The 133228-nt window shown below is 39.8% G+C and overlaps 1 protein-coding gene across 5 annotated transcripts; it reads right to left on the bottom strand.

Moving 5' to 3' along the window:
- Positions 1 to 11660: 11660 nt before the first annotated feature.
- Positions 11661 to 54819, bottom strand: LOC148037719 (putative protein phosphatase 2C BIPP2C1). Of its 5 annotated transcripts, none has more exons than XM_087676671.1 (9): positions 54541 to 54819; positions 40955 to 41028; positions 27484 to 27545; positions 21624 to 21702; positions 21402 to 21489; positions 12946 to 13109; positions 12715 to 12858; positions 12415 to 12543; positions 11661 to 12244 (listed from the first exon to the last, which is right to left on the bottom strand). In XM_087676671.1, exons 1-9 carry the CDS (start codon positions 54776 to 54778, stop codon positions 12092 to 12094), a joined length of 1131 nt encoding a protein of 376 aa, XP_087532797.1. In that variant the 5' UTR covers positions 54779 to 54819; the 3' UTR covers positions 11661 to 12091. The 5 variants fall into 5 exon arrangements, with proteins under 5 accessions (XP_087532797.1, XP_087532798.1, XP_087532799.1 ...); XM_087676672.1 differs by having other exon boundaries at positions 21624 to 21693; XM_087676673.1 differs by having other exon boundaries at positions 40967 to 41028.
- Positions 54820 to 133228: the final 78409 nt, after the last annotated feature.

Genomic DNA, 133228 nt, shown 5'->3' with positions numbered 1-133228 from the left:
GAAACTTGATTTCAGCAGAGCTTCCGTAGTACTTGCACCTTCTCTCCCCTTGGAACTTAATTTCAACATAGCTTCCGCAGCCCTTGGACCTTCTCTCCTACACAATATGTGTAGGGATCTCCTCTTGGAACTTGATTTCAGTAGAGCTTCTGCAGCACTTGCACCTTCAATCCTCCTCTTGCATGCATGCAAAGTGATGCTTCCTTCACCTCCTCCACACCCAAGGAGAGCCTCCCTTTTATAGGCTCCAAGAGCTTCTCTTCTTGGAGAGAGACTTGAGTCCCAAGATTAGAAAGGTTGATCTTCATGCAAGATGTGGTTGTTTCATGACCTACTCTGCAACACCAATTTTGGAATATCTCTCTGTTCGTCACTCGGAGGGAAAAATGTCCAATACAAAAGTTGTAGATCTCATCGTTTCTAATAACCCTAGCAGTCCATTTTTAGAGATTGGCTTTCTATCGCGATATATTTTAAAAATGGATTCACCATGTCTATTTTAAGAAAAGCAGATTTTTAAACTCTATTCTTAACTTATGGTCCATGCAACCTCCTTGAGCCATAGATAAGGAGAGTTCATTAGATTGCCTTGGGCCTCAACCTTAAGATTGACTTCCACACAAAAGCTTGTGTCATCTTAGACCTTAGAAAGGGAAAATCACTTCTCTTCTCTCACTTCCAGAGGATCACATCTCTCGTCTTTCTTAGTGAGAGAACTACCTCTCTCGTCTTTCTTAGTGAAAGAATTACTTCTCTCCTTAATTCATTAAGAGAGAAAAAAACCTTAAACCTTGACTTGTAAGGGAGAGGATGACCCCAAATGAATGCAATGATTATTACATACAAGTAAACGTTCCCATGCATCCCCGGATGCACACATAAATACATATACACAATGCTAATACACTTCCTTTTCTTAGAACTCAATCCATCTTCATTTATGTGTAACTCCTTGGTTCTTGTGTACACTTACACTTGGCAGACACTTCTTTCCCCCTTCATAACTTGTACTGCCTGGTACCAAATATCCCTGTCACAATGCTTTGATCACCCCATTAAGTGATGCACTAGGATTATTGGTCTCTAAATGGTCTCATGGCCACGCTAGATCATCATCAACACTTAAAGAAAAGTGAGTCATTAATTTATTGACATAAATTTACTAAATAGAGAATGCGTAATAAGAAATCAATTAAGTGACTCTATGTGTGTGTTTGTGTGCACGCGTGCCCACACGTGCATGCGTGTGTGCATGTGCATGTGCAATTCATTAGAAAAACCAATGGACCTATGCCATGTGTACCTTACTTGTCATGCATCTCAAATAATCACCTCATGTGTGCATGAATAGCTATGTACGTATATACCATGTCATTGTGGATCTATAGGCTTTGATTCCATGAATAAGATGTTTACGTGAAGACTTTTGTAGTTATTGGAACAGCAAATAATTATTTAACAGAGCGTTCATGTCTTGTAGTCTTGCTAGATCATGTAACTTTAGTTTGAATCTCTTTTTTTTCTCATATAAAAGTTGAGAACATGCATACACAATTGAAAACAACCACACACGTAAGCGTGCACACATAGATGCAAGCAAACAAACCCCCCCTCCCTCGATGCCTACATTTATTGAGGGAATCTATTTTTACTAATGTTACCAAAACTTGTGAAGGTGGGTCATAGAAAAATGTGTCTTCATTAAATCCAACCTATACATGTATGGGCTTTAGTTTTGACTTGGCTAATCTCAACAAGGCCCATAATTACAAAAATCCTAGTAGACTCTACACGAAGATGAATGCCATTCTCATGGTGTCCAAGCTAATGCGAAATGTGTCCAAATTCATTGTCACTAATTGATGCCAAAATGTCCAAATTAGTTAGCATGCGTTTTGCAATGGTGAGCTCATGGTGGTTCTATAAAAATGTTCAGATTATTTGGTAAATCTTTGAATAAGGATGCTACTAAATGAGAACTCTATGCTACCAACAACAAAAAGTATTGAACTTCGTAGGTAGATGTCACATGCCAAAAAACCTCTCTCAAGATGGCATTGAAGCTAATCAAAGTTTGATCCTCCAACAACATAACCTAGAGTTGACATAGTGCTTCCATTATCTTCAAAATCACCAATTGGATCCTTGGAACATTATCCCTTGCAGCATACATCAAACTAAACACAAATATAAAGGAAATCCCAGAATCTCAATTTTCATGAACATCAGAGAAGTATAATGTTATGAAACTGTATTGCATGTAGAGAATAAATAGCAAACCCCACTCTCAAGTAGTATCAAAATTAAGGACATTGTTTTGTTTTCGTTTTAAGTTTAATTGTGTCCAACACATAAGAAGGCAAAATTTGACTAATCTATAATATTGGAAACTGCATAGTGTGTCAAAGAGCTATGCAAATGAGCACTTGGTTGATCAATCAAAGACTTCAACACTATAATGTCGAAAGAGAATTCAAATTGTAAGAAATAAGAATTAATGCCAATGAAATATCATAAGAAGATGATGAAATCATCTTGTTCTCAATAAAATTTCATAGTATACAATGTTTATTGTTGAATGCAATGCCTTACTCATCTTTGCAACAAAACTTGAATCGAATCAAGAGAATTCATCTAAGAAAATGTAATATATAACTAACCATGAGAGAATATTGGAGTCCTAAAGTACAACCCCATATAGCCCAAAAACTATTCTTGGACTTATTTATAGTCATAAAAAATGCCAATCAAATGGGAAATCATCTTCTTTGTATCAATAATGTTTTTTCGAGTAATAATTTTGCCTTTCAACACTTCTCACTATAATTATTTGCTTACCATATGAGTAGCACATAGACCTATAGCAAGGTTAAGGTTCCTCAAGAGCAAGAGGGAGATATTTATAAAGCACCAAGAAATGTGGGAGAAAACCACCTCCAAGATCAATAGAGTAAAGGTGCTAAATTGAGTAAAGAAAATAGTTAGCATCACTCTCAATATAGTGCATGTGAACATTCATAGACATTTTGCAAAAGGCCACAAAATTTAAGGTATCAAGATATTTGTTATGCAAGGTCAAACTAGCCCAACTACTAAATTGTGCATTGAAATTATATCCATATAGACATGTGAAATGAGATCATCCATGTTAGCATCATGCAAAATCACATGCAATAGAATGATTGTATGGTTACTATCATTGTTCTCTTCATTTTCAAATGAGAGAAGCTAATAAATGAAGTTTTGATTCCTAGTGTAGACACCATGGATCATTGCTCATATATTTCAAGACAACTGCAAAACATGCATATGAATCCAAAGAGGGGAATCATAATGCATTATATCTAATATCTTTTCACAACTCCTCTTAGAAGTGATAGGCAAAATCTAATAAAAATCACCATTTAAAAGAATTAATTTTCTCATAAGTGGCATAATACATAACAATCCATCATTCACACTAAGCTCCAAAAGAATCTTGAACCTTGAGTACATGATTCATCTCTTTGCAAATCGAGCAATTCCAAAGAAAGTTGTTGCTAGCACAATTTATCTCCTCACACATCAAATAATTACCATAAAGTTATACCAATTAACTATTTATCTATCTTAGATATTCTCTCAAACTTGTATAAGCTTCACTCATGCTGTTGTAAGACATCTTTTTAGATGCATCAATCCAAGATTATAGGCCACTTCTTAACAACAATAATATTACCATGGAAAATGTTAGCTATCAAGCCCAATTTAAATCGATCCCAATTGGTCTAGATTTGTTGTATCATAGAAGATCAACAAAGTAGCAAAAAGTGCACGGTAACTCCTATGTGTTTGCACTATACATATTCCTCCATGCACATGTAGCATTTTCTAGCAATTCCTTTTTGCCATGCAATTCAATTTGAAAGATGGGTATAAAATTGCATCCACTATAGGCAATTGTTTCAAAGATTTGCATCCCTTACACACTATAAGACGCAAATGCATGTAATTATCTTACTTTAGGAAGGGAGAAAAAAAAAGTCACGTGTATCTTTTTTTCACTTTGTCCATAATTTTCTTTTGCATTCCAAACCCACTTGGTAGAAGATTATTGGTATAAGAATTCATTTTCCTTTATATATTCATGATTATAGACAAATCACTTTTGAGGTCATTTAGTATATATTCTCATTGGTAAGTGATTGTCTACTAATACCACAATTATCATGAAACAAAGCTGTATTTTTTCCAAACAATTGATTTTGCAAGCATTGGATATCCAATATGTATTGTAAAAATAATAAGCATGAACCATCTAGTATGTCTCACAAGTAGAAACATACCCAATATCAAGATGCATCTAAATCTCATCAATTGTGTGAGGACCATTTTGTACATTTAATGAATTGTGTGTCATGCACTAGAACCTTACAATTGCAAATCACGCCCTTTGGAAATATATTTGTAAATATATTTCACTATAGATAGGGTGGAGCAAACCTCCACATTGATGTGCTCTTTGTATTTTGGAGAAATATAAGGATCATAAGGTACAACTCATCAATTGTCAAGGTATGCAACTCTAACAATGACTCATCTGCCATTATTCTTCATCCATGTCCATCATCCACAACAATGTTTGCAAACTTGTGAAGAGAGTGCCTCCTACATCTTCCATCCACCATATATGAATGATTTGCTCCAAGATGACCACATGGACCATGCATCTTGCAAGAGACAATAATCTCAAAAAAAAATTGGAATTTCTCATTCTTTAGAAGCCCCACACAAGCTAGTCAATAATAGTGCTCTACATCCTTGGGCTTAAAATCACCATTCAAGATCAACATAGTATGTGAGTATGGCAAGCTGCATTTTTGAAACTCCACCATAGTCACATATATTGCAACTTTACCAAAAATATATATATCTTTACAAGTGAATCCATCGTATCCTTATGTTTTTACTAAAAAATTACAAAATATTCAAATTTGACCTTTCATGCATTCTCTTCCAAAAACAAAAACTCAGCATCATTTGTGACAATCATACCAGCACATCAAGAATAACCCATGCATGCACATTGGATTGTTTAAGTTGACACCAAGTCAATCTAGATTAGTCTATACTGCAATATATATCCATCATCGTTGCAATAAACTCCCACCTACAATAGGCGCATGCTATATTTTCTAAAATTTGAAGAGAAAATGCATAATGTTGTATTTATGTGACACCATCTTTTCTAACATAGTAGAGTAAGGGAGTTTTGGGAATAAAAAGACGTAAAGCAATGACATGTAGCTTCTATGCAAGCCTAGGCATTGTGACATATACTCCACTCCTTGTATGCACATTTATGTCATGATTATGTAAGATATCATCATCACCTTGCCAAAAAACAATACCAACCACCTCGGTTCCAATAGGCATAGAGTGCTATCTTGATGTTTTGTAGCTACCATAATAGTCATCCTTATCTCCACTCTAGAGTTCTCAAGAAATGTCTCATTAATAGATTGAAAAGTGCAAGTATAAGCATTGTGAGAATGCATCACCTACAACCAGGCCAAGTTTGTTGTATCAAAATTGGGCGTGACAATCATCATATTCTAAATCTCATCCTCTATATTGTACACACAAAATTATGCAAATCTTAGTCTTGTGCAATATTGTGTATTGGGCACATGGACCCATTGATACAAAAGTAAGTATGTCTTTCTTAAACTCTTTACTGTGATTATGCTCACAAAAAGATAAACTTTTGAAATGATTTGCTAGTTCTCGAAGGGAAGGTAAAGAACCTTTCCATTCTAGCAACAATGCTTTACCATAGTCAAACGAAGAAACTATAACTCAAAACTCCAAACTTTTACATAACAATGCGATTATATTGTGTTCCTTATTGCAAGGCTATGAGGTCCAAAGTTACAACATATTGTATGCATTGTTGGACAAATTCCCATATCAAAAAAGTCATGCAAAAAGGACTCCTTTGTTGGAAGGATCAAACCTTGATTTTTGAAAATATTGATTATGAAGTCTTTTGGAAATATGTGTGATTTTACCTTGCCCACACAACAATGGATGTACAAGACTTGCAATCACGGATACCTTTAATATTACGATATCATGAGCTTCATGAGAAATCCCATTATCACAACAATCAAGGATACTCTATGTGCTTGAGTTTGAACAAATAATAATTGCTATGGAGAGCACTTACGGTCAAACCTATTATCTTCATTTCTACACTACAATGAAGTAAGACCCAAATGAAGTCTTTGCATTTGCATATGAAAAGTTGGAACCATCTTGCAATGATACTTATCGATAATTCTAAAAACAAAATGAACACATAATGTAACAATGTCATTAGAAGAAAACAAATGAGAAAAAAAGTAAAATATTAATAGATACGCCAAACATGCACGCGCGCGCACACACACATCCCATACCAAGATCACATATATACATGCATAGAAAAAGAGACAAAAATCCATACCTAAGATAGTAGAAACAAGGGAGATAAAGGTACAAGAGTCACATCTAGACTAGTACAAAAGAAGAGAGAGAGGGACAAATAGAGAAAGACACACAAACACATACATATATGAACTCCACAAATCAACTTTTGTCAAAGTATACATCAATTTCAAAAAAATAAGTCTCCTTATATCAATTTATATGTATTTTTGCAAGTTTTATTATCTAGAGTAAAATTTGGTAGGTTTTCCTAAGAAACACACTATCAATGACATCCCAATTTCCAACTAAAAGAGAGGACTATGAGGCAATTATATCTTATTGCAAAGCTAATAAGGTTTCTTTCATGCAAACGTCAACATGTATCAAGTTGCAAACTCATTATATCAAGTAGGCAACAACATCAACAAATGAAGTTGGTCAAACTAGAAAAGCTCCTTGATTGGTACTATATAAGTAGACAAGGGTCCTTCATAAAGCAATATCACTTTCATCATAAAGAGTATGAGATTTGGTCTATTTTTCAAATCTTCTTACCAAAGATTGAAATTAGTAATCTGGATCCATACATTTCATTGGAATGGGACACCAAGGTCAACTAATAGATGGCCTTCTACATCCTATCATACTAGGATACTCTATTAAAATGAACAATCTTCTTGATCCAAACATTAGAAATCTATTATCGAAGTATCACATAAGATTAAGGGAGTCGGTAATTGCTTGCAAAAACCTTATGAAGGTGAACATCATGCAAGAATATTGGCAAGAAGCTCATGAGAATGTTTGCATTCGTCCCCAAAAGGCTCCATGCATTATGCGAAGGATGGAGGAATAAAAGAAAAAGGGTAGCATATGAAAGGTTTGTACACCAACTAGTCTTATGCACAATTTGTGTGAAGCTTTCACTAACAACAATCAGCTAAATGAGATGTACTTGCCCCATTGGTGCTAAAGAGATAGGTAATGTCACTTGAACACCCTTCCCAAGTAGCACCATTCAAATCCCATAAAAAGATTGGACTTAGCTAGTTGGGTTAGTTCTAGATTCTTGGAATGATGGCAATGGTTGTCATCTCAATAGTTACACTTCATGTAATGTGAATCCCTCTCCTCCATGAACATCAAAATGAAAGTTAAGGGAGCAAAAAGTGCCCTCCAAAGCTACAAGTGTGTCTCTTATTTAAAAGTGAAATAGGACCAATTGAAGAATAGGGGTTTGAACTTATATCCCAATGTAAAGATCCCATCAACATGGCAATAGACCACAAAGCGTGTTCAAAAGTATACAATCAAGAGACAAAACTAGGCCAATACTTGAAAAACAAGGCTCTTCAACTGGGTATGGTGCCATTGATATCACCGAGCAAAGAAATAATTAAGCTACTTCGAAGCATCATTGTAAACCGCATGACATGGCATGTTTTGCATGAGAATAAATGTGATGCTTTATGTGCTACGGAACATAAGAGTCATGGTGATGTTGGAAAAACTATCGTGAATGTCATGGACTTCAATTGTGTTATGCTAGTAGTCATGCAATCCACTATTCAATTGTCATCATGATTGTTCATGAGAGATTTCAATCAGTTCTTGTGAAAAATGATGTATTTGGCCGCTTTTTAGTGATTTAAATTATCCTTGATAGTGAGGTTTTGTGGCTAGTGTGTATATATGTACAAAATGATTTCTTACATCATCATGATTTGTGGGCTCATTTGAAAACACATGTCCCTTGGTAGACTAGGCTTGATACTGGGTGACTTTAATATGTGTGCTACTTCTTTGTGCTGAGCACTCATTGGATGCATCAAAATGTAGGATGATTTTGCATTAGTCATTCTTAAACCGGATTTCGGTCTTGGCTTTGCCCATTTGCTACAAGATTTTCCTTTGATTTAGCGTAGTATACAGCAACATGGAGTCCTTTGGATCACATGTATGTTATGTAAGATGATGGCTTCTTGCCAAAGATTTTGGAGATGAGGATATTACTCTAGTATGCATTGTTTGATCACTTTCCATTGTAGTGTTTCAATTCCTCCTTTTTGAAACACGCAATTTTTAGTGGCTACATAGGATAGCAACTCAATAGGTTTTTCCTTTGACTTTCCATATGTGAGCACTACCCCTTTTGAGCAATTGATACAAAATGTGACAAAGGGTTGCAAGCAACATGGGATTCACCATGGTTCTCATTGTAGGCAGTGTATGCATATTGTGGAGGAATTGCCAGCTTGGCAAAATGATGACGGTCGAATAGTTATAGACCCTCACTTTATTATTCATATGTGTAAACAATATTTTTAGGATCTCCTTGGTTTGAGACTAGCATATTCTGATTAGATTGTCCATGCTCATTTGGTATTTTATACTTTAACTAAGGCTCAAGTTACCCCAAATCTTCAAGCGGTTTTAGAGGCTAACATTCGTGAGGATTAAACTTACCCAAGGATAGAAGTCCCAGTTGGGATGGCATCACGAATGAATTATTTGAGATTTATACTACTTGTTTAGCAAAGCCTTTGACACCCATATGTTAGGAGGTTTGTGCTATTGGACTAATCCTTACATCCTAAAAAGGAGGGGTTATCAAGTTGATCCCCAAAGTCTCTTCCCCTTCAATACCCAAACATTGGCAACCACCTTCCTTGATGGGTACTATGTGCAAGATATTTTCAAAGGTCTTGGCTAAGCATCTTCATGAGCACCTCCCCTCCATTATGTCTTCCCATTCGACTGGGTTCATTAAGGGCACAAATATTTTACATAATTTACTAAACATACACGTGGGCATCAATTATGCATAGTACTCCAACCAAGAGGTTATTGTCTAGTTAGATTTGCAAAAGGCGTTCGATCACTTAGAATGGTCTTTTCTTGTGGAGATTATGTAAACTATGGGTTTTGGGGCATGCATATCTCAATTAATATATACTTTTGGTAGCAATGCTTCTTTGCCTATCATGATGAATGGTGGCATTACTCAACCCTTTAATGTAGCAAGCTCAATATGATAAGGTTGTCCTCTCATACCTCTATTTTTTACCCTTGTTGCCCATCCAATTCTCACTACACTATTGCATCTTGTTGAGACTGGGCAGTTTGCTAGTTTATCCCTTCCTTTCAATCATCATTTTATCAGGCACCCACTAGTTGATGCCACATTATGATATTGAAAGTTGACAAGAACAACCTCCATAAGGCATTGGGCATTTGGGATTTTTTCACCCTGCTTCAAGCCTTGATATTAATGCCATCAAATTGTCATTGATCAACCATACTAAACAATATTTACAAGTATTGAGATAGTAGGGTGAAGTAGTTCCACGTGGTCATATTGCCCGACATTTCAACTACTTTTTGGTTGTTAATGGACAATCTAAACAATGGTTGCAATGGGTATCTCAAAAGTTGGATGATGAGTTTTTTTGTCAAAAATCTCAAGCATGGCCTTCTCATATCCGCTTTGAAGTGGCAGATGCTATTGTGCTACCCATGTTGACTTATTAAATGCCTCTTTTACATTAGATGAGGAGTAGCCGCCATGACCTTGCCAAGCATATCCACTTCATGCTATGGAAAAAAGATTCCATACATGTTGGCATTTATTTCTTGGATTTCCTAAAGCCATGTCTAAAATGGAGTACATGGGTGGAGGGGCTATCTGGGAGGTTGAGACTTACATGGTTGCTCTCCACCATTGGTCACTATTTCAAGCCACGTGTGCACATCATCAGCCTTGGGTCTCTATTGCTTGCCTTTTTTTTTGGAAGGTTGAGAAGATGTGCATTGTAATACTAAAATTTAGGGTTCATGGTGTCACATATGTAATAATAATTCTCCACTCTTAATTTCATATTCTATTCTATCGAACCATTTGGTCTACTTATAAAAGTCAATTCTTTCACATACTAACTCCTTGTTATTGTATGTCTCACTTGCTCTCATGGAAAGGGGAACATCACCATTCCAAGTTCAATCAAATGGCACATCAAGGTTAAGTTTCTATTGCAAATGCGACTCTACTAGCTCATAGCATGCTCATGTATTTCCATACAGCTAGACAAGTTTTCCAAATCCCTCATGAATACCATGATATGGAAATCGCCATGCATTAATAAGAGCATCCTTTTCCCACTCTTGATTCGGGCCATCCTTAACAAGGTTAAAGACTTCTGAGCTTGTTGCATCTAGATCGAGTGAGCTTCAATCAATCAAATATATTATCTCTTGATTACATAGGCCAAGGCCAAGACCAATGCTATTTTGAGGCTTACACAAAAGCAAGGCATAGTGAAAATCAATTGTTATGAAAGGGTGGCTTAATAAAACCTTGTTCAAGTGCAAAGTCTTTCTTTTGAGAATGCCGATAGATGGCATACCCCTCATCTCCACTCTCTCCAAGTATTGTATTTCAAATGGCAACTACTTTTGTACTACTAGTGTGAAATCTTCCCACCATAGATTCATCTCTCACCCCTTGTTCAAGAAGATTAAGTCCCATGTTATCTGGCATTTAGAGGATCATGGTAGGCTCTTGCCTCCATCCACTAGATTGGGTCTTCAACAAGGTAAAATATCCTACTCTAACACAACCACATATGAGAACATTATTTCATTTTCTTAGATTTTGGAAAAACTAGCACAATCGCATCACCCAAAATGCTTCCATCTTTGATTGTCTCCGAGGTTCAAAGTCATCTTACCAAACCGAAAGGTCTTCACTAGCAACTGGATCTTGTGCAACATGTTAGCTTTCTCCTTGTGGAGGATTTAGTCCCTTGGCATACATTCATCTCTTCTACTACATTGTCGTGACACTTATATTCCTCAAAATTAGGCCCTATGCAAGGGTTGTTATAGTACGACGTCCTTCCCTCCATCAAATTGGGTCCTCAACAAGGTAAAATATGCTACTTCGACACAACCACATATGAGAATATTGTTTCATTTTCTTAGATTTTGGGGCTATTCACAATTGTGTCACCTAAAATGCTTCCATCTTTGATTTTGCCCCCAAGGTTCAAAGTCATCTTGCTAGACCGAAAGGTCTTCTTCATTGGCAGCTAGAACTCGTTCAACACACACACGCACACACACACACAGTCTTTAAGAGCTTGTTAGAATTGCTAACTCCATACAATGTCTTCAGAATAAAACTGTGCAAAGACTCATTTCTAAACAATGATTTCATATTTCATTTCAAGTGTACATACCCACAAGTACATGTGTCTAAGGGAAAATGGGAGTTAGTCTTTCACTGCAGTAAGCATTTCTGTTTCAAGAGCTCACCAACATTGCATTTTCCATTGCTTAGTTGCTCAGATTGTATTTCTTACCTTTGTAGAGCAGAGAAGGACAAGAAACTTGCTGCCTGCATAAATGCCTTTCAAAAGCCCATCCAATAGCACAAACTAGGAAATTGATAAGAGGTTGAAAAGCCCTTTGTACACCATATGAAGTTGCTCACACTTACACAGCAGATTTGAAACTCCTTTCTGCCGTCTTGAAGAACCTTATGTAATGACCCACTGCACACTTTCAATGCCAAAACTCTACGAGGTGATCACATGTCAGGGTCATTATGAATGTAACAAAAATCCGGCGGTATGTTAGTCTTTCACTCAACATATGATACCACAACAGTGACATCATCCAATTTGCCACCTTTGTACTGGTATCCCATACTGTTGGCTCCATCACTGAAGGGGCTTCGTCCCTCTGGATCCATACCTACAGAGTGGGCCAACTTTACCAGCCACATTGCTACTACCTGCACATTCAGGTAGCAGTGTGTTTGAGGACATTTTAACAAAGAAATTGTCACATGGATGCAGTGCTGACTATCGCACATGATTGTAAAGTTGATCCAAACATGCAATTCCCTTTTAAATATCCTCAAACTACACTAGGAAGTACATATGACATAATTTCAGATATTACCTCTGGTTTGACTGCTTTCTCTTGTCCAGCTTTAACAACATCTGCAATTTCTCTCTCATAAATATTGTCAAAAAGTCCATCGGTTGCAAGCACCAGCACATCTCCTGCCGCTACAGGGACCTCAAATGTCTGAAATCCATAATGACGACAAAATAAGTATCACAAAGATAATGTCTTAAACGATCTTGTCCCGACTTCAAACGTGTGCAAACATCCGCACACATTATGACCACTGTTAGTACCTAGTTTACCAAGGAGCAAATGCCTACGGTCTCCAAATGAAATGGGCAAGAAACCTGCCTCTGTCATTGATGGGTCATCACCTTCACTGCCAATTTGATAGGGAAAATTGAAAGCCCGTTGCATTGGAGTTGATTTTGCCACTACTTTGCCAGCACGCACAAGTAGAAAGCCAGCATCTCCTATGTTTGCCACATGCAATGTCTGCAAAGCGATTGGAAGAAGTTAAAACAACAAAACTAGAAAGCCTGCATCTTCTATGTTTGCAGCACAAACAAGGGCACGCATAACCTGCTCATGCAGAACAGCAAGTACAGCTGTGCATGATCCAACAGCTGTTGACTTCTCAACACTCTTGATAATCACACCTTTTGGATCAGGTACATGATCTTCTAGTTTTGCAAAGGTACGACAATGGGACAGAAATTCTCTGGAGTATAAGCCAGAATCAATACCTGCTCGAAAAGTTCACTTAAGCAGTCTTACACATCTCACCCAGGTTAGAAAGATACAGAAAGTACAGGAATATTATGAATGGTATCTCAGTCAAACACTTAAAACAGAAATTTTGCTGCACACAATCATATCCCATCATTGTTAATTCAAATGTTCTGCATGTTTTCCCAGTGAGAAAGGTACACCTTTCAAGTTCCAGCAGCATGCACTTAAGCCTAAGAGCCCCAAACTCATATACAACACCGGCTAGAACTGACCATAATTGTAAAGATACAGCAACTGCTCTCTAAAAACATGGCTCACAATTGGCAATAATTGGTGTGAACCAGTATAACTAAAACTCAAAAGTCACTTTCACATAAGGTGCAAATGTATCAAAAAACCAAGCAAAAGACTTGAGGAAAGTCAAGACCAAACACTTTTGGGGCAGCATAAGTGACACATGAAGTCAAGATGCAAATATCTACTATTCTTTAACCTTGATCTATGTAGGTCTTCTCTGTTTATGTCTGTTCTCCTATCCTGTTGATATCTATAAACCTGCCTTTCATAAGTGGCAGTTAAACAAGTTTTTCAGTCACCTTGTTTTGAGTTTCAGAAGCTGTTCACTCTTTCCATGTACAAAGTCAGTCTCTGTTCTTAATTACTTTCTACTTGTCTGCAGCATCAGTTGTCACAAACATCTTTTCATACTAAATCGAATTGGAATTGTCTATTGAAATCTTAGGTCTTAAGTGTGGTTGACTTGCAATCAATGAGAGGGCACAAAACTGAAGTTGATGCTACAGACCAGGTGGACTCCAACATTCTGTATTTGGGACTGCCCACAGCACAGGAGGTTTAGAGAGCACTCCAGCAGGTTTCTCAGGATATCCAGGGGAGATGATAGTGGGTTATAGAGGACCAGCATGCAGTTTAATGATCTTTCAGTAATCATGCTACAGACCAGGTGGACTCCAACATTCTGTATTTGGGACTGCCCACAGCACAGGAGGTTTAGAAAGCACTCAGACAGGTTTCTCAGGATATCCAAGGGAGATGATAGTGGGTTATAGAGGACCAGCGTGCAGTTTGATGATCCTTAAGTAATCATGCCCTTTCATACTTAGTTCTCTGAGGCGCAAGATGCTATCACAAATGGGAGTGCTCAGCTCTAGAGAGCAGCAGCACAATTCCAGACTCTAATATCTAGACAAAAAACATTCATACTTAATCCCACAAGCAGAAGGGAGAGATTGTTGTGGGATCCAGAGGGTATGACGAGGAGACCAGAGACCTTTCTAGACACACAAGACTGACATACACTTCACACAATCAAAATCCAAACTGGCCAACTAGACATACTCCTTCAAACTGGCCAACTAGCATCGAGTTGTTTTGAATAGAACTATCTTCTCCTCAAGAAATTATGATACTGAATTGAACCCCAAGTTTGGGAACCTGAACCCAGTTAGAGCATTACACCAGAACCCAAATTACAAGTTTGGACCCAGTTTGGGAAAGTCCATTAGGTCACTACCCAATTTGTCAAACAACAATAGAAGCCAATTCAGGACAAAGCATTAGACCAGAACCCAGTTCCAAGAGGTATGATGCAAGGGATGAGAAGTTGGAGCATAGTATTTAGCTCATCTGTAATTGAGAAGTAGGCAGGTCTGATTGTTAATCTTAGATTTGATCTATTGGGGCAACTAGGGTTCTGTGACATAGATATTTAAAGGGGGTAGGTGTCACAAGACTGTGACAACTATTACCTTTTTGTTGATTTCTTTATTACATATTTTATTTGGTTTTTCTTTTTGGAAGGATCCCTCTTGAAATCTAAACGCCTGAGTTGCATGGCCAGTTTGTGAAACGGACAGGAATGTCTAGTGAGTCAAGACTGGACAGTTAAGGTCCAGTCTAAGTCTGGAAGAGACTGATGGCACTGTAGATTGACAAGCCTCGAAGAGACTTGTGAAAGTGTATATGGACAAGTGTGTTGAAGAACTAGCCTGAAAGAGACTAGTTCAAAGTGAAGATGGACAAATCTTCAAGAGATTAGCCCATGTAGGGTCATCAGTGGAAATTCACTTTCAGTTGAGCCACATTACAGATTTGGATGTAGCCATAGTCTGCAAAGATGGTCAGAAGACTAGTGGGATGCAATGGAAGCAACTCCTAAAATTTAGGGAGTTACTATTTTTGGACCCCAGAATCTGTTCGCGTCATTATCTTCGTTTTTGTACGAGGATTGATCCTTTGGTCTGTGCCGAGGTCAAATTTTGAACCGAGGATGGAGAATTTTAGACCGAATGGTTTAAACAAGAAAATTGTTACATGTATGCCATGTGTCACAATTTGGGCATAAATTCCCAAAAGAGAGAGAGAGGGCAGCACAAAAACGAGTTTCAATGCATGGGGGGCTCATTTTTGTGAAAGGGAGATGGATTGCTGCAGATGGAGAGCTCTTGAGAGTTGGCCTACCTTGTCTATTATGATGCACAAAAGGCTGAGCTTGCTTCCTACTCTCTCTCTCTCTCTCCCTGACAGTATGGTTATGCTGCAGAATCAAGGGCCTTTCTTCTAATTCAGGTACAGCTGTGTGGGAATATGCTGTTTTTGCATGAGGCAAGAGCCTCCTTTCTCCAGGAAAAAGAGCAGTTGTTTACTATCCCAGCAGGGACAGGTGAGGGTGGTAACCTCACCAAGTAAGTGTCTGAAACAGCACTGAATCAGTACTGTTTTTGGACTGTTCAGAGGTTAATTCAGAGCCCAATTGATGTCAGAATCAAGGGGCACTTGACCCAAATGATGCAGGACAGTGCAGGGAACAATATGAGCTGAGAACAGGTGTCAGAACAGGTCTGAACCAGTAATTACAGTGGGCTGAACAGTACAGGGAACAGTATGAGTTGTAAACAGGTTTCAGAACAGGTCTGAACCAGTAATTACAGCAGACTGAAATGGTCAATTCTGCACTCCAACCAGAAGATTCAATCTTGGGCAGAGGTTCCCCCCCTGGTCGGCTTGTTTTGGGTCAGTAATTATATTGTTATGCTGTCAAATTTCACCCAGAATAGGTGAAAGACAGCCCATTGTACTCTCTCCTTTCTAAAAATAAAGAAATACCGCAAGGGGCGCCTAACTTAGGGGCCAACAGGGTGTCTGTGTGGCAACAGGAGCATTCTAGCTTCCTATATTTCTTCTTGACTCTGTGTCTTTAAGTTTAGGTAAAGTGGGCAATTGTTAATTGGGTGAAAGCATTTATATATTTTAGTTGTACACTACCGCCCTTTCCACTGAACAGGCCGGTTACAGGTAGGTGTTCACAAGAATATCCATCCTTCCTATGCAAGATTTACCAAATATTTCCTGCTCTCGTCTGTGTGGCAACAGGAGCATTCTAGCTTCCTATATTTCTTCTTGATTTTGTGTCTTTAAGTTTAGGTAAAGTGGGCAATTGTTAATTGGGTGAAAGCATTTATATATTTTAGTTGTACACTACCGCCCTTTCCAGTGAACAGGTCGGTTACAGGTAGCTGTTCACAAGAATATCCATCCTTCCTATGCAAGATTTACCAAATATTTCCTGCTCTCATAATTTATAAACAAAATCAACATTGTCTGAATTCTGTGATCAATGCAACCTAAGATTTTTTGTATACCTCAATCAGATGCATCTAATAGACTCCGTTGTAATAAAAGGGAAAGAATGCTTCAAGGGCAACTCCATTGTGCAAGCTAAAAATGAGACTATACAAGATCCTAATGCTACTTGGCTAGCTTATTCTAGAATAAATTCATTGGCAGCGTCTTCAAGGCAAGTGAATTGAAAACTACTACGAGATTATAAAACTAACTCGTAACCATATTCTCATAAATTAAATCAAAATACTCCCATTGACTGTCGACATTGCCTAGCCTGGAGATGGAGCCACATAGCTCTGCACAGCTCTATAGTTCTATCTATAGAGCTAGGTTTCCTGGGGATGGAAACAACTAGCTCGTCATAATGGGCTGCAGGTATGGATATTTTACGGATGCATGCTCTTCACCTTCATCTTGATGCTGACAGTGCTAACCCTATTCATGCAAGACCTTATAGTATTCCTCGGTTTCACACACATAATAAGATTCTTGGTTTCATATGTAAAAGAGAAACCTCTGAGAAACAAAACCATTAGAGAGTATCTTATCCAGGGAAAGACTATCCCGAGGAAGATTCCACCTAGATAAAAGAGAGAGCTCTAGAAAAATAGTTTCCCTAGTTCTCTTTAAAATGAGGACATCTCAATTCCTCTAAGAAGGAGAGGATGTAATATTCCTGCCACAACGCTTCATATCAAGAAACGAATTCGAGCTTGAGACGTTTTAAAAATTACTCGTCAAGCTATCACATAAGTAACCGCACGTAATTTTCTTGATATCGAGTCTCACATTAAATCAATTCCGCAATCCGACATGAGAAGACACCTCAATGTTCCCAACCAACAAAAAGCAAAGACACCTCGTAAATAATATTACAACGGCTTGATCATAATTTTTCTCGCATTATATTTGATTTGGCATTCCTGATTCCATTTAATGCGTTGAGGATCACATTGATTTCGTAACCGCAAGATAATTTGCAAAAGCCTCAATCGGTAGACGATGAATGCGCAAGAATGAGCATGATAGTGAGTAAGTTAAGTATCAAAGAGTATGACATGACTTTATATACTAGATAAGTCATGAATTAACAAAGAGTATGACATGACTTTATATACTAGATAAGTCATGAATTAACTAGGCCAAAACCACCAGAAGAAGTTGTTTTGAAAAAAAAGACATTTTTTAAAAAATAAGTCAAAATACATGACGTTTTTTATGCCTGGAGGAAGAGAGAGCATTAAAAAATCATCCCCATGCCACCATCCAACAAGTAAGCAATCAAAATGAATATTTAATAAAGCTCAATTGGCTCTTAACAAATAGCCAAAAGAATCAGTCAACTGCATACTTCCCCTCATGCCTATAAATACATCCCCTCTCCTTCACAAAAAAAAAAAGAAAGAAGACCTGATGATGATGGAAATTTTTCTCTACTTCTCTTATCTATTGAAGCTTGAGCCTTAAAAAAGAAAAATACCCCCCCCTTCTACCTCATTTTCATTTTCTCTACCCCTTGCTACACCTTCGCCCCATACGACCATACTGCTAAGCAAAACGTTGGAGAAATTTTTCTAAACGACCACCAACTCTCCCTGAACTACTAGAAAAGAAAAAGAGCTTGGGCTTGTCTGCAATCCCTATCTGGTTCGAGTTTTGGGCTTGAGATGGTATGTTGAGCTAAATTACAATTATCTTTAATTAAACAGCCCCAAAACTCAAATTAATAATGAATTTTAACCATTCTTTCAAATCGGGAGCAATTCGAGAGAGTTTCAATGTCCCACATGTAAATCCTAATTTGGGATGCCCCAAACTTTCTATATATAGACAACTTGCCCTCCCATTCTCCAATCTCGTTTTTACATGTTTCTAGTACTAGAACTTCGCTCCCCACACCCCATTCACAAAGGACATCTCAGCCCAAGCTGCCCATCACTGTCTACATCCATCTAGTACCAATTTCTAGCCTTCTCTTGGCTATCCTGCCCCATACTGCCTTCACCAACTAATCAAGCCCCTCACCCTTCTACATTTGCACCTAGCGACCAACCCCATGCTGTGTTTGCTATTCAGCAGCCCCGCGGCACCTGGTGACCTCATAACTGCTGCATTTGGGCTGATCAATTGCCACCTCGCTCTCCACATCACCCAAAAAGCTGCACTATGACCCTGTCACTGCTGTCCAGGCTGTTGCCTGCCTCAACAACCTGCGTTTTGCAGTTCTCTCTCTCCTATGCCTATCTATTGGCATCACCCTTGTTGTGTTTGCTACTGTCAAGCATTTTAGAGGCTGCCTTGCTGCATTTCAGGATCTGTCAAGAGTACAACACACTCTCCAACTGATTATCTCTGCCTCAGTCCTCAAGACACGAGAGTTTGAGGTACAATATTCCTACTCTGCATAGCTTGTTTGTTGCATGTGTCTCATAGGTTGATTTGGTCTTTAGTAGACCTTAGTATTTCTTTCCTTCTTTCTAAGATTATTGAGATTAAACTCTAAAGAATAATCAAATGTACAAGAGGCCATCTAGCTAGAATGTGAAAGCCATATTCACCATTGGGGAAAACAAAACCAAAAAGAAAAAGTCAAAAGTGTGCCAGCAAGAAAGTAAAAACTTCTTGAAACCCCTTAACAATAAGAGTATCCTGCACCATCACGCAAGAGTGGTGATCAAAGCTGTGCAAATTATATCTAGCCATAGAGCAGCCACATCACAGATGGCAACCCTTGCTAATATCATAGAAGCTACCCACCACAAAAACAAGCCTCTAATGTGACCAATATAACCATGAATTCGAAGGGCAAAGTCAAAAATAAAAGCATTTCAAAAACACCCAATGTGCAACGTCCAATTGTTGCTGCAATGTGTCAATCTAGGGTAAGCTCTTCAAGGGGCCAAGACTCATGCCCTATTAGTAATTCTTTGGAATGTCAATATCAGTCTAAACCCTAGAAGTAAATTCCCAAAGCTATCTAGCAATTGGGCAGGAAATGGAAAGATGTGGTGTGATTTCCATATGTAGTGCAAAATAGACAATGGCCACTAGCAATCTTATGTTGCCAATTTCACCTGTCGTACCACATCACAAGTAGGTAGGCCTCGAGTAAGAACTCTCCAAACAAAAACCTTGCTTTAATGCGGAACCTTTGACTACCATACTTGAGTGATTTAACATGTCATTTTGTGCAGTTTAGCCTACCCTGAGGAAAAGCAGAGAATTCTACAAATCGTTGGCTATGGAAAAAAATCAAATCTGCTCCACACTGACTTGCTGTCGCCAATACTGCAACAAACTCTTGCATTCATATCTACTAGCTGCTCCTATCTTTATGACATTCCCCTGCAAACAGAACTCAAATCTGCAATCGCATTCCTGACAAAGTGCTGTGAATCTATCTTGGACAACTCTAGAAGAAGAAATGGAAATCTGATTTGCTGCACTTGGGTATGAGTTTGAACGCTGCTACTCAGATTTCCATTTCTTCTAGAGTTGTCCAAGAAGATAGATTCACGGCACTTTGTCAGGAACAGTCCAGGCAAAAAAGGATAGAAGAAGAAATGGAAATCTAACTTGGGTATGAGTTTGAATGCTGCTACTGTTGTCTTTTTCTCTGAAAAAGTTAGATTAGATAGGTTCTATCCTGTTTTATGCATAATAATACATCATTTAGTCCTTTTTTGCCTGGACTGTTTCTGAGACATTTTGTATGTGTGCATCGATTCAGAATTCAGTTCACAACATCCATTCTCTCTTCATGACCTTGAGGTTATGTGTTAGGTGGTTCCTACCATTGGATTGAGTGTTTTAGTGAAACTTGGTTACCAGATTCGTAATTTTGTGCAAGTATGATTAGGCAGAGAAAAAGACAACAGTAGCAGTGTTCAAACTCATACCCAAGTTAGATTTCCATTTCTTCTTTAAGAGTTGTCAGGAATTGAGTCTCAGAAACAGTCCAGGCAAAAAAGGACTAAATGAAGTATTATTATGCATAAAACAGGATGGAACCAATCTAATCCAGCTACATAATCAGCCATCTAATCACTGCAAGGCTAGAGAAAAGTGTGAGCTTCAGCCAAAAAGATTGCCACTTATTCTATGGGAGTCGGTTTCTATCTTGCAGGTTCCAAGCATCATCTTCATCTCTCATCCAAGATTAAGAGGGGAACTGATTTCTATGTTGTTCAAAGAATACGTGGTGAACATAATAGATGATTCAAAATAGATGCTCGAATGTACTTATAAGGTACTTTTGTATTTTCACTGCAGAAAAAAGAAATTTGTGTCCTTATAGACTCTGGAACTACAAACAGACAGAAAAATTCAAAAGAAAAGCCTCTTGCATACACTGATTAAGTTGCAAAATCCCATCTTGAGTCACTACCCCTCTTGAAACAGTCCCCACTGATTATCACATTGCATTCATGTTTCAAAACTCCACTTCTTTTCATCCCAAAATCCCCTGTATGAACTTGACATGAGAGCTGTACATTATCTCATCATATCACAGGTCCAACTATTTACTATTAGCTTCCCCAGTTTAAGATGCAATTTTTGTAGAGCACAAAGATACTATTTTACAAATATCTGTGACAACAGAAGCAAGTGTGTTCCATAATGAACATTATTTGCAGCTTCAAGCAGCACCCTATACTGACCACTAAGGGCCCAGCCACCCACGCCATCTGCCACCCCCACCCATTTGGATCCTTCTATCATATAGGCATCTTCACCACCTGTAGCCACCTGATACAAAACAGCACAAAATTTAAGGATACCGAAAGTCAATGCCAAGCAACGAATAACAATGATGTTAATACCTTACAGAAATACTTGAGAATCTTAGCTACATTACAAACTCAAAAAAAGGGCATAGTTACCTTTTGAGGATGTGGTCTCATGGCTGCACCAGATTGCAAAGAAAGTACTTGTTGCTTTAAACTCTCTCCCCTACCAACACTTTAACCATCAGAAAGGATAGAAAATATTTTCAGAAAGTAATAATGATGTTAATGTCAAATCAATATACCATATGATACAAAACATAGGATGTCAATAAGGTTCATGAAGCAGATAGGCTAAACCAGTTCCAAAAGAGCTTCCTAGTATACAATGTTTATGGTGTTATGTGAATTTGCACTCCTATCTTCCAACAGAACCTTGATTGAAGTGGCAAATTTAACATGAGTGAATGCAACATAAAGTTGATAGTGTAAGACTATCGGTATTTTGAGGAAAGTCCTAAATACACCAATGTCTAACCTTGTGACTTGTTGATTGTCATTGTAAAATCCAATTGAATGGGTAAATTCACAGGTCCTACGATATAACTTATATTAGAAAACAAAAACCCTTAAGTCTCTCTTGAGATGAGGATATCTCAATTCCTCTAAAAAGAAGAGGATATAATATCCTCTCCTCACCCCATATGAACAAGGGCTTAAGGTTGGAATTAACTTAAGGATAAAAATTTTACTTATTTAAAAAGAAACAATCAAAGACTTGCCTGTCAATGTGCTACCTGCCATATTTTGCTTGACTTTCAGCAGGACCTCAGGTGGAGCGGCACCGGCTGGCAATGGCTAATCAGAACATGCACGAGAGCTGCTCTAATACCAAATGTAAAAAAATGCACCAGCTATGGAGGAGAGAGAAATGAGACAGTGACAATGGGTAAGTTGAAGCAAGAGAGTAAAGTGCACTTGTGCTGAACTAAAAAAGATAGAGTGAAGGTACAACCTAAGTTAGGTCAAGGGTTGACCTGACCAACCTTCCACCAACTAACTAGATTTAGGCTAACTGATGATAGGAGAGAGTTTTTGCAAGAAACAAATTGTATTTAATGCAAATCTAAGTTTTTACTTTTCTTTTGGGCATAGCGAGGGGTAGCTTTAGTCAAACCATTTATGACTTGATTGAGGCTTTTTTTTAAGAACACTTTTAAAGAAAACGATCAATCATTTATTTCAAACAAAGAAGTGTACGCATGGCTCTAAAAAAAAATTCCATGCTTCTACTACACACAGATTGTCCTCCACATTCCAGCACTCAAGAAGGGAATCAATCTAAAAAATTTCCCATGCTTCTACTACACACAGATTGTCCTCCACATTCCAACACTCAAGAAGGGCCCACATGAACAACAGTCAATCCCTCCTTGATTAATTTCCTCCAACCACTCGAAACGCCTTTGATGTAGCATCCTCTTACCAACACAATGTGCCATTGGAATTTCCGCTGGCAAATTGGAGACTGTCCATCCATTCAAGGACCATTTGTCTCCACAGGTACGTTCATCCAGGAACCATCAATCTCCTCTCTCCTCTTTCCTCCATCATAAACATATCCTCTTCCTTCCCTCAAATCTACCACATCCAACCAAAAAATGACCTACTAGGACATGTTTCTCTCTCTACACCACTAGAATCTCTCTCCACTATCGTAGCCTTTCTTTCTCCCAAATGCTCAGTGTTTGTCTTAACATTTAATCCTAATGTTAAGACTAAATAAATACTAGCATTAAATGTCAATGTAGCAAATAACATTTAATGCCGCAATGACATTAAATTTAGTGATAACATTAACATTAAATATCGAATTGATAGAAGTTACTATCAATCAAAACTCTGATGCTTACTCAGGCCACAAGCTTTTAGCTTCCAACATCACTCTGCCATAGCCTTGGAGTGGAAACTCCCCGAACTCTGATCACCAAAACCAAAAAACTCTTTCGCACAAGTATCACCCCAACACAAAACCCAAGCTCGGGTACAAACAAAAAGCATACCTTGCTCTTGTACCCACCACTCACAACATGTGCCCCCCATGCACACCTCTCCCACCAGTAGTGTCTCATACCACTCTTAAAAAGATAAAGGCATACGTTTCCATGAGTAAAAGTGGCTTTGTGCACATCATTGGATCTCACATCCAATTCCAGGTTGATGCTCTAATACCAATGAAACGTCCACCAAATCCAACTTGCACACAAAATACGACACAAGCCAAACTTACTAAAAAAGGGACTGGACATCAAAGTCACCTCCTAGCCATAGAGCCAAACAGGCTCACCTCCGAGCTTGGGAGCTAGCAACACTCCAAGTCACAACCACATCCCAAGGGTTGGCATCCCATACGACCAACCTACACCATTCCAACATATGGATGCATTGGCCAACAAGCCAAGAGTTCAAGGGCGGTGATCACACAATGAATGTGCACAATAGGGCCTCGAGTCCTATTTATAGGACTAGGCTTCCCTAACCCCGAAATGTCCTTAGTGCATTCATACTTAGTTACTTTGTAACCACCATGACCAATGCTACTAGCACCCATCCGGATGTCCAAGGACATAACAAGAGAAGCCCTAGGTGAATACCACTGTCTCCCAAGATGAAGGTGTTTGAGACATTGGGCAGATAGACAGCCTCCTGAGGATGACCACCAGCAGGGTGACTGTTGCAGGAGCAAAACACAACAGCCTGGGTGGCTCCAAAACAGGTTGTAGCTGTGGAGTGTGGGTGACAGCAACCAGCTGAAAGGGCAGAACCACCAACGGATGTGAGCGGCAGCAACCTGAAGCTGGGCAGCAGCTGGGAAGAAGGAGAATGATGAAGATAAAGGTGATGGGAATGCACACTGAATCTGCTAGTCAGGGACGAAGAGGGATGCCCGCATATCCTTTGATAGGAGATTTTCAGGCATTTGCCCTAATGTCACAAATAAAATGCCTTGTTCAACAATAATTTATTTGGAGGCTATGTGCTAACTGTCAAGGCCTTGTGTACTATTACCAAGAGAAGAGAGTACTCTTCCTATATCTGAATTTGTCATCCAACTTCCTGCAAAAATCAGACAAGAAAACCAAGGAAATACTCTGTCTATGCCAATGTTAGTGGGTAGCAACTGACACTGCTCATTTGAATCCTGCTCCCCCATCCAGCGGTACATCCAAAAAAGGGGGACATCGTAAGGTCTGTCTAAAAGGAGATCTCTCCACAGAACTATACTCACTCCACTAGGCCCCATTGTATCCTCTGTAGAGGCCTCCTGGGATAAAAGCCCAATGCCTCCATCCATTATTTCCACCACTTTGATCCTCTGACAATACCTTTATGTGAACTTAAACAAACAAATCCTCTTTCATAAGTCATTCTTTCTCCTCCATAACAAAATGGAATTCTCTGTTAGCTGCAATCACTCCCAAGTACTATGTTTCCTCTAGAAAAGAGACCAACCCAAATCTGAGAGGTGGCTGTATTTGTCCTCCACTCAAGGGGCACTTCCTCCATCAGTGTCTCTCATAGGCTTGGCCATCCGCATGCTTTCCGAGCTTAAGTTATATATCAGGGCAAAAATATACAAACATTTGAAAGGAAATTTATTTTGAAGTGATCCTTAGTATATTCCGGGGAAGTCCGGGGAAGAGTCATGGTTGTCAATACGTAACAAAGACACTTGAAAACCAAGGCAAAATCTTTAAAAGCTGGACATTGGAGTGGAAAGGCAAAAAAATGCCCACAAGGCAATGCAGTAGAGCTTCCATATCTTTATTTTTACAATGCAAGACATCAAAGGATGGTTCTAAGAACACTACATGATTAAACAAAACATGACAAATCAACCAAAACTTAAAATCTTAAAATCTTGATCTCAAAACCCGAAAACTGTTCAGTATGAGGCCCAACTTGATATAAAACATTCCAGCCAGTGAAACATGTTAGTTCCATTTTCACCTTTGATGTTTCAGTCTGGATAAAATACGTTTCATGAGATCATAGTCATACATATCGTTTGTGTTTCCTTACCCTTGGTTGATTTCCACCTCGAATCAGTTGAGAAGTGCGTTACAAACACTCGGGCTCAAATGTTGGCATGAAACAAAGACTCTGCTGCTCAGGTTTCAGTGTTGACAAGATGCATGTGGAAAAATGGAGAGCTATGTGGTGATTGGCATTGTCATAGAGATCTTTGCATCAGACATCATTTGTATGCGTTCCCATTCAAAATTGTTATATTGATCGACTGTGTCAAAGTTCAAATGCTGTGGTGAAAGACAACTGTCTGTTGATTGCCAAGGAAGAAGCTCCTTATGGGTGATCACCTCCACTAAATTGTTGTGACTTCTTGGTCACATCCTCCAACCTTACACATCAGATTCTCATGATTAGCCACCTAGAGTCTATTGTGATAGTTCATTAGAATACATCCTCCAATCTTCCACATCAGATTCTCATGTTTAGCCACCAAGAGTCTATTGTGATACTTCACTAGAATACATGCCCCAATGAATTAATTGTCATGGCCTACCTTAATGATTTCATGATATGAGGTAGTGCCAACGACATCCAAGGGTAGCCTAATCCATCTGGTAAGTTTCTACAGACAAAATAACGTCCTCAGATCACTGATAGATCAGAGTCCACTGATCAATGAAAAAGCACTCTCTCCGCACCTCCTACTTCTCTGGCACGTTATGCAGTCAACAACTAAGAGATTTAACTTTGCAATCTGTTGATTAAATACAATATGTATCTGCTGCTTCCACTACTTTACTTGGTGCTCATGGTATATGTATCTGCTGCTTCCACTACTTTACTTGGTGCTCATGGTACAGTCAAAGTCCTCCTTTTCCTGTCTACCTTGGGACTGTTAAGATTGACTCTTTGATTCATTTCAAACAGCTGATTCCAATGGCAGCTCCTCCTACTACAATTTTTGGTGAAAACAGCCTTATTTTCCATCGTGATATCTGCAGAGTTTATTTTCTTATGAGCACAAATATTTATAACTCGTCTTCCATCATAACACTGAAGTCACAGATTATCCTTCCATCCTGATGAATTCGAAGTGTATTTCATAAGAAGAGTATTTAAAACTCTTTCAACTGACACCCCTGCAATATATCATTGCCTTGTCACTTACCTTTGCATAACCATTGAATCTCATCTGAAGGTGTCTTTTTATTACAGTGCATCGAGTACTTCACAATCCAGAAACAGCAGAATCCTTTGAATGTGGTATTTCTACATAGCTGAACAGGGCTCCTCCAGTCTTCTTGAATCTGTTTCTTAATTACTTGTTTGTTTGTTATCAAGCCTCATTAGTTGTATACTTCCCCATGCACAGCATACAGAAGGTGATGTCCTTTTATTCTTTTCCACTTCTACTTTGCATGTTTTGTGCATTGCACACTATGATTCAGAAATGCTACTGCAGAATCCTTTGAATTTGTTTTTTGTACATGACTGAGCAGGACTTCTCCACCCTTCTCAAATCCTTTTTCTTCATTTATTACTTGTTTATTTGTTATGAATCCTCGTGTATGGCATACTTCCCCTTGCACAACATACAGAATATGATGTCCTCTTATCCATTTCCACTTCTACTTTGTAAGTTTATGTAACATTCAATAGCACATTGTAAGTGCACAATCACATATTACTTCATAATTGACACTGTTGTATATGAATAAGCAAACACATATGAGTCATGTTCAATTATGAAGTCATATTGCATCTTAATTAGCAAAAGTTGACTACTTCAGTATGATGAAAAAGCAGAAAATGAACATGGAAAGCTAGGCAACATGTGATGCACAATAATTATAGTTGACATGCTTACTACTGAACATCAAAGTTGACTACTTCAATATGATGAACATATAAAGCTAGGCAACATGGGATTCAAACAATAATTATAGTAGACATGGTCACTACTGAACATGAATGATTGTCATACCTTTTCTCATCCTCTGATGAACACTTTGTCCTTTCTACTGGCAGACCATTATTTGTTTGCACCTAGAAAATTTTGTTTATAATGTCACTTCCTAAAAAGAACATTGAAATGGTAGAGAATGGAGTACCTTCCTATACTTATAGAAGTAGGATGCAGGTGCAAGTACAAAAAACAATAACAAGGTCTGCTTTGCATGCAGAGACTTAATAGAAGTATAACCAAACAAAGAATTTTATGCAGCACAAACAAAGGTTCACTTTTATAGCCGTGAAGTCTCTTTAGTCTCGAATAATGTAATGTATGAATACAAGCATAACTTGAAAGCCAGCTGGTGACCAGAACAACTTCTAAAGACTTTAAAGAAGGCCTTTTCTGGCAAGCTACAATTGTAAACCTTCAGTTTCAAGCAGTTGGATAATTTGGCACCCAAAGAAACTCGCACATGATTGGGTATGCAAGTTTTCCGTGTTTTCTGTAGGAGGTGTATTTATGTTCAAACTCTCAACTACAGATCCCAGCTACATAAGAAGCCTCTTCACCAAGTGACAAGGACATCCATTCTAAGCCCGCATAATGCAAAATGCTGTATCAGAACAGCACCAGCTCAGCAATCCATCAATGCTAATTAGCAACAACCATTCCCTCTCATCTTCTTCCAACTAGCAGCTTCATCATGACCCACATACTATAGAGCTAACTGCCATTGCCAGGCATCCTTGCACTGTCTTGATCTGCAAAAGAAACATTGCCTGACCTCTTAAGGCCAAGCAACACATGGATGTCTACACCTTTTGGAGGCCACTTCACATGCATTGCATGCCACCTTCTCATGGCTGCAACAAGCACATTAAGGGAGAAGGGCCAATAGATTGGCACCTACAAAGAGACAAGGCACTCTTCCTATATGCAAGCTCAAATGTTAATTTCTTACACTCAGTGCAACTGCACAGACCCCCTTGACATCCCAAAAAAATATATTCACATTTGATCCACTCTCGCTCCCAATCAAAGTGGAAAAAATCTTCATCTCCATCACTGTCACCATCTCCATCAGCATCACGGGTGCTATCATCATTATTCAGCCTGATCTGGTGCCCTCACTTACGCCTTGGGCTGCGTGCAGGGACTAATCAATCCTCATTGTATTCAGCTTTCCTTTATTGTTCAATGCACATCATTCTTCTCTTCCTGCTTTCTCTTCTCCTCTCCTTTTTCTCTCCATGTTCGTGATTCTCTTCTGTTGCACTCTCTCACATGTTATCATCGCATACGTGAGGGCACAGAGTTTCCAGCCAAAGTGGAGACCACACTATTGTTGAAAACTCAAATTTCAGCCTATTGTTCGCTGCTGTAAATGCAATTTTTTTGTGTTTTGTACGTGACATTCGACAAAGGCAAGACATCCACAACTCTCTTTTTACAGGTCTTGCTGATTTTCCCTCCATTTGGGCTCTCCTAAACAAAACGCAATAGCCTTTGTATGTTTGCAGGTTATATGAAGATGTCTACACAAAGGATAATAAAAAGCCCTAATGCCCACACTGTGGTAAGGATACACATCCAAAGGAGAAATGTTGGCAAAGCAGACTATTCCAGCCCTACCACTAAGTCCATCTTAGCACATGTGTTCAAGGAGGAGGATACCGCTCTTGCTTCTTCCACTGCAGAGACGCCTTGGCTCTTGGACAATGGCCTTCTTACCAGATGACCTATCGATAGGATTAGCTTTAGGACATGAGTTCGAGAGAGGAATCCATCACCATTGGTGACAATTCTTCCGTACCCATTCCTAGAGTGGGGACAATTCCCCTACTGCGAGATTGGCAACATTCTTCTCCTAAAGTCCTTTATGTACTAGATTTTGGGTTTTAACCTATTGTCTATTCATGGTCTTATACAGCTAGGTACTCGCATTGTATTTACATAGGATGAAATGACTATGGAGGATTCTTCTACAAGTGCGGTTCTTTGGACAAGTACACAAGAGGGTGGGCTTTATACAATCATAGCCCTTGCCACGAAGGCTTCCCATAAGCTAGGACTACTTTGGCATGCCTGATATGGACACCTCAACTTCGATGCTATCAAGTGGGCTTCTCGAAAGAAGATGGTGGAGGGTGTCATGACGTACCAACGAGATAGTAGGGTTTGCGGGGAGGAACACGAAGTGAACTCGGCAAACATAGAGAAGAGAAGAGAAGAGAGAAGAAACTCTGATGAATGGAAGGATGAAGTTCCGAATCATGGAGTGAATGTGATACAAGGGACCAAGGGTGCCGTAGCACAAGAAAGATGATGAAGACAGCCATGAGCCATGAACCGCAATGTCCTCTTGAAGGGGTGTGAGGGTAATGGAGAGCCTGTAGAGAAGAGGTGATGGACTGAATGAATCAGCTGTAAGGAATGAATGAGAGAGTGGCCTATAAATAGGCACAGTCAGTCTAGGATGGCACCCCTTTTTGGGGCTACAAATCCTAAACACAAAACGCAAAAATGCAAAAAACGCAAACTGCAAGTGAAGGGTGAAGGGTTTCTCAACACCCCCTCTCAGACCCAAAAAGGGGAACAAGAGAAAAGTGAGGTGGAGATGCAATGCTTATGTAGCAAGTGCCACTTGGACAGTGTCCCTCATGGGAAAATTGTTCACTTGCCCAAGTGCCCTAGTACAAAGATGAGGAAAACATGCAATGCATAGGAGGAATGTTGGACTTTGGGTGGTACCGAGAACCATAAGGATATGCCCGTACTCGATCCCGGGAGATGGCTCCATGCTAACCAAGTGACCAAGGCAAGAAAAAGAGGAGGAAGAAGATGTAGAGGATCCCTAAGATCCAAGATTTCCACCAAAAAGGAAACCTGCAATAAAGAACAGTAGACAAAGTGAACTGGATAACCCAAAACTCAACCTCGGGAGAGAAGCCACTAGCTCTGTGCATCCATGCTGGAAGGAATACGAAGGCCTCGTCACCAAGTCGCGACTGAACCTCCGACGTCCCGATCTAGGTGGTACCTGAAGATCCTGGGTATCAGTAGAAGAGATGACTGGTCGAAGACAACCACCCCAAGAAAGTAGAGAATGGGTGAAAAACTTCATGTGGAGTAGGTTCCCCCTCTGAGGTGGGAGGTGGAGGGTCCCCCGCTGAAGTCGAAGAAGAAGTAGATGCCCCCTCTAAGGGCAAAGAAATAACATCCCCCTCTGAATCCCCCTTTGAAGTAGATAGGGAATCCAAAAACTCATGGATCACGAACTTCGAAATGTCTGATGACGAAGGAAGTACCGTCGATCATGCCGAAGAAGGTATCAAGGGTGTTGAAGAGCTCCCAGAGATAGCCTCTCGAACCTGAGTAATCGAGGGTGGGGAAGGGTAGGGCTCAGAATGAGCAAGAGGTGGGCAACAGTCGTTGTCTCTTAGTGAAGCAAACTGGGTAGCCGAAGAAGAGGAAAAAGTCGAGCAACCACTCTCTCTCGAAGGAGCGGACTGATGAGGAGACGATATCAAACAATCACTGTCTCTCAGTGGAGCGGACTGCAGAGCTGTAGGTCGTGGAAGCCACTGTACCTGAAAATAAGTGGGAGAAGATTGCCGTTGGCATTGCGACAATCTCCAAAAGATCGTAGCGCCAATCGATCCTCCATGTGCTCGAAAGGACTTAGTGCACATCAGATGCGTCTTAGTGCCTTGAGTATAGTACTCTGATAGCCGATGCAAAACGAACTCTGTGGCCCAGAAAGGAGAGGTGGCACAAGGAGTGGCTGGTGGAAGACACATGTACTCCTGAGGGGTGGGGAGCAAATGTCAAAGTCGGCAAGCATCGGTGGTGTGTCCGGTGATGCCACAGTAGGAGCACCCAGTAGTCTGGTCATCTGTTGGTAAAGAAGCCATGGATACTAGTGTGCCTTGCTGAAGAAGGAAGAGGTCAGCCACCATGAACCACAAACCGCAATGTCCACCTCAAGGGGTGTGAGGGCAGTGTGAAGCACGAACCGCAATGTCCACCTCAAGGGGTGGGGGGGTCGTGGAAGGGCTAGAAGTGAGCTACCAGTGGGAGGAGAATGTGACCAGCAATAAGAGACTAAATCAGTAGAAAACCGCAGGTGAGGAGAGAGAAAGACTAAAAACGCAGGTAGGACAGCTTACAGAAGAGAGAGACTAAAAACGCATGCAGGACAGCCTACAAGAGAGAGAAAGGCTAAAAACACAAGCAGGGCAACCTACAAGAGAGAGAGAGACTAAAAACGTAGTCAGCAAGACTGTGATGACGTGACAGACTGTACGGCAGCAGGCCTGCTTAGGAACAGCAGCCACATGGCTGGAATCAGCTCCAGCCTACGTGAAGAGGGCTGGAAATCAGGTGCCAACTAATGGAGACAGCAATGGACAGCTTTGGCTGAGATGTCCTCCGCAAACGGGGTGTGGGCAGCAAGCTGAAACACCTAAAATCTGCAAAAACGAGATTTTGATGCAACAGAAGAAGAAGAGAAGTGGAAGCGGAACCTGCCACCAGTCTTTGCCTTCACTGGAGTGGAGGATCTTCGCTGCTAGGTGAGCAGATCCAGCTCTGATACCATGTCAAAAGATGACGTACCAGCAAGACAATAGGGTTTGCAGGAAGGAACACAGAGTGAACTCGGCAAACATGGAGAAGAGAAGAGAAGAGAGAAGAAACTCTGATGAATGGAAGGATGAAGTTCCGAATCATGGAGTGAATGTGACACAAGGGACCAAGGGTGCCGTAGCACAAGGAAGATGATGAAGACAGCCATGAACCACGAACCGCAATGTCCTCTTGAAGGGGTGTGAGGATAGTGGAGAGACAGTAGAGAAGAGGTGACGGACTGAATGAATCAACCGTAAGGAATGAATGAGTGGCCTATAAATAGGCACAGTCAGTCTAGGATGGCGCTCCTTTTTGGGGCTGTAAACCCTAAACGCATACCCTAAACACAAAACGCAAAAACGCAAAAAACGCAGACTGCGGGTAAAGAGTGAAGGGTTTCTCAACAGAGGGACTTTCCAATTTCCCCTTCATTCACACTCTATGCCCTGTCTGTTTGAGGAGCAAGCAACATAGGCAGCCCCATCCACAAGTTGCCACTTGCAAGGCTTCTATACTGTTGGAGTTGGTACACACCAACCTATACCATCCTATCGGCGTGGCCTCCATTGGGAAGCCAATTATTTGATGCCAATCGTTGACGACTTCAACCGTTGCATGTGGCCTTATTTTTTAAGTACAAAAGCAAGGCATACTCCAACTTTTGCCATTGAAAGGTGTTTGCAGAAACACGGACGTCTTTCAAGGCTTGAGGCCTTCAAGCAAACCACAGCAATGAATTTTATTCTAACCTTTTTCTAAGTTTTGTGGGGATAACATCATTCGCGTGGAATACTCCCACCTGAACATATCATCAAAGAATAATATGGTGGAGCATGCCAATCGGACCATGCTATATGGTCAGAGCATAAGGGTTTTACTCGCTTCCTTTGGGATGAGACGGTGGCTACAACGGTTCACATCCACATCTGATCTACCTCCACATTATAAGATATGACTCCCTATGAGACTTTCTTTGGAAAGAAGCCTTCCGTTTCCCATTTTCGCCCTTTGAGGATCTTGTTGTTGGTTCTTCTGCACATGGTTCTTCATCTTTGACTCCCTCCTCCCTCTCCACCTATATCCCTTTCTCCTTTGATGGCTCCTTTTTCTTTTACTACTTCATCTCTTCGAGTATTCCTACTCCATCCGCATCCCCTCAAGTTTCTTCTAGGAGTGTTGAGCCGTCAGAAGAGAAGCCTTCCTCTTCCGATGAGGGGGGGTTTACCCTCACCTCGTGAGAGAGAGTCCCTATCCTAGACAGATGAATTACGACCACTAGAGGCTACTCAGCCTCCTTCACAACAAGATGAGTCTATCACCATTCCCCAATGATATCAACAATTTATGCAAGACTCCAATGTTTCTCATTTTCTTGCTACCCCTACAAGCCCACGTCAATCAACCATTTTGCCAGCCCAATAGGGCAGTTCACTTTCAAATTTTGGTATGGCCAAGTGTCAACCTATTTCTTGACCCATGGACCTAGAGTCCAAGCGTTTGATGACCGGAGATCACCTTCCAAATGCTACTCGTTACAAGTACCTTGTTTGTTCATTGATTTGGCTTATTCATACTCGGCCGAATAAATCCTATGCGATGGCATTGTTGACTTCTTTTACGAAGACCCCTACACAAATTTACTCAACAACTACTTTGTGTGTTCTATGCTATTTCCAGGGGAGTCAATCATACAAGATCATGTATGGAGAGAGAGCCACTCTTTCTAGATAGAGTGACTCAGTTTGGGCAAGTAATGTGGATTCGAGACAATTCATTACAAGTTATGCTTTCTCCCTTGGATCGAGAGATATCTCATGGAGTAATAAGAAGCAGCCTACTATGGCACTTTCTTCTATAGACGCCAAGTACAAACACCCTTTATTCTACAATTATGGAAATAGTTTGGCTCCACCCAAATTAGCTTTCCGCAAACAAGTCCCACTCAAATATGCATGGATAACCAAAGTGCCTTAGCTTTGGCAAAGAACCCCGTGTTTCATGCTCACAACAAGCACATAGAGGTTCAATATTGTTCAATACAACAGTGTAGATGTGGATCCTCCAAAGTTTGGGTGCCTACTTATGGGACAGAAACTTTGGGGATTTTTTGAGCTTTGGGAATGTTTTAATGAGCTAGTTGAAGTTTAATATGTAATGGACCTTTTTTAGCTTAAGACCCCCTCTCGTGCCCAAAAATAGAACTAGAAAGGGACAGCAAGTGTAGGCCATCCCATACTCACCCAAAGACATCCCATCCCAAAGTAGTAAATGCATTGGTCAATGGACGCACGTCCTTTGCCCAAGAACCCAGCAACACTACAAAGGCAATGGTTATCTCATCTCAAGAATCCAAAATGCCACCCTAGAGAGGCAAAGGCATTGGATAAAGGGTGCTCTTCAACTACCCAATGGCCCACCAATACTTGCAACAGCAATATTAAACCACTTTGAACTTTTCTTTTCCTTTTGGATGGAGTAACTATGGGGGAAATAAAGGAATGTTCAAATCCAACATCACAGAACGGAAGACTATCCTAACCACCCATGTAGGGTGTCAATGATGAGATAAAGGTGTGAAGAGGTATCAAGGGATAGTCGTAACAAAACCATTGGTGCAGGCAGCTCAAGATCCACTTAAGGGTGCTCTATTCAAAGAGGTACACAGATAATTGCTACATGATGAGACAACACATGCAACAAGCTGTCACTTGGACAATGCCCCTCACGAGAAATTTGTTTACTTTCCCTAGCTCTCTTTTACAAAGATAATGATGATCATGCAAAGCAAAGGGTAAGTACACAAGGAAGGAAAGCTGATGTCACAGACAAACACCAAAACCCATAGGAATTAAATGAAGGGTAGGAACCCCCTCTCAACCATGGATGTTGATACCGAAGGAGAAAGAGAAACCTCATGTACATTTTGTTGGGTGTAAAGGCCCTTTGCTACTCCCATGTATACATTTACTTATACATGTGACCGCACCCTTGCAGATGTGAGTGCACCGTACCCTAAGTATAAATACATTCTTTTATTCTTTATGTGTACAACACTAGTACACACACATCCCAAGTCTCCACTCTCTCTGCACTCTCTACTGCTGAATACACCTCATTTTCTTTGCGCACCACCTAGGTACTCTCCCCCCCCCCCCCCCTTCGAACTAGTATCAGAGCTGTGGCAAGATGTGCACACTTCCCGAGGGATTGTACGGGTCAGTTTCGGCCTGAGCACGCGAAGAGAACGACAAGTTGTCACTTATGTGTCTAGGCAATAATGTCTTCAGCACAGGCGATAGCCCTTTGACGGCTTCGTGACCAAACGAAAGGCAAGTCACAATCTAAGTGACCAGTCAATGGTCAATTCTGACCAACACAACTACAAGCGGCACCAATTCTTTCCAAGCGACACCAAACACACGTCACAAGCAAGCAGCGGCATCATTTCGAAAAGTTTTCGTCACCTTTCTGACCAAGCGGCAACCAACGGCAATCTGCATGGCAAGTGGCAACCATTACGCTAGTCACATTGGCACATTTTAGTATTTTTCATCTTTTTTTTAAATTATTTCTTGCCCCATTTCTTACTAACAAGGGTTCACACGCGTAAGCACAATGCTCAGATTTGTGAAGATTTATGCTCGAAAATTTGGGGCTTTTCCTAGATTTGATACTGTTCATGCAAAACAAAGACATTTGACCCAAAAATTGTAGACATTGTGCCCATTTGCCTCGAAAAATCTGGGATTTTTCATGTACAAATGAGATTTTGCTCAGTTGAGTCAATTTCATTGAAATTTGTGCACATTTGAACCTCGAAATTTGGGGTTTCTGCAGAATATGTGAAATTTCTGCAACACTTGCCCATATTCGACTTTGAAATGATGTATTTATGCAATTGGGACAGATTTATTGCAAAAAAATTGGGACTTTTCACATCGGTGATGCATTTTGAGCCAATTTGTGCTTTGACAGTGAAATTACAGCAAATTCATTGCTGAGTGGGAGAAATTTGGACTTGGGATGTATCGAATGTCGTAAAAAGGCAGCTTCTCTTGATACATGTATTGCTGAATGCTCATTGTGCAGTGAAACAATGGTACATACAACACCTGGGTTATTGCATTTGGGCATTATGGTAATGTATTATTGAAGTGGGAGCTGTCTTTTATGCATAGCAATCAGATTTGGTTCATGTATATGCTGTATGGGACTAAAATTGCAGCAAAATATTTGCTTCTTGGACACTTTTGGAAGTACAAGTTTGAATATTTGATGTTACATTCAACAACCTTGCTACTGGCTGAAAGTATTCAGCATTTTATTGCAGTTTTTATTGCTGTAAAAGGCTGGTAGTGCATCTATATCCGACACAAAGAATCTTTTTGAGATTCACAAATTTGACGGCAATGGCTTTGATCTTTGAAAAGATCGTATACAAGGTATACTTAGGGTTGTGATGATGCTTTGGCAAAACATAGACATGTTGCTTTGTCAGATGACGATTGGACCACAATGAATAAGAAAGCCATCACTTATGTCAAAATGGCAATCACAGATGATATCTTGGTTGATATCAAGGGACTCACCACTACATATGCAGTTTGGGAGAAACTCAAGGCTACGTATGATTACAAAAGATAGTAGCACTTTCTACCACTAAGGCTAAATATATTTCAGTCACTGAAGCTTCAAAAGAAGCTATTTGGCATGGTCATTTGATCAAGGGATTAGGGCTGCCCACCAAAACACCTGTCCTTGGATGTGATAGTCAGAGTGTTATATGCCTGGCTAAGAATGCCATGTTTCATGCACATACCAAACATATTGATATGTTGCATCACTTTATCAGACAGGTTTTGGATGATGGTCTAGTCACACTAACTAAGATCAAAACACAAGATAACCCTACAAATGTTCTCACTAAAAGTCTTGCAAAGGCTCAACATGAGCATTGCATTTGGCTAGTGAGAGTTGGTTAAATGTTCACTAAGGACCTTTAAGTGGGGGGTTGTTGGGTGTAAAGGCCCTTTGCTACTCCCGTGTATAAATTTACTTGTACATGTAACCGCAACCTTTGCAAGTGTGAGTGTACCATACCCTACGTATAAATATATTCTTTTATTCTTTGTGTGTACCACACTAGTACACACCCAACTCGAATCTCCACTCTCTGCACTCTCTACTGCTGAGCACGCCTCATTTTCTCTACACTCACCACCTGGGCACACTCATTCCCCTTCACATTTTCATGTGGACCAAGAACCATGAAGAAGAATGAAGATGAAATGATAGAGTCTAATGATAAAGGTAGACTTGATATTCCTTAGCCTAAATAGCCAAAGGAAAATCAACCATCTAGTATGCGAAACATGCCCATACTCGATCTCGAATAAGGGTTCCAATGCTGGCCAAGCGGGGAGATGCCTCCAATGCTAGTCGAGAATCGCCAAGTTAGATAATCCACCATACAAATGGATCCAAAGGATGGAGAAAGACTTGACATTCCTCAACTAGAAGAGCTCAAAAAGAGTCAACCACCAAAGTCGAGTTGTGCTTGTACTCAATATTGGGAGATGGCTCCAATGTTGACCAAGTGTAATAGGCACAACCACCAAAGTAGCAGTCCACCTAACATGAAAAGAAACAAGCTAGGACAATAGTAAATGATGGTTAAATGAAAAAAGCACCTCAGCTGAAAGCAAAGAAAGACGCATGCCCAAAATAAGAAAAAAGGATGCTCTGATTTGATTGTAGTTCAGCAGTTTATTTCAACACATGTTTATGCTTCCATTGCTGCACCACTTCTAACAAATGGATTGTCCGAGTCATGAGAAAGTCATCAAAACCAACTGGATTTTTAGGACAAATCTAAAAGCTGATAGGACTTTAGACAAAATACAAGGCTCGCCTTGTAGTGCAAGGGTTTTGACACTAGCAAGGTATTGACAATGAACAGACCCTTATCCCTACTGAAGGATTGGGATTGTTCCATTTGTTAGTCGCACTAGCCACTCACCACAGTTGGGCAATCTACCACATGGATATCAAAAGTGCCTTTCTAAACAGTTATCTGGAGAAAAAAGTCTATGTGGAGCAATCAACATGATTTCCTTCGACTGACGAAAAAGACGATCTCTTGTTTGCGGAAAGCTCCTTATGGGGCTGAAACAAGCACCGCGGTCTTGGTTTGAAAGGAACATGGATGAGTTCCTTAAGACTCACAAATGCATTTTACCCCTTATGCCTTGAACTTTTATGTCTGTAACACTTCAAAGGCAGTCAACTACATCATGCTACATGTAGACAATTTACTTCTCATTGGCTTAGATTCTGCTGCTATAGCTAAAATTAAGGCCCAATTTAGTGCCACATTTGAGGTGAACAACCTCAAATGGTTGCCTTATTTTTAAGGGATGGAGATCATTCGATCAAAGGGTAGTATTTTTGTATTAGAGCAAAATTATTGCGCTGAAATTGCCTCCATACTAATGAATACATTATGCCTTTTATGTGAGCTTGTTGAGACCTTTTCATGATAATGTACCATAGGATGTATCTACTGAAATTCCCAAAAGTTAAGGAGCTAGATGAGATATTGGTACCCGAGCAAATATTGGCCTATGACAAGGTTAAGTATGCACTTCAAAGATCACAAAAAAAGTAACAGAGGACAACTGGTCCTATCTCACCATAGATGTTCTTTTCAACTTGTAGTGCGTTTTGAAAGGCAAGGCTGAAAAAGATCAAATGTAGAGAGAGATTGTATCCAAAGTCAGACCCTTTTAAGTGTTGGAGAAGATCAACGATGTTGCCTATAGGCTGAAATTGCCTCCACAGTGACGAATACATGATGCCTTTCATGTGAGCTTATGGAGACCCTTTCATGGTGATGTGCCAAAGGATGTATCTACTAAAATTTCCAGAAGTTGAGGAGATGGATGAGATATTGATAACCGAGTAAATAGTTCCAAGAAACACTTAGTAAAGTTTCAAAACAGTTCACCAATGGATGCTGAATGGATGCAAGAGAGTAACTTGGTAGACCATTCTTAGTAATTTCAGCTTTACCTCGATGCTTTTCAATTGGAGCTGACTTTGGATTAGGCTCAATAGAGCAAGGGTCCAAAGCATTGCCTAATGCTCAAGGGGAAGATAGAACTTCCACTCCTCCATAGAAACATGAAACGGGGAACGAGGAACGGGGACGGGGACGGGGACGGGAACACCAAACCTAGGGAACGGGGACGTGGGAACGGGAACGGCATTTAAAAAATCAAAATTCATGAAGTAAGTAGGAACAGGAACACCAAACCTAGAGAAGGAAGAGAAGAAAGAGAAAGAAGAGAAAGAAGAAGAAGAAAGAGAAGGAAGAGGTTGGAGGTGGGAGGAGAAAGAAGAGAAAGAAGAAGAAGGAAGAGAGGGAAGAGAAGGAAGAGAAGAAAGAAGAAGAAGGAAGAGAATGAAGGTGGCTGGGGGCAGGATGCAGGCGGGAGCAGGATGCGACCAGGCGCAGGTAAGTTTTGCCACATGGCGTTCCCTGTCCCGTTTCAGACAGGAGGGAACGCATTAGGGAATGCGTTCCCTCCTGTCTGAAACGGGACAGGGAACGTTCCATCATTTGGAAACGCGGTCCATGACGGATACATTCCGAGACGGCGATTCCGCGCGTCGGGGGGGTGTTCCGGCCGTTTCCTGTCACTATGCACTCCTCCAATGATGGACAGCTTTAGTGTATAATGGATCTCAGATGTATTCAGCATACATCCAAGGCACTATTTGCTAACGATATGTCTACCATGGGATCGCTATTCAATGTACTAGTCACTGTAGTTGGTGTGCAGATGAGTATGGTTTTCAATATAACTTTAATACTGTACATTTGCATCAAAGTATGGTCATCAGATTATGCTTTGATGATCATCAAATTATGAACATCAAAGATTAAGCTGCTGGTTTTCAATGGATGATCATCAATTATCAATGGTATTTAGCTGGTTTCTTGGACAACAATGTGTTATTTGATGCCATTGATAGTTTAGGCATGGTTTATGTTCAATTTGTGCTTTACTATGGTTGCTTGGCCAAAACATTTATTCTATGTTAGTAATGGATGCATCCTACAAGTTTCTTGCAACAGTATATGGGGATGTACCCAAGTATGGGAAGTGGAATCCAAAATCCCATGTAGGATAGCATTGGCATGATGCCTAGGACACAAAGTGGCATGTATGGTAATGCATCTACACCCTCCAGTATGCATGGGGCTCAAGGAATGAATGCTGGCCATGAAAATGTGTCATATGGTGCTAATTATAATCCAAATAATGCACCCATTTTGCAACCGCCAATTTATGATAACTTGACTCTAAAAGGGGCAACAGAGGACCATGATGAGGGTAGTAAACATGTGAAGCTTGAGCCCTTTAGAGGTTCACAAGATAGATTGAAAGCCTTGACTTTCATTCAACGATTTGATGTAGCATGTTCAAGAGACAACTTCATTGAATCTTCTAAGATTCGAAAGGCAGCCACCTTTTTGAAGGGAATGCATTGTACCTAAAGACCGATCTTGATTGGATGGAGTTAGTCATAGAACTAGTTATTTAGTGGTCCATCCATCCACCCCTTTTATACCTACATTGACATTGTACTGTACATCAGTCACATGTTACACTTTGCACAGTACACCTTGATATCCAGTGATTGCTACCCGTCGTACATGGCTCCATTTGATGGGCCATTTTCAGCCTCAATAGAGGTTAATACCTCTCTCTCTCTCTCTCTCTCTCTCTCTCTCTCTCTCTCTCTCATATATATATAATTTGATTGGAGAAACTAAAGGAGCACTGCGTAAAGAAAAGGTGAAAACCTTTGAGCTTACTTTTGATATCGAAATTGAACCATTAGATGTGGCTAACGGCTTACTAATGGAAGTGCTTTCACCTACAACCAAAAGATCATGGTATCTTAGCTACAAACATAGGGCAACATCATTCAAAGAAAACAAATAAGGAACAGATATTCCTTGAAAACAAAGACATTAAATATATCATTTATAAAAGGAAATCTTATTGCTATTCTTTCATTTCACATAAGCAAAGAAACACCAAAGCTGATAATTACAACAATAAAACTAAAAGCTCCTACTTGTCCTAGGCATATATCTAAAGAAATGCTAAAACCTATCGTAAGAAATGAAACTTCACCAACAAATACACAATAGATATCATCACTTTGTATCACACAACCAAAAGACTGGAGTTTAAATTAACTTAGGGAAGTTTAATAGCTTGCCTACTTTTTGCATGAAGAGACGTGTTAAGGGTAATAGTAGTAATACTATGATGACAAAGATATTGATAACCACATTTATATCCATGGTGACAATAGCAACGATGGCAATGCTAGCACTGCTAGTGGGACTTGATGATAAGAATTGTGAAAATGCACCAAAGTTTGCAAGAAAGCATTCAGTGTACTAACATATTGTAAACTCATGCAATAACACAAAACACAAAAGGCAACGACAATGGTAGCAAGGACGGCACCACTAGCGACTAGGTGGCAGCCCAAACTACTAATATGATGGAAAAATCTCCAAATGTTGTTGAAGCTCATAGTCAAGGTTAATTTAGTGAGTTCTATCACAAGCCACAAAGCCGTTGAAGTAGGTCCAAGCAAAACCAAGATTGATTGATAGTTAAATATGGATAGCATACCTAGCATCAGCTTCACTATGGCTATAGCATTTCAAGTTTTCCAAGATCGAGCAAGCTCGTGGGAGAAACAACGGGCATCTAGCTACGGCTCCAACCCCTTAACAACAAGATCCCCAAATCTCGTGAATCCAACACATGCCACATAAAGCTTAACCAAGTGGTGAAATTCGACCAATTAACACAAGAAGCCACCCAATTTCACACATTGAAAAGGTTCCCTTGTCCTTGCATGATAGCTAAACAATGAGTCTATCAGATGTATTACATGTATCATCAATCACAAAGAATTTAGTATTTATTGGCTAAATGATAGAGCAAGAGGGGTTACGTATTCAATTTAATGCAAAAGATTGTTTTGTAAAGGACATTAATGATAAGTGCAAATTAGTCACAAAAGAAAGTAGAGTTGGTCGCATGTTCACTTTAGATATTGAAATTCCTACAATGAATGTTATTATTTATGCTAAAGAAAAAGGAATGGTTACAGATATTAAAATATGGCATAAACATATTGGGCATGCAAATGTGCAAAGGCTAAAATTAATGTAATCCAAAGAATTGATTACAAGGTTACTTAATTTTAGAGTTGCAAAATTTCATAAAGTATGTGAAGCATGTCAATTTGGTAAGCAAGGAAAACAATCCTTTTTACATGACAAAGATGTGATTAAAAACATACTTCATGTTACACATACAAATGTTTCGAGGCCTACACAGAATATATCTCTCGGTAGCAACAAATATTTTGTTACGTTCATTGATGATTATTCAAGAAAACTGTGGATATATTTCATGAACGAAAAGAGTAATATATTTGAGCACTTCAAAAGTTTTAAAGCTGCGGTTGAAATAAAAACAAGCTTGAAAGTTAAGTGCTTGAGATCACATGGAAGAGAACACTACCTCTCTAATGAGTTTAGTGCCTTCTCGAGGTCTCATGGGATAAAAAGACAATTTACTTGCAAGTATACCCCACACCAAAATGGAGTTACAAAAAGAAAAAATAGACATACTGCAAAAGTTGCACGAGCATTGACGGTTGAAAAGAATATGCAAAACATTTTTTGTCTAAAGCTATTCATGCTGCTATCTATATTATGAACAGAACTCCCACAACTGCAGTTCATATTATGAACAGAACTCCCAAAAATGCTTCACATGCAAGAAGCCTAATGTATCACACTTGAAAGTATTTTAACTATATTGCATATGTTCATGTGCTAGATGAGCTACGAAAGAAGCTTGATCCAAAGGCTAAAAAATATATTTTTATTTGATACTCTTTAGAGCAAAAAGAATATCATTTTTATAAAACTATCATAAGTGAGTTTATTATTTTTTATGAGATGAGCAATTGATATGCATCTAGTGGTAATGCATTAGATGATGATCATGATCATGATAGTTATGTGCAGAAAGAAAATCAAAATTTATGAAACCTTAGTGAACAAACAAAAATATCATCTGATACTACATCTACAATTAGCCCTTGGTCTGGGAGACTAAGGAGTAGCCCCATATCTTCAAGCGGATCTACAAGTATTGCAGGTAAAGATAAAGGAAAAAAAAAAGTGTTAGATAGTAATGATGTATCTACTAGTCATTTGGAATTTTATGGAGATTCTAATAGTTCATAGAGTTTGAATTATGAGCTTGGTATTTTCTTCAATCAAGACACTAGGTATACAGAGAGCACATGGTAATATAAAGACTCCATTAACTAATCGAATGCTATGCAAGTCTAGCAGGATTAGATATCCAGCTAAAAGATTTGATTTTGAAAATTATGCAACTCACCATTATGCTTATAAAAAAAAGGTAGTTGAGGATGTTGAGTCCACTTATTTTGAGAATGTTATTGGCCATGCTCATTGGCATATAGCAATGCATAAGGAGATAGCTACATTAGAAGCCAATAAAACTTGGGATTTGGTACCCTTAGCTAAGGGCAAGAAAGCTATTGGCTATAAGTGGATTTACAAAATCAAGCATAATGCAAATGGTTCGATTAGCAAGTGTGAGGCTATGCTCAAACATATGACATAGATTATAAAGAGATATGCAACCAAGTTACTAGGATAGCAACTATTAGATATATGATTGCTTTGGCAACAAACAAAGGTTGAAATTTACAACAAATGGATATCAAGAATATCTTCTTGCATATTGAATTGCAAAAAGAGATATATATGAAGCAACCAACAAGTTATGAGAATTTAGAGTATCCTACATATGTGTGCAAGTTAAAGAAAGCATTGTATGGACTGAAGCAAGCACCTAAAGCATGGTTTGACAAGATCGGAGAGTATCTTGTCAACATTGGCTTTATTGTTTCTGTTGCTGACCACTCACTTTATATAAGAAAGGGAGATACAGACTTGGCCATCATAGTCATCTATGTGGATGACTTGATTATTACAGTTAACAGTGACAGTGAAATTGCTGAAGTTAAGGATTTTTTTAAGAAAAAGTTTGAGATGAAAATTTTGGGTGAGCTGAGATACTTTCTTAATATTGAGGTAATTAAATGTAATGATGATATATGGCTATCCCAAAGGCAGTATGGATTCAAGTATAGTATGACAGCATGTAAGCCTCTTCCAATAGCATTGGAGCAAAATGCGAAGTTAAGTGCTAATATTGGGGATGAGATAAAAGACCCTACTATGTTCAAGAGGATAGTAGGAAGTCTGATTTACATGACTATCACAAGGCTAGACTTGAACTATGTTGTTAGCCTTATCAATCAATGTATACAAATGCCTAGAAAACCTCATTTGGATGCAGTTAGACGCATATTGAGGTATGTGAAGTCAACTTTACATTATGGAATTTTTTATGAGGCAAGTAAGGATATAGAAATGTTTAGATACATAGATGCAAATTGTGCTGGTAGCATGTCAAACAAAAGATCTACCAGTGGATTCATGTTTTCTCTTGAGATAGTGCAACAATTACATGGAGCAACAAAAAGCAACCTACAATTGTTTTATTGAGTACAGAGGCTAAGTATAGAGGTGTTGCTATGGCAGCATATAGAGTGGTATGGCTACAAATGTTATTAGGTGATTTGAATGTGCAGGGAGATGATCCAATTGTCATTTACTATGACAATATGAGTAGCACACAGCTAGCTAGGAATCCACTGTTTTATAATAGGACAAAACACATTGAGATGCACTACCACTTTATAAGAGAGAAAATACTTGCAGGAGAGATTAACTTAGTATATGTCAATACACAAGATCAAATAGCTAACATTTTCACAAAGGCATTGGATGTAGAGAAGCTTCAAAAGTTCCGAAGCTTACTTGGAGTTGCAAAGATACAATTGAGCTTGAGAGGGAGTGTTGAGATGGCAAGCTCAACATGTGCGGACATTGATGATGAACCACCTAGCTAGATGGATCCGTACGTCTACAGTTAGCATATCAATGGTCATTATGATTCTTACATGGCCACTAACTTATCACTTATTATATTTAATTTGTTGCACCTACCTACAACTAGCATAGTTATAGCGTCAATCAATTAGTATAGTCAGTCATGCACTATTTGACTTAATAGGCTACTTTTCTTTATGTTGTATCTTATCTATACTTTGTGTACATTGTATTGTGTGTGAAAAAAGAAAAAGAAACCAGTAAGAAAACATTTTGGCCTCCATCTCTCTTCTTGTGTTCTTAAGTGAGCTTCCTCTTGTGTGTATAGTGTATGTTTGGCGCAACAGCTCAAGCAAGTCCCCCCACCATGCAATTCTCGACATTAATGAGGGTTATGGATGCTATGCAACCTTGCATTGGCAAGGTATATGAGACTATGCATAGATTGAATCAAAAATTGCAAGAGTTGGCAACAAACAATGAGGCATATAAGGAGATACGCCACTTAGTTGTGACGAGGTGAAACTCCTTTGGCTCACCCATGCATGCAACTACCTTTGCTGTGGATCTTGAGCTCCAAGGCAAGGGTCAAGAGAATGACACTAAGGTTATGGATACATGGAGGCTTATATTGTCTCGTTTGGCAGGCCACACAAGAGGGGAGAAGAATAAGAAATACTCAGCGATTTGGAGCAGCATTGACAAGGTGACAGACTACCACACAAGGAAAGGCATGGAGGCCCTCCGAGATGTATACAAGGCGCATGACCAAGACATCAGCAACATCAAGGAAATCATGGCAGCAATGTGCGCGGAAATTGCACACCAAATCAAGGAGAAAATAAGCACGAAAGTGCAAGAATGAAAGAACGAAATCTACGCCAAGATCACATCACATTTCACCTCCTTGAACGTGAACATTGAAACGTCCCTCCAGGAGAGAAACAGGGTGATCGAAGAACTGAGGCACGAGCTCAATGAATATAGAAACCAGCTGGACCTACTCAAGAAGGAGGAAGGAGAAATCACCGAAACAACGCCCACCAAGGTACAAACCGAGATCAACGAGCTGAAGACACAAGTAACAAAGGAGCTCAACACATGGGCGAATATAGTGAAACAAGCACAGGCCGAAGTGGCCGAGAACTCCAAATGGATTGAGGTAGCCAAGAAGTCACCAACAAAGGAGGAGTTTGTGAACGCAGCACTGGAGGAGGAGAAAAGGAGAAAGCTTAGAGCACTCCACATCCGGGTGGTCGGATGGAAGGAAGGGGATAGCCCCCTGGCAAATGCCAAGCAGATATGTGAAAAGCTGGGAGTAGAGGTCCCTCAAATAGTGGAGAATGCATGGCGTGTGGGGAAAGACCTCACCAAGGAAAGGCCTCTTATCCTCAAATTTGCCAACTTAGAATCCAAACGAGCCTTCCTCTCTAAAAGGACAGCTCTAAAAGGGGAAAAAGTCTACCTGGAGGATGACCTCACACCCGCACAAGTGGCACACCATAAAGAATGCATGCCACAAATCCTAGAGGCTCGCAAAGCAAGAAAATGGGCAGTATACAGAGATGGTCGTGTCATCATCACAGATAAGCGCCAATGACGGGGCGCGGCCTATGAGACCCACCTGAGTTTTGCAGTGTGAAACTGCAACGGAGCTATGAAAACAGATGCAGGATTATTCCAGGAGACCTTCACCGACAAGGACATCGTCCTCTACACAGAAACCCACCAAAGCCCAGGCACCTACTTACCAGAAGTGAGGGGATATAGATGGGAGACGGCATGCCGCCCTAGAGACCGAACAAAAGGAGGGACCCGAGGGTCCGGAGAGGTGGCTGTGTTGTACAAGGAGGAGTTACAACCCATGGTGCAAGTCATGCGGAAAGATGAGGAAGCCCGGTTCATGTGGATCCGGATACACACAGATTGCCCCCGAGACATATACATGCCGGTGTGCTATTTCCCACCAGCACACTCCCCATACGCACCACCGAAGGGCGAGTCACCATACCTACCACTGTACGAAGATATCATGCACTACTCCAGCTTGGGGGATGTCATGTTGGCTGGAGACTTCAACGCACACACAGCACAAAGGCAGACCCCCTTCTTCGAGAGCGAAGACCACATGTACAAAGAGATCGCACCGGAGGAGATAGGACTCAACTGGGCATCACAGGACACAACTGAATGCACCGAATATGGCGAACACCTACTGGCGTTAGGGGGGGTACACGGACTAGCCATCCTCAACGGTCTCAACAAATGGCCCGGGTCGGATGCCCTCACATGCTTCCCACACAAGCACGCGGCCAATTGCATCGGACGGGGGGCACATGGAGCACCCACACAGAAACTAGGAGCAAGCACAGTGGACTATATCCTCGGCCCTCTATCACTTATCCCCGACATCCAGTCCTTTAAAATATCACCTCACCCACTCGCAATGGCTGCCGACCATACATACCTGCAATTTGACATAACCTGCAAGTATGACCTAAACCCCCCACCGAAGATTCCCCAGGTACCACTTTACCAGGCTAACTACGAGCGCATACTCAGACCATCTCTATTGGAACCTGCAAGAAATGAACCCCCACGCACCCCTGGAGGAGGTCACAGCACAGTTGGCGGGCACACTACACACCTCGGCTGCCGAATATTTCCCCCACACATCCCCCTCCCCCCACTCCACCCCTCCGAACAAGAATGTCCCACAAAATAGCTGATACGACGCAGAGTGCAAGAAAACCCGGCTCTGTCTTCAACAGGACGAAGCACAGGGAGTACACACGCATAAACAGGCACGCTTGATCTTCCGTCGCCTAGTGCGACGGAAGAAACGAGCCTACCTCTCCAAAGTGGAACATGAATTCTACCAGCTATTCTTAGGACAGGACAACTGAGAGGCATGGAAGGCGTTTTAGGAACCCCAAGCCCAGACGCCCATCACCTCCCCGAACACTTCGCACGCATATGCAACCTCACTATACCAAGTACCCAAGCAGCCCCAGCTACCCCAGCCCCCAGGGAGCAAACCCGGAACATCCACATTCTTCAGCACGGGGCGGGTTCGGGCGCCATTGATAGACTCCAAAATAGCCGTGCCCAAGACCACGAAGGCTTGGTAGCAAAGCATTTGACCCATGCTAGAGACATACTGGCACCTCTTCTAGCACACATGTTCAACAGAGCCCTATGCGAAGGCTTCCTAGCCAGTTGGTCAGCCAACACCATAATACCTATCCTGAAGGCCGAAGACCCCATGGTTCCCACGAACTACCGAACAGTCATGGTTGGCCATATACTAGCCAAGCTCTATGGATCCATACCGGACCACGAGCTGAGAAAGTGGGCAGAGCAACACCAACACCGGGCAACAGGACAAGCAGGGTTTAGGAGGGGGTTCTGCACCCTTGACCATATCCTCACACTAAGAGCCATCATAGAGGAGGGCAGAGCACATGGAAGACGGGTGTAATACTGCTTCATGGACTTCCGCAAGGCCTTTGACACAGTCCCACGAGCAAGGCTCACGTAGAGACTACACGAACTGGAGGTACCAACCGAAATGCGATGGGGGATACTGGCACTATACGAATCGGTAACGAGCCGAGTTCGGGCACCAGGTGGGCTGTCAAAGGAGATCACCAGCACCATCGGAGTCAAGCAGGGATGCCCACTCTCACCCACCCTATTTGGCCTCTACATTGATGAGATCTCAGAGTACATAGATAGATTGGGCGAGGAGGGATCGAGCCTGGGAGGGACACTGATACCTATCTTACTATATGTGGACGACATAGTCCTCATCTCCAGCACACCCGAAGGGCTACAGCGCCAACTGGACGCACTACAGGCCTTCTGCCAAGACAAAGACCTAACTGTGAACCTGGGGAAAACCAAGGTCATGGTGTTCAACACGTCAACCCAATGGCTCCGACGGTCGGTACCCCCCTTCACATACGGCGGAGAAACCGTGGACGTGGTCCAAAAATACGTCTATTTGGGGATTACATTCTCTGGACCGAGATTTACCCTGAGAAAAGCCGCGGAAGATAGACTAACCCGAGGCTATGCAGCCCTCGGGTCAATGGAGAACCAATGTGCCCGCATACAGTTCCAGGAACCCCGAACAAAGCTCTGGCTTTTTGACACCTTGGTCACACCAGCCCTCCTATACGGGGCTCCCATATGGGGGTCCAATCTCTACCACACGCAGAGGGCCCCACAGGATCAGCCACTGCCTAAGGAGGAGGCCACCTATGAGGGATGGGAGCAGATGGAGAGACCCTTAATACTTATGATCTCACAGATGATCCGCAGCAAGCCCTCCGTACCACACGAGATCATCTGCGCAGAGCTGGGGGCATCGCCCCTCGTGGCTGAGGCCCTCTTCCAGACCGTGACCTTCTTGCGCCGAATATGGGACCTGCCCCAGCACCGGTACCCCAGACTCACCCTGAAGTCATCCAAACAGCTAGCAACACAAGGGGACACTGAGTGCTGGTATGCCCGAACAGTGACCTGGCTACGGCTCCATGGCCTGCACATGGACCACCTCCCCCCACTACAATACAGCCTAGACTGCCCACACCTAGAGCTCAGCCAAGAGGAGGTGAATCGCATCACCAGAATGGATATCATCCAGACAGACACCGCCAGGACATGGGTGACCCCCAAGTCGAAACTAGGAACCAAGAAGGCTTTCTACCGAGAACACGTCCTGCATATCTCCCCGAACGGCTTCATCACCCGCCCAAGCTACATGGACACACACCTGTCTCACGGGGTCAGGAGTCCCATCGGACAGATCCGCACGTCCTCACACCAACTAGAGTCGAAACAGGCAGACACGGGGCCAACCCCCTCCCCCTAGAAGACCGAATCTGTCAGCTCTGCCATCTCGAGCCAGAGACAGAGAAACACTATATCTGTAGATGCCCAATGTACTACGAAATCTGGGGACGCTTCCACTGCCTATTCAGCGAAGGATTCGAACCACTCTCCAAGGTAATGGAATTCAAAGACCAGAGATGCCTGGGACTCTTTCTACTGGAAATACGACGCCACAGAGACCACCTCCTACAAACCACGGAGCAAAGACAAGGAGCCACCAACCAACACACACTCAACGACTTCTACCAAATACCAGCTACCCTCCCCACCACCGAGCCCCCACCAGCCCAAACAGCCTTCCGACCCCCGGGGACCACCTTAGAAATAGCCACAACGAGAGGTAAAGCCCGGCGCCCACGCCCCGCCGGCCCCCGTCCCCACAGAAGACACAGGTCGAAGATACAAGGGATACTACGTCGCCATTGGAGGGCCCTGCCCCACCGCTTTAGCCTCCTCCATGCTAGACCGACCCATGCGGGACATCTTAGGATGTACACCCCAGGAGCAGTTCCACACCGCACTGGGAGTACCTCTAGATTGTATCTAGTCCAGAAATCATTTTGTACCTACTCAATTTAGTTCAACATAGCATAAACGTTAGCTTCACTGGGACTTTTGAAATCTCCAAGACATTTGTATACAACATTTTGGTCTCATAGGCCAACTTTGCCTGTTGTAGATTTTAATATAACTCTCTCTCTCTCTCTCTCTCTCTCTCTCTCTCTCTCTCTCTCTCATTCATAGTATTTTTAATATCTTCCAACTTATAATTGCAAGTTCTTACATATGATAAATTTAATTTTTAAAGTTAAGTCTTTTAACCTTATAACTAGGAAATCATATAAGTTTTGTCTTCCCTTAGATGATGTGGTGTCCATATTCCCATTCTAAAGTTTCCATCAACTATACATCTAGTGTCTGATCATGGAACTAGACAAAAAATCAAAGACCAACTTTCACGCTATAAGACCTTTCAAGGTTCTTTTGGTTGTGGAGATGCTAAGGAGGATCACTACAAGATTAGGGCAGCTTTGTAGTGGAAGGACTATGATTTAGATGGTCCTAGGTTGCGGCAACTAACCATCCATATTTTGAGTCAATCAATTAGCTCCTCTTGTTTGGAGCAATTGTGGAGTGCATATACTTGCACTGCTTCAAAGAAGAGGAACCGTCTTGGAGTTGAGAGGACAAATGATCTGATATTTGTTAGTGCTAATTTAAGGATATTATGTAACAGCAAAGCTTGATTCATTCACAAAGTGAAAGATGCAGCAAAAAGAGGAGACATACTAATGTTGAGGCAGATGCAACAGTTCATGGTACACATGATGATGAGACTCGCACTTCAAGAGCAACTAGAGCAACCCCAAATCATGATCTTTGATTTAGTTTGCTTATCATGAGTCTCATGACACATGTATATGATCATTGATGACAGTGTGACACTTGGGCCATTATGCCATACCGACATCATATTTGTACTTGCAATCTTGTAATTGCCATTGGGCTATTTTGACATGCTGCATTTTGCTTTAGTCTAGAGATAACACTTCATATTTGTCGTCTTTTTTGGCAATGGACATGTTGTTTCAGCTTAGAATTTAAAGTTTTGTTCATTGTTCATTGTTCATTGTTTTATGACATACGTATTATGTATTTTATAATTGACTAGCCTAACTCTTGAGCCTAGTAAATTGTAATTCAATTTATAGTGACTAGTTTTAGAATGATGCATGATATCTTTAAAGTTTAAATGATTTGTCCTTGTGGATTATATATCTTGGCTTTAATACTCCACACAGATTGTGAGTGAAATATTTTTCTTTCACGAATTTCAATCGTTCCCGTTCTGATGACCCTATTCCCTACATTTGGCATCCCCATCTCTGTTCCCGTTCCCTATTTCCTGTTTCTATGGCATATTCATCTTTACTGAGAAAATACATGGATCTCAAAGGGTCACTCCAACCTTGGGAGAATCCTTGAGTTTGATAGAAAACCATGGGTATCATTTCCTTGAAGCCTCCATGGAGAACGGTATTGACACTAATGAGATGGGCTCCAAGGGGACTACTTTGATGATGATGGCTAAGACCTATTCTTGCATTCTCACATGCTCTTTAGTGCCAAGCTTTCTTATCAAGGCTTAGGAGTGAGTGTAAGCACCTAGCTTTGATACCACGTGGTATGTAAAGACATGCTCATGCACACAAAGAGAGACACAAAATATATATAACAAAAATGGAACACAATTCGTAGAATGATCAGATGAAGAATGAATGCACAAGGGCCCCAAACCTCTATCTCCAGGGTTGGGAATAAGGTGAGCTGAGAGTGGTTTCAAAGATGCCAAGAACAGCTCTGAAAGTGCTTCGTACTTAAGAAGGATTCTGAAATGCAGCAGCATATGTCCATCAAATATAGAGGATGTCATAGCAGCATTGGATGGAGCGAAATGCAATTCTCCGAGCAGCACTATGTCTTTGATGACTCCAGGCAGCAAAGAAGCAAATCTCCATGAACAGCAAGAAGTAGCTGATGATTAGGTCTGCTGGCTGTCCAACCTGCTAGAGCAAACATGCGAATGTAGCTGACGAAAACACAGTATGCAGCAGGTCGCCTGGCTGGACAGCGATTGAAGAACCTCTGTGGAAACACAAACGTCCACAGCCTTAGAAAGCCTGTAGACAGCTGGTGGATATTTTTTGGGAGCACATGATGGCTGAAAGCTGCCATCATATAAACAAATTTGAAGAAATCTTTGATGAAAGTAATGAAATATTAAGAACCTTGGAGTGAGTTTTGAGTTACAAGACCACAAACATTGAATTGGATGAGCTTAAGGGAGAAACTTCTTGTGGTTGTTGACCATACATAAGGGCAATAAGCGGATTTTTACATGGTGCAGCTCTCACAATACAAGAGAGGAGTGAGCTGTTGAGGCAAGCCAGGAACTAACTTGGAGTGCTGCAGTTGCTAAATAAGATAAGTGGAGGGATGGCCAAGACAGTAGTGCCAAACAAGAGTTTTGGTAGAAATATCATGCAAAATCAGGAAGGGAGTTTGGCAAAGGTGGTGTACATGGGAAGAATTTGGAGAGTACCAAAATGCTTGCTCACATAAGATGTTAGCTCATGCTGCCAAATGCATGTCTCAATGCACAAATCATATGCTTATCAAGGAATTGCGACTCTTTGGTTAGGGATTGGATCCCATTAGACTATCATTGAATGGTGAATTTGACTAGATGTGTGATCTGTGCTGACCCACGTATAGCTAGACCCTTCTAGTGTACTGCTCCTACCTCAATACAATCTTTAGGAAAGTAACAATAATATCTTAGGGTAGAAAAAACTTGTATGTCCTAGATGTCTCCAATTGAATGCTCCTCAAAGCATCTAACGGACCAGAGAATATCGACAGATGGTGTGCCTAAAATGCCCTCATGTTTGGCCTACATTATTCTTTGCAAAAAATACACATTTACAAGATATGTCACAGTTTTACCATCAACAACAATGTTGTGGTACTCATCATTGCATGACCCTCTTGGCACTTTGGTATACACTATTTCCTACTCATTTGAATTTTATGGTAGTGAACTGGACAATGCTGCCTTCGGTGTAACAAGACATCCCTCTATCCCAAGCTGGTCAGCAATCCAGCCAATGACCCACTGCTTTTCCCTGCTCCTGGCCAGCGTGCCCCTGATTTACTTTGCTCCTACAAAATAGTCTAGACGGGCAAGCACTACGTGATTCATCAACACAATAGTACCTACAGCTCATATGTGAGTTACCCACGAACCAGATTTTGCCTTTGCTTAAGCAAGCAAGCTTACCCCTTGCTTTTAGGGTCACCTGCTTTAATTAGGAGTTCTACAAGGCTATTACATTCATTTAGATAAAGCATTCCTATACTAAATTGGAAGAACTAATTTGAACTAACACATAGGACCTACTGCTCATATGTGAGTTAACCGTGCAACAGATTTTGTCTATGCTTAAGCAAGCGAGCTTACATCTTGTTTTGATTTCTGATTTAGTTAAGATCTCTAAGAGGCTGCTACATTGCTTCAACAAAACCTGTTCCTCGGAGCTTATTATGTAAAACAATGGAGGAATTAATTTATATGTAATTATTAAGGTAGAATCAGCTATCAGATACATACACTATTTTTCTGCAAAGTGCTCTTAACTTGCTCCTCTAACCTGAATATCAAGACATGAGGCAGGCAACATTGCTTTAGATAATGCCTGTCCCGCAGAGCTTACCATGTACTGAATTGGAGGAACTAATTTGAATGGTACTATGGCTCTCTGGTGGTAGAATGAATTGTGAGAAACATACACAATTTTTCTACGAAGAGCGCTTAACTTGCCTCCTAGGCTGAAGGTTTAGAAACGAAGCAAGCAACCAAGGTAGAAGAAGCAAAGGGAAAATGGAGGGAGTACCTTCAGGCTGCAAGGCGTCCGAACCGGCACGCGATGATGAGGATGAGCAAAATAAAGCGAAGTGTGTGGCAAAACGCTGATGGATGACAGGAGAGCGGATCTTTCTTCCCCGCTCCTGTGTGAGGATCACACTGGTCTTTGCAAACAGCAAAGAGAAATCCCTGCTTCTGTAGCAACCAGAAAACTCCAACGATCGGTGTACATGCAGCAAACCACGGGCCACCATCATCTTCGCCATCCCGCTCAAATGCAGGCGAGGCAATGGTTGGGGTTTTCGAATCTTCCTTAAGTGCAACGTATTTCCTTATTTCTAAAATTGAAATTTTATCATGGAAATTTTCGAATTTCTATCCCCCTTTTTTAAACAAAACCATTTTGTTTCCTTCGCATCATTATCAGGCTAAGAGCAAATTTTGAAAGCCAAGCAATGCATGATGCCACTCGGCTTCACAAGGCTGGGTGTAAATTTGTCCAACATGTATTAGAATATTAGAATGTTATGGGATGAGATCAATACAGCCTTTCTACAACTACCACCTCATCATTGGCAGACCGTTGCTACTTTGTTTGAGATTTGTCTTGGATACAATACATAGTTGTTTCCGACGTCTTCAACAACCTCTTCAGCTCACCTCCATCTTGGGTCCTTCCGACATGGAGGCTGAAGGCTCTCTTGTACATTCTTGTTGTTCTATATACCCTTCTCTCATTGAATGTTCATTAAATTGTGTTATTGTGTGTGCTGCACACTATGGGCGTCTATGTTTGCCCTAGCATTTCCTTGAACAAGAGATTAATGTTCAATGTCAAAAGATGGCTACACTCTGCCTCTTAAGAACCCTTGGTATCCTAAAAGAGGTTACTCCAATGCACAAATTTCCTATGATAATGGTGTCAATTCCAAGTAATTATGGTGGTCCTTTAGGATCGATTGTCTTTCTTCTTAGTTCAAAACGATGGCAAACCCCATCTAGATGAATAGTCCCACAACAATTGAATCCAATAGCACCTTGAAAGAGGATCAAGTTGATCAAGCTGAATATGATAGTGTTAGTAGAAAATTTGTACATTGGGCATGCTAATGGTAGATGACTTTGATATGTTTGACATTGTGAGACTTTTAAATGAAGTCCCATCTTAAAACACTTCTACATGTAAGACTAGTTTATGTAATGTTTGATTTACTCTTCCCATTAAACATATCTTCGCTTATCTAAGCCCTTAAGACAAAAAAGAATAGTGAAGAGTAAACCTATCTTCACTTATTTAAGCCCTTAAAACAAGAATAGTGGTCTATAATTCATAGAACATTCCCTTCACATAAAACATATACTTTACATGTGCAGAATGACTTATAAACTTTAAACCTAGAGTATGCTCACTTGCATGCCAATGGGTTATTGTTCACTCTTCTTTTTCCAATGTAATGCAATTAAAGTTATGTTTGAAGGATAATAACTAGGGCAAAGATCTAAGGGCAACTTGATTCTTTACCTCCCAAATAACTAACAAAGTCAAATCTCTAAGTGCTACCATTTGGGCCAAAAAGCAAGATCCATTCTTCCCTTGCATCCCAACAATGCTTGTTTCCAAGTAATTTAACCAAAAGATCTACATCCAATAGCCGATTTTGCACCTTTTCTCAATATATTGGATTTCAGAAATACAAATGCCTCCTCTAAATCCTAGTCGGCAGCCTTCTCAAGGTCATTTTTTATGACATAAAATTAATCTTATTGAAAGAGGAAGCTTTCTAAACCTATATCATCACAAATTGGAGAGCTTTTTCAACTCTTTTTCAACCAAGTGCACATCAAACCCACATCAATAATGAAGAGCTAAAATGATTGAACTATGTTGAACCCCAATATCTTTTAGCCTAAGCTTTGATAGCCGCATATTTTTCATCTCAAGTTGATAGAGCTACATATTTTTGCCTAACCTTTGAGAGCTACATATTTTATCCTAAGCTTTGATAGCTCTACATTTTTTATGTCCAGTTATTGATTACTAACACTAGAATCAAACTAGGAGAAGTTGGCCAATTGTCCTTCATTCTTAACATAATTTATTATAACCCACTACACTTCTATTGGGTTTAAATCAATTATTTTAACAAGGAGATTCTAAAAATCCATATCATATTAACAAGGTTTGATAAATCCAACTAGGTTGGAATATCCTTGTTATTCATTAAACCTATGTGGCAATGTTAGAGAAGGACCAAGAGTAGAACACAAACGAGTAAAGTGATGGATCAATGGAAATAATAAACAAGTCCTTTTGATTGCCCAATCACTCTGCTACTCTAGAATATCATATCGATAATATTCAAAAAGCACATTGCACTCTCTTACTGAATCCACTTTGCCACTCTGGAATGTCGTAGGATTTTAAAAGAAACCAATGGAAATCTTTCTTTCTTATTTTGGCTGCAGGTTCGGTTATCTCCCGAATCTCCATTTTTCCCCCGAGCCTATTGTTCTTCCCAAACCTCCATTTGAATTCAAATTGCATGCATGGTTGAGGGGTTGAGGTGGCTTTAATTCCCCACGTCCTCTCTCTCTCATGATTAATGATTCTATTCTTCATCAATCTTTTGGCTTTTGATCTCATTTTTTATCGAGGGGAGCTTGGGGCATGTAGGTGGAAGCTTGGAGCAGGTTTTCGCTTGGAGAAGGAGCACTCGTGGAAGCTTGGGGCACACAGGTTTCCGGAGCATGATGACTAAGGTGCATCTCTCTCTCTCTCTCTCTCTCTCTCTCTCTCTCTCTCTCTCTCTCTCTCTCTCTCTCTCTCTCTCTCTCTCTCTCTCTCTCTCTCTCTCTCTCTCTCTCTCTCTCTCTCTCTCTCTCTCTCTCTCTCTCTCTCTCAATGCCTCTTTATCTCTCTCTTCTATTAACATTAATATTACTGATACTGTCGATGCTAATGTTAGTATTAATATTAATGTTAGTGTTAACATTAATGTTAATGTTGCGGTTAATGCTAGTGTTAATGTTAATTAATAGTTTAGTTAATAGTTAATGGTGGCTTATATATTATTATTATTATTATTAATGTATCATTGTCATTGTCATTGTCATTGATCATTGATTTTGATTTTAGTTATGAATGAACCAGTTTCAATTATTATATTATATTTATATTCATATTTTATAAAAATAAGATAAGATATAGATACAGATACAGATTATTACCGTGTGTGTGTGTGTGTGTGTGTGTGTTTAGTACATTAATGTTAATATATATAGGATTATAGAATATAGATAGATATTATTGTTATATTGTATTATAATATATTGGTTTTTTATTGTTATTATTATCATTGTTTGATTATTATTATTATAATATTATATTGCATTTTTTGTTATTGTTAAGTATCAATGTCAATAATAAATTTAGTACATTAATGTTAATATATATAGGATTATAATATATATATATATATATAGATATTATTGCTATTTTATTATTTTTATATTGTATTATAATATATTTGTTTATTAATATTAATATTATTATCATTTATTATTATTATTATTATTATATTGTATTTGTTGTTGTTGTTATTATTGTTATTGTTAATGTTACATTATATTATATTTACATAACATATAATAGCAACATATAATATAATATAATATAATTATTATTATAGTTATAGTTAATAGTTAATAGTTAATAGTTAAAAGTTAAATAGTTAGTTAATTAGTTTTCATATAGTTATATAGTTAAATAATTTGATATAATTATTATTGTTATATTATATTATTATTATATTGTTATTATATATACAAATGATTAATTATTAATGTGTGTGTGTATTCAGTACACTAATGTTTATATATATATATAATTATTATTATTATTACTAATTACTTTACTAATGTATACTTTATAGATTTATAGATATAGATTGTAGAATATATGTAGATATATTATATTATAGATTAATCTATACTGTATAATTATTATTTTATTACACTTATAAATATAATATAGTATAATATGATATTAATGTTAATGCTAACTAATAGTTAATGGTTGCTTGCTATATGATATTATATTATTATATTATATTGTTTTGTTATTGTTGTTAGTATTATGTTGTATTATATTATATTATATAATATAATATATAGAGATTATTAATGTATTATTTATTATTATATGTCTATAAAGTACACATTATTATAAATATAGATACAAATACAAATATCGATAATTGATATCGATATTGATATTGCCGATAAATATAGATTATAGAATATAGATATATATTATTATTATTATATTATATTTAGATTAAAAGATTAGATTAGATAGATATACATATAGATATAGATATTAGTTTATTGTTCTTGTTATTTTATCATTGTTATTATTATTATTTTGTTATTCAGATTATTGTTATTATAACTATGTTTAATTTACTAATAAACGTTTTAGGATATGTGTTTTAAGACATGGAGTGGAATGTATCTTTTACAATGATTTTTAAACATGGAGTGGAAAATTCTATAGTACCTTTAAGATATGTATTATATTGTTGATCCTTAAAGGTACTCATGACTTTCCTTATTGAGAGATAAAAGTATCCTTTGCCTCAATGATTGCGGTTCTTAGGGCATTATTAGCCTACATTGACACTAGGAAGTTGTTTAGTGTGTCAGCTATAAATTTATTGGCAAGAGTGGGAGGTCTTGCATCATCCTAGGGCATGATTTTCTAAGAAAGGATATTGTATTGTATGCACCATACAAACTTAGGTATACCAATTAAAAAGCCAACTCACTGGTCTAATGCATGTGTATTTTATGGAGTGGAAGGTTATGTAGTAACTTTATAATATATATGTATTATATTGTCAACCCCTAAAGGTACCAAAGTGGAGCTAAATTAAATTAAATTATATTATATTACTATTTATTTATTCATGATCATGACTTTCATTATTGAGAGGTACAACTATTCTTTGCCTTGCTCATTGCGATTCCTGGGGTTGGCATGGATATAATAACACTTTATGGCATTAAAAATCTATTATTGACATTTTTAAACTTAGGAAGTTGTCTAGTGTGTGAACTATAGTTTTATTAGCAAGAGTGGGAAATGTTGCATCGTCCTAAGAGGGCATGATTTTCTAAGAAATGATATTGTATGGTGTGCACCATGCAACATTAGGTACACCACTTAATATACCAACTCATTGGTCATTATCACATTGTGTTCGATCCTTGACTTTGCTCGTTGCAATCCATGAGTGGGTGTAACTATAAGGATCTTTGAATTTGTTCACGCAAGGGGGGTTTTGCATCATGAAATGGATACATCCATTGTGACAAAAACTCTAATCTTTCACTCGGGGAGCCATGGAAATTTGCTTGAAATAATCCAAATGCACCTTGAACACCCACTATGTGTGGGATAAACAAATTGAAACCTCACTCTAGATGCTACTTACTATAACAAATCCTATTGTAATCAATCATACGGTCTAATGCACATGTGTTTTAAATTTAATGCTTTGGAAGTTAATCTAATGCCATCTAGGATTTTTCACTATTTCTAAATTTTAAGATAAGATAAGAATAGTTGATATGCACCTCGATGTTGACCCATGTGTTTTGTGTAGTATGGAGGACAAAAATGTGTCTGCACCAACGAATGTTGTGATGTGCGCTCCCAGCGTGCAAATGAATATGTGCAAAGGGAAAGAGGTTATAAGGAAGAAGGCACTTCGTCGTGCACTCAGGCATGTTGGAGGGTATGAAAGTTCTGTTAGTTTCTTGAGAGTCATTCATCACTTGGACGGGCTTGAGAAGCAAGTGAAGGCACTATTTCGACGTCAAAGGGCTTTGATTTCTCTTGGTGAGAGCATTGGTAGTCGTCTACAGAGGATTAAGAGAATTTTGGAGGAGAAATACGAAGGGAACCTTTGTGATGGGGTGAGGATACATGATGAATTAGAAGAAATCAAGGGTTACATAGGGGAGGTATATGAACATGTCCGAAAATATTGGCCACGTATTGGATCCTTGGATGATCATGATGAGAAGATGAAAGATATTATTGACAGTGCCGGTCGTATAGAGGATGGTGTATGTGAGTTAATTGCTCACAAGAATGAGAACGTTTCCCTTGATGTGCAACTTACTTCTTTGAAAGTTTGTCTTAATAGGTTTTGGAGCCCCAAGAGAGACACCAAGGAAATAGGGTTTCTACTGCAAGAAAATCTATATTGTCATCATCAACAAGCTTTTTTATTAGGTTTTATACGATCACAATGAAGAAAAGAACACCAGGCACAACAAATCTTCATGCAGCATCATGTAGATCTCCCACGGATTTTATAAAATCAACCATATTCTTCAACATCTTCATAATCTCCATCAAAAGAACAAAGAACACAAAGAAATACACCATCTTTGAATGGAAATAAATCACATATTATTCATCTTCAATGTCTTCATAGTTCTCTCTCTCAATCTCTCACATACAATCACACTGTTTTGACAGAATTGACTATCTCTGACTCTCTCTCTCTCTCTCTCTCTCTCTCTCTCTCTCTCTCTCTCTCTCTCTCTCTCTCTCTCTCTCTCTCTCTCTCTCTCTCTCCATCAATAGTACATCATATCCTCACTACAATAATCAATAATCACTCTCAATAATCCTCCTTAGGTCGTGGATACACCTTCCAAAAGGTATGTGTGGTATGAAGGGTCACTAGAGACTTCATAGTGTCCTGTGAAATCTGTCTTCTGTCACTGTCTTATGTAACCTTCTGTGAATCTTCAGCAGTTACTTCTTCACTTCAATTAGCTTGGATAGAAATTCCATTCATCATTTCCTAAGACAAAAACACTTCCCAAAATATCCACACATCCATCATAACACTCAACAGAAACAACACAATAGGCCACTGAGCAACAGAAGTACAAAACAACAGAGCTACAGAAGCTTACAGAACTTCACAGAAGATCAACAAAACCCATAAAAATCATAAAAACCAAAACAAAACCAATTCAATCTTTCATAAACCTCTTCACACAACTTCAATCATCTCTCAAAACATTCATTCAACCATCTCTACTACCGAAACAGAAACAAAACAGAAGAAAATCAGACCTTACAGAACCAAACATCCTCATCAAAAACCATAAAAAACCCTTCAAACTTATCCAAACCTTTCCAAACACTTCAAAATAAACAACCATTTATCATAAAAAATAACAAAAAAACCAGCCCAAAAACCAACATATTTCACACTCAACATATCTCCACACTTAGACAAGGAAGCGTCCTCGCGACCTCAATAAAAAATGAATAGAAGCTCTAATCTCTTTGCTAAAAAATCTTCAATCAACACAATGTATCAGCTACAATCACGACCCCATCATCAGCTCCATAAAACCTATATAATATGTTTCAGCTTCCAAATCTTCAACTGCAACTTCATCCAGCTAATAAGCAACATAATCAATCTTCACAGCTCCATCTCCATTAGCTCCTCATCCACAAAGAAAAACAACAATATCCAATACAAAAAATACCCATACACAAATATAATCTGAATGGCATAACTCCTAAAAAATGTTGAAGAGAAATAAGAAATTTCTATTAAAAAGAAGAGAGTGGATACAATCAAGAAAACCCTCCTACTAAGTAGGATGAATGTATTTCTTCTTAAACTGCAAACTAATTTTAAGACGGTCTAAGGCTTTGTTTTCATCCACAAAGTACTAAGGTACATTTTGGAGGAATTGTAGGCAACACATCCTTTCCAATAAAATGATGAATCTGGTAGGGAAGGCCTGTGCAAAATAATATAAGAGATCCATTTGAGCAACTGCTACATCCTCATTTGGATTAATCAGCATCTGGGGGATACCCTTGCGAGTATTCAAGTGTGACTGATGATGCATGAACACAAGATACTAGCAAAAATGAGCAGCAAGATGAACTGTGGTATCTCTAGAAGTACCATGTACCCTAGCAAAGTGGAGGTAAGAATTGGAACACACTGCAGAAGTATCCCAGGACTCTGGAATGAGAGGCCAATTAAACACTGGACCTGTCACTGAATCATGTAATGTCCACTGTCTTCTACGAAGGATGTCACCATCATACCCTGGGGTATCCAGCACTGTTTGGGAAGGAAGGTTAATATAATCTGTCGGAGAGGGTAATGGAATGAAAGGAGAGTATTGTAATGGAGGATAGGACAGATCATAAAAAGAGGATAATTGAAGGGATAAAGAAGGTGGAAAAGATGGAGAATACATCAAAAGTGTATGAAGGGATTCTGTTGGAAAAACTGAAGGAACAGGAGGAACAGTAGGTGGAATGTCACAAGGAGTAGGAGATAGTGTAGGATCGATCAGCAATGAAAGGACATGTAGTGAACACTGGAATGTGAGGAAATCCTGAAGGGATAAATGATAAGAGAGGAATATTATTAGGACTAGATGAAAGAAGAGAAACATATAATGGAAAACGATAAGACATTAGGGAATATGATAAAAGATCTATAGGATTTAAAGGATAAATAGAACATCGAAAATTTAAACCCTGAAAGAAAGACTTAGTAAATAATGGGTTATCGGCAATGAAGCTCAACAACTGAGATTGAAGAGGCTGGATATCTGATTTATGAAAGACACTTCTGAGGTGGCGAGGTTCCAAAGCAACATCCTCCAAAGGTGGATGCCAAGCATATCCCTTGCACCAAGACGTGTGCCCATGATAAGTTCGTAAACTCTCTGCTAACAGAAGCTCAACTGAATGTACATACATCACTTGATGCCAGGGGGCATATTTCATGGTGGATTCCGTGCCACGCTGGATTCTGTGAGGTTTTATGGCAGATTCCGTAAAACTTTGTTGATCGGGGCTCATACACAAAGTGGATTCTTTGTGCGAGAAGTTGATGGGGACGCCTATCCTTTTCGGGCGTTTCATTAATTTAGTGTGTACATGGGTGATTCCATAGCAGGTGATTCCGCAAAATACATATTAAATTAATAAACGTTTATGAGTTTAGAGTGCGCACTCGTGATAAATTAAGGTTAGGATTTATTTCTAACCAGTTGATTTATTTATGTAGCTGAAGACTGCTAGGTATTCACTTTTGTTGGTTTAATTGCATTATTTTACTAACGATTGTGAATGCTTCAATTGATGTGTAGAGATAGTAGCAGTGGGTGGCGGAGGAAAGCATTGGAGGATATCGTGTATTCGAGTTATGACTTATATTTTGATGGGCGCATACCTTAGGCATGGCGCCTATATTTTGTCGCACCTATTTATTAAGGTATTAGATATTTCTTTATTATTTTGTATGCGCATGGACGCACGATTATGATATTTGTATTTGGACGTTGTATTGGGTATGCCTGACTCTTTGGGTGCTTGCCCATTAGCTTTATTTCTATTTTGTGCTAAAGCAAACTTAAAAGCCAAAAGCATGGTATTTTGTAATTTGGGCTATTATTTGAGCTTGAAGATGATTAATACATAAAATGCATGCTTTGCGAAGCGCTCACACAAGGCATGGGGGGAGATTGCACCCAATTGGTCTCTTGTTCATGTCGTGCATGCTTTGTACCTTGAGTTTTGTGCAAAAAGTAGAGTTCTTTTGTTCTTGGGGACCTTCCGACTCTCACTACGCAAGCATACAACATCCGATCTGTGCACCATCACTGTCTATAAGATGATATCTCCCAGATAAACGTTTAAATCTTCCTCATCAGGGATCTGTAGATAGCCTGTAAGATACATGAAAGAGAGTAACTGGACCCCATGGGAAATCAAGTCATCCACAAATCTGTCAAAAACAGCTCGTAAGAGATCCCCAGGCCAGAGATTGGACCATCCATCCTCTGGAGGCTCTAAATCCACATTGCTCAAAGAGATATATAAGGCAAACCTCTGTTGATGATATTTCACCCAAAAGGATGGAGGAGGTGGCACCAATTCAGTATAACGGACAAAATCATTCTGTACACAATCCATTCGCTTGCTGAAGGCGATCAACCTTAGTTGAGAACCCATCACATAGCTTAGCCTTATGTTGCAACTGATTAAGCTCCTCTTGGGATGACACAACAGAAGATACAGGAGCAGGAGGGGAAATAGAAAAGAACATCCACCTTCTGATTAAGTTCTTCAATGAGTTTTTGTTGGGACTCTACAGTGTCCTGAGATTGCTGGAACTGACCCTCACTGGTAGCAAGCTTACTAGCCAAAGTGACCATCTCTACAAGGGCAGAATTCTTCTCAAGCATCAAAGATACATTCTCCTCCTCTAGTTTAACAACCTTAGCTTCTAGCTCCTGAATAGTGACCTTCTGTGAATCCATTAAGGCTGTGGCAGTTGTCATCTGATTATGGATATCACTGAGGGTAGCCTTGTCTAAAGACAGATCCTTCAGTGCCTTACTCAATTGACTAGTGAGGGAATCCACCTTGTCTTGCATGGAAGTGTAAACATTGGTGTACAGTGTCTGAAGATAGGAAGTAAGGGAAGTTTCCAAAGTAGACTGGACATTGGAAACCATCTGTGGAAGAATGGGTCCAGCTAAAATGGTTTGTAATGATGAAGGGATCTGTGAATCTAATTTTCCTTCCTTTTGAGCGGCAAATAGATTAGTACAGGAAAGGAATGAAGGAAGGGCACTGCCAGACACAGCAGGAGTGGATGTTTGCACCAGTGGATCTTGGATAGAAGGATTGGAAGGTCCCTTTGTGCGAAGGTGTTTCTTTCTAGAAAAAATAACAGGCGACTCCTCATCTTCTGAATTAAGCTGCATGGGCTTAGGAGAAGAAACTGATACTGTAGGCTGCACTAGTAAAGGAGCTGGATCTGGCACTCGAACACCACCAGGAGGAGGTGCAAAAGTAAGGATCCTCTGTAGGAAGGCACCATAAGAAACAATACTATTTTGACCCTTCCAGATCCTCTGTAGGAAGGCACCATAAGAAACAATACTATTTTGACCCTTCCTGACACGCTGGAAATGCTGATCCATCTTAGATAACAGGAAACTTGCCCAGTTGAATTTAGCTCCCTCCAGAATCTTCATAGAAGCTCTGAATAATTCTTTTGACATGTATTTGGATGCAGCCTTTCCTGACATGAACCGGTCTTGTAGAAATGTGGGCAACAGACACCCCTGAGCTATAATGAGCTGGTTAAGGAGCAAGGGGGTGGAAGTTTCCTTCTTCATTAGTGTGACTATCTCCTCAGCTGTCAGTAGCTGGTTACCACTGGGCACAAAGGAAGTAGATAAGGGCAAGCATAATGCTTCACTGATATTGGCTATTGATAAACAGAATGTCCGGTTGTAAGCCAGGCCAGACTAGTTTCTATAAGAAGCGAGGAAAGAATAACATAGCTTCTCATCCACAGGTGGTAAAGTGAGAGCCACAAATGAGCGAAGGCCAGCTCGTCGAATACAATCTGCCCCTAACAGAAGAGAATAGTCATGGACCACAAGAGGAACATGTTGGACCACAATTGCATAGACCAAATTACTGGCTAGCCCATCACTAATATCCTGGTTACGGACCTGAAAATTATTTCTATTCTAAAAGTAGCATTTCTTTGAGTTAGCGTAGCTTTTTAAAGTCGATGAGCAACATGGACAAAAACTAGCACTCCCTTACCAGCTAAATTTCCCTTCGCAGGCTACGATGCATTTTCTGCAGTGCTAAAACGACGAAATAACTATCTATGATAAAAAATGAATGCCCAGTCGGGACTGTATGATTTGAAATAGGTTAAATGCTATTATTACGATTACTATCATGGCTAGATGACTCTCCTTTATCCTTTTATGCGTAGAGATTCTTGCTATTGTCTTTTCCGTCATAAAGGTTATTGGATATCTAATGAACGGCAAACAAAGATAAAAGATCTTAAAGTCACAATGCATCAGTTTCAATTCCTTTTCCCTTTGAAAAGAAAACCTTTTTATTTCAAAACGATTTTTTCGGGTTTAACAATGAAAAGTAGCATGGTTTTTTCGTTTATTTTTATTATCATATATTAATGACGATTTGTTCTTATGTCAAATTTGACCCTATGGATCCGGCTTAGTACAAGTCCCTAAAACCACACGCCTCGAATACCCTTTCTAAACAATACAAAACCGAAATTTCACCTACCTTTCGAACTAGACCTCTCATAAAGTTTAGATTATGTAAAGTAATACCATAATTCTTTGAAGTTTATCATGTTAAACTATAAATTTTTATTCCTTTTTTAAAAATATCAAAACAAGTACTTCTAAACAAATCCTACTATTTTTGGAGGTAAAGTCACCAAGTCTTCAGTTCAAGTGTGAAGTTTTTATTACCATAAACATTCTCTATAACCTTACCGCATAAGGATTCCACGTATTGGTTATCGGCACGTTCTTTGAATTTGTTAGCCTTTTTCAATCCTAGAGATTTAGTAATAGCTTCAAACCACTTCTGCATGAAGAAGTTTAAGTGCTCAACCGGAATTGAATCATTTTCCAATGATAACCTGGAGATCTCCTATCCCGAGGTAGGGTCTCAGGATTCACAACAACGAAGCTCTCGATATTATTATCCATCATATAGACAACTATATCATCATTTACATCCGATGTATAATACATATAGTATGGACACACGGGTTTTATAAGGTTTTTGAATACAACAATCATTTATTAAACCTATCGGATTATCTAGCGATTTAAACAGCACATCTTTATAGATATCTGCCATTTTATCGAACATTTCATAGTCTGACACAAAACAATCATGTACCGTATAGATTGGTTTATGTCCGTATTTATCAATATAATTTCGAATTGTATTAATGGCTACTAATGAATCCTTCTGGTGAATGTAGCATACTTCGATTTAAGCACATTCCTTTCCATAGTGGGCACGCTCATTGTGATCTTATGCCTAGTAGGTTTATCTTTACCCTTCTTGTGGGAATATACCCAAACCGAGTGTTTCTCGAATTTGCGATAATCCTGAAACGAGTAGATTAAGGGAGTTGATAGTTTCACGGCTCTACCCAAGGATGAACACAAGATTCCCACCGAACCAAATAGTTTCAACAAGTTGTCCACTCCAGAGTAGCGATCACACAAGAACTTATAAGCCTCTGTAGCCAGGTTCATACTGCTTTTATATTATATATATTGGTTCATGACATCATAAATGTCGTCGACTATAGCTTTTACGGTTTTTCCATATGCCAAAGGCATAAACATGCGTTTTATTAATTTTTTGGTAAAGCAAGCTTCCAACTTGGGTGAAAGGTGATTACCATCTCCCAAGTGCTTGAGGTAAGCTTCTTTTAATATCGTAAATAGATCATTACGCTTGTTGCTCATAATCAAATTAGTGTCTGATGCTATTGAGATATCTTGTAGTAGGTACGCCATAATCTAATAAGTTGAAGAGCTAGCATCCATAAAAACTAGTTCAGACTCAAAACATCCACCTTTCAACGCAAAGCCTTACGCATAAATTGAAATGGCTCCTTGGCTTTCTTCATTGATTCTATTATATACTCATCTATATCCTCACCCGCTTCTGAATACCATTTATCGAACCATTTGATCGATACCTCTTCGTTATTAAAAGATGAGTCATATCGTTTCGACGTTGCTACTTTTATAGTAGCTGGAATTTCACTTAATGATAACTTCTTATAGTAATACCTCTTTTTAAAGATTAATAGACTTCTATAAAGATCGCACTCATGCAAGTTGAATATTCCAGTACGATATACCCTACCTCTAAAATCTTGAAATGCTAGAAAGTACACGTTGTAGCCGCTGTAAGCCTCAACCATAGCTACAACGGTTTCCTCATTACGCGCCCTTTGTGACTCAACCATAAATTCATGCAGTATTGTCTTATAATTAAAGTTAGTTGGGATACTGAACGATGAGTACATGTACTTGGACACAAATTCATCAGGATTTATATCTATATAATCAACATCTGATAGCGATCTAGCATTAATTAGTTTCTTCTTATTCTTTTTCAAGAAATCCAAGACACTTAAATCAATCCTAAACCCTACCGACTGAAGATGTGAAATAACGGGCAAGTAATCTAGTTCTGATCGGACTGTCATTCGGAGCTTAAGCAGTTCTGGGTTCTTACTACTCAGCAAACAATAACGATAATACATATCGACGGAATCGGTCAAATATCCTTTGCTTAACGTTGTAACCAATGTCTTACATTTTTTATTCTCTATTTTTATTTCTATATGCCATAGTACAGGTGGAACAATCATTGATAAATTCAATTTCATTGGTATCAAATTAAGGTCGTATATGCGCTTCACATATAATGATTTTTTTTTGAAAGGTCTTACTAGAACCTGCTTTTTGTTGCAAGGGGTTTTCAGCTATTTCTAACAATGCCCTATCAATTAGATAGTTTAGGATACATCCACCTAACTTTTTGCATTTCTCATATATGTTGATACTACTATCAAACCGATTATCCCGATTATCATTGTCATCAATAAGATCTTCCTCATGTAAACTGTATATCTCTGTTTTCATAACAACTCTTTCTTTTAACACTATACTTCCTAATTTATCTATAACCATAGCCGCTTTCATTATAGGATAATTATTAGCTATATCATTAAATATTAGGCCTAATGCATATATTACTAATATTTCTACTGTGTAAACATCTAATGTATTCAAGATATCTACAGTATAATCATCCTTGATATTTTCTATCAAATAATTTCTCATATTAAATGTCTTATTTCGACTTCCTTTTTCACACGTTAGTTTATCAAACAAATTTCACGAGGTTTTATAGATTGATTTTTCATCAAAAAGAAGAGTGTAGGGTTGAGATATCATTGCCCTTCGAACTGGATATGAAGGTTCCCTTTCATTCGACTTTCTGCAGTGCTTTGTAAATAAATTTTATCACTGCTTCTCCCAATATTTGCCCTGTATTATACGGCGGTTTATGGGAGATCCCAGAGCCTTAAAGACACTAATTGTTATTATGTATGGCTCTTGCCGAAATCGTCATTTTCCCGTGCTTTGACCATTTTCCTTTCCAAACTTCTGATCGGCCATAACAATGTAGCTATATATCTTCAAGAGAGGGCAGAGAGCTGCCATTTCCCTCGCTTTAGCGAAATTTGACATGCCCTAGCCTTGGTCAGATATGCTCACCATGCCTTTATCAATTTTGACATGCCTCGTGGATAGAAGAATCCCTATGTCAGAACCATTTCTCTTGCGTTTCTAGTATTCATAGCCGTGGACAATTTATCACAACCTTCGCGGAAGGTTATTGTTTTATGCTTTAATTACTTAGGATTACCATTTTCTAATGCTAAGTATTTCAATGTAACCCAGTAGCTTTAAAAAAAGCAAAACCATAAATACCATCAGAAACAGTAAAAAGTGCTTCATAATATTCCATCCCTTAGAACCCAGTAAAAACCAAAGCCAACTAAACAGTAGCTACTAAAGCGTAAATCACTTCTTACTTTAAACAAACAAGTATAGCGTGATGGGCCTCGGCAAGAATCTCATTTCGGGGCAGTATTAAAGGGGAATTAGCCCAAAAATCAGGTAGGGGTCAAAACGTAAACCCTAATCCATATGTTAGCCAAAATTAGGTCTGTCTGCTGCAGCCATGTCAATCCTAGCTAGTCATTGTTTGGAATGACTGGTGTTAGCCAAAATTAAGTATGTGTGCTGCAGCCACGTCAATCCTAGCTAGTCATTGTTTGGAATGACTGCAGCCACGTCATTCTAAACATTGTCTAGCTTCTTTTTTTGGCTGAATGTAATAAACTTTTTTTCGTCTGCTTGCCATACTTGACCGAATGGATAGGGTGAAAAAATGAAAATGCAATGCAATTCAAACCTGTAAAATACTCGTTTGGGCAAGGGCTTCCGAAGACGTCATAGGCATTTTTGCCATAGCAGGCTTTAGACCCCTATCAATACTTTTATTCTTGGGTCAATTATACATTTAACACATTAAAATAAGACTCTCTTAGCCAACCTCTAGAGAAATGGATTTGGATTTTTTCCTTTGTTTTCCATTCATTCCGACCTATCTCCCTTTGTTCAACCCATGGTTACTCCGTGGAGTGCATTTACCAAATAGCAGATTCTGGGACGAAAGGATTCGAACCTCCGAGTGACGGGACGTTTAATGATCCAGTAATAAGCGTAACAAAGAACAATATCTATGAAAGAATTAAATTAATTATGCCTAGATCTCAAAAAGGCATAGAAAGAGGTGCTATTCAGACTATGGTAAAAAAAACCCACACACATAACCAGGAAAACAAAAAGAAAACATGGTAATGTGTGGGTCTGCTTGCGAAGTCTGAAATCACAACTCCAAAAGTGGAATGCCCAGTCCACAAAAATCCACAAAACGGTCAAATAGTCGACTGCCAAGAGTCGTCCTATTGGATAGAAAAACAAAAACGAGCTAACACCGTGACCACGACAAAGAACAATGAAACAGATGACCAAAAGAAGAGAAGAAAAAAAATGTATGTCTCAGATTTATTTGGATGTGTTGATTAGTAGGGTGTGTATGGTTTTATATTTGTTTTTGTTTTTGTTTGGGGTTTGTGGTGTTTTTTGTTTGTTTGTGTTTTTAAAAAAAATTAAATGTAATTTTAATTTTAACCAAGAACCCAAAATTTTCCACTACGAGGATGGAAACCCGTATTGTTTCAATGTGATAGAAATATTCATTTGATGTTGGGGAGTTTCGAAAAATTTGGTTTATAATAAATACATTGCCATGAGATGTTTCTAAAAAGAAATAAATTCCCAACATTATGTGAATATTTTTTGTTATTCCAAGAAAATTTTCAAAATAGGAAAGAGGATAAATGTGATTTTTTGAATTTTACTATTATTATTATTATTATTTTGTGGAATTATTTTTTGATTTTTATGTATTTTTCTAGATTTTTTATCAATTTCCATCAGTTTAGAAAGAATTTCAGCCAATTTGAAATTTTCAAGAATTTTTTAATAGGATTTTTCAAGAAGAAAATTTATTAAACTGTGGGAAAAGATTTCAGCAATTTTTGGTAAATTTTCAAAATTTGTTTTGAATTTTTTATGATTTTTTTAAATTTTAAATGTGTTTAATGGATTTTGTGATTAAAAAATGATTTTCGGGATTTCAAAAATGAATACCGGAACACGCGTGAACAGCTGCGTGTGAACGAACGAGCATGCACCACCGCACAGACAAGTCCAAATGCGTGTCTCGCGCATGAACAGTCGCAAAGAGACGCGATCCTGCGTACACACACGCAAACGTCCGCTGATGCCGAGATGCAATGAAAAACCACCGCACGGCTGGTTGTGCGAGAACCACGGGGTTTAAGGTGGTGTTGATTTGTTTGTTGACGCGTGTGGCTCGCTGCGGGAGGGGGTGAACACGGGCTAGGATGGGGGAGGGGGGCTTAGGAAGGGGGTAGGGGAAAGGGGACTTAGGGGAGGGGTGGGAATAGGGGTTAAGGGAGGGGTGGGAATGGGGGTTAAGGGAGGGGTGTTGGGAATGGGGGAATGGGTGGTGGTGGGAATGGGGGGATGGGTGGTGTGTGCCAGTGGGAGGGAGGGGAAGGAGGTGAGGGAGGAAGTAGGGGAGGAGGAGGATGAAGGAGGAGGGAGGGAGGCCGTTGGCGGACGACGACGGTGCGGGCGAGGAGGGGTGGAGGCCCGGCGGGAGGGGCAGAGGAAGGAGGTGGGGGAGAAAGTAGAGGGCCTGTGGGGCAGTGGCGGGAGGTGCCAGGCAGGCGGGCGTAGGGCGCTGAACCAAGGGTGGCACTGGGAGGGAGGCACCGAGGGGGGAGGTGCACCAGGGCGGGCGGGCGCCAGGGAGGAGAAGGGAGAGGGAGGGACTAGGAGGAGGAGGTGATGGGGGAAGAAGGGAGGGGGTTACGGGGAGAGAGAGAGAGAGAGTGGTGCGCAGATCGGTCGCAGAATGCTCACGTAGTGAATCCCGGAAGGTCCCCAAGAATAATGAACTCTTCCTTTTTGCACAAAAAACAATGTAAAAGCATGAACGACAAGAAGCAAGAGACCAATTGGGTTCAATCTCCCCCCATGCCTTGTGTGAGCGCTTCACAAAGCATGTATTTTATGTATATTTCAATCTTCATGCTCAATAATAGCCCAATTTACAAAAATATGACAAGCTTTTAGCTTTTGAGTTTGCTTTCTACAAAAATAGAAAAATAAAGCTAATGGACGGTGCCCATAGAGTCTGGCATGCCCAATCTCAATGTCCAAAATAGAAATAACATATCCGTGCGCATAGGCACATACAAAATAATAATCAATAATCGATGTCTCAATAGACATAACAAAATATAGGCGTGGCCACGCCTATCAAAATATAATCCAAAGGTCGAATACTCGCTAGACTCCAATGCTTTCCTCCACCACTGCTGCTATCTCTACACATCAACTGAAGCATTCACAATCGTTAGTAAAATAATATAATTAAACCGACAAAAGTGAATACCTAGCAGTCTTCAGCTACATAAATAAATCAACTGGTTAGAAATAAATCCTAACCTTAATTTATTACGAGTGCGCACTCTAAACTCATAAACGTTTATTAATTTAATATGCATTTTGCGGAATCACCCGCTATGGAATCACCCACGTACACACTAAATTAATGAAACGCCCGAAAAGGACAGGCGTCCCCATCAACTTCTCGCACAAAGAATCCTCTTTGTGTATGAGCCCCGGTCATCTAAGTTTACGGAATCCACCGTAAAACCTCACGGAATCCACCGTGGAATATGCCTCCTGGCATCAGAGAGAGAGAAAGAGGGTAGTTAGGATAGAGGGGGGGAAGGGTGGGGTAACGGACACTCGGGGGTGGGGGGGGGGGGGGGGGGGGTTTATAAATTTTAAATAATAAATAAGTAAATTAAAAAAAAATGTATGCCCCCGTCCCGCGCACGTGCGCGGTGCGGGGTAAAAAAATTTGCAGTGGCAGGATCGGAATGGCACCGGGACATCGGCACGGAGGGTGCTTACGCGACGGGGTGTGGCAAGACGTGTAAAACCGCAAACGCATTCGTTCACGTGCGAGACGCGTCGCGCGAAACATGTCAAAAGAAAGAAAAATTAATATCTCACAATCCAATCGTCGAAACAAAATGGTGTAAAAATGAAAAATGTACAAGATGGCAGGGGGAAGATAGGGGAAAAGGTCAACGGGGGTTTTGGGGGGAATAAAGGCGTGCACATGCAAAAAAACACAAAAAAGGCCCCGAAAACACATACGGGGATTAATTTTGGAAAATCTGCTAGCCGGAATGCAGGGTGGAAAGAAGAAAAAAGGTGCAGAAGAATGCACCCGACAACCCTATCACGTTAAAACACCGTTCCGACTGAGATAAGACACATTCACATGGGAAAAACATAAAAAGGACACAAGCAAATACAATCGAAAATTAATAACAGAATATCGGTTTACCGAAACAAGGAGCAGCAAAAATGACAAATGTGCGGGGAAAGGGGTTGCATAGGGCTGTCACGTTAAAATGTAGTTCCGATAGGGTTCAGAGGCGTTCACATGCAAAAAGCACCAAAAAGACACTCGAAAACACTTTTAAAAATGAATAATTAAAAATTCGAAAGTCGGAATAGGGGGGAGAAAAAAGGAAAAATATAGGAAAAGGCGCGATGGACACGGTTGTCAAGTCAAACTAGAATGCCGATGCAAACAAGGCATGTTCACATGGAAAAATGTCAAAAAGACTCACGAAAAGGTCCCGACAAACCACACAAATTAATATTGGACAAACCATGCATCGGAATGACATGGAGTAAAAAGGAAAAATGTCAGGGAGGAAGGGGAGGATAGGTCTATCATGTCAGATCACCGTTCCGAAGCAAGAAAAGCACGTTCACATGGAAAACTGTCTAATGTACGCAAAATCCTTCAAAAATTAATAACTTTAGAATCATCTGTCGGAACAGGGGTTGGTAAAAAGGTAAAATGGTCAGTTCAAAGGGATGAACAAGGCTGTAAGGGCAGATGGGGATGCCGCTGAACATAGAGTGCGTTCACATGGAAACACATCAAAATAAGGGAGAAAGAAATGGAGGAGGAACAACCCCAAGGGAGGGGTGAGAGTGGACAAGTGGGTGGGGAAGGGACCCCAGGAGGGTAAAAGAAAGTCATGACATACATGCATAATCAAAGTGAGGCATATGCAGGGCGGTATGCCACATAGACGTGTAAGGACACGTCCCCACACTTAAAACCTTAACGGCAAGGGAAATGCATCACAACAACCTACAATTCGACAACCGACTGGACGCTGACAGACTGGACGTTAACGTCCCCACACTTAACACTTAACATACACGTGCAATCAGAAGATATGGTTATGAAAACTTGGCCCGTGTGGCAGATAGTTGAAATCGATTGTCGATGTAGCGCGCTGTGTCTCAGGCAGCGGCAGGAGGTACCAGAGCTCGCTCTGCAACACACGCGTCCAGCATGGCAGGGACCATGTAACATCACCTAGGGAGGTAGCTAATGGATGAATCTCGTTGGGTCGGTGTCGCTAACGAAGGATAGTCACTCAGCTTACAGCACTTAGATGGGATAAGAGAACAGTCACTCGCCCCATTACGGACATCACTCGATGAATAATGATTGAAACCCATATCTCACACCCGGTTTAGGAATTGACAAAGGAATGGTGCAGAGGAAGTATGCCAGGGTGCATAATTGATGGTGCGTTAGTGTGTCCAACCCGGCTGGCATAAGTGCAGGCAGGAAGGAAGGAAGGCCAGGGAACCTTACAGTCCAGTGTACAGAACAGGGTGACGTGTCCTGTGATGACAGTAGAGACCCACCCCGTGGGCGCATAGGGAAAAGAGAACATACCTTGCGCCAAATATCGTAATGTCCCTCAATCCTCACCTCTCGGTAATTGATTGAAGAAACTCCAGTCACACTCAGCCCACCCTCTGTCTCACGCTCTGTTGATAGATACAGGAGGGCAGCCATGTCCTGAAACCCGTTGATGTAATCCTCACGGTCACTTGTGCAAAGGTTGTATGCCTTGTGCGCATTTGATGGTGCAACTGTGCATCTCGCCCTATGCCGGCATACAGTGCGAGAAGGAAGTCCAAGGAGCCTTATAGTGGAGTGCACATGAACAGATCGTGCTTTGTGCATTGAGATGCCCATCCCATGCATGCAACACTCCATTTACACTTCTCACCTCTCATTTGATTTGAAGGGAAAAGACTGGTCACTCACCCCACCCTCTGTCTCACTCTTTGATAGATACAGAGGGCAACCCATACTCACATCTCCATCCTGTTAGGATGAAAGCTCGTGTCACTCGATTATTTATCGATGAAGATCGCGTTGTCAATTGTTGAAGAGGTGTACCCAGGGAGATAGCCATCAGATCGAACATTGTGTTAGATATGAACATGGCGTTCTGCTAGAGGACTGTCAAACGCTCTGCAGAAAGGCACATGACACAGCGTACCAAGGGAGGCAGCTTCGGAACTGGATCCTGGGGATGTCAACCGATGAATCCACTTTCTGGACTGCTGGGTGTTGCCACCTTTTCCACAGCCAGCTTCCCGCCCAAGGGTGTTGACCACCTTTTCTTGGAACGAGGCCTGTTATGATAGGGAATTTCTTCCTTTTCTCCCATAACAGTTTTTTTTCCTCTCTCTTTTTTCTTATTTTTTTTTTTCTCTTTCTCTCCTATTCCTGAGGGTGTCTCCACCTTTTCTCGAAGAATAGGTCGGCATGACAGGGAGCGAAGTCCTTTTCTCCCATGACCGATATGTATATTTTGTTTCTTTTTCGAATTAAGCAAGGGAATGGTAGAAATACCATTTGTCAGAACCATCCTCGCCACTGCAGTTGGTGGAAAATAGAGGATAAGAGATCATGGGTGGGAGGTGGGGCTGAGGGGATAGAGGGTTGTGTCCACCTCATCAGGAGTGGCTGAAGAACGGCTATCAGAAGTAGCATCATAAGAGTTACAGTGCCACGCTAATGGGAGAAAGGATCAAGTGACTGTGATTGTCAAGATTCCCAAGGAGGGAAGTACTTCTTTAGGCGATAGCCATTAATCAGGAAGGGATCATCAGAGGCATGAACGGTTTGCACTTGGACAGAGCCATTAGGGTTGACAACAAGTACCTTATATGGGCCCATCCACCGTTGTTGAAGCTTGCTAGGAAACTTGCCAAATCGTGAATCATAGGCTAGGACCAAATCACCTTCTCTGAACTCCTTGTGCTTGATGAAACTGTCATGGTAGGCCTTACGTCGAGCTTGCGTGGCTTCCATGCACTGTAGAGCCATCCTACGAGTTTTGTCCAAACATTCCAAGTGTAGGAGACGACGTTGCAGTGAATCATCGTCCCCCAAGTGCTCTTTGATAGCCACTCGCAAAGAGGGCAATTCCAGTTTAACAGGGAAAACAGCTTCTGTACCATACACCAGCTGAAAAGGGGTCTGTCCTGTAGCTGCTTTATGGGAGGTTCTGTACGCCCAGAGGGCCTCTATAAGTCGATCATCCCAGTCACGACGATGTGCAGCAATCGTTCTTGTCAGAATCGAGCAAAGGATGCGATTGGTGACTTCGACTTGGTCGTTGGCTCTAGGGTAATAAGGAGTGGACTTGCGATGGCGGATCTTATACAGCTCTGCCAACTCTTCCATGACTTTATTAATGAAATGAGTGCCTCTGTCACATACCAGCTCTAGGGGACTGCCAAAACGGGTGATGATATTCTCGTACAGGAACAGGGCCATGCTGTTACCATCGTCCCGCTTTAGGGCTTTAGCTTCATTCCACTTAGTAACATAATCCGTACATACTAGGATGTATCTGTTTTGCTTTCTTCTAGTGGGAGGATCGATTGGGCTGACGAAGTTGATGCCCCACTTCTCGAACGGCTTCAAAGGAAGGATAGGTTGCAATGGCATAGCGCTGGTCTTGGTGGGTTTCCCCATCCTCTGACAGGCATCACATCGCTTGCAGTAGTCATAGGCATCCTTATGAATGGTCGGCCACCAGTAACCTGCTAGCAGAGCCTTCTTGGATGTAGCTTCTCCTGCAAAGTGGCCTCCACATGGCTCGTCATGGCAAGCCTTCAAAACAATCCCAATCTCATCTCCTGCAACACATCTTCTGAGCACTTCATCTTTGCCTTTCTTGTACAGTGCACCGTCTAAGAGGGTGTAGGGGGGTTACAGTTTCTAATAGGAATAGGGAAGCATCAGGGAGGTTTGGATCATCCTGCTCCTCGTCTGCAATTTGCGGGATACGCGACAGATGATCAGCCAGAACATGGGAACGACCAGGTTTGGTAATTACCTCAAAGTCGAACTCCTGGAATAGAAGAAGCTATCTCATCATTCGTCCTTTCACGTCTGCTTTGTTCATTAGGAAGGACAGGGCCTCATGATCCACATAAAATTTAAAGTGGGTAGACAGTAGGTAGTGGCGAAACTTCTCTAGGGCAAACACCATTGCCAAGCACTCCAGCTCGGTCATTGTATAGTTCTGCTCTCTATCAGTGACTTTTTTGCTTGCGTAATAGATGGGCTTCTCCAACTTCGAGGATCCCTTTTGGCATAGGACCGCACCTAAGCCTTCAATTGATGCATTAGTGTGTACATGAAACTCCTTCGTCCAATCAGGAGGTTGCAGGATGGATGCCTCAATCAGACACTACTTTAGAGTGTTGAAGGCTTTGTCACATTCTTCCGTCCAAATTAACTCTGCATCTTTCCTCAAAAGCTTGTGCAAGGGGATTGCCTTTGTTGCAAAAAGGGCTATGAACCTTCTGTAGTACCCCACATGGCCTAGGAATCCCCTCAACTATTTGAGGTTGGTGGGTGCTGTCAGAGTTGCGATCTTCTCGATCTTTGCAGGGTCTATTGATATCCCTTGTGCAGAGACAATGTGGCCCAACAGAACTCCAGAAGAGACTCCAAAGATGCATTTGTCGGGGTTGAGGGAGATCCCATACTCCCGGCATCGGTCGAAGCATTGTTCCAAATGTCCCTAGTGTTTAAGAATCAGACTGTAAACACAAAAGTCATCCAAATATACCTCAATAAAGTCGTGCAGATGATTTTGGAATGTGGCCATCATGACTTGCTAGAAGGTAGCAGAGGCATTGTAGAGCCCAAACGGCATCACTCGGCAAGCATAGGTCCCCCATTCTGTGGTGAAGGTTGTTTTGGACTGATCTTCTTCTGCTATTTGGACCTGGTTATATCCACTGAAGCCATCTAACAAGGAGTAAAGGTCATGTCCTGCCACTGTGTCTAACAGCTAGTCTGTAAAAGGGATAGAAAAGTGATCCTTCTTCGTCTTGAAATTCAACTTGCAGAAATCCACACATATACGAAGCTTGCCATTCTTCTTGGGTACAACCATGATGGGTGAGACCCATTCACTGTTGGCCACTGGATAGATGAACTCCGCTTCTAAAAGCTTCAGCAACTCTGCTTTCACCAGTGTGGAATAATTCAGGTTCATTCGCCTCTGTGGTTGCCGTACTGGCTTGGCATCAGGCTCCAAGTCAATATGATGCTGACATATTGTGGGATCAATCCCCTTTAGGTCTTTGTAGGACCATGCAAACACGTCCAAATTCTCTTTCAACAAGTTGTACAAGATTGACAACTCCTCTTCTGGTAGGCTGCTACCCACCTTCAAGTGGCGTTCAGTGCCATCTGCATCCACAAAGGTTAACTGCCTTTTACCTTCTACTTCACGGATGAAGGTCCCACGGACTGCTTCTGGGTACAGATCCGACTCCTTCAAGGGGGTGGTGTCCTCTTCTGATGTCCCACTAGACCCAACGTCTTCTTTCAGTAAGGACTTAGGTTGCTCCTGGAGATGCTAAAATGGGATCAACGCTGTCTTGGTTTTGGTTTGAATGTTAATTACCTTGGAGCTTGAGGACTCCTCTTCAGAGGATGCATCCATGAATGTTACATAATAGGGGCTCTTGGAATTCTGTTGTGGCCTTGGGACTGGTACTTGTTGACAAGGAGCATCATCATCATCCTTTCTTGACAAGTGTGGATGGGTGTGACAAGAACCACTGATAAAAGACGGCTTATTTTTCTTGATCCACTTCTTATATAGGCTTTGCCTATGGAAAGATCCATTTACCAATCCAAAGGGTACCATTGCCATTCTGTCCCACAGCATGGAGTCTTCTGCTTCTAAAGCTTTTGGACCTCCCTCCTCATCTATGCCTTCTGTGGGTGGAGTGATTTTTTCTGTCTCACTTTCAAAGTCTCCTTCTTCAGATTCATCATCATCCTCTTCAGACTCCAGCTCTGCCTCTGCAGGTGCTTTGTAAGAGAAGAGCAGGTCCTCTGCTTTGCCTTTTGCCTATGTCTCTAGCTCTGCTATGGCCATGTAACAGGGAGAGCAGTACATCCATGCTTCTATCTCACTGTCAGAAGTGATTTCAGAAATCGTTCCTGGTTCAAGCAGGAAGTATTCACCCATTGATAATGGCTTTGCATCTTTTGGGAGTTGGCTTACAGTACCCACTGTTAGGGAATGTGCCTCTGTTTTCTTGGGAAGGATCTGTTTGACAACATCTTCTTCTACTGATGTCCCATCTGTAGCCTCATTGGGGGAGTCAGAAGATAATTCCAAGGAGGTGAATCCATGTCCTTTTTGAGCACCATATAGCTTCAGCACCACTTTAGTGGGTCCTCTACCCAACGTCAAGGTTCCTTTGAACCTATCTATCCTTGCTCTGGCTTCAAAAAGCCATGGTCTGCCCAGTAACAGGGGGTAAGATGTACCATAAGAGTTTGGCTTCACCACCAGATAGGTTAACTAATAATCTTTTCCAGCCACTGTAGTCTTCACATATGGGAGAATGCCCAAAGGCTTGATTTTGCTCTGATCCGCCAGTCGAATGAGCCATTGAGTTGGTTGCATACCTTGTAGGCCTAGATCCTTCATTGTCACATCCGTCATAATGTTCACTGATGAGCCACCATCAATCAGTGCATTTGCAATAAAGTAGCCTTCTATCCACATGCCAATCTCTGGGGTACTAGGATCTAGAAAGGCATTAGCCACATCCACTTCTTTTACAGGCTCTGGAGCTTTGTTGGACTTTGTTGTTGTTGAGGGAGCAATCCTTAAGCCACGTCTTCTTGTCAGTATACTTTTGAACCTTTTTCGGCAACTGGGAGACAATATCAACAATTTTCGGAATGTGAGGTTTGGTTTAAAGGTATCTAGATCTCTGACCAGATCGTATTCCTTAATAGGATCCACTGGCTTCTTTAACCAATTAGGGAATGGGGCAACACCCATTTTTTTTTCCTTTTTCCTTCCAACAGGGGCATCATGGGGGACTTCTTCTGCCACTTGTGACACTTCCTCCTTATCTATCTCCTGGACCTTTGGTCCTGTCTCTGGAACTGTCTCTGTGACTCTGTGGCACTGTAGTGCTCTGTATGGCACTGTCAGGCTCTGTTCTGTTCTGTTCTTCTGTTGAAAGATTAATCTTCACTGTTCTGGTAGAAGGATTATTTTCTTTCTGGACTGGTGGTTCCTTCTTCCTTGCACTCGTGATGGCAGCAACTTCCAATTCCACTAAATTGGAGGTAGGCTCTTGGGCCTTAGACGGATTATCAGTAGCACTATTTTTCACTAGGGCTGGGCTTAGATAGTCTTTTGTAGTATGGCCTTCTTCTTTGCATCGACTGCATAAGAGCTTGTAATCCACAGATCGTCTAGTGTTTGGACAATTTGGGGAGATATGTCCCTTTTCTCCACACCTATAACATTCCACCTCTGATCTTTGACCACCGCCAGACTATCGTCCTCTGTAACTTTGAGAGGGAAACCTCCTTGGACCGAAATTAGGACCAAACTCTCTAGGATTGGGTCCAATATCCTGTGTTATCATTTTAGATTCTAGCAAGTTGAATCTTGTGTCTTCTTCCTTCATTCTCCTATCATGCATCTCCTTCTGAGAGCAAATATCCTCTGTATTGTTCTTCCTAAGACTATAGGAGCAGAAAGCTCCAGGGACTGTTGGCTTTCGTATACATTCAGTGGCTAAATGGCTTGCTTGATGACACTTACCACACCATGTATTAGAGTGCACCACATCTCTTACAGCTCCCGCAGGAGTGGATATATTGGCGGTATTCACCTTCAGCGTCTGTAGCTGCTCTGTAATCACATCCATCAACTCCTTTTTTATATTTGCAACGGAGTTGGATAAATAATCCTTTCTCCTCCTGAGGCACTAGTAGTAGGGTTTTGAGGAGTCTCTGTAATCATTGCATACATAGGTTGGGCTGGTGCAAAGGGGTCTCTGTTCTGATTCTGATTCAAAGCTCCTGTTTGAACTGTTGGCTGTTGGCTGTAGTTGGTAGGGTTCCACTGTTGCTGCTAATTTGGCATTGGGGGAATTGTTTGGGACCATTGTTGTTGTGGTTGAACCATCATTTGAGACATTGATTGTGGCCACTGTGGATTTGGTGCACTGTATTGTGATACTGGGGGCATCTGTTGGTAGGGGTAGGGGACAGTCCGTGGGATTGCATTTGGTGGGTACATCATTCTTAGCATCAGAGGAGGTGGGACTCCTCTTCCTAGATTCATTGCCAATCTAGCTTCCACTTCATCGTACAGTCTTGCACCTTCTGTTGCAGCTTGCAGTGTGGCTGGTCTTTACAGCTCCACAAACTTACGGACTTCTAGTTGTAATCCTCTGAGAAACACTTCCTTATGCATGCCATCATTTAGATTATGGTTGGTCCATCTCTTCAGGATGGATTCCATTCGCGAGACATAAGCTTCTACTCTTTCTCCAGAGGACTGACTTAAATTCATGAACTCCTCTCGCATCTGCTCTTCAAAACCTTCACGTTTGAATTTAGTGAGGAAGGCCAACTTCAGGTCGTCCCATGTGCCAAAAGTTCCTACTGCTTGTCTCTCATACCACTGAAACACCACGCCCTTGAAAGTGGTGGGGAATATTGCTAACCAATGCTCAGGGGTTCTGGCATTGTTAGCCACACATGCTACCATAAACTCTGCTATATGAAGATTAGGGTCTTCATTGTATTCTCCCTTAAAAACTAGCACGGGACTACATTCGCTGGCCTGTATCAATATTTCCAGGACGGATCTGGCTTGGAAGTGGACCTCCAGCAGGAGGAGGAAGGGCTTGATGTGCCTTTGGAACTTCTGTAAAGAGTTCTGAAAGGGCGTCAAAGGCGGCTTCTCCTACTAGCTCATTCTCGGCTTTGATTCTTACTTTCTCTCTTCTCACGTACCTCTGAAGTTGTTCTAGTGCTTGTCTCCTGATGGCGTCATTCATGAGGGGGTTAGCTCCACTATGTTGTTAGTGCTCCATAGAGGGATAATAGAAGGCTTCAGTCTCTGGAAAACTCTCTTGCCAACATTTCTTCTACTTCTTTCTTTTCAACGTCTCTAAATTCTGCTTTCATGCCACTGCACAAAGGAAGGTATTCGGTTCTGAAGGTGTCAAAATGCATACGTCTAAGCATTGTGGTGGTGCCATCATCATAGTAATGCCAGCTCCTGATGGTTTCAACAGTGTATGTTGTAAAGAACACTCTGTCTACCAACTTCCAGTGGGTTGGCGATCGGACAAACAAAACATTGTCAGAACACCAAGCATCCCAGGTATCTTGCTGTTGAGCGTCTACGAACAAGTCCCAGCTCTGTTCCTTCTTATTTTTGTGAACCTCCACAGACCACAACTCCTGAAGCTTCTTGACTATTTTCCGCTTGATGATGTCTGGAAATTCCTCAATGAAGGCCAAATCCTCCATTGATACTCATTCTCTCTGTTTTACTCTTTAGTTTTGTGGGAGGAACTTTGCAACTGTGATGCAACTTTCTACAGCTTCAGAGGGTAGTGAAAATAGACCATCATCACAGAGGGACTTCATCAGAATGGCATTGTGCTTTCTCCATTGGGGAATAAATCTTTTGTAGAATGTTGCCTTGGCAATGAAGGCTTGCAATTCTTCAACGATGGCAGGAACTCTACTATCCATTGATTTACTTCTTTTTCCATAGTGCCACTTCTTCCATTTTCAGCCTCTGTTTGTGCTTGTTGATGGCAGTATTCCCCGACTGCGCACCAAAAACATGGAGCCCCAAGAGAGACACCAAGAAAATAGGGTTTCTATTGTAAGAAAATCTATCTTGTTATCATCAACCAGCTTTTTTATTAGGTTTTATATGATCACAATGAAGAAAAGAACACCACGCACAACAAATCTTCATGCAGCATCATGTAGATCTCCCACGGATTTTATAAAATCAACCATATTCTTCAATATCTTCATAATCTCCATCAAAAGAATAAAGAACACAAAGGAATACACCATCTTTGAATGGAAATAAATCACGTATTATTCATCTTCAATGTCTTCATAGTTCTCTCTCTCAATCTCTCACATACAATCACACTGTTTTGACAGAATTGACTATCTCTGACTCTCTCTCTCTCTCTCTCTCTCTCTCTCTCTCCATCAATAGTACATCATATCCTCACAACAATAATCAATAATCACTCTCAATAATCCTTCTTAGGTCGTGGATACACCTTCCAAAAGGTATGTGTGGTATGAAGGGTCACCAGAGACTTCATAGTGTCATGTGAAATCTGTCTTCTGTCACTGTCTTATGTAACCTTCTGTGAATCTTCAGCAGTTACTTCTTCACTTCAATTAGCTTGGATAGAGCTTCCATTCATCCTTTCCTAAGACAAAAACACTTTCCAAAATATCCACACATCTATTATAACACTCAACAGAAACAACAGAACAGAACCACAGAGCAACAGAAGTACATAACAACAGAGCTATAGAAGCTTACAGAACTTCACATAAGATCAACAAAACCCATAAAAATAATAAAAACCAAAACAAAACCAATTCAATCTTTCATAAACCTCTTCACACAACTTCAATCATCTCTCAAAACATTCATTCAACCATCTCTACTACCAAAACAGAAACAAAACAGAAGAAAACAGAAGAAAATCAGACCTTACAGAACCAAACATCCTCATCAAAAACCATAAAAAACCCTTCAAACTTATCCAAACCTTTCCCAAAAGCACAATAAGGTGGATCCTAGTTCCACGAAATGCATTTTTCTTGGTTATGGGTATGCAAGTGAGATAGTCTATCACCTATGGGATCCATGCACTCGGAAGGTCATCCACAGTCATGATGTTGTTTTCCATGAGGAGAAAATGCATAAGCAACTTGAGTAGGTCACTGAGGTATGCAGGGTGATATTTCAAGAGGAGCCTCATGTTATTGTATAGCTAGCTAGATAACTTACAACTGACTGATACTCTAGTGACCTAGGACCCTGATATTAGACATGATGTATAAGGCCCATGGCTTGTTTTGCGAAAATTGTTACTCTTGTGGTGGTCTACTAGAGATAGATGTCAGCCTGATCAATTTGCGATGTGCAAATTGCTTCTTTTAAAGTTTATCTAAGTAGGTTTTTGGCAATGTTAACTTGGATGAGTCACCGCATAAGCACATCCTTGAAAATCTCCATTTTGAAAAACATTGTCTATGTCTTCCAAATTGAAATCGGCACATACTTGATATATATAACCTCTACAAGACTTTTTAAATGAGTTTGTTGTATTTGATTCGGTTGATGAAAATCTCCATTTTGAAAAACATTGTTTATATCTTCCAAATTATTAAAATTTTTTGAACTCATTTTAATAGTTTATTTTTTCATATTTTCACATTGGTATTCATTCATCTTTGAGCGTTGAACACCTTTGGATCTTCAACACATTCGAGCCTTTGGCAAGACCTATGTATGGATGTAGACGAACGAACATCCATTAGTAGGGCCTAGAGAGAGAGAGAGAGAGAGAGAGAGAGGGAGGGAAGAGGAGGGAGGTTGGACAATACTTAGCTAGCCTTTGTTGAGTGATGTGTGCATGTGCTAAGGCATGGCCATATACGCATTTGGTTATGTGTGTTGGGCCTAATACGTGTGCATTCTTTCACTTTCGAGTCTAGGATATCCTTGAGACTAACATATCTTCAAGTTTGAGTGATGCTTGCTGGGCCATTAGTGAGTGTCATGTGCACATGTGGATGAATGGACATCCCTTGGAGAGGAGAATAATTGATTGGCTTTTGGTGAGCATTGTGTATGTATGTGCTCATGCATGGTTGTTTACGCATGTGTTCATGCATGACTATTCTTTTGTCTTCGAGTCCAAGACACTTTCGATTTAGTTTCAATTACAAATGTGTTTATTGATTGTGTCCTCAATGGCTTTGAGATTTTTCTATTGGGACTCTTATACTCTATTGAAAGTTTCGCATAGTTATCATGGAACAAAGCAAAGCAATGGACGATGTTCCAGACATGGTGCATTCGACTCCATTGAATGTAATTGAGTCTGTTGAATTAAAGAAAACAACCACAACATCGTCTCTTTGACACTTGCCTACTTGGAGCTGTTGGCATGGGTATGGGAGATAGTTATTCTAATCGTACTTGCGTCAAGGTATTGTGTAATTTTAGGAGAGACAGTCATTTGTGTATTTTGTTGCAGCCAAAATGTGGAGTTTAATAGAGTGAATAAAGTTAATGTGCGAAAGATGAAAGAAGTGGCAAGTCAATAGGGAGGGCATGTTACTAAATCCACAAGGACATCAATGATTCGAAGAAACACAAAGACTGCTTCAAGTTCTTTGGAGTTTAAATATCTCGAGACCAAGATGAATGAGTTGATGGAATTGCAGAGGAGTTTATCTACACATGTCGATCATGCGCTTGCCATTTACTCGGCAGAGTTGCATGAACAAGCTAAAGGTTTATATGGTGTTGTGTGTGGAACAAAGCACACCCAGAGTGTTCGTCGACAAGTCTCGAGTGGTTTGGTGGTGAAGTGAGGGAACTTTCGGCAATTGTCTCTGAGACAAGCAGGTTGATGAATTTGTTGTTGAATGATATGTGGGCATCATCTTGGGGGCTTGGAGATGATCACGAGCTTGTGATTTGCTAGAGGGGTTGTCGACTACCGTTCTTGCAGTTTCAAATGAATGTTAATAGGTTTAATGCCTTGCTACATCAATTGAGTCGTCAAATGAACGGTCACATTGAGGAGGACTTGCTCGGATGAGGCTTATGATCTATTATTGTCTCGCTTATATCGTATTTTAAAGTGCTTGGGCCAGTTCTTTTTTGGTGATGATGTGCACTTCCTTTTTGTAAAGCTTATATTGGTTTTAATGTAACGATGTGATACCTCATTCTTGAGGTTTGATCTATATAAAGAATTATCGTGTCTTGCAATGTGGATACAACTTTATTGATTTTTGCAGTGTAATGCATGCGAGAGTAATATTCTCTAATTGTATAGTCTAATTGTAATGTTTGAATATTAACCTCTCTCTCTCTCTCTCTCTCTCTCTCTCTCTCTCTCTCTCTCTCTAACATTTGGACGAAGGTTATGATCTATTGTTGTCTTGCTTATATTATTTTGAAGTGCTTGGGCCATTGCTTTTTTTGTGATAATGTGTGCTTTTTTTTTGTAACGAGACTAAATTGAGTAAAATGTAATGGGTGCCTACAATGTGGTGTGATGTCTCTTTCTCGACATTTGATTTATACAAAGAATTATCATTATCATGTCAAATAATGTGGATATAACTTTATTCATTTTTGCAGTGTAATGCATGTGAGTAATATTCTCTAATTGTATGGTCTAATTGTAATGTTTGAATATTGTGAGTAATATTCTATACTTGTATGGTCTAATTGTAATGTTTGAATATTCATCTCTCTCTCTCTCTCTCTCTCTCTCTCTCTCTCTCTCTCTCTCTCTCTCTCTCTCCCCAATATTAGTTTCAATGTCTAGGAACTTGCTATGGATTGGAATAATGTGCATTCTTTCTCTTTTAAAGAGTTTGCAAATATTAAATACATTTTTATTTTTAAGTATATTGCCTCTTTCTTGTGGTTTGATCTATAGAAAGACTTATTATGTCTTGCAATCTACAGAGAAGATTTCATTGATTTAAGAATCCTAACGTTTTAGGCATATTGCACATTCATGTTGAAGAGTGATGTTTGGGTTTGAGTTATAGGCTTTGGGGGATCACTTGCCGGTTAGATATAGTTCTTTTCGTCTGTCTTTGGATTAGATATCTAATTGTATAGAACATATAAAAATATATGATGATTCTGATTTTGACTACTATTATTCCTTGCATGTAGGAGGATTCTGTTGATTTAAATTGCTGTAGTATTTTGGATTATGTGATTCTAGATTGATTCTACTTTTAAGTCTTTTTGAAAATACTAATCCCAATCAAGTCTCTCCTTGAAAGAATGCATGGTCTCTCTTGATGTGAAGGCTTTGTGAGAATCCAAAAAATATAGGATTTTTGCATTAAACAACTAGCAGGGATTATGTGTTACGTATTCATAGGCATAGACTCGACTCTACACAACATAGATGATGACAGGTTGCTAGGCTTAGGGCTCAAATGGCAAAACATGACCTGAGGGGGCACAAAGAGATGTGTTCTACCATAGTTCAGTGTCAGAACATTTTGCAAGGAGAGGCTCTAAATCATGATAGCTTGATTCATGAGGGACTTCACAGTTTGATTGAGCAGCAATTTGCTAATGATTATAATTGTGATGCTAACCAAAATCTAGGAAATTCTGTGATTAACCTTTAGTCCTCGAAATGGAGGTTTTTGCTCCATTTTACATGCTTTGCCTACAATGGATATTCATCCTACGACTACAATATTGCTATTTCAAGACCTGATTGTGCATTCCATGGGGAGTCTTTTTGAGATGTGTAAGTGATGTTTGGCTAAATTGTGGAGTTGTGAGACTCAAGTGCAAGGGTCAGTTTTGTTTGGTAAACATTGTTGTCGAAATGGAAAAGTAATGTTGCCGCCGTTGCAATATCCACCATAGCTATTGCATGATTTGTTGCATGGTATGCATCCTCAAAGTAGAGTATTTAAAAATAATATACGAGCATATAATAGTGCTCTTGCATTTATGTCACTTGGTGCCAAAGTTGATGAGATTTTGTTTGTTGTGGGAAATTCTTATACCTTTAGAGTGCATGGCTCCATTTATCATCGTACAGGCCCTTTGATTCCTAATGTGCAACGATAGGAAATGCCAAGATTTGCACAACTTTATGTTTATGATACTAAGCATGAGTTATCTAATCGGTTGGATGTTATGCCTAATTTATTGCCAAATTTGCTTGGGGAGCTTTAATCTATGATGCATCAACACAATGCATATGCACAAGCTTTTAGATATATGGGTATGCAATTGCAAAACAATCCCTTGCATGATTTGAGAATGACTATTTTTGGGGTTCAACATGCTAATAGACAATACTCAGGGTTCAACATGCTAATAGACAATACTCAGCTCCAATGGAAATTGAGGTTGCAGCTATCATGCCAAGACAAGGCGATGAAAATACTATTGATCATTGAGACATACATGTTTATAGTCGAGATGGACGATGTATTGCTATTTCAAACTTGCATAGGGCATATATGCGAATGCTATACGTTCTTCTTTTTCTTATGGGCGATGATGGTTGGCATGTAGAGGTACCTTATAGTGGTGTTAATGTTCCAATTGATATACATGGGTTGTCTAATAAGGGTTGTGTTACTCAGATGCAATTTTATGCATTTCGACTACAAGTGCATGAGGACACTGAGATGTGCATGTTGCGGGGTGGTCGATTGTTGCAACAATTTATTGTTGATGCTTACTGTAGTATAGAGCAATGTAGGTTGGCTTGGTGTCGTCAGAATCAATTGATTTTACATTTGGAAGTTTATAAGGGCTTAGCAGATATGATGGGAGTGATGGATGATGGGCCAATGGGAATTATTGGTGCATATGCTGGTAAAAGGGTGGTTTTTTCATCTTCTTTTACTAGTGGGACAAGGCGCATGTATCAATTGTATCAGGATGCCATGGTTATAGTGCGGAGTGAGGGAAAACCTGATCTCTTTATAATGATGACATATAATCCAAAGTGGTTAGAGATAACTAATGCTTTGTTGCTTGGACAAACTGCTTATGATCGTCTTGATTTGACTGCTCGAGTCTTCCATAAAAAACATGCTGATATGATGCATACATTGTTGAAAAGGGATCTGTTGGAATGTTGTAGGCTATGTTAGTGTGATTGAGTTTTAAAAGCAGGGGCTACTGGATTCTCATACTTTGCTAATTTTGGAGCACCCTTTTAAATCCTCAGAAGCATGCCATTATGATAGATTTGTTTGTGCTGAGTTTCCTGATAAAGCAAAGTTTTCAGCTTTGTTTGAAACTATCTCAAAATGCAATGTCCATGGTCCTTGCGGTGCAATGAATCCCAAGTGCCCTTGCATGTGCAATGGTTGATGCACTAAAAATTTCCCTCAAAGGTTTGTGAATGTAACAGTTGTTGATAGCTTTGGCTATCTTGTTTATAGAAGACGAGATGATGGAAAGACGATCACAATAAAGGGTAATACTATTGATAATCAATGGATTGTTCCATACAATCCTTACTTGAGTAAAAAATACGATGCACATATAAATGTTGAGGTATGCTCAACAGTGGTAGCTGTTAAGTATTTGTATATGTATATATACAAGGGACATGATCGTGCAACCATTAAATTTTCTGTTGGAAACTCAGGGTTAAATGGTACGACCTTTCATGAAGTGAATGAGATCGAGAGTTATTTAGATGCACGGTATATTTCTGCTTCAAAAGCATGTTAGCGAATATATGATTTTGCATTGCACATTGAGAAGCTTGATAGATAGCGGTTGTAGGTGCACTTGCCTGATGAGAATTATGTGGTGTTTCAAGATATAGACAATATATCAGATGTTATGTAGAATGAAGATATCAAGAAAACTACTCTTACAGAATGGTTTGTGTGCAATCGTATTCATCCAGAGACTCGAGCTATTTGCTATCAAGACTTCTCAGTGTATTGGGTGTGGAATGCACAACAAAAGGTATGGACAAAGAAAAAGCGTGGAAATACATGTGGTCGAATATACTTTGTGCCGCCCACATCTGGTGAGCGTTATTACTTGCGAATGCTCTTGACAGTGTCTCGAGGATGTATGTCTTTTGATGATTTGCGTACTGTTGGCAATGCGGTGTACAACACCTTTAAGGAAGCATGCATTGAAAAGGGCATTTTAGAGAGTGATGATGAGTGTGTTGTGTGCTTGGAAGAAGCTCCATCTGTAGAAATTGGTACCTAGTTGCGTGCTTTGTTTGCTGCAATTTTGGTCTTCTGTGAGCCTACGCAGCTTGGTCAGCTTTGGGATAGGTTCATGTCACCAATGGTAGAGGATATTTTGTATAAGTTACAGTTAGAGCATGTGCATATATCTTCTGCAGTTCTACAACAAGAGGCATCAAACAGGGCTTTATTACATCTTCAGGATCTTTTATGACAGCATGGGTGAAGATTGTCTGACTTTGATGGATTGCCAAAACCTCATCGAACAGATTATCAGTTGTGTGCTAACCATCTTTTAGAAGATGAATATGCATATGATATACTAGAGCAACATAGAGTTTGTGTTTCTATGGAGGCAATGTTGAATGACGGACAAAGAGCTGCATATAATGCAATTATAGGTGCCATTGGTGGAAACTCTTAGGATGTTTTTTTTAAAATGGTTCTGGTGGGTCTGGAAAGACATTTCTTTGCAAGTGTTTGCTTGCTAGGTTGCGTAGTGATCATCATATAGCATTAGCAATAATATCATCTGGCATTGCTGCTTTGCTTCTACAGGGCGATCATACTGCTCACTTAAGGTTTAAAATTTCATTGGATCTATGTAATCGATCCAACTATAATATGCTTGTTCAGAGCAATCTTGCTCAACTGTTAAGACAATCAAGTCTCATTGTGTGGGATGAGGCTCCCATGATGAATAGGTTTGCATTTGAAGCTATTGATAGAACGTTAAGAGATGTTATGAGCTGTGATAAACCATTTGGTGGAAAGGTCACTTTGCTTGGAGGTAATTTTAGGCAGATCCTGCCCATCGTGATGAAGGGCTCTCGTGAAGATATTGTTAATGTGGCACTATGTTACTCTCATTTATGGCAGTATGTTAAGGTGCTAAGGTTGTCTGGGAATATCAGGATGTCAACCACTGGTGGTATAATGGATAATGGATTTATTAGTTGGATTCAAGGGATAGGGTATGGAGTGGGTATTACAGAGAATCGTGATAAGTTACATATTCCATCTAGCATGGTATTGAAAGGGCACTCTATCAAAACCTTGGTTAATAGTGTGTATGGTGAAATGTCCACGGTGAGAGACTTTGGAGCATATTTTAGCGAGTATGCTATACTCGCAGTGTGGAATACATAGGCGTTTTTGAATCATTGTGCATTGCAATTGATGCTAGGAGAAGCTATACAATACTATAGTGTGGATTCAATTGCAGAGACGGGTCATAGTTGATTTTTATACTCTTTAGAGTATTTAAATACACTAGATCTTGGAGGTGGATTTCCTCCCCATCTATTGTTGCTAAAGATGAATACACCTATTATTCTGCTTAGGAACTTAAATCCAGCAAAAGGTTTGTGTAACGGTACACGGTTGATATGTAAGGCATTCAATAAAAAGGTGATAGATGTTGAGATAATAATAGGGACAAATGTAGGGGAATGAGTTTTCATTCATAGGATCACTTTTATTCCTAGCACCTTGCAATTTCCATTTACTATGAGGCGGAGGCAATTTCCTGTTCGACTAGCATTTGCTATGACGATCAAGAAGTTGCAAGGCCAGACGTTGTATGTTGTTGGTCTTTACTTAAAGACACCAGTATTTACACATGGACAATTGTATGTTGTATTTTCAAGGGTGAAATCCTCATGCAGTGTGAGAGTCTTACTAGACGAGGATGGAAGCATTGTGAATGTCACAATGAACATTGTGTACAAGGATATACTTTAGAAGATGCAATAAGGTACATTAGTTTTTTGTAGAGATGCATATAGAGATGTATTTTTTGGAGGGTGGAATGATATGCTTGCATTTTTGCAGAGATGTATCTGTCGAATTTTGATGGCTTTGTAGTCCCTACTTGGCATATATATGAAATGGTCTTTGTGCTGTATTCGATTGACATATAGTGGATGGTAATTGAGTATATATTTCTTACAGTGTATATAAGTATTTGCTTGACTTTTGCAGATGTGTACTCCAAGCTGGGGCAATTATCTAGCTTTTGAGTATCAGAAGAAACTGAATTGTATCTTGCGCGCAATGACAATGCATGATATTATAAGAAGAATGCTTGCAAGGGTCATCAAGCATTTATACGATGATGTCAATATAGATATTTTACTTCCAGTCTTTATTGAGGTGGTTCATTGTAGATATACTCAGTGTTTTTGAGTGCATATGGGCGAAGCTGAGCAGGAAAAGAGGTTTCAATGATCTCACACTAACAGAATATCGAGGGGGTGGCTGGTGTATGAATTTAAGGACCTCGATTGTTTTGTGATGCTACATCAAGCTATGACAATGCCTACAAGTGGTTTTCAAATGTTAAGCCATGTATTGTTATTCTAATGTTAAGTAATCTTTGTCGATTGTTAGATGCGTTCACGTTTACATTGTGGGATTTTAAAATTTTAGGTGCAAGAAAGAGAGGAAGACTATCATGTCCCCTATACCATCATCGGGACGAAGAGTGGCAATGGAACTTGGTTCACCACCTGAGCATTCTGTGTTGGAGAATTGAATTTTTCCTTGTGATTCCTCAAAGAAAAGAAAGCTTCATTTTGGTTAGGCCCCATGGGAAGTTTCAACATTTTTGTAGTGTTTGGATGTAGATGCATAGGTCTAATCAAGAAGTAACACTTTGTGGTTTGTTGATACTTGGATTTACAGTACAAAGTTATCGGCTTTGGAGCAAGCTTTGGTTTTGGGCTTTGCTTCACCTGTGTGGATTGTTAATACTATTGAGAGTCTGTATTTGATGCTTGGATATGCGTAGAGTTTGTGGTTCATTTCAGCATAGCAATGTTATTTCTCATTGTAACATCCAAGGATCATGTAGAGCTACTTCTAACTATTGCGCAAAGTAAGTATAGATGCAACTACAATATTTGTACATGGTCATTGCATGTATATATAAGTCTATGTACTCCTAGATGCATGCTTGGCCTTTTTGTACATGCGTGTAAGAGAGAGAGAGAGAGAGAGAGAGAGAGAGAGAGAGAGAGAGAGAGAGAGAGAGAGAGAGAGAGAGAGAGAGAGAGAGAGAGAGAGAGATAGGGAGAGATGTAAAAATTGTGTGGGAGAGGGGTTGCAAACAAAGGAGAGGCATAGACTAGGGGAGGGAGGAATATATTGTGGATATAATCAGTGTTTTCAAGTGCATATGGGTGAAGCTAAATAGAATAAGAGGTTTTGATGATCTCACACTAATAGAGTACCAAGAGGGTGGGCGATGTATGAATCTAAAGACCTTGATTGTTTTCTGACATTGCATCAAGCTATGACAAAGCCTATCGAGTGGTTTGTGGATGCTAGGCTAGGTATTGTTGTTTTAACGTTAAGCAGTCTTTGTTGGTTGTTAGATGTGCTTACATTTATGTTGTGGGCCCCCCCCCACGACACGGCATAGCCCCCCCTAAAAAAACCCTGCTCCACCCAACCCCCCGTCCCCCCATGACATGGCACAATCCTCCCCCCCCCCACCCCCGGGACGACATGGCAACCCCCCTCAAAAAACAAAGAGTAGCGATGGGACTTGCTTCGCCTAGCCATGCTATATTGGAGAGTGAAAAATTTCCCAATTATTTCTCAAAGAAAAGAAAGCTTCGTTTTGGTTAGAACCTGTGGGAAGTTTCAAAAATTTTGTAACATTTGAATGTAGATGCATAGGCACAATCAAGGAGTGACACTTTGTAGTTTGTTGATAATTGAATTTGTGGTGCAAGGTTATTGGCGTAGTCTCTAAAACAAGCTTTGGTTTCATGCTTTGCTTCACCTATGTGGGTTAATAATACAGAGAGTTTGCATGTAATGCTTAGACAAACTTAAACTTTGTGGTGTGGTTCATACATCTTTCATTTGTGGTTCATTTCACCGTAACAATGTTATTTCTCATTGTAGCATCCAAAGATCATCTAGATCTACTTCTAATTGTTGTGCAGAGCAAGTATGGATACAAGTTTACAAGTTTGGTGCATGGTCATTGCATGTATATATGAGTCTATGTACTCCTTGATGTGTGCAGAGCAAGTATGGATACAAGTTTACAAGTTTGGTGCATGGTCATTGCATGTATATATGAGTCTATGTACTCCTTGATGCAAATGCATATTTGGCCTTTTATACATGTGTGTGTGTGAGAGAGAGAGAGAGAGAGAGAGAGAGAGAGAGAGAGAGAGAGAGAGAGAGAGAGAGAGAGAGAGAGAGAGAGAGAGAGAGAGAGAGAGAGAGAGAGAGAGAGAGAGAGAGAGAGAGAGAGAGAGAGAGAGAGAGAGAGAGAGAGAGAGAGAGTGTGTGTGTGTGTGTGTGTGTGTGTGTGTGTGTGTGAGTGAGGGTGGATACAGAGGGAGGAGGTGTAAAAGAGGTGAGAGATAGAGGGGTTGTGAGTAGAGGAGAGTAAAGCATGTGATGTTTTTGTGATAGCATTACCCACTGTATGATAGGAAAGTGAAGCTCTCGTGCGATCAACTTCACTTCCCTTGCACCCTGCTTTGTGGCGTGAAGCGGGATAGCATTCCTTGGAACGCTAGTAATAAACAAGTCTTGATTGGCTAGCCACTTTATCACTCTAGAATTAAAGACTAAATAAATGGAAATAATATTAATTCGAAGAGTATAAATGAGCCAAGTTGACTCATCTTTTAGATGAATTGATTGGAAGAGGGGTTGGTTTGCCAAAAGAGGAATAGGAGAATGACATGCTTATGATGGTCTATGTGCCTACATCATTATTTTGAACTGAGGTATGATAAAACCTCCTCATCCCTTGTTGAAATTTCTTTTGCAAGGTCATTTGGAGGTCAATCTATATGCGGTTTTCTTCTTTGGATGCTAAAAATGCTGTTATATTTTGTTCTCTCAAGAGTAGCTAAGCGTGTAGATCGTGTGCACGTCCAAAAGCTGTCAAATCATTCTCTCTAGTATACTCGTGACTCTAGGGCTGCACTATAGTCGGAATTGGAGATGTCCATTCTTTGTTGTGTGACAACAGGCCACTCGCATAAAGAAGAAGAAGATGATGTCATAATACTCCATGGCACCCACATTCCTCCTTCTTGAGGCCCAAAGAGATTGGGCTATTTTCCAAGGCTTCAACTTTAAAGAGAGAGAGGGGGGGGGGTGTGGAGCCATGCACTCCACACATGGCAGAGCATGCGATCCATACTCTGCCATGTGTGGAGTGCATGGCTCCACACTCTCCCTCGACCCTCTTTCTCTCTCTCTCCACATGGCTATTAGACTCAACTATTCCTAATAGACCACCGACTCTATGATAGAGCTTCAATAGACTATATTAAGAGAGTATTTATTTTGATCCTCCTCTAATTTCGAGTCTTGCTTCACACGAAAAATTAACATTGTAAAAGATGCTTTAGGTTCCTCATAGAAGTAAAGCTGATGCTTTAGGTACAAATGTTGTCTTTACTAGAAACCCTACACCACCAACTCTTAAACACACATTCTATTTTATAAGATGACCTTAGCATTCTTATGTGTATCAATACATACTTGACACGTTTTCATGCCTTTTAGGCTTCATCTATGACATGGTAAGGCGAAGCCTGAAAGACTGTACATCTTTTTGAATATAATGGGTTTTTAGCATATTTTTGTGAAACCGTAGAGATTTTTGTGAGTACTACATAGTATCATGAATTCTCACCACATGTGAAATGCGTCCGTGGGATGTGCGTCGTGTGTGTGTGTGTGTGTGTGTGTGTGTGTGTGTGTGTGTGTGTGTGTGTGTGTGTGTGTGTGTGTGTGTGTGTGTGTGTGTGTGTGTGTGTGTGTGTGTGTGTGTGTGTGTGTGTGTGTGTGTGTGTGTGTGTGTGTGTGTGTGTGTGTGTGTGTGTGTGTGTGTGTGTGTGTGTGTGTGTGTGTGTGTGTGTGTGTGTGTGTGTGTGTGTGTGTGTGTGTGTGTGTGTGTGTGTGTGTGTGTGTGTGTGTGTGTGTGTGTGTGTGTGTGTGTGTGTGTGTGTGTGTGATAAAAATAATAGCATGTATATGTGTATGTGTCCAAGTACTTGACGGTATTCAAGGAAATGTAACCAACCAAAAATATTCAAACATATTTATCTAAATATTTTTGTAAATTTCAATTATGAGTAATTTAATTTATATTAGAGAGACATCGTAGGAGGAGCCTTGAATGTTGTGAATGTTATTAATGATACCATCAATGTTAAATGGTATCATGTGTTATTGGGGTGATACATTAAAATAATAATACACCCTTAAAATTTTATGGCTACATTGATATTTAATGTTGTGTTATGTTCAAGTTTTTAATATGCCATATAGTATTAATGTTTAGGGATGCATTGGTATTCCCAATATTAATATTTCTTTATCTAACATAAATGTGTTCTCTCACTTGCAGGTACTTAAACCTAGGGCAAGCGAAAGGTATGACTGCACACATCAATGTCAAGATACGTTCCATCGTAGTAGCAACCATGAAATATCTTTACAAATAAATTTATAAAGGCCATGATAGAGCTATAATTGGACTTGCATCTATAAGACTAGAAGGTGGCAATACAAATGTTGTGGTTCAAATGGTTGATGAGATTGATAGATACCCTGATGCTTGCTACATCTTGCCTCCAAGGCATGTTGGCATATTTTGGATTATCACTTGCACAATGAGAAACCTAACATTGAAAGGTTGTAGGTCCATTTGTCAAGAGAAAACACTGTGGTTTTCAAAGATGGTGATGATGTGCAAGATGTGGTTGCTAATCATTATGTTAGAAGCCCACTTTTGCAGATTGGTTTCTTGTAATCAGCAGTAGTCAAAAGCAAGGAATTTGTTGTACTAGGATTTCCCTTCTTAATGGGTTTGGAATGCAAGCAGAAGGGTGTGGCTGAAAAGGAATAAGGGTAATACCATTGGTCAGGTGTAGTTTGTGTCTCCAACATGTAATGAGAGTGTACTATTTATGTATGCTCTTGATGGTTTGCAAGAGTAGCACTCGAAATGAGGACCCCAATGTTTGGTTACTACCATGCATCTTAGACACAAATGAGATTGCATGAGTTTTGTCTTTGGTAAAAGAGCCTAAAATGCATAGATCTCTTTATGTGAGTGGTTGAGCATCTTTGCAATATTCAATTTGTTTAGGTGTTGGAAGGCCTATTCAAATAGATTATTTTTTAGGGATATTTGTTTAGGTGTTGCATCACACTCGAGTAGGATTCCTCCTCAATGGCAATGATGGGAGTGTCGTGACCTGTATTGCTTGGTTGTGCTGCATGAATTGAATATGGATATTGAACAAGGTATTTATTTGCCTTTAATTAAGTTGCTTTTATTGTTTTGGGTGTTCTTGTAATATATTGTTGTTAATGTTCTATTGCATTGTTGCAGTGCTTTACATGTTTTTTGTAGAGGTAAAGTCCACTTGCAATGCTTCAATGGTAATTATGTCACCCATGCATATGCAGATGACAACTGCCACCATTGATGGCAATGCTCACAAAAGAAGACTATTTGAAGAGTAGATGATATACATTTAGATGTGCAAGTGTCTTTTAGATATCATTGATTTCTCTTCCCTCTTGTAAAAGTGCATTTTTCAAATATGTGCACAAAATGATGCCATGGATTTGAGACTCTTTTATTATTTTGGATAGAGTGCAAGTTGCTAAGTATACACAATGTTTTGATTATGTTTGCAAATGGCTGATGTACTTAGCATTTTAGTAATTCTAAGATGGTGGTTTGATCATTTGTCTTTTGTTTGTTTTACGTGGTGTGGTGATCTCACATGAACTTTCAAGGTTTTGGCTACTCTCTCTAATATGCATTGTGCCATTGTGAGAAATAATGTGAGAGAGAGAGAGAGAGAGAGAGAGAGAGAGAGAGAGAGAGAGAGAGAGAGAGAGAGAGAGAGAGAGAGAAAACAACATCGTATTGTAGGCTTCCTTGAGCCCCACTCTTGTGCATGTCCTTCACACTGGGATAATGAACACCCACACTTGCACGGGTGCTGGCACAAAGTACTAATGAAGGGAAAAAAAAATTATTTGAAGTAGATACCCAAGATGGTACCTTAGCAAAAACTATAGATCAATCCACTGCTCCTAGTAGACACATACATTTGATCCAATTGAGTTGCTCTACATATAAAATTCAAATATTTGTTGTACCAACTAAAATGTTTTAGCACATTGTCTCTTTCTAAAATATCCAATTCCATTACATAATCAAAGGACTAAAAGGCATCCCGTGCAAGCCACTTGTGTAAGAATGGAAACACTCATGTGTGCCTTCTCGTTTTCAACTAGCATCATGTTCCAATCACACAAAGATAACATTGTGTCCTAATTTCATCTATGGAAAATTATTATACAAAGAAGTCCCATTGAATGACAAGTTAGAAAGACATGTAGAAAATATTTTAAATATTAATCCTCAATGATAACAATAATAAATTTTAGATAAAACCATGATTTATATTAAATTAGATACTCCACTCCCTTTACCAAGGCATTGTTGTAATCAAAGGGGGCCTCAAAATCCAAGCTACATTGGATCTCATGCAAACATGGCCATGTCAACCTTATGTTGCCTAAGGATGTGGTTTAGTAAATCCTTCCAACCTATGACTAGACCCCTCTAGCATTACATGACATCAACTTGATCCTTTTAGTCATTGTCAACATCAAATCACACATCAAGAGACAATTCCCCAAGGTCACATATATGCTAGTGAAATACTAGACTTTTTTTGCCAACTTCTTAAGGGATTGCTTACCTAACAATGTTGTTTCTTTTCCTTTTCCATCTCCACCAATTCTCATCTTTGGGGGCACATTTTCTTTATCTACCTACTTATTGGAGAGTAGCTTGTTGAAGTCCTTAGGTTGTAGAGGAGGACATCCCGATTTGCTAGACTTAGACTTCTTTTATTAAGAAGACCTCTGAATTGACTTGATTCCTTAGCAACAATGGGTTTGTCCACTTGAGTTAATATTTGCTCTTTTTGCACCTCTTGCACAATCTTCTTAGTTCCCCCATCTTTCATGTCTGATAGGTTCTTTGGAAACTCTCCAATGAAATCTTTGGATTCCTTGCATACATAATAAGCATTTAGAAATGAGGAGAATTGTGCCTGGCATAATAGCTAAAATCTCTAGACATATGAATTTAGAGGACATTATGAGGTTCCACATGCTTGTCCCAATACGTACTTTTGGGTCACCTCTAAAGTCATTGGTAATAAAATGCACATCAAGTACCTTACCCATTGCATCACTGATTGATTTGACTTTGTAGAATGAAGATGGAGTGTAGGCCTAGAAAGCAAACATAGACCAAGAACTAAGAGAGCATCACATTTGGAGAAAACCACGCTATCAAGGGCAAAGTGTGAATTGAGTTTCCTTTAAAACCAATAGAGCAGGCCAACATCCAACTATGTACAACCTAGGATTCCACTATCACTTGAAATAATTCTCTCCAACAAACTTAAAAGTGCAAACATGAGCACTTGTTTTGGAAGGCAATAATAAACAATTTGGGAAAGTCCTCCTCAAACGATATTATTTAGACAAAATAAATAACAAACTAGTAGTAGAAAAATCATAATTCCTCACATCTAAGGTTTTGATTGTAAGATTAATAGAAAGCCTTGTGAACTTTCTTATCTGCTCTACTGCAAAAGGAGCACATCCCATTTAGTTTCATTAACCTTTTGGATACATGCAAGACAGATAGCATATGAGGGTTGACTCACTTGTTTTTAAGGGAATCTGCATGAGTATCCAACTCCATCAGCATCTCAACTACAAGTTTCCGTAGCTTTGGTATGGGACTCATCACAACATTTGTCCCTTTTGCACACCTCTTGCCCTCTAGCATGCAAGCAAAGCATGTAGATAGTCCAATAGTGTGTTTGACACATTTATTTGCCTTCTAAGTCAAGCATTATGCCTTTGTCAAATCTTTCTTACTCCCATACTACTTATTTTATCAATTATCTTTTTTTTTTGAGAAATCCATCACTCACTTTATTATCTATTATTCTTATCGGGTTATAAATAGATCAAGTCAATGGGATGTAATCATGCTAATTTTGATGAATACAAAAAAATATTTATGTAAGTTGAAAAGCTGCAAAAATAGTTACCATAGTCAAAATATCGCATGGTTGTTTCTAGTAATAGGATAATGCCATGGAGTAAGAAGAGAACATGATGGAGGGGTTCAAATCTCCCATTTTTAATAGTGCTCTCTCCCTCCCTCCCTCCCTCCCTCCCTCCTTCTGTGTGTGTGTGTGTGTGTGTGTGTGTGTGTGTGTGTGTGTGTGTGTGTGTGTGTGTGTGTGTGTGTGTGTGTGTGTGTGTGTGTGTGTGTGTGTGTGTGTGTGTGTGTGTGTGTGTGTGTGTGTGTGTGTGTGTGTGTGTGTGTGTGTGTGTGTGTGTGTGTGTGTGTGTGTGTGTGTGTGTGTGTGTGTGTGTGTGTGTGTGTGTGTGTGTGTGTGTGTGTGTGTGTGTGTGTGTGTGTGTGTGTGTGTGTGTGTGTGTGTGTGTGTGTGTGTGTGTGTGTGTGTGTGTGTGTGTGTGTGTGTGTGTGTGTGTGTGTGTGTGTGTGTGTGTGTGTGTGTGTGTGTGTGTGTGTGTGTGTGTGTGTGTGTGTGTGTGTGTGTGTGTGTGTGTGTGTGTGTGTGTGTGTGTGTGTGTGTGTGTGTGTGTGTGTGTGTGTGTGTGTGTGTGTGTGTGTGTGTGTGTGTGTGTGTGTGTCTCTCTCTACACACAAAGAGACACATACGCACACATTTTCACTACTAGAGAAAGGGGTAGGTGCAAGGTGGTGGCATAAATTTGCCCTCATTTGTTGAGTTTGTCGCTTAGATGACATTCATTATGCTATAAGCGGTGCACAATCAACTTTGTAGATTTTTGAAGGGAACCATTACTCAAGCCTTGAGTAAATCATTGCTAAATGTATTGCTTAAATAATCACACATTTAACATAGCTTACACAACACTATTAGCAATGTCTACAAATTGAGTTTGCATTGCTTAAGCAATGTTCCCCATTTAAAAACCAAGATCATGGCAAGAACACGAGAGAGAGAGAGAGAGAGAGAGAGAGAGAGAGAGAGAGAGAGAGAGAGAGAGAGAGAGAGAGAGAGAGAGAGAGAGAGAGAGAGAGAGAGAGAGAGAGAGAGATCATGCTTGTAGTTTAGTGGTCAATTCATCTTGACACAATTACTTATGCACATCCCTCTTGGTCAACCTCTCAATGAACTTAGGTTAAATATTAGTGACACATTTAGTATATTGATGGTTTCATACTTTCCCTTGTTGTTTCTTAATCAATCACAACTTATTTATATTGACTAATAGTTATAATTTTCTTATATAGATTTCCTTTAGGACTTGATTTATTTTTACAAGATCTTAACATTTGATATTAGATCTAGACAATTCATTAGCTTGGTTTCTTATTTGATGGAAAATTTAGCCATTTGTAGTATCACAAAAAGCATTTGCATCATCATGTAAAATAGGCAAATGGTATGAGCTTACTCAAGTCTCTTAAGGAGCTTACCAACCATTTTGTAAGTGGGAGAGTTTTCCCCAACACTCTAAAAAAACCTGATGAGGTCATCATGCATCACATTATAAAAATTAGGGGAGAGTTCCTATGCAAATTCTTCCTCACTACTACCATATCATCCTAAAGGTCCAAATGTATCTTTGTATAAAGGCTCTTTGAGCATCCATGGCTTTTTGGATTTTAGATTCATCCTCCCAACCTAACTTGAATTTGTGTATTTCCATGAGAAGGTGCGAAACATGTTGATTCTCTTAAAGTCTTGCAAGGGTTAACTCCACATGAGTTTGACTTTTTGATAGTCCCAAGAATAAGTGTTTAAGGCTCTCCTCCTTTGTTAACCACAAAGAGAAAAAGGCCCATCATTTTTTAAAAGAAAATGAGTGTTGGAAAATTTAGTTGGATGTTTTATCAAGAGTTGGTCATGCAAATTGTACCTAATTAAGTAGCATTGTGGTCACAACTTATGTTAGTCAATTTTTGAATCAAGCTCAAGGTCTAGGTGCATAAAATAGGAAGTAAGTCCAATCATGATGTCATAAAAAGAGGTTGGATGCCCAAAGGGGATGGGTAAACTCTAACCCTAGAAATTATTTATAAAAGAGATGAAAACTAATGGAACAAGCTATTCATGTATGCACAAACTTTGTCTCATTGCCTTGTTGCTACTCTATTGTCTTGAGATTGAGAGTGAATGAGAGGGAGTGTGAGAGAGTGTGCGTAGAGTGAGGGACATGGCAATGAGGAGCTCATTGCATCCTTTCCCCTTCTTCTCCATCCCATGTCTTTGGTGAGCAAGAGTGTATGAGTTGAGAGTATAAGGAAGTGAGAGACTTGGATCTTGAATTTTTCTTATTCTCTTCATCTCCTTGAGCTCTTTGTTGGCACTTCCTCTCATCATGGGAAACAATGGAAGAAAGATCAAGAGCGACGGAGTGTAGGCGTGGATTGAGGACATGGCTCACCAATGCAACGACTACAATATTTCATAGGTTCAAAATCCTTAAAAGAATAAGGAGGTGTCGAATGGTCATGATGTCAAACTCATAGAGCGTGAAATTTTGACTATGTTGTGTTAGAACCAAGGACATGTCAACCACATGGTTGCTTACATGCATTGCATAGTGGAATAGGAGTAGTACACATGTATGATATCTAAAGCGTGAAATTTTGACTATGTTGTGTTAGAACCAAGGACATGTCAACCACATGGTTGCTTACATGCATTGCATAGTGGAATAGGAGTAGTACACATGTATGATATCTAAAATGCATACAAATACACAGTAAGGGATGACAAGTCTTTCAATGTTAGGTTCCAATGCTATTTGAGAAAAAATGTAGGCGTCAATACACTCATCAATATAACCATTGGGATATATGTTGATCCATGAGTTGGTATAGACTATGATAGATATAGTGACACAAATATTGATGCTCTTTGAAAAGACACATATCGACACTTATACTAGTGTTCATAGAAACATATTTTTTGGTGTATATATTGACATGATAAAAAATGCTACAACCAAGGCTTTCTTGTTATTTGCATAATTTGCAAATGAGTTAGTATAACCACTGGCCACTCTAAAAACAACTACAACAACAACCAATATTTTTTGAGTTGTAGTAAACACACCTCAAACTCGCTAATCATTGTGGTCTCTTTCAAGTCAAAGGGAGTCTCATGATCCTCATCCCATTACCTTTTTTTATGAGCTCTTGATATAAATATGTAGCCCACCACTAGCCTTGAGTCATCGTCATGAGAAGGATGTAGAGTCAAGGAAGAGTAGAGAACTCACCAAGTGTTTCACACCATGTCCTTTGTGCTCTTACTGTTGCACTCTCTCCCTTACTCTCTCTCTCTCTCTCTCTCTCTCTCTCTCTCTCTCTCTCTCTCTCTCTCTCTCTCTCTCTCTCTCTCTCTCTCTCTCTCTCTCTCTCTCTCTCTCTCTCTCTTTCACTCCCTCTCTCAAAGTGCATGAGAGCTCTAAATAGTAGATATCAACTTAGAGAAAGAAAGCTTGCTCAAAAGTTGCTATGCACTTGAATGACATGTTCCATTTCTTCTCTCCTTTTAGAACATGATTTAATTGTTTGCAATGTAATAGTATTCATGCATTTGAAAGTTATTTTATTTGCTAGGCTTTTCTCAATATGCAAATTAAACTTTCTATTTGATGGCCTTTTGTTTCTTGATTAGATCAAGAATACCAACATGGACCCATGATCATTCCCATTGCTTTCGAGGGTTTCTACTCCTTTTTGGTCACTTGGATACTTAGCCCACTCAAGTGGCCTTATGATCGGATCCCCAGAATTAGAGAAAGAATGGAAATTTTCAATACAAGTGCTGAGAGGTTAAATGGCACATTGCTCCATAAACAAAAAATATTACAAGTTGCATGGGAGTGATCCTTGCTCTTGGCTTCAACTAACTACATTATCCAACCTACATGATTATTTGCTCATATGGAATCGAGCATCTATATTGATAGAATTTTTATCCAATTTGAGTCCTCCGTTTTGGTGGGTACTCTTTTTCTTCTCTACTTGCTCAAGGTGTCTCTACTTATTTGTGATGGGGTTAACATTATCCCCATCCTAGATGTGTGCTAATCCCATGGTACTTATTTGGGGATGGCTTGTCATGATGAGCATTGATGGTGAGTATAGTTAGAATAGTCATTAATAAAGTCTAGGTAGAGGAGGGATTGTTGTTGTTGTTGAGAGACTGCGGATGGGTTGGGAGATTTGGCTAAAGTTGAGGGTGATTTGTTCTTTGTATGACATGTAGAGCTATGAGGTGAATGTATGGATTGTGTATGATGTAGGGCCATAGATGTTCAGGGATCTTTTGGATTTCTTATCATGATCTATGGACATACTAGTGTTCTCTCAAAGGGGCATGTCTACCTCACTAGTGCTATGGCTAGTGCCCATGTTGGTATTAGATCAAATTCCAAGTAAGCTTAGAAAAGTGTCAAGCACTTGAGAACCCAACTGGTACAAGGGAAGGTGTAATGCAATGCTGAGGGATACATATTTGGCAATGTTTGTTGGTTGAAGCTGCCAAGCACATTGAGCTTGAGGAACTTTAAGTGTAGTGATCGAAATTGGAATATTTTTTAAAAATTTCTTTCTTTCTTTTCTTTATTCTTATCTTTTTTGTTTTTGGGTGATGAAATTCTCATTCCTTTTAAGAAGTGGCTAGAGCATTCACATAAAGTAACCCTTCCTAAGCAAGTAATCTTCACTAATAGCCTTAGATTGAGCAAAGATTATAAGTAGAATGGATGAGTGCATTTGGTGAACTGGCTATCCACCATGTCTTCCAAAATAGCAGTAAGAAGGTAGAAGGAGCACATGAAGATGCAATTGTATCATAGCCACCCTGTTTATCCTATAATTTACATTAAAGAAGAGGGGTAGGAACACATCCTTGTAGGGGGTGTGTAGTTGTTGCAATAGCATCACTAGTAGTTGTAGGTAATTACATGTGGTGATGAAAGATGCATCATGAGAATTACTGAAGCTCCTCAGGAATTCACTGAAGAAGGGAATTGGGTCCCTAGGCTAAAATAGATATATCTTCTCAAACTCTAGGTTTTAAACATTAGGAATTTTATGAAACTTGTACCTACTATGATCTTTCTCATGATATTTATAGTGCCTGCAAGGATAGGAAATTTATGAAATTTGTACCTATTGTTGGGGTAAAAGGCCCTTGGGCCTACCCATGTATAGTGATTTCCCATATTCTTTATTCATATATATGACATAGTGCAATAAGGTTGTCATATCATTCTTGACAGCACCTACATTGTGTGTGCTCTTCTCTCCCGCATCTTCCTCTTCTCCTTCTCCATTGCCATTGCATCCCCTTCAATTGGTTTCAGAGCTTTGGATTAGAGCTTGATCATGGAGCTTGGCCCATGAATTTACTTTAGCCCAAATTGAAGACCTAGAACTTGGAGCTTCAATGCTAGCCATGGCTTCTTTCCCCCGAGGTAAGATTTCATCTCCCGCTTCTCCCTAGCCCTCATAGGCTCTTTGTAGGTGTTCCTTGGCTTCATTGGGCACCTTGTATGCCCCCATTTCCCCCCTTATCCTCAGCATAACTAGTAGGCCCCACAGTAGTAGCTCACGTTTTTTTTGTGATGTTTCAAAATCTGGCTCAAAAATCCCATTTTTTCTCATATATCGGGCATCTGAAACCCGATTTAGGCAAGGTAAGAGTCTGACATGGGGTTTTGGCACACTCCAGACACGGTGGCAATGTCAGATCCTGCCAAATTTTGATCACAGAATTTTTTGCAACAGATCTAAGTTGATTTATAGCAAGAAAATGTCATGCTCTTAGCTTATGTGATGCTCCTGAGGCTTGGTATTTGATGCCCGGATGCTTTGAGGATGTTTGCCCAATGTTTTAAGATGCTTTGGGATTTTGTTTGAGCTTCCATAGCTCAACTTATGCAGGGATTTACTACTGTACATTGTTTGGGCAGTAAGATTTTATCAGGGACGGCTTATGCATAATGCTCTTTGTTGACATTCGGGTGTCCTGTTGGATGTATTGATGCTTGGTCATCATGGTTTATGCTCAGATATGCTATTTGAGAGATATTGAGCCTTGATTTGGATGCGGACACTTTGTTGTTGATTGGGATTTATGAAACCTTGGTTGATAGGTTATTTTACCTCCAGTTTGGTTATGACTATGGTCTACGGGTGCTCCCGACTACTCGAGATGAAATGCTAATGTATTTGGATGATGCCACTTTGATGTTTATGATCCTGAATGCTTCTTAAGCAAAGAGTAGAGCTCAATTCTTGGTTCACTGTCATTTTCTTTGCAACTGGAATTTCACTTGACAAGGTTTATGTCCCATGCTACCCATTATGGGACTGATGTCTAATGTGGATGCTTTTGGGTTCGATTGCAGTATGTTAGATGTTTGGGCTTGAATCGACTTGCATTTGAGAATTTTGTGGAGAAGTTTGCATTTGGTCAGCTTATCATTATGCAGCTAGGATGCTACTTGGCCCTTAATGCCCCAATTATGGATCTTGGATTTACTTGGATGCAGACACATGTTTGAGCAGTGGTTGCTCCATTATCTTGGCAGTTGGTTATTGAGCTTTCATTACTCATTAATGCTTGGTTCTTTGCGGGTTACTTCTTGATCAGTGGACTTCTTGATAGTGCTTGGGTTTAGCAGTTATGGCTTTCTTGCTTCTGTGTTGCCTAGCTTCTATGCTAGTTGGGTTGCTTTTGCCCATATAGGTCAGAGAGCAGTCGCTCTTGATGCTTACCGGGCTAGGCACTTTGTCTAGTATCATGTACTTTACAGAGCCACTTATTTGGATGTTGTTGTACAGATGTTTGGGCTTCTCTTAGAGCTTGACTCTTGTAGGATGCTTTGCCACTTGTCGGTCTTTACTTGACTTGGATGTTCCTAGGTGGCATGATGTACTGTAGAGCTATGCGTATGTGTATGGCTATGGGCTGATTTTATGGCTGAAATCTATATGCTCTTATGACAGATGTCTTATGCTTTACCATACTATGGTTGGTTATATCATGCATTTGGCTACAACTCTTCTTCATGTGGGAGCTTTTGCATCCTTGGTTGATGCCTTTATGTCTTCTCGTCCGTTGAGGTTTCATGAGCCTTTGCAACATGCTTCTATCACTAATGTACTTGCAAATGATTGTCTTCATGAGTAAGTTCCCTCTGTTAGGATAGCCCTTGACTCCTTGAGCTCTGTGGATGCTATGGACAGCCCTATTCATGATGACTTGGATTCCTTGTCATCTTTTACACGTTCTTCAGTTACAGATGTTGTATGCTTCCATTGTGAAAAGCTTGGGCATATTAAAAGAAAATGTTTTAGACAGATTAGAGAGCAGCAAAGAGAGAGACAGACTCGACATGAGTAGAGAGTCATCGATGCAGCATGTGTTACCACTCTTTCTAGTGGTGAGGTACATGCAATTACCCATGATGATGCAATTGAGCATGTCCTCCTATCATCTAGTTTCCCTACAGCTTACTTGCTCAATGATCAGGCCTATGTCTTTGATTGGCTATTGGATTCTTCAACCTCTTGTCATGTTACCCCTCATAGAGCATGGTTCTCTTCTTACAGGGAGGTTGATAAATGTATTGATTTGGGCCTTGATCAGACTTATGCTATTGTTGGTACAGGGGACATACACCTAACTTTGCCTGATGGGACTTCTCTTGTGCTCCATGATGTATTACATGTTCCTATGCTCAGTAACAGCTTGATTTTTATTAGTCAATTGCATGATGTAGGTTACTTTGTTTCTCTTCAGGATAGGTCATGGAAGATCTATCATGGTTGCTTGGTTTTGGCCAGAGGTTCTAGAGTTGGTTCTCATTACCCAGTGCATGTCTCTCATGTGGGAGATTCTATGGTTGTAGTTATCCAGATACCACATGCATTGTTATGGCATTATTGCCTAAGCCATATGCACCATAGAGAGATGGAGATCTTGTCTTGTTCAGACTCATTGATGCCTCCTATGTCACATGAAAATCTTGATGCTTGCCTTGATTGTTCTTATGGTCCTTGCAGAGCCCCTTTGGCTCATGGTGATCATGAGAGGCATGATCCTCTAGATCTTGTCCATTGTGCAGTTTATGGATCTATGCCTTCCCAGTCACTTGGTGGAGCTTTGCAATTTGTGACCTTCGTGGATCATGCTACCCACTGTGTTTGGCTTTTCCCTTGGTACATATTGAGGATGCTACAGTTATGCTTCATAGGTTTATGGATTCCGCTGGTTGTAGGCCTAGGTGCTTGTAAATGATTATGAGAGTCATGCTATCTCTCCCAGCTTTCGGTCCTATTGTTAGTAGTTTGGCATTGATTTCCTATGCCCACGGTATTACAGGATTGCTCATGACATCTGCTTGACTCTACAGGCAAAGGTTGCTTTTATGCTTACCACAGTTGGGTTATCTTATGGCTTTTGAGCTGAGGCCCTTATGACGGCAGTCTAATTGCTTAATAGGATGTCGTGTCTAACTTTGGATGGTATTACACCACACGAGGCATGGAGTGGCATGAGACCCTCCTATGATTACTTGAGGATGTTTGGCTGCCAGGCATTTGTATGTATGCCAGATATACCTATATCACGCAGATGTATCCTGCTTGGTTATGGAGATGGTGACTTTCACACTTACAGGTAATGGGATTTGGATGCCTAGCAAGTTATACGCAGCTGTCATACTGTCTTTTATGAGACACAGACATCTCTCAAGCCTCTTGATGCATGTTCAGTGCGCTTTATGGTTGATGCTATAGTCGTATATCAGTCTTCCGCTTCGCTGAGGCCGCATACTATGTTGAGACCACGTCTGGATGTTGGACCTTCTTCTACGATTGACTTTGGAGAGTCTATGTGCTCTCAACTATCTCCTATGCGCCACGCTGATACTATGCACTACTCTGATGCTTATGCATTATAGCCTTGCACTTATTAGTTGTGCTTGCTTCATGAGAAGCATTCTTGGATTGCTCCACTGTATGGAGTTGTGGGATCACTTGTCTCCTGGATGTCATGGACTTGGGGATGCTTGACTCTTCTTTCGCAGAGGTTCCCACTTATTGCATAGCTCACTTTTTGATTGGGTGTTGGGTGAGATGTCATGATTCCTCACCTTGTCTCTTTTCCTTTTTCTTTGTTTTTTCACTTCCTGGCCCATTGACCTTTTAGTGGGAGGTTGTTGGGATAAAAGGCCCTTGGGCCTACCCGTGTACAGTGACTGCCCATATTCTTTATTCATATATATGAGATAGTGCAGTAAGGCTGTCATATCATTCTTGATAGAACCTACATTGTGTGTGCTCTTCTCTCCCGCATCTTCCTCTTCTCCTTCTCCACTTCCATTGCATCCCTCTTGGGGTAAATGGCCCTTGGGCCTGCCTGTGTATACTGACCCCCCATATTCTTTATTCATATATATGAGGAGTGCAATAAGGCTATCATATCATCTTGACATCACCTACATTTTGTGTGATCTTCTCTCTTGCATCTTCCTCTTCTCCTTCTCCACTGCCATTGCATCCCCTTCACCTACTATGATCTTTCTCACGATATTTATAGTGCTTGCAAGGATAGGAGCAATCTATAGGATCAGCTTGTTGTGCCTCATATGCATAGAAATAATATCCCAAGTCATCTTCTCATTTTTAAAAATAGGATAGTGTCATTTTGGCTGCCTTGAAAATGCTTCTCTATGATGTTGTTCAATGTAGTGACTACTCCTTTGAGAACATGTAAGTTTGTAGCTTTTGCAAAGGGCTTCTACATCCGAATAGTATTGGTTCAAGCTATCCCCCCCCTCCCCCAATCTTAATGAGTAAATGCAATGTTTTTAGGGGGAGGAATTTTTTGAATTGAGAGTCCTCGTATACTTGAATATCAAACGTGATTGTAACGTTTTGTTCTTGCCTTTCTTTATACCTATGCATAGGTTCCTCTAGGCTCTCCCCTTACTCTTCTTTCACTTGTATACTTAAAGGGACATTAGTAACTTTTTGTGGATAGGATCTCCACACTCTCAATATCCTCTCATAGGTTTCTCACGACTCTGGGGTGGCTTTTAAGTCTTGTTGCAGATTCAAGACTTCATCACTAGTTCCTTTTGTTGGAGCATCATAGTTTAAAAGCTCAGCCAAATCCTCTGAAGGAGTCTTTACTGAGGGTGGTTTACCTATTTCCACTATTGATAGTTAATGGCCTTCACTTGATGATGAAGAGGTAGGCACCTAAGGCCTCGTATTTTTCAATATATGATCATCATACCTTGCATGATAAAGATGGGTCACCAGCCTCTCTTTGGTAGGCTCATAGGTCATCAATTTGAATTCTTGTTCGAAATCAATTTTTTCTAAGGCCAAAATGTCCACTTCCAATAGGCCTTGAGCTCCTTAACTAGTTTATCTAGAAATTCACTACAGTAATTATTGCCTCATAGTACATTCTTTACTAGGCATAGATGCCATGCTTGCACATAGTTAGTTGCTCATTGTATTAACTTTCTCATAAGAGGGAACTACCTAGATTTGTAGCCATGTATTGGAGCATGTCTAAGCAAGGTTATTTGGTTTTTTCTACCATTTTTGTTGTTGTCTCTATAAGGTTGGTCTCTAGGGTGGTTTGCAGGCTTATGAAGGTGACTTGTAGTTGGCATGGACTTGTTGAACATTTGCAAGTTCTTTGGCCAAACATGCCACCTTGTTACTTTTTTGCTCCATCTATACTCTAGTTTCTCCCAATTTTATTCTAGCTTCCTTAGCATACTTCTACCCTTCTTCTATCCCTTGGATCTATATCTTAAGCTCTTTCAGTTTCTTGTTTTTGCTTTCTAATAGATTGTAGAGGTCTTGTTGCTGCAATGTTGTTTTCTTCAAGTATTCTTGGTATATCTCCACCACTTTGTCTAGCCTAGCTTATAAATTTGCATTCTCTCTAAGCACTCAAGCTTTCTTCTTCTTTGCTCTTCTTAGAATTGCTCTAATGTTGATTGGTTTCCCCTTGTGTATACCAATTGACCACCTTGCTTGTGACTGTGAAATTAGTTGGTTGTTGCCCATTCTTTTTAGAGGCAACCTCCTCTATGAATCTTCCTCTCTTTAGCTCCAATAGTTTTGTTTGCATGGTTTGGAGGGTAGTTAGCATTAACTATAGTTCTACTAGTCATTCGTTGACTTTGTCCTTTTCTTTGCTCAAAGTTTTAGCTCTTTCTACTTATTGTGCATTGGTTTTTCTTATCAACTCCTTCTCTCTCTTGCAGAGATCTTTCTCCTTTCTATGTATCTCTTATTTCGTTTTGTACAAATCTTTGTGATAAGACAAGTGGGTGCCTATGAGGAAGTCTTCATATTCCTTCAAGTGTGTTGCTTGTTCTTTCTGTAGATTCCTAATTGTGTCAAAAGCAACTATGTCCTAATAGTGCAAGTCATTGACGTGTGCACCCCCTCCCTTCATCCAATGTTCGATTCCCTACCTCATGCATTCAAAATAAAACTCTCATTAAATGCTCTCCATCCTCTCTTATGGACTCAAATATGATCTGAATCAAATTGTGGATTTGAATGCTCTCCTTTGATCCAAAGGGTATTTAAGTAGATTTGAATGCTCTTGTTCAATCCAAAGGGTATTTAAGCAGTCCAATGTCCTCTTTGATTTGGATGTTCTTCTCATGACTCAAATGTCTTTCCAATGAGTCGAATGAGACTCCTTATGATTCAAGAGATTTAAATGGCCTTCTAAATACCTTGCCTATGATTCCATCATCATGCTTTTTGTGATTCCCTACATGGAATCAAATTGGCAATATGAATTCCACATAAGGCTCTATGTTATGGTTTCTTTGAAGTGCCTTGTCAACAAAAGCATATCCAAGCCAATAATCTTAGGGATCTTTTACTTCCAAGCCTTTGAATACTTTTTGAATGGGTTGGTACTAGAGGTAACCATAATTTGGGTGCATTCAATTAGGTCAACTTCGAATGCTTTTGACTATAGAAAGGTCTTTTTTCAAGCACTAGAAGCTATCATTAATCAAGTAAGAGGGGAGTTTTGCCAATCTCATAGCCTTTTCCTTAGAATAACCAAATGGTTTCTTAACTCAAATTGGCATTCTCCTCTACTTTCCTTATTTTTTCCCTTGTTTTGTTGTGCCTAGCTCTGTTGTGCCTTGTCCTCTTGTAGTGGTCTCTATATTATATGGTAGTGGTTGTTGTGGAAGAAATGGTTGTACTTCCTTTGGGGAAACTAAATTCTACACTTACTACTATGCTCGCTGTCAAGACTCTAGTAATAGGTGCTCCCAAGGTGGCACATACTAGGTGGGTGAGTGTAGACCCATATGTTATTGTACATAACCCTTTCTTTTACTTGTTAGTTTTTTTGGACGTTTTTGTAGTGCTACCTTGGCCCTTATAAGTGATTCCACAACATTGTTGATCCAATAGTGATTTAGATTCTTCTTGGTAATGCTCCTAAACAATATGTCTTCCATGAGCCCCTTTGGAATCTTGCTAGCTAATACACTAGATCTATAATCAGTGAACATGGGACTGAAACACCTAGGTTATGACTCTTTAGTCCTCATTTTGAATTGCACTAAATAGCACCCTATCATTTTTCAAGCCTATTTGTTCATTCCATTTGGTAGTTATCAATATTGCTTTCTTTGTTGGCTCATATCTATCTTCCTTCTTTTTCAATCCCAGGGCAAGCTCCATTGATTCAGTGTAAGTGCCACTGGGCAAAGTCTTCTTCCAACTTCTTCTCTAATGCTAGCAATGCCTATTTTGACCTTTGGTCCAAATATTTGGAACATCTAAATAATTGCATTCATCTACACGTTACCTTGACAACAACGACGAGTCCACAATCTAACATAAGTTTCTTAGCCATGCCACTACTTTTTACTACTCTATTCAAATTGCCGAGAAGGTGAAACTTGAGTTCCCCAACTCTCAATTGCTATAGACAATGGCCAAATCATTATTGCTATTCTAGGGTGAAAACCCTATTCTTCTCATCATACTTGGCATCTCAGATTAACTTGACTCCTTACTGTGGTGCTTGGGTTGCCATCTGCATAGGAGAAAAGACGTAGTATGTAGGTTTCTTTATTAGATGGAAAATTTTGAATTTAAAACTTGATCATTAACACACAAAAGACAACTACTTTTGGCACTTTCATATCCAATTTTAGTATCCAGCTTTATACAGGTTGATGCATTCAATCACACATTCATTTCTTCATACGATCGATGCATGCGTTTGTTTGATTCTTGTGTCTTTTTAGTGCATTACCCCCTCCCCCCCACCCCTTTTCTACCTAAGGGTATGTAATAATTCCTAGGATTATGAGGTGGGTAGTGTGGATTTGTTTCAATGTGGTAGGTTTTTTTAACAATGTGTTGCTCCCTTCCTTAGAGGTAGTGGTGGGTGAATTTGTGGATATCAATGGTATTGACTTCATTGAAGGAGTAGGTGCTCCCTTATTGAAAGTGGCAATTATCCACACGTTAGGTATCTCCAAGTGAATGTGCTATATTTTGAAGTCAACTACACACTTGGTTTGTCGTTTAAATGGGTGGCCCAACAATGTCTCCTTTTCAACTCCTTTTGTGTTTGGTAACACATAGAAGATGGTAGGAAAACTTTCAGTATTGGCAGTCAATATCACTTGGCACCTTCCTAACAAATGGATACCTCTATATGGATTCATCTTTTTAGTAGTCAGGATGAGTGAGGGTTTCCTAAGGCTAGGGTCCTCCTATATGTCATGATATTATAGTTAGTATCTTCATCAACCAGGGTATCAATCCAATGCATTTGTCTTGCTGCTAGCTTGACCCTTGGGTAGGCAATGGGTACTGGCTCTTCATCTTCAGGATCGAGTTCGATCATCTTTATAGCTCATATGGCAATTGATGGCAACATCATTGGGGTGTAGTAGATATATTGGTGGATAATATTTTTTAATTCGATTATGCTGCTGAAAAAATCAATGCCTTTACCATCAAGTGTCTCAAGTTTGACATTGCTGGTTTTATTGATTGAATGCATAGAAAAAACACATAGGCCTCTCAATTTCATATTCTGTTTATGGACCTTGATAAAATAAAGCAAGACCAGGTTACCTTTTTGGAAATCTTGTTGTTTTTGACATGTTTGTGAAACCATGTCTTTCATTGAGCTTTCTCACATATGAGAGCATGCATTGCTAGTAATCTAGTTCCAGACAACCATTCTAACTCTAACAAGCGGATTGTCCAAGCTTCTTGGCCTTCCCATCTCTTTTTGCATGGCCATTCTTAAGCTAGGGACAAAGATTTGACTATCACAATTACATCTGTGCCATATGTTAGTGTAAAGGAAATTTGGCTAGTAGTAGTCTTATAGGCTATATAGTATGCCCATAGTGATCCCAAAAGTTTATTATCCTAGTCACTTTGAGAAGCTAAGACTATTTTGGTCAACACATTGATCAGGATTTTGTTAGTAACTTCCTTTTGATCGTTTGCTTTGCAGGTAGTAGGGGAAGATTTGAGGTGGGTAATAGGGAAAAATTTATGGTGAATAACCACGAACGTGGACAACATGTATGTGATCACCTCACTAATGAATTGTGTGCCTTGATAGCTCAAAATATCAATGGGGTATCCAAATTGAGAGATTACATACTCCCACAATGATTTTTTTGTTGTCCTTGCGTTATTTTTTTTGCATGGCTCTGGCTTCAACTCACTTGGTTAGGCAATTGATTGTCAAACAATGATGTATTTGGCCTATGAATATTGGGTTGCAAGGCTTATAGGATCGATGAAATCTATCCCCCACTTCTCAAAGGGTTGTCATGCTACTATCGGCTAAGCATCATTTTATCATTTCTAATTGGCAATTTTGTATGTTGGCATTCATCACAATGTTTCACAAACTTAACAACATCGGGGAAGAGGGTGGGTCACCACAACTGAGATTTGAAGATCTTGTAGGCTATGGAGTGTCCATCAAAATGACCTCATGCAAGTCCTACATGTGCTTCAACCAAAACTCAATGCATCTTATGCTCGTAGATGCAACATCTTAGCATTCCTTCTTGGCTCAAATCGGTACAACTATCTAGCAACCAACTTGTAGGATTATGCTTTGATTATGAGATGACGAAGCCTAGGTTTTTCTATTGGACTATTGGGTATTCCTTTTCTCAAAATGTCAACAATATCATTATTCCAATATAGGTGAGGTCCACCTTAGAAGGATCCTCCTCTCTTTGAAATAGGTGAGCATCCAAGAGACCATCCACAAATGATTAGCCGTGTAGTGTTGCTTCCTTTTTTATACAACTATTGAGAAATCAAATGCAAGGAGCGAGAACAGCCCATCAAGCTACTATCCGGTCACACATGGCATGTTTACGAGGTACATTAGGGCGGCCTGGTGGTCCATGAGGAAAATGAACAACATTGCTAGTAAATAATTGTGAAATTTCTTCATGGCAAAGACCATTGCTAATCATTTGTTGTTGGTTATAGAATAATTCATTTTTGTATCTTTGAGTTGGCAACTTGCAAAGCTCACTAGGTAATCCAATTTTTTCTCTCTAGTTTACTACTTCCATGGAAAATTTCAAAGTGTTAATGTACACGTGGAATGTTATATTCCAGTTTGGGGTTCATACGATTGGTGCTATTGTTAGAGCCTTTTTTAGTGCCTCATAGGCATGCTAGCATTTCTCAGTCCAATAAAAAATAATTAGTAACTTATATAAGGTTTGAGCGATCAATGCATAGTTTAGAACAAATTGTTGATAATATATCGTGTGGCCAAGAAAACACTAAATTCCCTTGTTGTTTGTCATCAATGGTAGTAGATAGACGCTACATACTTTAGGATGCATCTATGTTTTACCCAAATTTGGAATTTTAAGGAGTGAAGGAGAGACCGTACTGCCTACAACATTCAAAGAAAGCTTGAAGTTTATCCATATATTCAGCCTAGTTGGTATCTATGCAAAGGTAATCCATGAACACTTCCAACCATTTATGGAGCATGTCCTTGAAAATTGCACACATTAGTCATTGAAAAGTTCTAGGAGTATTGTTAGGGCCAAATGGCACTCCTATGCATGTAAATACGCTCTATCGGTTGCGAATGCTATTTTGTGCCTATCATTTGGATGAACTTATGACAATTGTCTCTTTTCGTTGTTGCATTGACTTTTTTGTAATTCACAAACACTTTGGTTTTGCCATATTTCTTTAGCATAATGATGATAGGTGACACCTAGTCCATGTGCTTGATTTCATAGATGAATCCAATATTTAGGAGTTTGTTAATCCCTTCTTTGATAGCATGACCGTGCTCAGGATTAATTGCGTAAGGTCCTCATTTGACTAGCATTACATCTAACACCATGGGGATATTGTGGGTGACTATGTTGGGGTCTATCCCTTAAGCTCCTCAAGGGACCAAGGAAACACATCCTTGAACTCTTGTAAGAGACTTATGATATTAGTCTCCTCATCCTTTGCAAGTTCATCGACTATAAAGAGCGGTTTAGTCTTTTTACTTTCTTAAGCTACATCAACTTTCTTTACTTTGGCTAGCCCTTCTATTAGTTTATTAGTCTGCCCTTGTTGCTTTGCCGCTAGAAATACCAATATCTAATCTCATTTTGGAAGATTCTCTTTTCTCTCCTTCTTTAATTTTTTGCACCACTAGTGGACTAGAAAATCCCCCTTAGTACATCGAGTCTTAGGTAATGAATGGATTTTTAGGTCATTATCAAAGTTGGCTTTCGATTTGGAGTCAAAGTCACAAACTTTGCTGGACAAGGGTGTTTCTCCCAGTAGTCATAGCTTAGAGGGGGCCCTAATTTCATATAATGTCATTAACTTAGTTTGGCCGAGTTTGGATTGCTAATAATCTATCACTTCTAGGCTCTAGCCAGGTCCTATCATAGTATTCTAACTACCATATCGACAAGCAATACTTGGATTTCCTTGGGTTTGGAGTCAACAACAATCTGTTTGATTGCATGCCTACTGATATCATAGTCTATCATTTCAAGTTATATGGGTGAGGTTTCTCCCTCCATTTCCCAATTAATGTAGGTACTTTTTGTATCTTTTGTGTGTGACAACTCATCATTGGTCATCATTCTTTCTCCAAATTGGCATTCTTATAAAAAAGGGCCCAATTGTAGAGTAGATTTAGATTATACACCTTGGTTCACTTCCATCATTGAACTTCCAAGAACTCCTTGATGATGTGTCTAATACCTTATCATTGATCATTGCTTCTTTCTCTAAATTGGCACTCTTGTCAAGAAGGGCCCAATTGTAGAGTAAATTTAGATCATGCATCTTGATCCACTTCCATCATCGAGCTTCCAAGAGCTCCTCGAGTACTTCAAGTTCACATCAAGATCATTCCACAATTTTTCTTTCAACAACTCTAGAACCTTCATCAAATTTAGTTTGTTTACAAGCACATGAAGACCATTCTACAATTTTTCTTTCAAAAACTCTAGAACCTTCATCAAGTTTGTTTTGTTTACAAGCACATGATAGGTAATGTAAGGGACTGTTTCGGCACTTCTTGCCATCATGTAAATCAAGATTGGTCACCTCTCTTTTTTTCTTTCCATTACTTATTTTATCAATTGCTTTCTTATAGTCATCCTCATCATCCAAGAAGGGCAAGTCAACCATATCTAGGATATGCATCTATTCTCACTCATCCTCAAGACAAGGAATATATTTCATGAGCAGGGCAAAAATTGGGCATATTTCATGACTGGGCCGTAATTGGGTGCAATTTTAGTGTTGTCTTTTAATTAGCTTTATTAGAGTGATTGCTGAATAATATCATGCCATTACCCCAATCCTTGATTGCATATGCATTTCTCATCCAAGGTTAGCCAAGTGGAATATCATAGTCCACACCCTTCATAACAATGAAGTCCATTAAGAATTGGATTCCCCTGATTTTGATTAGCTAGTCCTTTGGCACTCCCAATTGCTCGACTTTTGTTCCATTGGCCAGTATAACATTAAAGGGTGTTGTTTCTACAAGTGGGATTCCCTAAGCCTATAGAGCATTATGGTTGAGAATACTAACTCTTTCCCCCGTGTCAACAATCTCCTTTTGATCCATATCACCCAATGCAATGACAAATTGTTTTTGGAGTAGAGGTTTCTGCCTCAGCATCGAGGACTTGTTTCCCTTTGGTTAGCATTGTGGCACAATTTGTCTTGAGTGTAAGCTTTGTCTTGGCTCTTCTCTTTTTCTTCCTTTGGTTCTTTTTACTTATGCATGATGGGTTCAAGTTACTAGGCCCACATATTGAAATATTAGCATACTTCACTTGGGCTCTAGCCATCACATTCAAGGAAATCAAAGTGGCCTCATTGTTTGGTGACTTGATAGAAAAGACTTTGAGTGGTATAGATGGTATGATTGCCAAGTTGGTGGAAAGTTTTTGCATAAGGTAATCAACATCATGCCAATGTATGATACCTCACTCTAGACATCTTAGGTTGGCTTCATCTCCTTGTTTACTTGCTCCTTCTCTAGAGACATTGATGACATGTGTTTTGGGTGGCCACAAGTCCAGTAGGTGACAAGCTCCTGAGATGGGTTTCCTCCCATACCTTGACCTCATCCCTTACTCAAAGCCAACAAGTGACACCACACTCTGGGAATCTGAGGTTGGCTTTTTGCTTGTTTTCTTACTCTTCTTTGGATACCTTGATGAGATGTGTCCTAGGTGGCCACAAGTCCAATAGGTGAGAGGCTCTTGAGACGGGTATCCTCGCATGCCTCAACCTCATCCCCTACCCAAAGCCATGACTAGGACTAGTTTAAAGTCCATCAATACAAGGTTACCCTCTTCAATATAAGTAATGCAAGTAGTTTATATATGTTTCTTCATCCAATGGTTCTTCCATGAAGTGCACATGGGCATCACTAGTAGGTGGATGAGTGATGATGGATTTGGGCGGTCTAGCTATTCTTGACAAATTAATTTCAATGCTAGGGACTAGTGGACTTTGTTTGTTAGGTGTTGGCAATGTTAGCAAAGCTCCCTTTTTGTAGTTGAGTTAGTTGTTTATGGGATAGAATGGATGAGGATAGGGTTGTGGATATGAAAATCTCCTAGGTAGTCTCGACAATGAATGGTTTCATTCCTATACTTGCCATAGTTTGTATAAGTATGAGATCTTGGTTCTAGACATTTTGATGGAAGATGATTTTCCCCTGTAATGGATGCATTGTATGTGTGGCTTCATGGGACATCTTATTGCATCTCTCGAAGCTTCATAAGTTTTAGTTTTAGATTTTCCATTTGTTTTGTATGGTTAACACCTCTCCCTTTGCCCGAGCCTTTGTAATGGACAGCTTAGTGTGGATTGTGGATTTCTCACCTTGAATATGATGTTGCTTGTTGGCCGAATGGCTTTTGAGTTCCTTTCCTTCAACAAGTCATCTTCAAAAATCCTTGCTAGCACATCTCTTTGTAGACTTGATAACATCTTATAGAGTTACTTGTTTGAATTCCATTAATAACATAGTGGAGGTGACCATTTGCATTGGTTACTCAGTTGTTGAGATTCTCTCATAGAGACTCCAGACATGGGTGATGTGATTTCATTGATTTCTTCTTTGTCTTTTGACTCACATTAATTAGTTTGATGATTAAATTATCCAATATAGCCCACTTTAAAGGATCTCTTGATGAAGAGGTCCTTATACATGCCAAAATCATTGTGCTCAACATTGTCTAGCTTGCTGAATCAAGTTCAACCTTTATCCTTAGACACAATCCAAAAGCCTATGCTCATTGACTAGAGTCTTAGAGGTTATTCACCTTGCAAAACTATTCAAATTGCTATAGAAAACTATACATATCATCTCTTGCTTGGTACCTTTCAATTTGCTTTAGCACAATAGGTATTTTAGTTTGGCTTCATGCAACGTGCATTATACCAAGACCAGCTAGGAGCAAAGCTACCAATGCAAGACCACTTTGCTCAATGGCTGAGGTGTCTTGGTTAGGAGCTCACTCAAAGTGAGGTAAGTCTCCAAGGTTCTCTCCTTGTTAATGTTTCCTTTCGCCCTCACTCTCCCGACAATTGCTAGGATCAGCTAGACCTCATTCAACTGTATTTCTCTTCGTAATTTGCTTGCTTGCTACTCTTGTATGTAATTGGCGACTCATTGTAAGAAATCTTTCCCTAATTGTCTCTCCTTTTCCAACTCTGTGATTATGGCTTATGCAATTCTTCCATGATGTAATATCCTAGTATGCTAGTCATATTATGTAGTTAATTATTGAATATATTGAGGGAAAATCCATAAGGTTGAAACCTAAACCATTTGAATTTGAGTTTGAAGCTATTTGAATTTGAGTTTGAGGTAGACATGGTTGCTATTCTTCTTGTATAAATAAATTTTCAATGAGATGGATGAGATCGAATTGATAGCTCTCCTAATGTGAAGACACTTCTCACTCTAGTAATCGAATTTTTGAATGATGGATGTTTGATCTCTTTGTTTCTCAATTCCCTTGAATTTCCCCTTCTCTTTTAGGTTGTTAGTTGTGTTTGAGTCAGATATAAATGCTTTTGTGTGTTTCCTTCTTGAATTTATCTCTTCAAGTGTTTTATGTTTATTTATAAACAATCGATTTGCAATCCATACAAGTGAGTGCAAGTGTGTGTTGTGCTCAATTTGGCTTTTTGCTTTTCCACATTCTGTATGATCTAAAGCAATGCCAATAGTTTTGTGGTGATGGTGCTCAGGCAAGGTCTTTTCTTCCCAATCAAACTCAAGGACCTTGCAAGGCTTTTTTTGTGTGATGGAGACTTCAAAACCACCGCAAGCTAAGGCAAGTGAAATCATAGGAGCCATTTAGGGATCCGTGATGTTTGAGAACTTGACTTTGAGGTATTTGATTCAAGAAAGAAAGGCAAAGCACATATCTTGACATCAGATTCTAGAGAGTTGAAAGTAGCTTAAGGAAGTGTCCTATACCTTATGAGGGTATTTTTTTTGAAGGGCACAAGGCATTTGATTCTCGGCCATTATGCCTTCAAGGCACTCAAGCCTTTGATCTGATCTCAATGGTGATAAGACATGGTACACTAGCATGGTAAGAAGAGCATATCTAATTAGTGGATTCAATGAAGCGTTTGCAATATTTGGCTCAAGGAAGCATCATCCTATTTGACTCAAGGAAGTATCCTATTTGAATCAAGCCATTTCATGAAGGTGCTCAAGGCATAGGTGTCACATATGACTTCAAAGTGTACTAATAAGCATCAAATTCCTCATGTTAGATTTGCTCGAGGCCCAATTTAGGCTGTTTGGTTCAATTCTCTAGCAAGGAAGAGAATTGTCATATTCAAAATAGGGGCAACTACCTAAAATAGAGCCCACCCAACGTTTGAAGAAATGCATCCTACTTGGGTAAAAAACAACAATGTTCTAATAGTGCAAGTCATTGAGGTGTGGGCCCCCTCATCCAATGTTCTATTCCCTACCTCACACAGTTGAAATCAAACTCTCCATCCTCTCTTATGGACTCAAATCTCGTTTGAATCAAATTGTGGATTTGAATGCTCCTTTGATCCAAAGGGTATTTAAGTAGTCCAATGTCCTCTTTGATTTGGATGTTCTTCTCATGACTCAAATGGCTTTCTAACGAGTTGAATGAGCCTCCTTGTGATTCAGGAGGATTTGAATGGCCTTCTATTGTTTGAATACCTTGCCTATGATTCCATCATCATGCTTTTTGTGATTCCGTGTATGCAATCAAATTGGCAAGATGAATTCCACATAAGGCTCTGTGCTATGATTTCTTTGAAGTACCTTGTCAACAAAAGAAAATTCAAGCCAATAATCTTAAGGATCTTTTACTTCCAAGCCTTTAAATACTTTTTGACTGGGTTGGTACTAGAGGTAGCCACAATTTGGGTGCATTCAATTTGGTCAACTTTGAATGCTTTTGACTATAGAAAGGTATTTTTTCAAGCACTAGAAGTTATCATTAATCAAGTAAGAGGGGAATTTTTCCAATCTCATAGCCTTTTCCTTAGAAGACTCGAATAGTTTATAAACTCAAATGCTAGTGGTCTTCTTCCTTTTCTTTCCCTACTAGGTGTCTCTTCCTCTATTCTATCCTTGTAGATGTGGAAGGACCTTTTCTTCATCAGTTCATTTTATAGTGGTGGCTCTCAGTCACATGTATGAGTTGATCACTCTATGATTGTGCTAGTCTTCTCCTTTTTACCTCTCCTCATACTCTTAAGAGTCTCTTGACAATAGGATCATTTTTGTTGAGGCGACTCTCCTTTCTAATCTCCTCCCCAAATTAATTCAATTATCATCCACTCTTAGGTACTTTTCCCTTTCAAATTCAACTTCCCATTTTGGATTCCCTAGTTAGTGACCAAATATGTATTCAGTCATAGCATTCAAGTCACTCTATCCTTTGTTTTATATAAGTGCCCTCATTAAATATATGTATGTATCTCTCTTTTTGAGGGGTCATGACTCCACTTGGTCCCCCACTTTAACTATTGCTTTCATAACATAGTTGTGCTTTTAGTTATTCTATGGCATGACACACACTCTTTCTACATACAATTATAACCACATTCTTTCTAGTTTAGACCATATTCCTAATGCCTAACTCACCAAAAGATAGATTTTTCCATATCGTCTTTTCTTTTTTAATTTTTAATTTTTAAAATCTCTTTCTCTTTCACACAAATGCCTATTGCAATTTAATGCTAACTTCAAGTTCTATGTAAAATGAAAATTTCTATTCTCTCATGTTCGCTAGTTTGGCCTATTGTGTCCTCCTAGATCTCTCAATTTGGCATTCATGTGTGTCCTATCACTAAACTTTTTATTCACACTTAAGATTTCAATCGTATGCTAGATTTCAATCAATTGCAAACAAAAAAACATCCAAACTAACTCTAGCTCTTTTTCTCCCAACTTAACAATGTATATTTTAGAAGCTAATGATGTGTACACAAAAATCAATTGCCCATTGATATATCACTCACCTTCTCAATATGCTTCCTATTCCTATGGATAGTAAAGAAGTAAGCGCTTTGGTTGGTTTATTTCCGGTGGTGGCAAAATAGAACCAAAATGTTGAGTCTCAAGCACACTTAATAGTGGGACAAATGCGGAGCTTCTATAGTTTTAGGGGTTTGACCATCCGATGCAGACTACACTTGCCACTCACCTCTCTCCTCATAATTGTTTGCTATTCACCTCAAAATCACTCATTGTTGCTTTGTAGTCTCTTGCAAGCCAAAGTGAGTCTCATGATCTTTGTGCTACCACCTCATCAACGAGCTCTTGATATAGATGTGCAACCCACCACTAGCCTTGAGTTGCTATCACAAGAAGGATGCAGAGTCAAGGAAGAGTAGAGAACCCACCGAGCAATTCATGCCACTTCCCTTGTGCTCTCATTGTCACACTCTGTCTTGTACTCTTTGTCTCATACTCCCTCTCTCAATAGCATACAAGAGCTCTAAGTAGTAGATAGAAACTTAGAGAAATAAAGCTCACTCAAAAGTTAGCAAACACTCAAATGACTTGTTTCATTCTCTTCTCTCTTTTTTATATTCCTTTTTGGTTACTCTGGCATTCAGCCCACTCAAGTGGCCTTATGACCAAATTTTTTCAATACAAGTGCTTAGAGGTTAAATGTGACACTGCTCCATAAACAAAACATATTACAATTGCATGAAAGTGAGCCATGCTCTTAGCTTGAACTAATTACATTATCCAACAACCTACAAGATCATTTGCTTATATGGAATTGAGCATGTTGAATGCTTGAATGACTTGGTTTTTTGGTTGATTTTTGTTGTTTTTGAGGGCTCAATGGTTGATTTTTGATGGATTTTGAATGATGCTTAATTATTTTGGAAGTGTTTGAGAGTGTTTTGGATGAGGTTGATGATGTTTTGGAAGCTCATGATGTTTTATAGTGGAGATATGAGGCTTTGTGATGTTATGATAGGTTTTGTTGAGGTTCTGATTAGTTCTAATAGCTTTTATTTTGTTTTGTTTTTCTTCTGTATGGAAGGATGAGAAATGATTGATGAAGTTTGAGGTTGTTTGAAATCTCATTGAATGGTTTTTTATGGTTTTAGTTGAGCTGGATGCTTTCTGTTGACCTTCTATAACCCTCTGTTGAGCTTTTGTAGAACCTCTGTTCATGTTCTGTTATGTTATGCATGTCTCTGTAAGTGTTCTATGGAATGTATGTGAGAGTTTGGGAAAGTTTTCTAGCCTTGGAAAGTTCAAAAGAGCTCAAGGAAGTGGAAGAAGTAGCTGTTGAAGACTTAAGAGAAGACTAGAGTGAAGTGATAATAATGAGCTGCGAAGAGTCACTGTAGTGGCTCTGGTGACCTTTCATATCAGACACACCTCTTGGGAGGGGCATCCATGACCAAAGAAGGGTTATTGTGAGGGATTATTGAGTATTGTAGTGAGGATATGATGTACTATTGAGAGAGAGAGAGAGAGAGAGAGAGAGAGAGAGAGAGAGAGAGAGAGAGAGAGAGAGAGAGAGAGAGAGAGAGAGAGAGAGAGAGAGAGAGTCAGATATAGCCAATTCTATGCAAAACAATGTATTTGCATATGAGATATTGTGAGAGGAAGCTATGAAACCTTTGAAGATGAATCATATGTGATATTTTTTCATTCAAAGTGGAGTATTATTTTGTGTTTTCCATGTCTATCAAAGAATTCTATGAAGAATATGATGGATTTTGTTAAAGTTAAAGCCGTAGGAGAATTGTTTCTATGAAGCTACATGAAGATTTTGTGTTCATGGTGTTCTTTTCCTTGTTGTGATCACATAAAAGATGAAAAAGATGGTTGTTGATGATACAAGATAGATTTTCTTGCAGTAGAAACCTTGTTTCCTTGGTGTTCCTTTTGGGGCTCCATGTTTTTGGTACGTAGTCGGGAAAAACTGCCATTAACAAGTATCAGACGAGGCTAAAAATGAAGGAAATGGCATTGCCAAGAAGAGAAGAATTCAATGGATGCTTGCAAAGTTCCTTCAACCAACGAAGAATTGGAGTTACTCATTGCCAAAGCCACTTTCTACAAGAAGTTCATTCCACAATGGTAGAAACATATCACCATCTTGATGCATGCTATATATGGTGGACTATTTCCTCTCTTTCTTGAATCAACAGAGACATGCATCTTGGTAGCAAACTGTTCAGAAATAGATTGAAGTGGAGAAATAGAGAGAATGATCATCCATGGGAGATTTGGCATTCATTGAGAAGTTTCCATACATTATCAAGTGGGATATCATGAAGAAGCTTCAGGAGTCGTGGTCAGTGAAAGTTCACGAAAATAAGAAAGAAAAGAGTTGGGATTTGTTCATGGATGCTCAACAACATGACATATGGGATGCACGGTGTACTGACAATCTCCTGTTTGTCCCACTGGAAGTTGGTAGACAGAGCGTTTTTCACAACATACACTGTTGAAGCCATAAGAAGTTGTCATTACTATGATAACGGTACCACAACAATCCTTAGAAGAATGAGTTTTGACACTTTTAGAATGGAATACCTTCCCCTTTATAGTGGTTTGAAAGCTGAATTCAGAGACGTAGAAAAGCATGAAGTAGAAGAGATATTGGCCAGAGAGTCCTCCATAGACTAGAGCCCCCTCTGATTTGGTTCTGTTGAGTATAGACCAACTGGGTGGAGCCGACTCCCCGATGAATGATACAATCAAGAGACAAGCACTAGCATGAGTCTAGAGGTACATGAGAAGAGAGAAGGCAAAAATCAAAGCTAAAAACGAGCTTACAGCAGAAGCCTCCCTTGACGCCCTAACAGCACTCTTCACAGAAGTTCTCATGGGACTCAAGGTCCCCTTCCTAGTCAGATCCGTCCTGGAAATATTGATGACAGGCGAGCGAATGTAGTCCCATTGCCCATTTTTAAGGGAGAGTACAATGAAGACCCTAATCTTCATGTAGTAGAGTTTATGGTAGCATGTGTGGCTAACAATGCCAGAACCCTCGAGCATTGGTTAGCTATATTCTCCACCACTTTCAAAGGTGCAGCGTTCCAGTGGTATGAGAGATAAGCAACATGAAATTTTGGCACATGGGATGTTGGGCTTCCTCACTAACTTTAGGCATGAAGGTTTTGAAGAGCAAATGCGAGAGGAGTTCATGAATCTAAGTCAGGCCTTTGGTGAATGAGTAGAAGCCTATGTCTCGCGAATAGAATCCATATTGAAGAGATGGACCAACCATCATTTAGATGAAGGCATCTAGAAGGGAGTTTTTCTTAGAGGCCTACAACCAAAAGTTTGCAAGTTCATGGAATTGAGAAGACCAGTATAATTGCAAGCTGCAGTGGAAGGTGCAAGATTGTATGGTGTAGTTGAAGTAAGGTTGTCAATGACCTCAGGAAGAGGAGTCTTACCTCCTCCCATGCTAGGAATGGCATACCCACCAAATGCAAACCCAGGGACAGCTCCCTACCCCTAATCCCATAGGCAAATAGTGCCGTAGTACAGTGCACCTAATCCAAAATGGCCGTAGAAGACAATGTCTCAAATGATGGTTCAACCACAACAAGAGTGGCCTCAAATAGTTTCCCCGATAGCGACTCAACAACAATGGAATCTTACCAATTGAAATCAACAACCACCAGTCTCTATAGGAGCTTTGAATCAGAACCGGAACAGAGGACCCTCTGGGTCAACCCAATTAGTGTATGTAGTGATTACTGAAGCTTCTCAAAAGCCCGCTATAAGTACTCTAGGAGGTGAAAATCTGAAGGACTACCTGTCCAATTCAATCATAAGTATCAAGAAAGAGCTTATGGATGTGATTACAGAACTTCTACAGACGTTGAAGGTGAATACCACCAATATATCCACTCTTGTGGGAGGTGGGAGAGATGTGACACGTTCTAATACATGGTGTGGAAAGTGTCATCAAGCGGGACATTTAGCAACCAAATGTACCCAAAAACCAACCATTCTTGGGGCCTTTTATTCATATTGTTTGAGGAAGAAACATATAGAGAATATTTGCTCTCTTAAAGAGATGCACGAAAAAAGAAAGAAAGATGAAGATGCAAGATTTAACTTCTTGGAATCCAAAATTGCAACGTAGGACATTGGACCAAAGCCTAAGGAGTTTGGTCCTAATTTCGATCCAAGGAGGTTTCCCTCTCAGAGTTATAGAGGACGACAGTCTGGCGGTGGCTAGAGATCAAAGGTGGAGTGTTACAGCTATGGAGAAAAGGGTGATATCTCACGAACTGTCCAAACTATAGAAGGTCTATGGACTAAAAGCCCTTATGCAGTTGATGCAAAGGAGAAGGCCACACTGCAAAAGACTGTCCAAGTCCACCTCCTGTGAAAGCTACTCGTGATACCCAACAAAAGGCCCAAGAACTTGCTTCCAATTTGGCGGAATTGGAAGTTGTTGCAATAACGCGTGCAAAGAAAGGAGAACCTGTAGTTCCAAAAGAGAACATTCCCTCTACCAGTCCAACCTTTCTAGGGAGAAACATAATAGTGCATAACAAAACAATGTAGTATGGAGCACTACAGGGCCACAGAGAGCCACAGAGACAGTTGCAGGGACAAGAACAAAGGTCTAGGAGATAGAGGATGCCAAAGTACCTCCTGATGAAGAAGAAGCACATATGTTGCCACTCATAGAAGAAAAAGGGAAGATAAAAGTGGACATGGCCCCATCTCCTAGCCGATTGGAGAAGCCTATGGATCCTATCAAAGAATACGACTTGGTCAAGGACCTAGACACTTTTAAACCAAACTTAATATTCTAATAGTTTCTAATGTTGTCTCCTAGCTATTGAAAGAAATTCAAATGCAGACTCATAAGAAGAAGAGTCCTAATGATTGCTCCCTCTGCAACAACCAAGATCAACCTAGTTGAAACTGCTACTCCATGGTACGCAGACATAGCGAACCTCATGGCAATCCAACATCCTCCCCTTGGCATCTCGAGCTGTGAGAAGAAGAAGTTTATATTGGAATCAACCCCCTACACCCTGTTAAGTGGTGCTCTTTATAAGAAAGGCAAGGATGAAGTTTTGTGAAGATGTATTGTAGGAGAAGAGATTGGCATAGTATTGAAAGCATGCCATGATGAGCCCTATGGTGGATACTTCGCAAGAGAAGCGATAGCCAAAAAGGCCTTGCTCGCAGGATATTGGTGGCCGACCCTCCACAAGGATGCATATGACTATTGCAAACATTATGATGCCTGTCAGCAAATGGGAAAGCCTACCAAATCCAACGCCATGTCCCTGCAACCTATCCTTTCCCTAAATCCATTCGAGAAGTGGAAAATTGATTTTTGGGCCCTATTGATTTGCCAACTAGAAGGAAATCGAATAGATACATCTTGGTCTATACAAACTACGTAACCAAATGGTGTGAAGCTAAAGCTCTAAAGTGGAACGATGGCAATAGCATGGCCTCATTCCTGTACGAGAATATTATCACCCATTTTGGTAGTCCTCTAGAGCTCATAAGTGACCGAGGTACTCACTTCCTCAACAAGATCATGGAAGAATTGACAAAACTATATAAGATTCGCCATCATAAGTCCACATCCTATTACCCCAGAGCTAATGGCCAAGTCGAAGTTACCAATCACATCCTCTACTCGATTCTGACAAGAATGGTAGCCGCACATCATCGTGATTGGGACAATCGACTTACAAAGGCCCTTTGGGCGTACAGAACCTCCCATAAAGCTCCTATAGGACAAACCCCTTTCCAACTGGTGTATGGAATAGAAGCCATCTTTCTTGTTGAACTCGAGCTACCCTCTCTGTGTGTGGCTATCAAAGAATGCTTGGGAGATGATGAGTCCTTGCAAACTTATGTTCCTATTCTGTTTTGTTTTGTATGCCTTCGTAAGTGTTTTGTGGAATGTATGTGAGACTTTGGAAAATTTTTCTAGTCTTGGAAAGAGGTGAATGAAAGTTCAAAAGAGCTTACGGAAGTGAAAGAAGTAGCTGTTGAAGACTCAAGAGAAGACTAGAGTGAATTGACAATAATGAGATGTGAAGAGTCATTGTAGTGGCTTTGGTGACCTTTCATATCAGACACACCTCTTGGGAGGGGCATCCACGACCAAAGAAGGGTTATTGTGAGGGATTATTGAGTATTGTAGTGAAAAGATGATGTACTATTGGTGGAGAGAGAGAGAGAGAGAGAGAGAGAGAGAGAGAGAGAGAGAGAGAGAGAGAGAGAGAGAGAGAGAGAGAGAGAGAGAGAGAGAGAGAGAGAGAGAGTCAGACATAGCCAATTCTATGCAAAACAATGTATCTACATATGAGAGATTGTGAGAGAAGTTATGAAATCTTTGAAGATGAATCATATGTGATATGTTTCCATTCAAAGTGGAGTATTCTTTTGTGTTTTCCATGTCTATCAAATAATTCTATGAAGAATATGACGGATTTTGTTAAAGTTAAAGCCATGGGAGAATTCTTTCTATGAAGTTGCATGAAGATTTTTTGTTCACGGTGTTCTTTTTCCTTGTGATCACATAAAAGATGAAAAAGATGGTTGTTGATGATACAAGATAGATTTTCTTGCAGTAGAAACCTTGTTTCCTTGGTGTTCCTTTTGGGGCTTCAGAGGATTTATATTGACAAAGTTTGATCCAATTTTCATCCTCAATTTGATGGATTCCCGTTTACTTTTGTTCTTGTTCAAGATATCTCTATGTCATTGATGATGGGATTAACACGTGTAATAAAAGCATTGAGGTAGGAGCATCTTGCCTCTCTCCATTTTACATTGGTTCTTACTTTGATGGGTTGCTTATCTCACACACATTCTTTTTCTTCCAAAGCCTCTTGTAAAGAAGGCTTCCATGTAGGGTTTTTTCTTTTTACATATTGGTTTCCATGCTTGTGAAAGCTCCAATTTGAGTGATGTAGTGTGTGTGAATATATGAGCTCAAGAGAAGAAGGAGAAATTATCAATATTAGTTACTTTAAACCATTTTTGCTTTTGACGTTGATGTAGATTGTATGCAAGAGAGAAAGAAGACGAGATTTTATGCTTATTGTGTTTCTTTTAATGTTTACTTTCTTCACCATTTCTAACTTTGTTTTAGTGTAGAATTTATGAAGAGAGGGTGAGAGAGAGAGTTGAAGAAGGGAGAGAGAGAGAGAGAGAGAGAGAGAGAGAGAGAGAGAGAGAGAGAGAGAGAGAGAGAGAGAGAGAGAGAGAGAGAGAGAGAGAGAGAGAGAGAGAGAGAGAGAGAGAGAGAGAGAGAGAGAGAGAGTGTGTGTGTGTGTGTGTGTGTGTGAGAAATAGATTGGGAGAAGGAAAAATTGATTGTATAAGAGAATGAGTGAATGAGAGTGAGATAGAGTGAACTTCAGTGTGAGAAAGAGGGAGATATGAGAGATAGAGAGAGGTGTGTGGTTTAGTCTTAGCTATAGACTCACTTGTAAGTCACATACTAGTATAGAGAGACTTGAGGTACGAAGGAGTCAAAAGGACACATCTTCGATGTCGACATTCTTGTCGAGCCTACCATGTGAGGTATTCCACATGACTATTTCTTTTACATGCATGTGATTGAATATAAAATAAAAATACAATAAAAATATATAAGCATATATATAATGTAAATTTAAAATTTTATTATTTAATAGTTTAATCTTATGACTAATTACAATGAGTAACCCTATGTATGCATAAAGACCATGATGATTCTGTAGTTATCCAGATCTAGGGGGTCTCCAAACTGTGGTTGGGCATGATATCATGCATGGTCCACTCATTTGAGAAGCCTTCTACTAGGACCATGTTGAACATAAAAGTAAGGAGAGAAGCCAAAATGTCCACTCCATAAATGAAGTGCTCACCATGTATCCCTATGTGATCCATCAATGATCAATGTTGTAGATGCTCTATCACTCTCCTTACCATATCATGTGTGAAGAAGGTGGATATGGTAGGAGTGCCATGTCTTTTGGTCCTTGATGGGTATGGGGCAAAGTGGCTTCCACAATTTGGGTCATGTTATGGCTACATTTGTACTAATGAATAAATGGTATAGATTCAAATACTATGCCTCCTCCTATGTACATCATTTACGATGAGTCAAGGTCTTCTACTTGCTACAGGCCTCTCTCTTTGTGATAGATCCTATTCCTCTCTAAATCTAGAGGTGTCTATATAATTCCTTGCACAAATCATTGTATGACCTATCTTGAGGCATGGTCCCAGGTTGGGTGGATTTGCTAATATGTGTGGAGTATGGAAAACACTGGAGAGTAGTTGAGTGGAGGATGGAGGTGAGTGTCCCTAGGTGGTAACTAGTATGCTCAAGCTATGTGAGCCCATCATATATGCGTTGGTTGTATGTGTCAGCTAGCTCATGCATAAATAGAAAGTGGTGAGTAGGGTATAGGCAATGGCTAGACTATGTGAGTGTGGGGAGGAGGATAGGGTAAGGGACAAGTAGATGTGATCTTCTCTAATTGGACAAGGGGGGATAATGAAGGATCTAACTAGTTCCATTGTCTCGATGGAACCTAGTACATAGTCTATTGTGCTGGAGCAAGTGGGCTAGAAGCAAGTTAGTGCTCCAAATGCACGCCACTTCTTCATCCCAAAGTAAATAAGAGATGGTGTCACCACCCTAGCTCAAGTAGGTACTCGCCACAGCAAGTACTGTCTCCTCCAATATCAGTGGATGTCTTGCATGTTCTTACCTCCTCTACATTTGTTACTTGTAGCCTCCCTGGATCCTCAAAAATCATAGGTGTCACACTATCTACTCTCCACCACTTTGGAGATTTCCTCCTTTATGGAGTCAATCATGTCCTCTTGGATCTCTTCTTCCTTCATCTAGTTCTCTTTAATGCCACAATCTCCTCTTTTAGTTGCTAGATTTTTGTTAACATGGTTGCCTTCTCATTCCTCCACAAAGAGAGAGAGAGAGAGAGAGAGAGAGAGAGAGAGAGAGAGAGAGAGAGAGAGAGAGAGAGAGACTCACCCAATTTCAATAACTTGGAGATCAAAATGATCAAACAAATTGGTGAGATACCCAAAGATGG

The sequence above is a fragment of the Lygodium microphyllum genome, chromosome 4, assembly GCF_053477565.2.
Source record: "Lygodium microphyllum isolate KBCC chromosome 4, Lygodium_microphyllum_v1.1.10, whole genome shotgun sequence".
NCBI lineage: Eukaryota > Viridiplantae > Streptophyta > Polypodiopsida > Schizaeales > Lygodiaceae > Lygodium > Lygodium microphyllum.
This window is presented reverse-complemented; position numbering and strand designations above follow the sequence as displayed.

Bases quoted from the DNA above. Each gene is read 5' to 3' on its own strand.
- LOC148037719 (XM_087676671.1), bottom strand. From the start codon at position 54,778: ATGGCGAAGATGATGGTGGCCCGTGGTTTGCTGCATGTACACCGATCG. The intron at 27,546-40,954 runs GTTTTCACCTTT...AAAATTTTCTAG, and splicing joins TATCAAAAGTAAGCTCAAAG to GTGCAAACAAATAATGGTCT. The intron at 13,110-21,401 runs GTCAGTATAGGG...CTTTTCGAGCAG, and splicing joins GGGTGGCTGGGCCCTTAGTG to GTATTGATTCTGGCTTATAC.